Source organism: Symsagittifera roscoffensis, chromosome 3, assembly GCF_963678635.1.
Source record: "Symsagittifera roscoffensis chromosome 3, txSymRosc1.1, whole genome shotgun sequence".
Classification (NCBI taxonomy): domain Eukaryota; kingdom Metazoa; phylum Xenacoelomorpha; order Acoela; family Convolutidae; genus Symsagittifera; species Symsagittifera roscoffensis.
In genome coordinates, this window is record NC_087064.1 from 55,327,843 (window position 1) to 55,472,021 (window position 144,179).

A 144,179-nucleotide genomic window follows, 5' to 3' on the forward strand; every position below is an offset into this window, starting at 1 on the left:
TCAGGCCTTAATTTTGTTACAAAGTTTGGTTCCTAAATCGGCCTTATTGTTGAGTTAATAATTTTTTAGCAAAAAAAGTACTTTTTTTATCATCTTGGTTTTCTGCAGATAATGAACTATAACTCTGAAAATATTGCGGATTTTTGAAATCTGTTTGTTGGGTTCGTTAGGCAATTTTCATGGCTTAATTTTGTTGCAAAGTTTGGTGCCTAAATTGGCCTCATTTTTGAGTTATTGATTTTTTAGCGAAAAAACCAACTTTTTTGGTCATCCTGGTTTTTTTCCAGATAATGAGCCATAACTCTAAAAATATTACGAACACTTGAAATCCGTTTATGTGTTTTGTTAGGCAGTCCTCAGTACTTCTTGGCTTCGTTCTCGAGTTCAGTATAACTTGGCTTCGTTCTCGAGTTATTGATTTTTTGTCGAAAAAACCTTATTTTTTAGTCATCCTAGTTTAAGGCTGATAACGTACTCTAACTCGGAATATAATGCATAGTTTTGAAAGCGGTTTATTGCAATCATCGAAAAAATAATAGATCATAGTTTTTTACCTAATTTTGTATCCCTAATCGAGGTTATTGATGAGGTATTAATTTTGTTTTACTGAAATATAAGTAATTTTTGGTCAATCCTGCCTTTATGCAGACAATCGCCGATAACCCTAATACTATTGCATCCTTTTGAAAGCTAATTACTTTTATCGTTAGATCATTGTAATCGCTTAGTTGTGTTGTAAACTTCAATCATCATATAGGCTGTGTTGATAATGTTTCAATTGTTTACTACGGTATGTTGAAAACTTTTTGATGCAATGTGTTTTCAGATCTGTTCTGTTTATTTCGATCTCCTGGACTATAATTTCCATCTGTTATCATGTGAGTCACTGTTTGTTTAGTAGGTTTTTAAGTGCTTTTTTATGACGACTAATATTTGCAACATTATTGCGAGTGTGCGTAGATTTCTGTGTTCTGTTAATTTCTAGATCATTTAAAACATAAGGTATGTCTAATTACTTAGATAATTTTTCAAAAATTTGACTGAATGCTTGAACGATATTTGGTTTTAGCTTATATTTAAATCATTTGACTATCTCTCTGGAAAGACGTTAATTGAAATCTATACAGTATAGAAAACATCAACTTATATCAATTTTATAAATCCTTATAATGAAAGCTACGCAGAAACAATAAACTATATAAGAACTAAGATAAGCTTCGCGCTGCTCAGGAGCGCTATCCTTTGTATACGGGGTTGTAGATCACTGCTTAGGACGCAATTCATAGACAATTCAATTTGTGCTGTTGTAGAGGAGGGACAGTTGAAGTAAATACTTTTAATGACAATGCTCTAAATGCTGACTTGACTTAGTTCCTGCAATATTGTTTATTGATGTATTTATCTAATGCTGGTATGGGCCCTATCCAGCTTGTGCACGAACGTACCTAGACGGAAGGGTCCCTTTTAGAATTTACGTTTTTTTGATAAATCAAAGCAAGTTACTTCCTTAAATTTTTTTTAGCAATTAATCCCCCATCCTCAACAATATTTCCTGGCGATGAAGAAACTGGCGGAGTGGTTTTGGAGCAGACGCGATCCACGTAAGGAAGGCACGGAGCTACTTAAAAGTGCAAAGCTCAATTGCGTGCGGATGTCAGCGATGACGTTTGCGTACCTGTCGTCCTTTTCTTGGCTAATTTGTCAGCTTATCTTTTCAGTGACACGCGAGGAAAATGGCCCTGCCCCTCCAGTACAGGCCAAATAAAAGTGTCAAGTTTAGCATGCTCGACATCAACAATTCGTTGTTCGTTTTTCAGCTTATTTGAGTTTTGTAAACTTCTTCGATTTTTCGTGATCATGTGGAGCAATGAAAATGGGATCTTCCTTCATGCGACGGTACGTGCACAGGTTGGATAGGGCCGTACCAACGCTATATAAATACATGGGCAAAATTTAATGAATAAATCAAATCGATTTTAATCCATCCAGAGAATTGTCAATTAAAACCTACCCTTCTCCGTTGTAGCACAGATAGAATTGTCTATGTTGAATGTATTTTTAAGTTTTTTACACCCCCTGAGGCAGCGGATTGCACTCCTCAGAAGTGCAAAACTTATTTTTGCTCTTCTAAAGTTTATTGAGTCCGAGTATGATTTGTGCCGTTTTTCTGCTAGTTTCTGGACAATTTTTGAAGAGCCTGGTGTGGCTCCTCCAGTACCCGCAAAAATTAGTGGACCAAAGCTGCTGTGTTCCACATCCAGATTTTTTGTTGGTATTTCAATGTTTTGACACAGATATAGTTTTAGGGCAGGATTTAGCATGGGCGTTGAAACGTTTTACGTCGAAAAAGGTTCGACAGAATTGGCCTCCCAAGAGTCCATTTGCCTTGATGTCAAGTCGAGCGTCATTTTCAGTAGTTGTGAAGGGTTCTTTTGTTGTGAAAGCTTTCGCCTTCCAACGTTTGAAATTTCGGCTCTGTTTCAACATCATAGCATACTCCTGATAATCGATTTTCTTGTATATCGAATCTTGCTTCATCAACAGTGTTATTAGATTTGTAAGTAAAGGCTTCGCCTTCTAGCTGTTGAAGATGCGGCTGAATTCGACATAATAGCACACTTCGTTCATTAAATCAGCAAATTATCCTTATATCTCACCATGTCGTATGTTAGTTTATCAACGGTTAGGGCAATGTAAAGCATAACTAACAGTGAAACGCTCATCACATATGCATTTCTGCGGGGGTTTACTTTGTTCCCATCCATATCTTAGCCCAAATCTGTCTCTGAACTCTGCCTTTGTTAAACAAAAACTAGTCGATTCAGCGGTAATGCGTTAAACCAGGTGAATGAATCTTTTTCTGATACTTATTTCAACGAGTAACTTCCACCTTCTGACAGACTTTTCATACTTCGAGTATTTTTTAGTTCTTACTTGTATAACATTTGGGTTTCGGCTCAACTTGTGGCCTTCCTTGTCTTTCTCGCCTTAGCTGCTGCTCAATTAATGGTTTGGAACTCTTTTTAACGTTGTTGATTCTGTTACTCGACGGGTTTTCTTTAAATTGAACAGCCTTCGTTTTGAAATTTTTTTAATTGTAGTTTTTTTGATGTTTTTTTTAAAATTTTTTTTGTCTAACTTGTCAGATAATTTGTCTGTTAACCTACAGTTCTATGTTTTTACTGTATCGAACTGTATCGAAAATGTTGCGAGGCTCCGCTTTGCATCTGTATGATAAGAAATTTCTATCTTATGTTGAAAGTAGAAATTGAATCTAGCTTCAAAAAAAAAACAGCAATTATGTTCAGAATGTCATCTCAAAAACGTCTAAAATCGCAACCGAAAGATAAACTAGTTGAACCGCTAAGCGCAAACGATGACAATAGTTCGCAAGCCAATCGGAGAGTTTCCTCTCGTCAGCAGGGAAAATAACAAGCAATCATGTTACCAGACGACCACGTCTTCCTAGTTTTCTTCGACATAGATCAGAAGTATGATCTGGTCTGTGCTTCTAACAACCATTGGCCAGCATATCCGTCCAATTCCGACAAGCTTGGTCTGCAACATGGGGATAAAATTGAGTACAAAACCGGGCGCCCAAGTGTTACCCATTCAGGAGAAATTATAACCCAAGGCTCAGTCAATGTGATATCGAAAGTGGCGTCTTGGATGAATGATCGACTTCTGGACGGCTTAAAAGTGAACGAACTGGACATCACTGTTCAATACGAGTATTGGCGCCAAAAACTCGAGGGAGACGATGTGTTGGAAGCTCAACATGAGGTTGAGCCGCCGCTGAAATCGAGAAAATCTGAGGAACCTGGACAACAATCTGAGAAAGCTGAAAAACTAACGGCCTATCTACCCGATTTATCAGACGAATTGGAAAGTGTCCTGGGTGAAAACTGCTGTCATCGTTGAAATCGATTAAACGAAGACGAAGAGGAAAAGGTAAATATACAACTCTGCTCGCTCGGAGGAGCCAGCAGACAATCATTCAATTTGAAACCCTGGAACATGGCAGCACGATTGCATTGTAGGAGTTAAAGTGGAAACGATTTGAGCAAATGATGAGCAGACTGGAATCGAGGATGGACACGAGTGAAGTCATTATGCAAGACCTAGCCAAATTTGCTAAAAAAGCGTTAGAAGAATTACAGAGACTTTCCGACGATTCGGGAGCGAATCTGAGGAGTATTGAAAGAGAAACTGACACTGAACAAAAAGGCGAAGAGCCAGAGCTGCTTTATGATGGTGTGAAGGGTCAAGTGAATCTTTTGGCTCTTGGAGGCTCCATTGATGCAGACAAAAACTGGCTTCTGGCAACAAACATTTGGACGCTAGATGAACTGCGTACACAATTTGTAGACTCCGAGAGAACAGCCAAGGAAAATTCTAGAGTCCGTGGGCCAACTGACCCGGATAAAACAGAGATTATTAAAGAAGCGACGCGACAAGTTTTGGGGCAGAGGTTCACGGAGAAATTGTATAAAAGAATTCTCTATCTGGTGAATCAAAGAGGCAGAGACATTAAAAAAAAACTCGATGTCCCAGGCATAAACAAAACCCCGGAGCAAATTTCTTTGTAATTTTAACGTTTCGGTTAATTCAAATGGGCTCCTGATAATTTACGGTGTTAAATAGCCATTTTTTATGGCTATTTAAGCAATGTTTTAGCCTATCTGTATCTGCGCTTAAGATTAGGATGGATAACTTGCTGGCAGATAACTTGGATAGATGTATCATGAATTTGGAGCGCCGGGAAAATATTTTACGTCCGCTGAACCAGCGGGAAGTCGAGACGAGAAACACGATGTTATACGTCGCGAAGAGTTTGAAAAATCATGTTAGTTACAAAGGCTGGTTCGGAGGAACTGGTTTTTTACTCTGCTGAACTAAAACTGGTTCGAGTTTTTAAAGTCGGTAGTTTCAGAAAAGTTTTGATTCGATGACTTTAAGATACAAGCGATTTTTGAATGATGTGTTTTTGACCAGATTGAAGCTATTTTGCTCATATATTTTTTTAAAACCGTTTCCATTGCTTTTTTGTTTAGAACAAAAAAGTAGTGAATCGTCATCGTTCGGAGTTGCCGAGAACCTACCAGTTAAAGTATAAAGGCAAAACTGTGCTAAATTATGAAGGGAGCAGGTCCGACTTTGGGGAATTTGGGCGGCACTTGTCGAGATGTATGTTGACGCTTGAGGAAAGGGAGAAAGTGGGTTGGTTTCCGCTGCGTTCTAATGCCAACATCATGAATAGAATGCCGGCAGATCCTGAAGCGGAAAATTTTTTTGAAGGTTTGGTTTTCGTGTGTTTTTGTGGACCTCCATATTTGATAAAGTATTTGTTTCTCGAAAAACCTTGTAGCAATATTTTTTGTTTTAGTGGCTTGGAGGAGCTGGTTTTCTTTACAAATCTACTTGTTTTTATTTTTTCGCTTCGAGAGTAGAATTTAACCCTTTTCCATATTTATTTCGGTGTGTTTTAGCGGCGGTCAGGAGTTTCTGTGGCAACACAAATACGCCCGTAAAAGGGCTCGTGATTCCGCAAATGCTTATGGTCTACGGGCGAGGCAGCAGAATATCAACAAGCAATATATTTTTTGCTCTGAAGTTTTTTTCTTTTATTTTAAAGATACTTGTTTCAACTATCATTCAAATATCATTGGTTATATTAAGTTGATGTTTTCAGTTTTCAATGTCGTTGTTAGACGTTTCCAATTACAAAAAGTACAAGTTTGTTTCCAAAACCTTAGAGCGAGTCGTTTTCAATTGAAGGGATTTATCTATTATTGACGGGGCTCTAACAGAATAGTGGGTTTATGATAGGAAGCTTAAAGCCCACAAAATGGAAATTTGTTCCTATGTATTGGGGAATACTGTAAATGAGCTGAAAGATGAGCTGGAAATGGCTTACAGGACATCTAGACAAAGTGTAATTTTGCGTGAAGTTGAATATTTAAAGGATGATAAAAAAGTTTTACCTACACGCCCCTAGGAGTTTTTGCAAAGGAAGATATAGAAGCTGGATTGGAAATTGGTGGTCTTATAGGTGTTTTAGCGGATATAAAAGAAGAAGACCTCATCGGAAATTCCAATTTTTTTTCCGTTATTTATGGTAGTAGATGTGGACTGCAATGGCTGATGTTAGAACCAATTTCGTTTGTAAACGCGTCTTATGTCCTGAATGTAGCTTATGTAAGACTAGGAAAAGTGATGACATGTGCACCACTGAAAGATAAAAAAAGGGGAGAGGAACTTGTAGTATCCTACCACAAACATTTTTTCGGTCCTTAAAACATTGATTGCAAATGTCGACATGAATCATTTCACGGGAACCCATTTCCGGATCACATGCCGCCTCGAAAGAAGAAAAAAAATTGAATTTTTTAACAGAAAATTTAATCACGAAAGAAAACACTCCAGTTTTTCCCGTTAACAAAAAGTACAGTTCTGATATTCCATCTCGTAGAATCATTGTTGAAGGTTGTTTAGCAACAGAAAATTATTTAACCTATGAAAGTATTTTTAAAACCTTGGAAAATTCCGACAACCGTTATCAAAAACCCAATGAAGAAAAAAAAGCCAATGAAACGTTGATTTCCATTCACCTGAGTTCCGTGGCTGTCAATCACTCACCTATTTATCACACGCCATCTTTAATTTTCGAAACTCCTCAGTCTTCGTGTTCGCCTTTGGCCTCAAAGTTTAAGTGCTCGTCTCCAACTTTTCTTGATCAGTTCGAAGACCATTGCGAAAACAATTTAACCACTCTCGATGAAATTCCGGAAGATTTTGAAGACGCAACATTCAAATTTTTGTTCGACGGTTCTGATTTAACACATGAGATTTTTCACGCTGAATTTAATCAATTAGGAGAAGCTCATAAGTTATCTGATGCAGCTTAGAAGGACTGTTTACAATTGTTTGCAAAAAATCTACCGCAACCGAATAGTATTTTTGATGATCTGCCGGTGGAGCCAATTCCCTTAACTACGTGTTTGACACATAAATTGACATCCTCGATCATTTATCGCTTATTTGTAAAAGAAACTCTCGGTATATAAAAGTTTGGCCAATATGGGTGCAAGTTTTTTTTAATCTGCCCCCAAGGCTAAGATCGGATTTTTCGAACACGTCTCATCTGGGTTCATAGCACGGAGTCACCAAGCCCGGTTTTGAGTATTTTTTGCCTTCGCTGCAAATTGAGATAGAGTCACTCTGTAAGCGCAATGTTAATATACCAGATTTGGGGTATGTTAGGTTTAAACTTCGTGCAATTGTCTGTGACATGCCTGCCAAAGCAAAAATGTTGTGTATGAATCAATATAAGGGTTATAACAGCTGCCCTCATTGTTTCATTTTAGGCGAATATGCGTATCATAAGATGATTTTCAGTGTTGCTAAAAGTTTTATTCATCGAGAAACAAAAAGTTTTAAGCTTTGCGGAACGAAAGCTAAGAAACAAAAAGAAATTGTTTATGGCATTAAGTCTTTTACTCCGATGAAATACTTGATTGATTTACCATGGAATTGTCCTATAGATCCTATGCATCAGGTTTTTTTTGGGAACGGGTAAAACTCTAACGAAAATGTTAATTTCACCTGTTAAAGGAAATTTCATCACTCTACTGGACGAATTGATTTTAATCTGTAAAGTACCCCAAAACATTTTGCATCGGCCAAAACGTGTAGGCGAAGTTCAGTTTTAGAAAGCTTATGATTTCGAATTATTTTTTTATACTCATTTTCGGTCCCAAGATCGCAGTTCATCCGTTTTTGCCAGCTAAGTTTTGCTATCAGGTTACTCTCGGAAGTTGATGTTACATCTCAAAAACTGAGTCTCGCAGAAAGTCTTATAACTCTATTTTTTGAAAACTTTGTAAAACTATATGGGAAAAGTTCCCAATCTTTTAATTTTCACACGATGCGACATCTACCAGAGCAAGTTCGGCGAAATGGTCCATTGTGGCTTTTTTTCAGCTTGTGCCTTCGAGTCTGCAAACCATCACTCAATTGCAGCCGTGTCTGGAACTATCAAAACGCCTGAAAAAAATGTTGAGCGTTTTATACGACGACAGAACATTAATTTGGGGAAAAGTACGAATCTTGAAAAACGTTATACGCAAGTTGCCGTTGAAAAAAGAAATTTTTGCCATGATCTCAAAATAGACTTTTTTTTGGTCGGTATCTAAAAAATGAGGGTCTCAAAATAGGCTCTATGTCGTATACAAGACTCCCCGGAAAATTAGTAGAGTGCGTTATTCAGGATACCTTTGGCACTTTTTTCAGAATCAAAATTTTTTTTCTTTTTTGAGTTCTTTGTTCGCTGTTGTGAAAGAATATATTACCGTCAACGAAGTAAATTTGCTTGAAGCTGCTCAAACTTCTATAGGTTTTTTTTACGAGCTGTCTGATTTGAGTGATTTTAAAGTAATACCCCTTGATAATTTGAAAGAAGTCAGTTGTTCTTCCACTTGGGGATAAAATTTTTGTGAGCGTAATGCGGGAAGGGTTTGAACATAACTAAAAAACAGTTTCAATTCATTCAGTCAAAGTTTTTCTACCTCTAGCTTCGTCTTTTTCGACTACTGTGCTTTGTTTTTAGCATTCTGATAATTGGAGATTCAAATACCCAGCGCATGCAGGATAGAATTGTAAATGATAATCTCCTTTGACGATATCCCATCACGGTACACGGCGTAAGTGGCCTGAGAGCCTACCACTTGGCGCAGCAAGAAGTCGAGATGGCCAGATTGCATACTCATGTAATTATTAAAGCGGGAAACAACGATCTGTCTCAATTGAAAAATCTGCCCGTTTATACTCCTCTGCAAACGGCAACTAATTTGTTTAATTTTGTGAATCTCCTGAGAAATAATGGACTAGTTGTAGCCTTGGTGGGAGTGTTCAAACGCTTGGTCATTCCTGTTGCCGTTGCCACTGAAACCAATGGCTATCTCGCTATCTCGCTTAACCCCAGAATTGCTCGCAAGCATTTCCTACCAAATGACCGGTCTCACTTCAATTGAACGTGCTGGAAATGCTGAACAGAGTTATTGTTCAGAACTTTGGATTCTAAATAAAAAAAACCTGGTTTGTCTAGAACTGTTTTTAAGACGATCTTTCCACAAGTTTGATTTCAATGGCTTGATAGTTTCGTGTTTCTTACACAAAAATTTGAAGGAAAAATTTTTTAAAAAAATCGATCAAGAACTATCCAAGCCTCTTCAAATTTTCAAGTTCAAATAATACTTTCGTTTTGTTCTAGAAAAACTGGATATTTTTTACCTAATGAAGTGTTACCGAATGGTTAATTTTTTCGATAATTTTTGATTTTCACTCGAAATAACAGCAGCCTTATCTCTAGTTTTTTTTTCAGAACAATCATGCTGAGAAGTTTAAGTAAACCAACACTTCAAAAATTGACGAATGTTGTTGGTTTTTGGTTCGGTAACACTTTAATTAATCTTGCCAACGCTGAAAATGTCACATAATGACTAAATCATTTGATTTTACTTCAGAGGAAATCAGTTAAGAAAATGTGGATTTCGCTTAGTCTTTATTCTTGTTTGCATTTTCAATTTGGCAAGATAATGTTCATTTTGTATTCACTCTATTGTCTTCTTGTATGTGTTTTTTTAGCTTTCAAATCAAAACCCATTCGTCACTCTTCTTGTTTTAATGTTAATATTTGGCAAGCATCTTGAGTCAATGTGATGCTAACTTTACATTTTGTTTTTCTTTATTACGGTGCTTGATTGTGAACGTTATTATGAAGGTGTTCGCAAAGTGTGCTGGAGAGTGTGCTGCAAAGTAAACTGTATGCGTGATGTTACAATGTCAAGTAACAAGAGCAAATTTGTTCAGGTTAATTGAGTTGAAAATAATAAAATAATTTTCAGAACTAAAATATATGTGTGAGGGGTAGTGAAAAGAGCTTTTGATAATAATACTTTCGTTTTGTTCTAGAAAAGCTGGATATTTTTTATCTTATCAAGTGTTACTAAATGGTTAATTTTTTTGATAATTTTTGATTTTCACTCGAAATAACAGCAGTTTTATCTCTATTTTTTTTTCAGAACAATCATGTTGAGAAGTTTAAATAAACCAACACTTCAAAAATTGACAAATGTTGTTGGTTTTTGGTTCGTTAACACTTTAGTTAATCTTGCCAACGCTGAAAATGTCACATAATGACTAAATCTTTTGATTTTACTTCAGAGGAAATCAGTTAAGAAAATGTGGATTTCGCTTAGTCTTCATTCTTATTTGCATTTTCAATTTGGCAAGATAATGTTCATTTTGTATTCACTCTATTGTCTTCTTGTATGTTTTTTTTAGCTTTCAAATATAAACTCATTCGTCACTCTTCTTATTTTGATGTTAACATTTGGCAGGCATCTTGAGTCAATGTGTTACTAACTTTACATATTGTTTTTCTTTGTTACGGTGCTTGGTTGTGAACTATATTATGAAGGTGTTCGCAAAGTGTGCTGGAGAGCCCACTTTTTAAGAATTATTTCCATAGCGAGCTGGAGAGCCCGCTTTTTTATAGAGTTCTTACTTGTTTTCGTTGCCTTGGTTCTGTCGCTTGTGAATTTAGGTGTATGAAGTCTTCGGTGGTTCAGTTCGAGGAGATCCCAGTGCATCTGTTAGTGCCTCCTAGGAGTATGTAATCCTTCGTAAGAGCAATTTATCGCTAGTGTTTTATCACAAGACTTTTTTTGTGGGTGTACAGAAAGTAAAGATTTCAGTTAAGTTTCTTCAAATTGACTGGTACTCTTGATGCATCATAAATGACCTAGCTTTTAAAAATTTCCATCAAAAGAATGCTAGTCATAAAAATTCCATAGGAAATTCTCGGCAAGTAAGTGCCAATCAGATTTTTGGCGGGAAAATGAAACTGAAAGGAGCGTGCAGTTTTTTGAAGGCTAATTTTCTGGCAAAAGCGTGAACTTTTGGGGATACCTATTTTGTTTTGTTTCGGAAATTGTTAACTAATCTGGAATGAAGTCAATTTTTTTGTACTTATTAATCATTTATGCTTGTTAGTTTTCTACTAAAAATCGCCGGCCTCAGTTTAGTCTTCTGTTGATTATTTTCTTACGAGCCCAATACAGTAATTCGATTTACTAAATCTCGGATGTTCTTGTTTTTTGCATCGAAATATAGCTCAAAACTTGAAGAAGGAATTTAACACAATCACGGCTTCAAGACTTCTTAAGTTTCCAAATGGTAACTTTTGGTATACTTTTTTGTCCCAGCTATGGTGCCAAATTCGGAAGACCAACTACAGCATGCAGAGCAGTGCTTGCCAGCACCCCTGGCTGCCCCGGACGAAACTGAGGACAGAAGAGATCCAGGCCCAGAAGTTGGCGGGGGAACTGAGTCTGCTGCGGACCCAGATCAAAATGGCCCAGAAGCACTTGAACGAAGTTCAGAGACGACGGGACCAGTTACTGGAGTCAAATATGGCTGAGCAGGTACGGCACACTATTTTACTTTTTCCGCTTTTAAACTCCTACCCCCCATAACAAAAACTTATTTGCATACTTGCTGAATGTATTAGTAAACTATATGCGTGATGTTACAATGTAATAAGGCCATTTCAAGCTATTTTATATATTTAAGATTACTAATTGAAATATAAAACTAGGATGTCCGGTTACTGTGCTAGTAGCACAGAAATTTCCGACCATAGTCTTTGAAAAACTACAAAAAAAGCCTTTTTTTCAGTTCTTTGTCGTTCTTTTACTACGTGATTTGATAAAAAGGACCTAAATATATTTTAGACATATTCAAAACTCTTAGTAAAATAGACAAATAAAAAATTGTAGAGAGTGACGGCAAAAAAAAATTAAAAAAAGGCGCTTAAAAACTCCAAAAACTAAATTTATTAGCTGAGAACTAAGTTATTAGGGCTTAAATCATAAACAAGATTGCTGCAATTTTGGTAGTTTTCGAGATGTAAAGTTTTTTCTGGTTTTCAAAAAAGAATACCTTTTTTTTTAGAAAACTTAAGGTGAAGTTTCTCAAAATTTGAATTTCCCAACGTTGTAGTTGGGTACTGTAAGATTACTTTTACGAGTTGCAAATCTTGCGTCCAAATGCGACTGCTCAATTGCTTTTAGTTTCCCAGATGTGATGTTTCTTAGTTCATTTTAATTTTTTCGAAGAATTTATATAAAACTTCACAAAATTTTGTGGTTACTAAAAATTTGTAGAATAAAAAACTTCGCTAATTTTGTAATTACGAACCCTGTAATTAGTTGCTGTCAAAGCACAATTTAAAGAGCTTAAAGGGCATCTATTTTTTTCTTTGAGTTTTGAAAGTTGAGATTTTTCAACAACGTCAGTGTTTTTTTTAATGTTTACTTGCGTTCATTACTCTTTTCCAGTCTTCGATTGGCTATGTTCTAGGAAATTAAAGCTTTCATCACAAACGACTTCTTCTCAAATGCGTCTACTGAAGATTTCACGGAGAATCCATCAGCTCATCTCGATTGAAATAATTGTGTGAAAAAACTGAATTAAAAAAACCTAATTTTCATCTTGTGCTTAATCTTTGCTTGTATTTATTTCTTTAAATTTATGTTCTCAATTGATGTAAATTGTGTTTTTCCTATTTTTAGAGAGATTAAGGTATAAGTAGTCGGTCAAAACTTGAAGACAGCCGCCTATCACAAAAAAAGTTTAAAAAAAAGAAGCTTTCTGGGGGCAACCGCCTAGCGGGGTGTGTGTATGTATGCGTAGCTAAGATTGCTTCCTTCTTCCACGAACGCTACTTGGTTGTCTTTGCGTGTAAAGCTGTTTTTGCCAAAAAATGTATCTTTAAAGATCTTGCAAAAAAACGTTATCTTTAAAGGAGGTTATCTTGCAAGATCTTGCAAGATAACCTCCCTTGATCGACTAGGGTAGGGAATAATTTTAATGGTTGCACCCAAAGCAGCAGGTGTAGAGACGATAACAACAACGACTAGTGTTGAACGCGAACCAATGGCTAGACGGGATCAGAAAGTACCAATGTTTACAGGAAAGCGGATATGAGCAATATCAGCGCACAATCGATCTGAGCAATGGTCACTGATGATCTGGACATAGAGGACGAAGTATCGGCTGATAGTGTAAAGGTGGAAGACCGACGAAAGATTCTCGAGGATCTGGAAAGACTTTAATGATAGAGAACACTAACTTTAAAACTTACCTGAAAGAATGAAATGGGGGCTAAGGAGGCGTTACTGAAAACTGTAGTTGAATGGAACTTTATGAATATGATTACATTTGACGCAATCAACTTATTTACAATTATTATTTTGATGTAGATTCAATGGTATGGGAAGTGTAGTGGAGACTATGCGTAACCTCTGTACATCACGTGTAAATATATATTATGATTATGAGTACAGACTAGCAAGGACAACATCGTACTTAGCTTAATGTTAACATATCGCCAGTGGAGACCATGAGCGATTAGAATTCAGGTTGATTATTTCACGTCTTTTTTATCAGTAAACTCCTACTCATACAAGGAATTTTGTCGAGTTGTTGAGAGAAAACAAGTGGAAAGGGAGAGGTGTGTTTTGGTTTGAAAACAAACATAATCTGAATTAATCCAGCCTCGCCAGTTCATTGCTCAAGTTGCTTGCCTGGTCAGCACGTACAAGGGAAAAAGCTCAACAAATTTTACAAGTTAAATTTTGCTCGAGATTGTTTTTAGGAACGAGCAGTGTAGAAATATGAGCGAACTGTCATGAGTGCAATATTTTAAAATACATGTGGGGAAAGTTGGTCCGAGATACGATATAGCTTCTGCCCTACCACGTTGTTTGTTGTGAATCTGGTGTCATACTCGTAGTCTGCTACTGATGAAATTTTGTTGCCCCGTCTGCCTCATTATGGCGAACATACGTTTGCTCTAATCGGTTATGAAATCCGTTGTATTTCCGTGTAACTTGCTATGGCGGTCGTTCCCACCCCTAATTTTTTACTTCGCCACGGTGAGTTTTTATGGAGGACCTCATACTACTTTCCTTTAGAAAAGATGTTCGCAAATTTAGTTCCCTCTGTACAGCCAGCAGCAAAAGGAGCGGGATGTGTGTATGTATGCGTAGCTAAGATTGCTTCCTTCTTCCACGAACGCTACTTGGTTGTCTTCGCGTGTAAAGCTGTTTTTGCCCAAAAAAATGTATCTTTAAAGATCTTGCAGAAAAAAGGTTATCTTTAAAGGAGGTTATCTTGCAAGATCTTGCAAGATAACCTCCCTTGATCGACTAGGGTAGGGAATAATTTTAATGGTTGCACCCAAAGCAGCAGGTGTAGAGACGATAACAACAACGACTAGTGTTGAACGCGAACCAATGGCTAGACGGGATCAGAAAGTACCAATGTTTACAGGAAAGCGGATATGAGCAATATCAGCGCACAATCGATCTGAGCAATGGTCACTGATGATCTGGACAAAGAGGACGAAGTATCGGCTGATAGTGTAACGGTGGAAGACCGACGAAAGATTCTCGAGGATCTGGAAAGACTTTAATGATAGAGAACACTAACTTTAAAACTTACCTGAAAGAATGAAATGGGGGCTAAGGAGGCGTTACTGAAAACTGTAGTTGAATGGAACTTTATGAATATGATTACATTTGACGCAATCAACTTATTTACAATTATTATTTTGATGTAGATTCAATGGTATGGGAAGTGTAGTGGAGACTATGCGTAACCTCTGTACATCACGTGTAAATATATATTATGATTATGAGTACAGACTAGCAAGGACAACATCGTACTTAGCTTAATGTTAACATATCGCCAGTGGAGACCATGAGCGATTAGAATTCAGGTTGATTATTTCACGTCTTTTTTATCAGTAAACTCCTACTCATACAAGGAATTTTGTCGAGTTGTTGAGAGAAAACAAGTGGAAAGGGAGAGGTGTGTTTTGGTTTGAAAACAAACATAATCTGAATTAATCCAGCCTCGCCAGTTCATTGCTCAAGTTGCTTGCCTGGTCAGCACGTACAAGGGAAAAAGCTCAACAAATTTTACAAGTTAAATTTTGCTCGAGATTGTTTTTAGGAACGAGCAGTGTAGAAATATGAGCGAACTGTCATGAGTGCAATATTTTAAAATACATGTGGGGAAAGTTGGTCCGAGATACGATATAGCTTCTGCCCTACCACGTTGTTTGTTGTGAATCTGGTGTCATACTCGTAGTCTGCTACTGATGAAATTTTGTTGCCCCGTCTGCCTCATTATGGCGAACATACGTTTGCTCTAATCGGTTATGAAATCCGTTGTATTTCCGTGTAACTTGCTATGGCGGTCGTTCCCACCCCTAATTTTTTACTTCGCCACGGTGAGTTTTTATGGAGGACCTCATACTACTTTCCTTTAGAAAAGATGTTCGCAAATTTAGTTCCCTCTGTACAGCCAGCAGCAAAAGGAGCGGGATGTGTGTATGTATGCGTAGCTAAGATTGCTTCCTTCTTCCACGAACGCTACTTGGTTGTCTTCGCGTGTAAAGCTGTTTTTGCCCAAAAAAATGTATCTTTAAAGATCTTGCAGAAAAAAGGTTATCTTTAAAGGAGGTTATCTTGCAAGATCTTGCAAGATAACCTCCCTTGATCGACTAGGGTAGGGAATAATTTTAATGGTTGCACCCAAAGCAGCAGGTGTAGAGACGATAACAACAACGACTAGTGTTGAACGCGAACCAATGGCTAGACGGGATCAGAAAGTACCAATGTTTACAGGAAAGCGGATATGAGCAATATCAGCGCACAATCGATCTGAGCAATGGTCACTGATGATCTGGACAAAGAGGACGAAGTATCGGCTGATAGTGTAACGGTGGAAGACCGACGAAAGATTCTCGAGGATCTGGAAAGACTTTAATGATAGAGAACACTAACTTTAAAACTTACCTGAAAGAATGAAATGGGGGCTAAGGAGGCGTTACTGAAAACTGTAGTTGAATGGAACTTTATGAATATGATTACATTTGACGCAATCAACTTATTTACAATTATTATTTTGATGTAGATTCAATGGTATGGGAAGTGTAGTGGAGACTATGCGTAACCTCTGTACATCACGTGTAAATATATATTATGATTATGAGTACAGACTAGCAAGGACAACATCGTACTTAGCTTAATGTTAACATATCGCCAGTGGAGACCATGAGCGATTAGAATTCAGGTTGATTATTTCACGTCTTTTTTATCAGTAAACTCCTACTCATACAAGGAATTTTGTCGAGTTGTTGAGAGAAAACAAGTGGAAAGGGAGAGGTGTGTTTTGGTTTGAAAACAAACATAATCTGAATTAATCCAGCCTCGCCAGTTCATTGCTCAAGTTGCTTGCCTGGTCAGCACGTACAAGGGAAAAAGCTCAACAAATTTTACAAGTTAAATTTTGCTCGAGATTGTTTTTAGGAACGAGCAGTGTAGAAATATGAGCGAACTGTCATGAGTGCAATATTTTAAAATACATGTGGGGAAAGTTGGTCCGAGATACGATATAGCTTCTGCCCTACCACGTTGTTTGTTGTGAATCTGGTGTCATACTCGTAGTCTGCTACTGATGAAATTTTGTTGCCCCGTCTGCCTCATTATGGCGAACATACGTTTGCTCTAATCGGTTATGAAATCCGTTGTATTTCCGTGTAACTTGCTATGGCGGTCGTTCCCACCCCTAATTTTTTACTTCGCCACGGTGAGTTTTTATGGAGGACCTCATACTACTTTCCTTTAGAAAAGATGTTCGCAAATTTAGTTCCCTCTGTACAGCCAGCAGCAAAAGGAGCGGGATGTGTGTATGTATGCGTAGCTAAGGTTGCTTCCTTCTTCCACGAACGCTACTTGGTTGTCTTCGCGTGTAAAGCTGTTTTTGCCCAAAAAAATGTATCTTTAAAGATCTTGCAGAAAAAAGGTTATCTTTAAAGGAGGTTATCTTGCAAGATCTTGCAAGATAACCTCCCTTGATCGACTAGGGTAGGGAATAATTTTAATGGTTGCACCCAAAGCAGCAGGTGTAGAGACGATAACAACAACGACTAGTGTTGAACGCGAACCAATGGCTAGACGGGATCAGAAAGTACCAATGTTTACAGGAAAGCGGATATGAGCAATATCAGCGCACAATCGATCTGAGCAATGGTCACTAGACTTTTTTTGTGGGTGTACAGAAAGTAAAGATTTCAGTTAAGTTTCTTCAAATTGACTGGTACTCTTGATGCATCATAAATGACCTAGCTTTTAAAAATTTCCATCAAAAGAATGCTAGTCATAAAAATTCCATAGGAAATTCTCGACAAGTAAGTGCCAATCAGATTTTTGGCGGGAAAATGAAACTGAAAGGAGCGTGCAGTTTTTTTGAAGGCTAATTTTCTGGCAAAAGCGTGAACTTTTGGGGATACCTATTTTGTTTTGTTTCGGAAATTGTTAACTAATCTGGAATGAAGTCAATTTTTTTGTACTTATTAATCATTTATGCTTGTTAGTTTTCTACTAAAAATCGCCGGCCTCAGTTTAGTCTTCTGTTGATTATTTTCTTACGAGCCCAATACAGTAATTCGATTTACTAAATCTCGGATGTTCTTGTTTTTTGCATCGAAATATAGCTCAAAACTTGAAGAAGGAATTTAACACAATCACGGCTTCAAGACTTCTTAAGTTTCCAGATGGTAACTTTTGGTATACTTTTTTGTCCCAGCTATGGTGCCAAATTCGGAAGACCAACTACAGCATGCAGAGCAGTGCTTGCCAGCACCCCTGGCTGCCCCGGACGAAACTGAGGACAGAAGAGATCCAGGCCCAGAAGTTGGCGGGGGAACTGAGTCTGCTGCGGACCCAGATCAAAATGGCCCAGAAGCACCTGAACGAAGTTCAGAGACGACGGGACCAGTTACTGGAGTCAAATATGGCTGAGCAGGTACGGCACACTATTTTACTTTTTCCGCTTTTAAACTCCTACCCCCCATAACAAAAACTTATTTGCATACTTGCTGAATGTATTAGTAAACTATATGCGTGATGTTACAATGTAATAAGGCCATTTCAAGCTATTTTATATATTTAAGATTACTAATTGAAATATAAAACTAGGATGTCCGGTTACTGTGCTAGTAGCACAGAAATTTCCGACCATAGTCTTTGAAAAACTACAAAAAAAGCCTTTTTTTCAGTTCTTTGTCGTTCTTTTACTACGTGATTTGATAAAAAGGACCTAAATATATTTTAGACATATTCAAAACTCTTAGTAAAATAGACAAATAAAAAATTGTAGAGAGTGACGGCAAAAAAAAATTAAAAAAAGGCGCTTAAAAACTCCAAAAACTAAATTTATTAGCTGAGAACTAAGTTATTAGGGCTTAAATCATAAACAAGATTGCTGCAATTTTGGTAGTTTTCGAGATGTAAAGTTTTTTCTGGTTTTCAAAAAAGAATACCTTTTTTTTTAGAAAACTTAAGGTGAAGTTTCTCAAAATTTGAATTTCCCAACGTTGTAGTTGGGTACTGTAAGATTACTTTTACGAGTTGCAAATCTTGCGTCCAAATGCGACTGCTCAATTGCTTTTAGTTTCCCAGATGTGATGTTTCTTAGTTCATTTTAATTTTTTCGAAGAATTTATATAAAACTTCACAAAATTTTGTGGTTACTAAAAATTTGTAGAATAAAAAACTTCGCTAATTTTGTAATTACGAACCCTGTAATTAGTTGCTGTCAAAGCACAATTTAAAGAGCTTAAAGGGCATCTATTTTTTTCTTTGAGTTTTGAAAGTTGAGATTTTTCAACAACGTCAGTGTTTTTTTTAATGTTTACTTGCGTTCATTACTCTTTTCCAGTCTTCGATTGGCTATGTTCTAGGAAATTAAAGCTTTCATCACAAACGACTTCTTCTCAAATGCGTCTACTGAAGATTTCACGGAGAATCCATCAGCTCATCTCGATTGACATAATTGTGTGAAAAAACTGAATTAAAAAAACCTAATTTTCATCTTGTGCTTAATCTTTGCTTGTATTTATTTCTTTAAATTTATGTTCTCAATTGATGTAAATTGTGTTTTTCCTATTTTTAGAGAGATTAAGGTATAAGTAGTCGGTCAAAACTTGAAGACAGCCGCCTATCACAAAAAAAGTTTAAAAAAAAGAAGCTTTCTGGGGGCAACCGCCTAGCGGGGTGTGTGTATGTATGCGTAGCTAAGATTGCTTCCTTCTTCCACGAACGCTACTTGGTTGTCTTTGCGTGTAAAGCTGTTTTTGCCAAAAAATGTATCTTTAAAGATCTTGCAAAAAAACGTTATCTTTAAAGGAGGTTATCTTGCAAGATCTTGCAAGATAACCTCCCTTGATCGACTAGGGTAGGGAATAATTTTAATGGTTGCACCCAAAGCAGCAGGTGTAGAGACGATAACAACAACGACTAGTGTTGAACGCGAACCAATGGCTAGACGGGATCAGAAAGTACCAATGTTTACAGGAAAGCGGATATGAGCAATATCAGCGCACAATCGATCTGAGCAATGGTCACTGATGATCTGGACAAAGAGGACGAAGTATCGGCTGATAGTGTAACGGTGGAAGACCGACGAAAGATTCTCGAGGATCTGGAAAGACTTTAATGATAGAGAACACTAACTTTAAAACTTACCTGAAAGAATGAAATGGGGGCTAAGGAGGCGTTACTGAAAACTGTAGTTGAATGGAACTTTATGAATATGATTACATTTGACGCAATCAACTTATTTACAATTATTATTTTGATGTAGATTCAATGGTATGGGAAGTGTAGTGGAGACTATGCGTAACCTCTGTACATCACGTGTAAATATATATTATGATTATGAGTACAGACTAGCAAGGACAACATCGTACTTAGCTTAATGTTAACATATCGCCAGTGGAGACCATGAGCGATTAGAATTCAGGTTGATTATTTCACGTCTTTTTTATCAGTAAACTCCTACTCATACAAGGAATTTTGTCGAGTTGTTGAGAGAAAACAAGTGGAAAGGGAGAGGTGTGTTTTGGTTTGAAAACAAACATAATCTGAATTAATCCAGCCTCGCCAGTTCATTGCTCAAGTTGCTTGCCTGGTCAGCACGTACAAGGGAAAAAGCTCAACAAATTTTACAAGTTAAATTTTGCTCGAGATTGTTTTTAGGAACGAGCAGTGTAGAAATATGAGCGAACTGTCATGAGTGCAATATTTTAAAATACATGTGGGGAAAGTTGGTCCGAGATACGATATAGCTTCTGCCCTACCACGTTGTTTGTTGTGAATCTGTTGTCATACTCGTAGTCTGCTACTGATGAAATTTTGTTGCCCCGTCTGCCTCATTATGGCGAACATACGTTTGCTCTAATCGGTTATGAAATCCGTTGTATTTCCGTGTAACTTGCTATGGCGGTCGTTCCCACCCCTAATTTTTTACTTCGCCACGGTGAGTTTTTATGGAGGACCTCATACTACTTTCCTTTAGAAAAGATGTTCGCAAATTTAGTTCCCTCTGTACAGCCAGCAGCAAAAGGAGCGGGATGTGTGTATGTATGCGTAGCTAAGATTGCTTCCTTCTTCCACGAACGCTACTTGGTTGTCTTCGCGTGTAAAGCTGTTTTTGCCCAAAAAAATGTATCTTTAAAGATCTTGCAGAAAAAAGGTTATCTTTAAAGGAGGTTATCTTGCAAGATCTTGCAAGATAACCTCCCTTGATCGACTAGGGTAGGGAATAATTTTAATGGTTGCACCCAAAGCAGCAGGTGTAGAGACGATAACAACAACGACTAGTGTTGAACGCGAACCAATGGCTAGACGGGATCAGAAAGTACCAATGTTTACAGGAAAGCGGATATGAGCAATATCAGCGCACAATCGATCTGAGCAATGGTCACTGATGATCTGGACAAAGAGGACGAAGTATCGGCTGATAGTGTAACGGTGGAAGACCGACGAAAGATTCTCGAGGATCTGGAAAGACTTTAATGATAGAGAACACTAACTTTAAAACTTACCTGAAAGAATGAAATGGGGGCTAAGGAGGCGTTACTGAAAACTGTAGTTGAATGGAACTTTATGAATATGATTACATTTGACGCAATCAACTTATTTACAATTATTATTTTGATGTAGATTCAATGGTATGGGAAGTGTAGTGGAGACTATGCGTAACCTCTGTACATCACGTGTAAATATATATTATGATTATGAGTACAGACTAGCAAGGACAACATCGTACTTAGCTTAATGTTAACATATCGCCAGTGGAGACCATGAGCGATTAGAATTCAGGTTGATTATTTCACGTCTTTTTTATCAGTAAACTCCTACTCATACAAGGAATTTTGTCGAGTTGTTGAGAGAAAACAAGTGGAAAGGGAGAGGTGTGTTTTGGTTTGAAAACAAACATAATCTGAATTAATCCAGCCTCGCCAGTTCATTGCTCAAGTTGCTTGCCTGGTCAGCACGTACAAGGGAAAAAGCTCAACAAATTTTACAAGTTAAATTTTGCTCGAGATTGTTTTTAGGAACGAGCAGTGTAGAAATATGAGCGAACTGTCATGAGTGCAATATTTTAAAATACATGTGGGGAAAGTTGGTCCGAGATACGATATAGCTTCTGCCCTACCACGTTGTTTTGTTGTGAATCTGGTGTCATACTCGTAGTCTGCTACTGATGAAATTTTGTTGCCCCGCCTGCCTCATTATGGCGAACATACGTTTGCTCTAATCGGTTATGAAATCCGTTGTATTTCCGTGTAACTTGCTATGGCGGTCGTTCCCACCCCTAATTTTTTACTTCGCCACGGTGAGTTTTTATGGAGGACCTCATACTACTTTCCTTTAGAAAAGATGTTCGCAAATTTAGTTCCCTCTGTACAGCCAGCAGCAAAAGGAGCGGGATGTGTGTATGTATGCGTAGCTAAGGTTGCTTCCTTCTTCCACGAACGCTACTTGGTTGTCTTCGCGTGTAAAGCTGTTTTTGCCCAAAAAAATGTATCTTTAAAGATCTTGCAGAAAAAAGGTTATCTTTAAAGGAGGTTATCTTGCAAGATCTTGCAAGATAACCTCCCTTGATCGACTAGGGTAGGGAATAATTTTAATGGTTGCACCCAAAGCAGCAGGTGTAGAGACGATAACAACAACGACTAGTGTTGAACGCGAACCAATGGCTAGACGGGATCAGAAAGTACCAATGTTTACAGGAAAGCGGATATGAGCAATATCAGCGCACAATCGATCTGAGCAATGGTCACTGATGATCTGGACATAGAGGACGAAGTATCGGCTGATAGTGTAACGGTGGAAGACCGACGAAAGATTCTCGAGGATCTGGAAAGACTTTAATGATAGAGAACACTAACTTTAAAACTTACCTGAAAGAATGAAATGGGGGCTACCCTAGTCGATCAAGGGAGGTTATCTTGCAAGATCTTGCAAGATTCTTGCAAAAGAGGGTTATCTTGCAAGATCTTGCAAGATGGAGGTTATCTTGCAAGATCTTGCAAGATGGAGGTTATCTTGCAAGAATCTTGAAAGAGGGAGGCTATCTTGCAAGAATCTTGCAAGAATCTTGCAAGATAACCATCCCAAAATTTCTGTCGAAAAACACAAAAAAAATAACAGAAATTAGGTGTAAGATCAAAAAAATTGTTTCTAGAACGAGATGCTTAACGAATAAAATTTCTTGAACGAGATGTTTCTAAATGCTTAACGAATAAAATTAGACAAAAATCATGCGTTAAAAAGTAGTCGCATATTTGTTGTTAATTTATTCAATGAGATTAAAAGTATCAACCAATCAAATCTTTTTAATTTATTCGCAATTATTGCGGCTACTGGTTTGCGAAAATTGAAGGATTATTGGCCAAAAAATTTTTGTGACGAATTGCTTTAATTAGTTCAAACCGGGGATATTTAGTTTTTTTGACTATCGATTTCTAGTTTTGAAAGTGGAATTTACTTTTTAGATTTCCAGTGAATAAAAACTTTACTTATTGATCCAGTTTTCTCAAGTCGGGTTCATGTTATCAAAAAAGCGCCCATCATAAATTGTTCTAGAAATTTAAAGAGCTTAAAGGGCTTCTATGTTTTTCTTTGAGTTTTGAAAGTTGAGATTTTTCAACAACGTCAGTGTTATTTTTTAATGTTTACTTGCGTTCATCTTGTGCTTAATCTTTACTTGTTTTTATTTCTTTAAATTTATGCTCTCAATTGATGTAAATTGTGTTTTTCCTATTTTGAGAGATTAAGGTATAACTAGTCGATCAAAACTTGAAGATAGCCGCCTATCACAAAAAAAGTTTTAAAAAAAGAAGCTTTCTGGGTGCAACCGCCTAGCGGGCTGTGTGTATGTATGCGTAGCTAAGATTGCTTCCTTCTTCCACGAACGCTACTTGGTTGTCTTCGCGTGTAAAGCTGTTTTTGCCCAAAAAAATTGTATCTTTAAAGATCTTGCAAAAAAAAAGATTATCTTTAAAGGAGGTTATCTTGCAAGATCTTGCAAGAATCTTGCAAGATCTTTTAAAGAGATGCATCCTCTTTAAAAGAATCTTGCAAGATTCTTGCAAGATCTTGCAAGATAACCTCCCTTGATCGACTAGGGTAAGGAGGCGTTACTGAAAACTGTAGTTGAATGGAACTTTATGAATATGATTACATTTGACGCAATCAACTTATTTACAATTATTATTTTGATGTAGATTCAATGGTATGGGAAGTGTAGTGGAGACTATGCGTAACCTCTGTACATCACGTGTAAATATATATTATGATTATGAGTACAGACTAGTAAGGACAACATCGTACTTAGCTTAATGTTAACATATCGCCAGTGGAGACCATGAGCGATTAGAATTCAGGTTGATTATTTCACGTCTTTTTTATCAGTAAACTCCTACTCATACAAGGAATTTTGTCGAGTTGTTGAGAGAAAACAAGTGGAAAGGGAGAGGTGTGTTTTGGTTTGAAAACAAACATAATCTGAATTAATCCAGCCTCGCCAGTTCATTGCTCAAGTTGCTTGCCTGGTCAGCACGTACAAGGGAAAAAGCTCAACAAATTTTACAAGTTAAATTTTGCTCGAGATTGTTTTTAGGAACGAGCAGTGTAGAAATATGAGCGAACTGTCATGAGTGCAATATTTTAAAATACATGTGGGGAAAGTTGGTCCGAGATACGATATAGCTTCTGCCCTACCACGTTGTTTTGTTGTGAATCTGGTGTCATACTCGTAGTCTGCTATTGATGACATTTTGTTCCCCCATGTGCCTCATTATGGCGAACATACGTTTGCTCTAACCGGTTATGAAATCTGTTGTACTTCCGTTTTAACTTGCTAAGGCGGTCGTTCCCACCCCCTAACTTATTACTTCGCCCCCGGTGAGTTTTTATGGAGGACATCATACTACTTTCCTTTAAAAAAGATGTTCGCAAATTTTGTTCCCTCTGTACAGGCAGCAGCAAAAGGAGAGGTCTTAAAGACATCGGAATTGTCCTGCAAACCAGTCAACACGTTGCATAACGAACTCTTTCCTGATCCCGTTTTCCCGATCAGTAGAATTTTTTTTCGTCCATTCTTTCGAATATCTTCAACAAGGTAGTTCGCAGCTCCAGATTCCATCTTGTATTTTGGTCTTACTTCAACTAAAATTGGGTTCATAAGTATGCTTCATTTTATTCAAATTAAAAGTAGTTTTTATTTAAAATATCGAAATTGATGTATCAAAAAATAGCCGAATAGAATTAAAATTAATTAAATGATCGCTATTTTTTTGTCAAGCATTTATAAAAAGCTGCGCTCATGAATTTGTAAAAACCCTGTTTTTGATTTGCCTGAAAACGAAACAAGTCTTCCGGCAACCAAGTGAGATTAAGCCCAATTGAGCGGGATTGACTGAAATCGGGGCTACGAATTGGTTCTAAAGGTCAAACCTCGCACCTACACGGGTTTATGAAATGGCAATGGCCCAATATTCAATGTAGAGATGAGATTACCGGTAATTTCACCTCGTCCAAATGAAACTTTATTTTATGCTTTCGCTGACATTAAAAAATTTCCAAAATTTATTACACACACGGTGCTCAAATTTGAGTCAAAACCTTTATTCGTTTTTTGAGTTGATGTGCTGAAAGTTTTTTTTCAACAGTAGTGGAAGAGGTGAAAATTGAAAAAAAAAAATTTTTAAAGCCTTTATTTTTTAATAAAAATTGATAGTTTATCGGTCAAAATAACTCTGAATTCTAGTAGCCACCCATTTGGATCTTATAACATTTTGAATTTGAAATTTAGATTTGGAAACAAACCCTGTTTTTTCTTTCATCAAGTATTTTGGATTTCAATAGTAAAACTTTCTGATCACTTATCCAGTGGCGCAATAGGGTTCGTCTTCGTTAATTAACGTTTTACTCATCACATTGTTTGCATACTTTCACAAACTTAAAGAGCAAGTTAATATCTTAACAAAATGAAATGTTTGTTTCCACGGAAATTTTGGACAACAATTACTTCGGAAAAATAAAATAATTAAACAAAATTTATGATGCTAAGTTGGATACGCTGGAAAAACTGGATAAACTATCAAAAAGACTTTGTTTTGTTATTTTTATGTCGCTTTTTGGAAGGCCTTATGCGCTGTACAATTAAACAAGTATATCGGTTTTTAGTTTTCTTTTAGTTATCTGTAATTTTGTGGCTGTATCTTCCTGGATTCCAGAGACAAGCCTTTGAATATGGTCCAAAATGTAAGTGGATTCCACTTACAAAACTTCGGTGGACTTGGCGTATAAATACATTTAACGTAAAACTTGTATCCAAATTTGTTTTTGTCTTGGCTTCCGCAACAAGTGAATATAGCTAGTTGTTCCGCAAAATGTACATGGATTCCGCAATTTTGTTTAATACTGAACTAAACCAGTTCTTGCATATGAACAATTAAAAACTAGAGCTGGAATTACTATCTAGCAATGCGGAAATCAAAAGCAAATATTCAACCATTGTCAGTGGAATCCACGATCAAATTTCAAATCATGGGTTAACTAAATTGGCGGACGTCACCTTTTAATATTTGGGAAACTTCCCAGCGAGCAAAACTTTGGGTTGGATTTGGAAACAAGCGCCATTGAGATCGAAAATGGGTGTAAGTTGGCAGGAATGGAGATCGAAATTGGGGGTTTGACATATGTAACTGGAGTTCGCAAAAAATTTGATGTTTCCAATTAAAACTTGTGGATTTTGTTTACAGTTGCGGATTCCGCAACAGCCCAATTTTTTTTATACACATGTCTTATCATTTGCTTGTGGATTCCACAAACTGATCCGAATTCCGCAAACACTGTTGCGGATTCCACAAAATTTTTATTTTTCGAAATAATGAATAATGTTGAGCGGTACAGTGTTTAAACTATTTGTTTGTGGAATCCAAAACCGCAGAGAAGATTTAGAAAAAATAAAATTGTTTTGGATTCCATGACAAACTTGCTTTTGGCCTGCTGCAGAATCCTTTTACAATTCAAAAACTGCACAGTTTCGATTCGTAATGTTATGTTGATTATCAGAAATCCTCTTGGATTAAACAGTTCTAGTTTTATCCAGCTGGTTCTAATTATTTGCTTCAATAGAAATTTTTTATTTATATAAAACTTTCAGAAAAATTAAAGATTCTTTATTCGATATTAATTTTACCTAAATAACAGCTTATATGATCTTTGATTTGAACTGAAAAACTTCTAACCTTCATCGGAAGTTGGCTCAACTGTTTCTGTTTGTATTTTTGCCGAACTGGTAAACTGTTTCGAGGTCGTCATGTTGATTGCTGAAATTAAAACAATTCGTTAGATGTCTAGGCGGAATTAACTCGCGTTTGTCAATTTATTCTGTTTCCTGCTTTCAAAGAAGGGCTAGTGTCAGTGGCGTGCCAAGGGGGAGGGGCGAAGGAAACGAGGGAGCTGGCGACCCCCCTCCTCAATTCTGGTAGCCATTTTTGGTAACCTCCTTTGGTATAACTTTACGACAATCATTTTTGGCTAACTGACCGCAGAAACTTTCTAAAGAGGACTTCGGCGCCAATATAACAAAACTTGAGGGGGAGAGCACGCCGAAAAAAAAACGCAATTTTTTGGTCAAAAATTTTCCAAAAAATGCCTAGAAACGCCTGTTGGCCTGTTTTTAAAAAACGCGTCTAATGGCCTGTTTTTTTCAAACATTTGCCACCGCGCAGAATTTTTTTGACCAAATAGGCTCCTTAATTTTTTCTGAGAGCTCAGGAAATCAAATCGGTCGACCTAACAAAAAGATTCGAAAAGCGGCCTCCCTCTAGAAAAATTTCTCCGCATGCCCGTGGCTAGAGTTATTTGTAATCGGTAAAGATTGACGGAGTTTTTTAAATTATTTTCTGAAATGAACTAATGCCTTGAGCTCCATAAACAATACTTTTTTATATCGACTAATTTTAAAGAGATTGAAATTAGGCTTGTGAGATATAACTATTGCGCGCAAAATTTCATATTCTTTCATTGTCCAGCGTAGGCTTATTCGATTCGTTTTTTCCAGTTTCTCCACTTCAGCACTAGGTTGTCTTTCTATCCAAAGTGGCATCCGTACAAAAAAAGTACTTATCATACAATTCGATCATGTGTGACCAGATATTTTTCCTTACAAAACCCTTTAAATTTATTTGAGGTAAATTTGAATGAAGTTGTTACCATTTCTTGCTAAATGAGAGTACTTTCAATTGTCAGTTAATGCGTTTACTTTGCTTGGCAAAAATGCTTATATTACAATTTTCTTGTATGAAAAATGCAAGAAACTTTTTTTTCATACCAAACTTCCCACATTAAGGAAACAAATTTTATTGCTTATTTTAGTGGCTAAACCATTTTTATAATCAGTAAAAAAAAATTTAACAAACAAAAACTTTCATTTTTTGTCCAGACACAATGTTTTTACACAGAAGAACCAAAAATCTCAATGAATGTTTTTTTGTGATTTTTATTTTTCGATTTTAGATGATAGCAGAATAATATATCTGATTGAAATGCAGGCCACGATTTTCAAACACAGAGTTTTTTGAAATATATGTCTCACAGCCCGATTCAAAAACCCGCATTTTTTGCTTGATTAGTATGAGAAATTAAAAAACTGAATTTACTTTTCATGTCTCAATACGCAATTTAATCTACAATTGGTTTTCTCATTTGAGAATATTTTTGGCTGCAGTGATTCAGTGCAGACACTAACATATAAAGCGAAACATATAAAGCAAAAAAATGATTTCAACCATCGAAAAATTGCATGGTGGAACCTGATCTAAACTACATTTTATGATTGGATAAATTAAATGTTTTACCAATGTAAAGTATTTAATATTAACCAATCATGATCCATCTAACTAACAACCCACTTATTTGTAAGTGCTGAAGTTACTTGTAATTTCAGCACCAGAGAGATTTGAATTTAACTTAGAAATTAGTTGGACTCTCCCGAGCACTTCAGCAGCCGCAATAAACCAGTATACCCTAGATCTATTGAGCCTAGCAGAGACTAGTTAAACAACCTGAGACTAGATAGTATAAGAGTAAGATTAGGATCGGTATTAGACTAAGAAGTTGCACGAATCTATCCGGCCGAAAATAAGATAGCGTGACGAGCAGACGGTGTACCCTATCCGAAATTACTCTATGAGTTATACATACCAGTCCTAACTCATCTGGTGCGACCATAAGTCTCGAACAAGACCTTACTAGATTAGAATTAACCAAAATAGATTAGAAATTAGACAAAAACATTTACAAAATGTTATACGACAATAATTTAATTGAAATGTCTCTCCGACTCAATAGATCAGAGCCAATATTCCGAACCATAACAGAACTACCCGGAATTGGAAGAAGACCTCGAACCAAAGACGACATACGACAAAGTAGAAACTTGCCGTATAGTTATATGATAGTTCGGCAAAAGCCAGAACAAACTTTTATATTTCGAATACTACTTGCAATGAATTTAGATTTCCATTTGCAAACATAAAACCTTGAAGTTACTCTTCAAAATCATTTCAGGCGCTAAACAAAATTAATATTATACAATAACGATTGATAAAAAGATCTAAGATCGTTCTCCTAAAACTCTGCAGTATTATACAAAACATGTTTGAAAAATATTTATTGGAAAATAAAAATAAAAATTAGTAGCATGACAATAAATGGTTACTAATCATAAATCATCCTGTTGTTCCAGCTTCATCATCTAAAACATAACAGCAATCATCAACTCACTAACATCATAAAACACTAAATCTTTCCTTTACACAAATTTAAAAATTTATTAAAACTTAAAGTCACTTAATTTAAAATCAGATCATCAAGGCTTATCCTTGGATCTTAAATCATTTTCTACTTAATTAAATTTCAAATTTGATCAACAAGGCTTATCCTTGGATCAAACAGAACAACTTTGTTCTCCCCCACCCACTTAATTAGTGTCTAACGACCTCAAACGTCGATTCACTATCCAACCCTTTCTAAAGACCTAAGACTAATAGAAATTTTTAAACAAAACTAATCATTCAAATTAGGATAAATAGTGAAGAACTTCGGTTATTCATCCTTCACTTGACCCCCCCTCTTACCAGACCCAGGATAAATCTTAGACTTAGTAAGTTTAAAATAGTATCTAACGAACTACTCGCGTTCTAATTATACCTGAACCTTGTGGATCGATTTACTATTCTCCAACCCTTGAACACAATCACTACCCCTAAGTAAGATTAAGTAAGTTAACACCTTAACTTATACTAGCCACGAGAAAGTAAAAAATCATTCTTCGGAATCGATATACTTTTCTCTCCAACCCTGAACAAACAGACCCAGGTTAAGCTAACCAAAAAATCGTAAGAAATAACAGTTTAGGAAAATAGAAATCATTTAACAACCCTTTGCATCCGTCATTCTAAACCTTATGTCATTTAAAAACCTAGGAAATAAACAAACAATCGTTTTACACAATTGTGAAATAGATAACAAAAAATACGACCTTGTAATCACACCTCATACACAAACAGTTGGATACATTCGCACAAAACGACAAACACTAAAGAGGAAAATAATAACTAAACAAAGACAAATAACACGAAAAAGATTTTCAAAAAATCGAAACGCATTTTCAGAATCAGAAACCAACAGTTTAGACGAACTTTACAAACTAAAAGAATCAATAGATAAAAATTACCCACTTCACGATCAATTATATTTTTCTGACTCAGAAACAACTTCAAATTCATCAAAAAGAGGAAAAAGAAGAATAAAAAAGCAGTATAAACACAAACCAGTACATTTATACAATTGGAATCAACCAATTCGACACATTAATAATTACATATTAACAGTCATCGAACGAAAAAATGAGCTCAACGCACACTCCAGGTGAAGAAAGTCCAGATGATGATGAAATCTTTCCTTTTATAGTAGACGCAGATACTGATAGAGGACAACACATATTTTGTCAAAATTTACTCGTAAATTTATTTGAACCCGGAATCAGTCCATGTAAAACAGAGTTCCCCGATGTAAAAATCAAAAGACAAATCATAGATCACTATCTAAAAGATATATGCAACATAACACAACAGTATGGAATCTACTCCATAGAATTTACCTCACCAAACCATAATAATAGAAAATATACAATTCAAACAGACGACCTTGATTTAGAATTTTCAAAAGTTTTTTCAGAATATATAAAAAGCATCCAATATCATAACTCACAAAGAGCAAACTCCATATTCACCAATGAAGTTTTCGCAATAATATATAGCTATATTTCGATATTAGAAAATGAACTCCCATTAACAAATGTCTCACCGACAGAAACATCTAAACATTTAAGAGTACGACATGAAATCACACTACTCTCTAGTTATTTAAACATCATTAAAGAAAATTTCACGAAAGACGACGTTTCACAACATACAAAACACGATCTACAAAAAATTTTGGCATGGTTCATAATAGATTATTTCACACACAATATTGATTTAATTGCACAAGCAAGAAAAAATTTTAGACCCCAAAATTCGAACGATGATACCGCTATCACAGAACAATCAGATTATGTTTGGGACCCCGAATGGTCTCATCCCGCATTTATAAGCTTTCCACAATCAATCTCAAGTCAAGCAATAGGTACAATATCTTACATAAGAGATTATGTAAGAGTAATACCATTAACAACTGATGCAACACCATTAAACTATAATACATTTTTACCCGATACACAAAATAATAGTTTAAACTCTACAGTCATACACAACGAAAACCTCAATGGAACTAGGAATCTTACTCAACAAGATATACAGACACCATCACACTTCATAAATGAAGAAATTGTACACACAACAACTACACAACAAAGTATTTCACCAATACGCCCGAATTTAACAACACCAAGAAATACAAATCTTTCACAAACACAAGTAACCTTACAATCAACCGTTAAACCTTCGGTTGCTCCAAAATATTCACATATGGATTACCAAACATATAGACCCATGACAATACCATCAAAAACACGCAAAACATTCACTAGAAACAACTTTGCAGACCATAATTATAATTATACACATCCGTCAAAAACAAATTATCAACCACAAAGAAATTTTAATCAATATACAAAACCTCGAAACTGGGATAACCCAACGGCCCAATATAATTCCAAAAATTTTCAACCAAATCCTCCACAGGATCGCAGTGAAAATTACCCATTTTTTCAACAAAATAAAAATAAAAAACAAACATCTTATCAAATGGATTATTTATCCTCAGATGATGATTTTTTACAACCAGACATATTTGCACCATATACTCAAGAATATCGTAGACAAGGAATACAGAAAACACGTACAAATCATAGAAATTTTTCTCCACAACCAATAGATGCACAACATCAACAACCAATTCAACAACAAAATCTAATTAATACACAATCTTTTCAACCAATTCAACAACAAAATCCAATGACTGCACACTCGTATCAACCATCACAAATGCAAAATGAAATACCACTCCCATATTATCTCCAACAACATGAAATAACAAGAAACCAACTTTCAAATTTTTCTCAAATGCCAAAGCAGCAGAATCATTACAAATGACAATGAATCCATACCTTATGGGTGGATCATCAATAACATCAAACAAACCTTTAATGGTTTTCACAGGAACAAACCCTGAATACTCTGTAGAAGATTATTTAAATGAAGTAACAGCAAACCTGATTTTAAATATTGGACCTGAACCAATTAATACGCCACTACATCAAAATTGGATACATCGACGCACAGCGTTAATACAAACAACCTTAGATGGCGCAGCCCAAAAATGGTTTTCAGTACTACCTCTAGAAATAAAATCAAACTGGAAAAGGTTTACACAAGAATTTTCAAAAATGTTTGACTCCGAAAGAAACAAACAACAACAAAGAGTTTTATGTAATGAAATTCGCAGATTACCAAACGAAACCATCAAGCAAATAGCAGTACGAATCGAAACACTAGTTCGAAAAGCATATTCATTAAATACACATGACTATAAAAACACAAAGATGACAGAAATCTTAATGATGACCTTAACACCACAATTAAGGAAAATAGCAATAAAAAAGAGAGCATCCCATCCTTCTTCAATTCGAGAACCCGATTTAGATTTTCGAAAACTAGTAGACAAATTAGAACAAGCAGAAATCACGATGAAACTAGAAGAAACGGAAAATCTGAAATTACAATACGTTAATAGAATTGAAACGACTCCCACTAATATTAATAATATACAGGAATCAGAGACAGACCTCGTTGAAAAAATCACTGAAATACTCAATATTTACGAAAAGAACCCAAACTTTAAAGGCAAACCATCTTTCAAAAAATGGTGTAATTATTGCCGACGATACGGACATAGTATTTCCGAATGTAGACAAAAACAGCAAGATAATCAAAATAAACCTCAAAAATATAAAGAACCAAATAAATCATTCTATCAATACATGAAAAAAGATCAAAATCTACCGAACAAAACAGTCCACAGCAACAACAGTTCAGGAAAACCACTCCCGAACAATACAAATTATACAAGAAATCAATCACCATATAACTCAAGTTATAGAGGAAGATCACCAGAACGAAGAAACACGTATAATTCATCACAAAATCACTACAATAGACCAAATAGTCGAAATAACTACTCCAGATCAAATTCAAATACACAACGATTTGTTTCTAGATCTAATTCCCAATCAAGAAATAACTACTATCCAAACAACCAATCACGAAATTCATCATACAATAGGAATAGAAACTACTCCTATAATCGAAATAGAAGTTATTCAAACAACCGAAACCAGAATTACCCGAACAGTCAATCAAGGAATAACTCATATAATAGATCGAACTATAACAGGCCAAACAATAATTACCAAAACAGATCGCGAAATAATTCACAAAATCGACACCCAAGTTATAATAATCGTTATAGAAATTATTCCCAATCACCACACCGGAATAATAATAACTATAATAATTCTAATAATCGCCACAGAAGTAGTACACCTAAACATCAAAGACAAATCAATCAAGTACAGTCTAACCCAGAAACAACATCAGACCCTCCAGGTATTGATGACAGAGTAACTGATACGTTACAACTCAATCAAATAAACTGTACATCATCAGATTCAGAAAGTGATACTGAAAACACTCTTTCTATCAATATGATAAAAGTCGAAAATGACTATGAATCTGTCATATATGAACAACCCTTTCCATCACACATATATGAAAATCAATCAGAATTTCTTCAAAATTATTACACTACACCCATAAATTCCACACCAACGACACAAGAAACAAACGAGATTAACACTACAGATCAAACCAATAATAATACCAAAACAAAATGCTTGAATACAAACCACATTTATCAAAATATACAAAAAGAACAACCCAAAGAAAAAATTTGGACAATACCATTTCTCTTAGAAAGCCCAAGAAATAAAGAATTTCAACCACCAGACCTTGAAATAGATTTTTTAATTGATTCAGGAGCAGAATCAAACATAATAAACATCCCCACATGGAATGAAATAAAAACTTTACACCCAAAGCTAACACCTCTTGAAACCTCCAGTAAGTTAGCAACAGCACAAGGATCAACATTGATGAACTACGGAAAAATCCAATTATTTCTCCTCCCCACCAGAACAATGGAACAAAGCAAAATTTTAAATAAGCCATTTAAACAAATATTCCATATCACTGACATTAAATATAATATCATTGGAATACCATTTATTTCGAAGTACATACCAACAATTAACATACTAAATAGTAAAATATTAATCAAAGATAAATATACAAAAACAAAAGAAACATCCTTAACATTTTTTCAAAGATTAAATAAACAACCACCATTCTTTTCAAAATTCTACCCGATATTTAACCAACAAAGAAAACACCTAAAACCACTATCAGGAAATATCTATAATTTTTCAATCAAACAAGTTCACCAATATGATAAAGAACAAAACAAACAAAAATTTTATATGTCAGAATTTGAATTCAAACCTATTCACAAATTTTTCAAAATCACAATTTCATCCATAAAATATTTGAAAAATTCGAATTCAGATATCATTTCCTTACATGTCTATAACAACACACCTTATCAAGTAACATTACCTTTAGGACTTTTAGGATATTGTGAAACCAACGCTACAATATCACCAATACACGAAAAAGCCTATCGCGTAAATAATATACTCCAATTACTAGATATTTGCCAATCTACAATTCTTAATGAAGAATTATCTATAAATAATATAATAAGTAACGAAAACAGAAATACGGATTATTTCACAAAAACTCCATATTTCAAACCTACATTCAACATAAGTAACTACACAGAGGACCAACAGAAATTTTTAACAATGTTTAATTTCCAACATTCACAAATAACACAAGACGAATTCGAAAAGTTAGCCAAACAGCTAATTAAATATTCATCAGTCTATGCAACATCAAAATTTGATGTTGGAAAAATCAGTTCATCACTACATCTCCCGTTAAAACCAGACGCAGTTTTCAAAAAACAGAGAGCAAGTAAAGTACCAATTCACTTACATGATAAAGTAAACAGATTACTCGACATTTTAGAACAATACAACATTATATCACCAGTAAACAAAGAAGAACAACCAAAAGGCAACACATTTATCAACCCCGTTATCATTCTAGCTAAAGGAGAATCATTAAAAATCGTTCTCGATGCTAGATACCTCAATTCACTTATAGATGAATCAAAATGTAATTGGCCCATTGAACCAATACAAGTTATTTTAACAAAAATAAACGGCAAATACTTTACAACCGCCGATATGAATAGTGCATACAATCAAATGCCACTAGATGAACAATCACGACGTTTAACACAATTTGTTATCGGAAACCAACAATATGAATTCAACCGCTTATTCTATGGAATATCCATAGGACCAGCAGCATTTTCAGCTTTTATGAGCAAAATTTTTAGACCACTAATACTCAATAAAAACGCAATCACCTATTTAGACGATGTTTTTATGCAATCACAAACAAAAGACGAGATGTTCAATGTTTTAGAAAAATATCACCAAATACTTCAGAACGAAAATCTGAAGGCCGCCCCCGATAAATCACACTTCTTTTTGACAAGAGTTAAATTCTTAGGACATAATATAGAAAGAAAAACAATCACTCCATTGAAATCACGCATTGACGCTATTCAAAAACTTCAACCACCAACAAATAAAAAGAAAATCCAAGAATTTCTTGGAATGTTAAACTTTTTAAGTAAATATGTTTATAAAATGCAATTATATCTACGACCATTTTATAACATCCTTAGACAACAAAATAACTTTGAATGGAACATAGAACATCAAACACGATTTGAAGAAATAAAGAAACTTTTAACTGAACAAATTTCAAACACAATTCCAGATTCAAATCAACCATTTTATGCAATGTGCGATGCTTCGAACTTTGGCATCGGTGCAGCACTATTACAATCACATAATGGTACAAATAAAATGAACCTCATATCAGCAAATTCTCGATTATTCACTCAAGCAGAGCTACGACTCTCAACTCTAATGAGAGAATGTACAGCCATAATATATACACTGACAGAATATGAATTTCTGATACTTGGATCAAAACATCCCACAGTTCTATTCACAGACCATAAACCAATCATCTTTCTTTTTACACAAAAATCTAACCCAAACCACCGAGTTTACAGATTTCAACTAATTTTAATGAAATTTCCAAACTTACATATAGTTTGGACTGCAGGAAAAAATCTTGCATTACCAGACACCTTAAGTCGAAATACACCACCTGAATTACTTACACGAAAAACAACAGTTGAAATACCCAAAAACATAAAATTCTACCTTGCAGAAAACGAAACATCACCCCGATTGGAATGCAAATATGCAGTAAAAACTGATATTGAACAATCAAAAATAAATAATTTACAACATTTCCCACTTTATTTAGATTGTCAAAATAATCATTATGAAGTTGATTTACTTGGAACATCAACTTTCAAACCAATCCCATATTCTCAATGGATAAAAAATAACACCCAACAAAAACGAACAAAACAACACCCGCCTAAGAAAGACCATTTTCCACTAATTGAAAAAGAAGATTTAACTGATAAAATAAATTTATCAGGACCACAAACAAATGATTCAAAATACACAATAAATCAAGTTTTTGACCTTCACGACCCACTTGATACAATACCCTTATCTAAATTAGAAATCGAAAACATTTTTCTCCCCCCAACAGAAATAATTACAATTTCAACACTGAAACAATATCAAAACCTTGACCCAGTAATTCGACAACTGAAATCATGGCACAAATATAAAACTAAACCTATCAAAGCAGATTCAACCATTCTAGGAAACAAAACACTCCTCCGATACTTTCGCAAATTCAACAACACAACAATTAACGAAAATACAGACCTTTTAGAGTATAACCTGAATGAATCTACAGTTCCATGTCTCCCTTTAAGTATGATTCTTATAGCTTTTAATATTTCACATACACAAAATATTAAAGGACACTCTGGATCAGAAAAAACATATTCAAATTTTATACAAAATTTTTACTTCCTAAATGCACCAATTTGGATAAAAGTACTATGCAACGATTGTATAGTATGTCAACTAAATAAACCTTACCCAAATCAAAAACAAATAGCACAAAAACAAGATTTTAAAGGACAAAGTTTGTACTTTAACCATCGTATCTCATTTGATACCAAAGGACCAATTTCACCCTCATCAGAAGGAAACTCCTACATTATGGTAATTGTTGACGCATTTACACATTATGTAGCACTTAACCCAGTACCACATTGTAACGCTTATTACGCTTACACAACACTCTATGAACACTGGATAGCAAAATTCGGACTACCAGAAATTTTAGTTACAGACAACGGTACAGAATTCATAAATAATGAAATTATCACACTATGTCATTTATATAACATTAAACACAAACCACGTACATCTCATGCACCTTGGACAAACGGCTTAGTCGAAGGTATGAACCGTTCATTACAAGAATATCTTAGATGTATCATCAACGGAAATGATACAAAATATACCGAATGGTCAGCAGATGTAAAATTATTTCCCTTAGCATATAATTCACAAATTACGACAACTTTAGGAATGTCACCATACGAAATGGTTTTTAACCAAAAGCCACGCAAACCAATAATGTTTACAGCAAATTCTCATAAAAACACACAAGGTTATTGTCAACCAAATAAAAACTCAATTTGTTATAACCTACCTTTACATACACACGATGAAGATCATTTTCATCACCCACAAATTCTTAAACTAGCCTCCGGTACACACACCGAATGGATTCTAAATAGAGATAAAAAACACAATGAAATTTATCAAAAAATAACAAAAAAGTTATTACAAAGACAAAACATTAATGAACAAATCAATTCACGTTTTACACCAGCCTCCGAATTAAAAATTGGAACATTTGTTTTAATACCTAATTTTAAAACTCAAAAAGGAATTTCTAAAAAATTACAACCCCTTCGAAAAGGACCATACCAAATAATTGCAAAACCCACTGATGTCACATATAAAATTACCGACTCAAACAAAAAAGAAATCGTTCAACATCGAAACAACCTATTACCTTATTACCCAAAAGAATACGCACTCCGCGAATTAACTCAATTATATTCTTTCACAGGATTAAAAATCATTCAAAATGAACCACATCTGAAAAACACAGAACAAAATGATAACCCCACCGAAAATCAAAACACAAAACCAATCGCCACCAAAAACAATACACAAAACCATAAAGAATACCCAAAACAAAGAAAAAATAGAAAAATGACCGAACAAATAATACCCCAAGAACAAATCGACAAATCAGAAAATAGAAAAACAACAAGACTCCGAAATCAACCACGTAAAAACTATAAAATATTCATCCCCCAATCTAAAATTTTAAAGAAAGTAGAATTTCAAAAGTAATTTTAACATTATACTTCACAATCTTGAAAACCTCCGAAACATTTTCCATTTCCATTTTTCAAAATAACATGCTGACAAGTACGCAATAATTCTAGTTCAAAATAGACCAATAGGATTCATCCAATCCGTCACTTTCTCTAACTCAAACTAAGACCAATTAGACGAATCATATAGAACTCCAGGCACATCTATAACTATAACTTTACGACCTCCAGGTCAAAAATAAGCAAACCACTCCAACTTGACAACTAAAATAAATATCACCATAATACCGTACCCCTCCCTTATCTAATAACCCAAAGATCAACAATATTTCCCCAACTCAGACCACGAATACCCCCAAAGCAAATTTGTTAACTTAGCCTAAAGTAACAAAATGAACATTTTAATTAGCCTAAAGTATAAAAATCTCACCATACCCCGGATCATTTGACAAACAAAAATAAAGAAAAAGACGACCTCCCAGTCACCATGAAAATTGCCCCCAACAATTTTATACAAAACTCAACCCACTTGTCAAAAAACTAATAAATAATCCGACCACACTAGAAAATCGCCTCAAACAGCAAAAAATATTCGACCAAGAGATCATTTCTTAAATGCTCTTCTCTCAATCAGTTACTCAAATACTCATAAATCTTAAACATTTTTTTACAATACTTGAAACCTTTATAATATTTCTTTTTGATATACTTGAATCTTTTCTAATAATCCTAATCATTTTTTGTAACATTTTTTTAATTTTCTACACTATACTCGAACTATTCCTCCAACTTTCCAAAACCCTTGATTATATCCACAGGTACGATTTATACAACTTGTCTAAATGATACGAACAATTTTCAGTAGAACTGATATTTTTTTATTGTTTGTAATTTTCATAACATTTTTATCATCCCTCATTTTGACAATATGTAAATGTATAAAGAAAGCAATCTTCACATTTGCCCTAGCAACAATCCTTCTAATTCTTTTTTTGGAAGAATATTATAATAAACATAAACCTTCCCACTAAAGTAACAATTCAAAAATCCATCAAAAATTGCTACCCAACAGTCACAGAATCAGTCTTCACCGACATCATCCCAAGATAACCAAACACCACCTTCAATTACTCAAAATCCTCAAACATCTACACGAATTTCTTTTCAAGACAATCCATACACTTTTGAAGAACGACATGCTCGTTTATCAGAACCACTAGAACCAGTTCAACGACAAGCACCTTTAAGCGAACCAACATATAACCTATACCCAACACTACCACAAGAACTAAATAGAATAAGAAATTCTAGTCAAAACCAAAATACAGTCGAAATAAATAGACAAATTATACATCCTCGACGAAACAGAAATTTTCAAACTCCCCGAGTTCATTTTGATATACCTCAATCCCCATCACAAAACACTCCAGAAAACCCCATTGGTATATTACCAGAAACCCCTACGCTTCTTTCACAACGTAGCACCTCAAGCCTACCATCAGATTACTTAGGTTCAACACCAACATCTGAACAAATACGTGAAAATCCCTTTAACCCCCCAAACCAGGCATCACGATTTCCATATTGGACTACACATTCATTTACACAAGGTGAACCAAATTTAGTCAATGACCCCATAGATATTTCTACGGATACAACAACATCCTCATCACTACCAGAAACATTATCACTACCATCAACACCATCAATAAGCCAGTTTTCACCACCACCCTTTAACTTAAATTTTCCAAATAATCTCGACGCCAGATATCGAGAACAATCATCAATAAATATTCCTTTAAGACTAGATTGGAATACATTTACAGCACCTCCACCACTATTTGGACAACATCAAGAAAGTAACCGCCTTCATAACTGGGCACTTAATAGACTACAATATCGCCAAGATATTCACAACGATATCCGTGATCACAATATTCAAATACTCCAACAAAACAGTTTACAATTAAAGTTTGAAATAACAGTTAAGTTAAATAATATTACCCAACATCCCTACCCATTAAATCCACCTAACATAACAGCTCAATCACTACCACCACCGTTTATAACTACTGAAGTAATATACAAATACGACAGATATACCAAAAACACAATTGGCTACATTACATTTTATAATCCATACTCAGGATTATCATACACATGTATATTCTAAAATTATTAATTTTTCTCCAACTCCTTTTTCTAGTAATCTCAAATCAAAACATAAACCCTTCTCCTCGTACAGGACCACAAGATTTATTAGTAACACATTACGATTGTGAAGAAAATGAACAAAAAACACTACATAAATATGCAATAAATCAAGTATCACAATGTGAAACAGAACCACAAGCTGTAGAAACCACAGATGTAATAGCAACACTCTATTCAAAAGCCCGAGCAACAACAGTTACAGGTTATAAATTCACAGCAACATTTTCCGAAAAGAAAGTACATTGTTCACAAGTCTCGAACGGAAACAAAAACCGACTTGACCATGAATCATTCTATCAAAGTAATATAGAACGTCTTTTACATCTCAATCCCGACGATTGTAAAAATGAATTACTTAGACTAAACATCACGCGAAATAAAAACTCCCAAAGAAAGTTAGTTAATTTTCAAGTTTTTCCAGACTCTGTACATCAATCACAACTTGAAAGACACCAAGGACATATAAAACTAGACGAAAAATACCCGTATAACGGCGCACACGGACGATTAACCTATGACCTACACGATAAACATTGGATACCACACATTGGTATAAATGACCCATCAAACTGCAAAGCAGACACAAAAAATAAAGGATACCAAGAAATAATGTTTTTCGATTGGAAAATACAACTCGAAAAAATACAACTAACACGAGATTTATCAGATAATACAATGATCTATCAAGGAATCCGATTACCTTGTAAAAATGATCAAGGTTATTGCGACCCTACAACGAGAACACAAGCAACAATTGTTTGGTTCCCCGAAGATACATGTACAACATTTCAAGTAGCAAAAATACACGCTCGTATGATAAAATTTCACGAAAAATATTTTATACAATCAATTCCATATGAACAAGTCCATCCATCACGAAAACTAAGTTCTAATTTTAGAAACATAGATAATATAGAAAATAAATTGACACGTTTTCAAATATATCAAGAAACAGAACTTGCATGTAAATACAGGAATCCACTTCACAGAACACAATACTCTGAAATATTAGTTGAATACGAAAAAGGATTCGACATGACCACTGGAAAAATAAAAATCGACCCATATGCCACAGGTCATCCTCTAAACGAAGGAACATCCTATATACCAGTTAATTTTGAAAAAAGCAACGGACAACCTGGTGGACATCTAAAACCCCATGACACCAGAAGCACACGCTTACAAGAATTATCACTAATGAATACTACATATTTCGGTAATATCCACTATGATATTCATTTAGATATGAAACTAGATTATACAATTAGCCGAATTTTTCAAGAAATGTCACTCTCAGAATTAGAAACACTACACCAACTATGCGAATTAGAACGAACACAAATATTACAATCACTTGCACTAGCAGTATTAAAAATACCCTATGCAGGATACTTATTATCTGGAAATAGATCAAATTTTTTAGACTATGAAGGAAACATCTTATGGTTTTATACTTGTACTAAAAAAGTATCACCACTATACGTTTTTGAAGATAAACGATGTTATAAAAGAATCCCTATCTTTTATAAGAATAAAGTACATTTCGTGGATACACTTTCACGAAGAACCTATTTCTGGGATACCGCAGTCCCATGTGGATCAGAAAACAGCCACAATGTAGTACAACTAAACCCTGATGAAAATAAATATTATCTTCTCACTCCATATCCCACATTAATGCAATCACTCAAAAAATTTTCACCAGAAAGCATTCGCGCTATTGCTCGAAACCCAAATATAGACTTACAATCAATAGGAATCTATTCAAAATCAGATATTCAACATCACATTAGAACACAACAATTCCAAGAATTATTAACACAAATGGACACTATACAAAGACAATCAATAGACCAAAATTTACGCAAACTTGCAGAAACCGCAGGATTTGCCGATATCTACACGCAAGACTATAGCGGATATTTTAAAGACATTAAAGATTATATATATCTAAACGGTGAAAAATACCGTCCCCAAGATATATCACCAATTAACATTTTTAGCTTTGTTACACTCAAAAATGAGATCCTCGATTTTCTAGGATGGCCCTACTACATCTTAGAAAAATTGACTATTTTATACGCAATGTTTAATTTTATTGGATTTCTTTTCTCACTCTTAAAAGGAATCTACAACACATGTGCTATACACACACAAGTAAACAGACAAGCAAGCGTAGCACGCATACTCTTTGCAGGATTTTTTGGAATCTTTTCTACATCTATAAACAAAATTCTTTTAGACGCACAAATAAAAGAATATAACACAAAAATAGCAACACGACAAAATACATACGACGAAGAACATAACAATGTAGACATAACGCCAACGGCACCACAATTACCACCCCTACCAAATAACCATCCACTATCCCTAGTCCCACGAAATTTTCGAAACTTAGCCATCACACATAATCCAAATTTTCGACTCACCACATCACAAAGTCCCATTCATTATATAATGACACACCAGTCACAAGATGATAATACTTATGAACAAATTATTGAACAGCCCCATACCACCGCTTTTCAATCTCAAAATAATAATTTTTTTAGCCCACGATGAGCCGCCAACTTGGATCACTACACCGATCAAATTCCCACCCAACCAATCTTACCTCTCCAATCCCAATAATACCACTTTTTGCTTTTCCGCCACCCGATTTTCCATCTAGTAATGTAACATCAGGCATGAATTCCGACACTAATTCACACATCTCAGTTTTATATTCCATCTCACAACTCAATAACCCGAATATTGAAACCCCCGATGAATTTGCCGACTCAGAACCATCCCCATCCAATAATTTCCATAACTCTTCTAATTTTTCTCAACCCCCTTTTCAACCCATATTATCCAATAACCCTGACCCAATCACTCCCACACCCTCTTATGCTTCCCAAGTTACCCCAACCTACTCCTCACACCATTCTGACCAATCATCTCATTCTCCAGACACACCCCGAATCTCCCCAGAGCTAGATAATTTTATTACCCTCCAACAACAACCCTACCACCTTAACACCCCGACCATAAACCAAATCTCCTCCACTACAAATTCATCCAATCCCCCTACACCCTCTTCAAATTATACTGAATCATTAACACCATCATCCACATCCACTATATCTTCACTAAACACTAATAGAGCTTACCGCACTTTTAAAAGAAAATTCCCCAACCATCCTTTCCCAGCAAAACCAGGAACAGCCCGTGAATACATCAACCACCCCCAGCATACTAACACTAAAGAATTTTTAGCTATCACTTTACCCTCATTTCCACAATACACCTTAAACACCCCTCGCGACGCTAACGAAACACGCAACTTTGTAGATGAATACGTTTTAATGCCCACTCTCTCTTGGACCTCATATTATCATTTTACTAACCCTCTTTGCTTACCTTTATCTAACACTCAAATCGATATAGAGCGAAATACGGACATGCTATATCGACTCACTACACCACTAACCGCTAGACAATTTACTTACGTTGGATATAAAAAATCACTAAAAATACACACTGCACCAAGAGCTAATGAATATACACTAGAATACTACGATCACAACATCATCAGAGCTAACCAAGATCAATTCTTAGACGACGATCGCTTCGCTAATCCACAAATCACCGAGAAATTTTTCATCAAGACACCATATGTATTTACACTAAACATCTTCGACCGAAAGTTTGATCACACTATTTCAGAAGCACTAACAAACACACAAGCATACGAAAGTTTTAAAGAACGCTTCCAAATATTTTCACTAACCTTTCATTTCCTTGCACCACACGAAAGAGATTTACACTGCTCACACGATATTATGTTGCGCACTAAACAAACACACACATATACTTATTATCGTTTCATCCAAAATCACTTTGACCTACACACTCCCTCCAGACAACCACACCATCGTTTTCAATTCATTAATTCCAAATACACTTCACCATTTTTCCTAAATTTCACATATTGTATTAAAGACACTAACCTCCATGGTATTCTTCGTAATTATGACCCCATAACCCAAATGTACATTTTCTGCCCCATCACCAAGACCTTCAACGCCGAAGAATCCCGACCCTTCCTTATCCCGCACGAGTTTGTACAACCCATAGAAATCCCAATTTTAGAATTCATCCACAACACTAAATTCAATCACAAATTATATAATCTAATCCAAAACACACCTTATGAGTTTGCAGTAGGCACTGAAGAACTAACCACTATTAAGGCACTTCAATTGCTTTGGCCACTGCTTCAGACTAAAAATATCATCCGCATTCTAGCTAAACTACTAACAACTTCAGAACTAATTCACGACATCTTCCCCCACGGTTTTTTCCCCGACGACTAACAGGTAAGTATGAATTAAACGAATATTACTAACTAATTAAAATATTAAAAAACTCACCATACTTTATTCATGTTTTCTTTAGATTTTTAGCCTTCATCCGACGATCACCTACAAAAACCACAAAAAACAAATAAAGATCGCAAATTTCATCAAACAGATTTCAACAAATTCTATTAATCTCTTACACTTATAAATTTATAAATTTAATAACAATGCAGTAAATTCATTTCTAAAATTCCCCCCACAAGCAGTAAATCTAATTATGATGAAAATTTGTAACTTAAAATTCCCCCATAACTAGCAGTAAATTTCCAAATTCTATGCAGTAAATTAATAAAATGCAATTGCAATACTAACCTTTTGATATTTTCATTCATTCGCACAGAAATTCTATCCACACTCGCACAGCTCGCCCACGAAGAATTGTTTAAAATAATGAATTTCAGTTTCAAGTTTTCACACTCAATAACTCTAACATATAATAACATGTTTCAAACTTTCCTTTAACCCGGTTGGAAAGGAATCATATACTAAACAAAACTAACCAACGCAGCTTACTAAATACCACAAATCATAGAATAACAGCATGACTAAGAAAAAGAAACCAACGGTACCCAAACCGGATTAACCCAGTTTAAAACTGGATAATTTATTCTTTTGAAGACTATTATAAAGTCTAAGAAAGAAATAATAAAACACAAAAAAGTCGAAAGACAAACCCATACCACAAACAATTTGATTTTTGAAAAAAGGACACAACCAACAAAACATAAGAAAAACCACAACAAACCCAACATAAAACGTTGTCACATAACAGGACCCCTCACAAAAACCGCATGAAATCATACTCCCACTCCTGGCCTAACCCACCAGGAAGGACGTCCTGAGCATGCTCTATAGCCGGCCTAACCCACCGCGCTACATCCACGCTTTGTGACCACACCTTTATTTTTAATAAGAGCTACTCAAGTGTGAGTAACTCTTCAAAATAACCGAACTAAAACAAAAAGCTTTTGTGAAAACAACTAACTAAAATCATTATTAAAAAATATTAAACTAATAAAAGTTTTATAAAATGTAAAATCACATGATGCAATATATAGATCAGAATACAACACCAAGGACGAACATCAAAAGACAAGACGACCCCACTACACTCGAGAGAGAATGACCAACTACAATCGATATGCCGCTCACAATCACAACTCAAAGGATTTAGAGTACGACTTGACCTCGCAGAAAAGGACTTCATTGAACTAGACCAATGACCACCTCGATGTTCAAGTATACGTACAGATCCGAGTAACCAGGCATCCCCTCCACGCACAATCTCCACGCCATTTCCAAACTAGATCAGACACAAAAGAAGTTCTCCACGCAGAACAGAAAAACCTGACATAGCAAACCATTCTGAAATCAGATTTGAGTTTGTTGCAAAGACTTAGTCGTTGTCACTAGAAGACACAACGTCTTATGTCTCTAACTCCAGCTTCCTGGAACTCCTTTAACAAAAAGGAAACAGAAGAAATATGATGTTCGCCAAACACCAACGTCCATCATCCATCCTTCGAATTGCAAAAGAACTATTCTAAAAAACTCTGTAAAACCCGGATGGGTGGAACCTGATCTAAACTACATTTTATGATTGGATAAATTAAATGTTTTACCAATGTAAAGTATTTAATATTAACCAATCATGATCCATCTAACTAACAACCCACTTATTTGTAAGTGCTGAAGTTACTTGTAATTTCAGCACCAGAGAGATTTGAATTTAACTTAGAAATTAGTTGGACTCTCCCGAGCACTTCAGCAGCCGCAATAAACCAGTATACCCTAGATCTATTGAGCCTAGCAGAGACTAGTTAAACAACCTGAGACTAGATAGTATAAGAGTAAGATTAGGATCGGTATTAGACTAAGAAGTTGCACGAATCTATCCGGCCGAAAATAAGATAGCGTGACGAGCAGACGGTGTACCCTATCCGAAATTACTCTATGAGTTATACATACCAGTCCTAACTCAATGGCGTACTTTTCCATTTATGGAAAAAAGCTAGTCATACAATCACTTACTAGAAAAAAAGCTTGCACGAACTTGTACGAACCCAAGGCAGCTTTATTTTATCCAAACACCCAAACTCATCTACGAACAACAAAGACGAAAATTTTGCGACAAGGCCGCAAAATGGAGGCATTATATTGGTTGAAATATGATTCAGCTAGATACAGCAATTTGCTTAATTGTGTTCGCTTCATCAAAAATCTGTTAAAAACCAATTTGGTTGGCGGCTGTTGAGATCACATAAAGAATAGTTTTTATGAGTGATGTTTAAGATAAATAGTAGCTGGATTTTTTTAAATTTCTGCTGACTTTGAATTTTTTTATTTTTTCTCGGTTTGTCTCATGGTTTTTTAGGTTCACTTCGTTTCCTTTGTTAGAAGTTCACGATACAAACGAATGAATTCTATTCATAAAACTTTTTGTAAATTTTCATCATTCCTAGCGGAATAAAGAAATTAATTATTGATCTATTTGTCTCTAAGGAGATAGCTTCAGGAAAAAAAAAGTGCTTAAAACCTCAAAAATTGTGATATATTTTGACAATATTCTTTTTGAAATTCGAAAGTTTTCGTATTACGTTTTACATATTTCCGTTTTCCAGACTAAAAGACACGAAATGAGCTCTCAATGTGATTATAAGGCACTTTTTAAAATTAAGTTGGCCCTAATGGGTCTCATTTTGCAAAATTGGGCTGGAAAGGATAGGTTTTTTAGCAAGTCGATTTTTTACAGAACAGTAAATAACTTAAAAAGATACCTTCAAGCGTGGGATGGGCAGGTAGGAAACTTTTGCTCTGCAGCTGAATTCGGCACGAATGATATTTTGCGCTTTATTCGGTATTTGGTGGCATATATGTGTCTTATACCAGGAAGTTCAGCGTCTCTTTATCTTTTAATAATTTATTTAATGGTCTGTTAAATTCCTTAGGCTATATGATTTAGGATGATAAAAAAGCTGTTGCATCAAATTGAAGCTCTTCCGAAAAGCTGGTTAGATAAATGCTAATTTTTTCAAATAGAAATATTTTTCAACCAACACGCGTAAGAGCATTTGTTCAGACCACTTCACGAAAGTTGAATGAGCTAGCGCTTTTGTTGTTTTTCCTGACCATTTTCGACTACCTCTAAGAAAGCTCTAAAAAGTAATATAAAAATGAAGCCTTTCCAGTCTTCCTTCGGAATTTCAGAATTTTTGTATCAGTTTTGAGGAAGACTAGTGTGTTTTTTTAAGTGTAAGCAAACAGAATGATTTTAACTTATGTAGGTCTTGACTTGTTTTTTTTTCAGGAAAATTTCCAAGCTCAAATTAGATATTTCATGCTTTGATTTATAATTTGTTCTCAAGCTGTTTCTTAAATGAAGGCAAAATTTATTATTGAAAAGCAAAATAGAAAAGGACGAGGAAAACATGAATGACTTCTACTTCAACTTCTACTTCATTACCTAATGAATCAATTTTTTCTAAATTAGCTAGATTTAAGAAAAACGCCAATGATAATCCGTGTTTGAAATAAAAAGAGCTTGAACCTACCTTTTTCCTGGAAATTCGAAATTTGGAAAAACAAATCGTTTGAAAAGTCAATATAACTTTTTTCGGTTTGCTAGTTTTCTTACTTTTTTTAACTGCCTCCCGGCTGTGTTTGATTTGAGTTGTTTGGCCCCAAGTAAGACATTAATGGCTAAACAAATGATCGTGAAAAAGCGAAAATCTTTTGTTCTGAGTTGTGGGTGAGGCTATTAATATTTTTTTGACCCATTTGAGAAATGTTGATTGTTAATTACGGACACAGAATGTTTTTTAAAAAGTACTTTAAATGCCAAATGTTGCTAGTTTGCAGGAATTATGAGAGAGTCGTCAATATAAGTTTGTTTTTAATTATAATGAAATGGTTGGCAGAGATAAACTCAGATATGGATTTCATGGCCATACAATTGATTGTTATAGAAAATGTTTCAATCATTTGGCGCTGAAATTCAAAAGTTAATTTTTTAGAAAACTGTTTGCTCGAAAAATTAAAAATAATTTTCAAAATTTTTTTAAATCATTTTTTTTCCCGATTTTCCTAACTCCCATAAAAAACTTTATAACTTCTTTTGGCTTTGTTTTAAAATTGTAAAATTTTGCATCTCTGTCTCTTTTCATAAAATTGAACCTCATCAGAGCCAAACATAAAAAAAATCAAAATCAGTGTGTTCCGTCCTATTTCATATGACGAGATAAGTAGCCTTATATCAAGCTCTGATTATGTTTCTATCAATTCATTGTTTTCTGTTTTTTTTGTTTTTTTTTGGAATGCTTAGAAGTCTGTGCTTCAAATCTGTTCACGCTCAAATTTGATTGGAAAAAAACGTCAACTTATGATTTAGTGTTTTCAAACTGTGCTAATTTATCAAAGTGTCAATAAGGTAATCATATTAAAAACTATTCAAGGCCATACGTATCTTACCAAAACAAAGTCAGTATTTTGTTTATTTGCGTTCATTGACTCTTTTCCACTTGTTTGTTGGCAATTTTGACAATTTTCAATTCAGTATTTTTACTTTTTTCTTTATTCTTCTCTTGTTTTAAGTTAGCGATTTTCGTTAAATTGGAAAAAAAAGTTTGCAAACGTCTAATGTGATGTTCTTCAATTTTCTCACTCATAATCATCAATTGGTTTGAACGTTTTTTTTTTCTGAGAGAAAAGAAGCTACAAACTTCTCGGTTTTCAGAAATAATTTTGCAAAAAATTAATCCTACTCAAATAAAACTCACGACAAATTTCTTGAAAAATTTTGATGGTATCTGCTGAAACCACCCTCAAAACAACGAGTCAAATTGTAAAACCACGGAAGAAAAGATAAAAATTTCTAATTTCGAAAAGAGCAGTAATCGAAACGGTTTGTGCTGTTTACACAGCAATCAGCAAATCTTGTTTTTCCAACCAATCGAATAGTGGAAACGTTTTTGGCTTTTTTAGGAGTTACAATCAAAAAAATTATGTGGAAAAATTTGTCGTTACTAGATTCTAAACATGCTCATAGAGTTGACCAGAAAAACTGGTCTGTAATGCTTCGTTCTCAGGCTAGTTTAGATGAAATTTATTACAAGTATGACTTTCCAAGATTACATGAATTTGAGCAGAGTTGCCGATATTTCTATATTTCTCCCGTTTTGTCCTAATTCAATGGCTCTTTTTGGAAAAAAATGACAAAAAATTACACATTTTTTAAAAGTTCGAAGTATACACATTTTTTTATCCAAGGTAATCCCATCTTTTGTTCAATTGAGACTTAAGAATATATACACAAATCGTGCCATGCAATAACATAAAATTTACTATACTAATGTAAGCGATAATTCTTATGCTAATTTTTTGAAATATTTGCTTGCTTTTAAATTTGCTTCCGCAACTTGCTTTATTATTTATTCAGAAACAAAAAAAAATGATTTCGAAAGGTTACAGGGGTTAATTTGTGCTTCAAAAATGAGACAAAAAAAAGAAGATGTGGTCTGATTTTCTCATTTTTCTGAAAATTTGTTTTGTGTATAACTGAATTAACTGTTTTGGGACATCACTAAATTTAAACAAGACTGCTCGTATCAGGGCGAAGCTCTGAAGGTTCCGACTGCCTATTAAGGTTTATGGAGCAGTAATAACATTAAAAAATTAAAAGTAATAAAACAAAATGATTTTTTTTCTAAAATTTGAAATTTTTTTTAAAAAAAAATCCCCCCACACGCTAAATAAAGTGGAACCTGATCTAGACTACATTTTATGATTGGATAATTTAGATATTTTACCAATGTAAAGTATTTAATATTAACCAATCATGATCCATCTAACTAACAACCCACTTATTTGTAAGTGCTGAAGTTACTTGTAATTTCAGCACCAGAGAGATTTGAATTTAACTTAGAAATTAGTTGGACTCTCCTGAGCACTTCAGCAGCCGCAATAAACCAGTATACCCTAGATCTATTGAGCCTAGCAGAGACTAGTTAAACAACCTGAGACTAGATAGTATAAGAGTAAGATTAGGATCGGTATTAGACTAAGAAGTTGCACGAATCTATCCGGCCGAAAATAAGATAGCGTGACGAGCAGACGGTGTACCCTATCCGAAATTACTCTATGAGTTAACCAACTCGGTCCTAACTCATCTGGTGCGACCATAAGTCTCGAACAAGACCTTAATAGCTTAGAATTAACCAAAATAGATTAGAAATTAGACAAAAACATTTAAAAAATGTTATACGACAATAATTTAATCGAAATGTCTCTACGACTCAATAGATCAGAGCCAATATTCCGAACCATAACAGAACTACCCGGAATTGGAAGAAGACCTCGAACCAGAGACGACATACGACAAAGTAGAAACTTGCCATATAGCTACATGATAGTTAGGCAAAAACCAGAACAAACTTTTATATTTAGAATACTACTAGCAATGAATTTAGATTTTCATTTGCAAACATAAAACCTTGAAGTTAATCTTCAAAATCATTTCAGGCGCTAAACAAAATTATTAATATACAATAACGATTGATAAAAAGATCTAAGATCGTTTTCCTAAAACTCTGCAGTAATATACAAAACATGTTTGAAAAATATTTATTGAAAAATAAAAATAAAAATTAGTAGCATGACAATAAATGGTTAGTAATCATAAATCATCCTATTGTTCCAGCTCCATCATCTAAAACATAACAGCAATCATAAACCCACTTATATCATCAAAACACTAAATCTTTCCTTTACACACATTTAAAACTTTATTAAAACTTAAATTCACTTAATTTTAAAACCAGATCATCAAGGCTTATCCTTGGATCTTAAATCATTTTCTACTTAATTAAATTTCAAATTTGATCACCAAGGCTTATCCTTGGATCAAACAGAACAACTTTGTTCTCCCCCATCCACTTAATTAGTGTCTAACGACCTCAAACGTCGATTCACTACCCAACCCTTTCTAAAGACCTAAGACTAATAGAAATTTTTTAACAAAACTAATCATTCAAATTAGGATAAACAGTGAAGAACTTCGGTTATTCATCCTTCACTTGACCCCCCCTCCTACCAGACCCAGGATAAATCTTAGACTTAGTAAGTTTAAAATAGTATCTAACGAACTACTCGCGTTCTAATTATACCTGAACCTTGTGGATCGATTTACTATTCTCCAACCCTTGAACACAATCACTACCCCTAAGTAAGATTAAGTAAGTTAACACCTTAACTTATACTAGCCACGAGAAAGTAAAAAATCATTCTTCGGAATCGATATACTTTTCTCTCCAACCCTGAACAAATAGACCCAGGTTAAGCTAACCAAAAAACCGTAAGAACTAACAGTTTAAGAAAATAGAAACCATTTAACAACCTTTTGCATCCGTCATCCTAAACCCTATGTCATTTAAAAACCTAGGAAATAAACAAACAATCGTTTTACACAATTGTGAAATAGATAACAAAAAATACGACCTTGTAATCACACCTCATACACAAACAGTTGGATACATTCGAACAAAACGACAAACACTAAAAAGAAAAATAATAACGAAACAAAGACAAATAACACGAAAAAGATTTTCAAAAAATCGAAACGCATTTTCAGAATCAGAAACCAACAGTTTAGACGAACTTTACAAACTAAAAGAATCAATAGATAAAAATTGCCCACTTCACGATCAATTATATTTTTCTGACTCAGAAACAACTTCAAATTCATCAAAAAGAGGAAAAAGAAGAATAAAAAGGCAGTATAAACACAAACCAGTACATTTATACAATTGGAATCAACCAATTCGACACATTAATAATTACATATTAACAGTCATCGAACGAAAAAATGAGCTCAACGCACACCCCAGGTGAAGAAAGTCCAGATGATGATGATATTTTCCCCTTTATCGTAGATGCAACCACTGATAGAGGACAGCATATATTTTGCAAAAATTTACTATTAAATTTATTTGAACCCGGAATCAGTCCATGTAAAACAGAGTTCCCAGATGTAAAAATCAAAAGACAAATCATAGACCACTACTTAAAAGATATATGCAACATAACACAACAGTATGGAATCTACTCCATAGAATTCACCTCACCAAACCATAATAATAGAAAATATACAATTCAAACAGACGATCTTGATTTAGAATTTTCAAAAGTTTTTTCAGAATATATAAAAAGCATCCAATATCATAACTCACAAAGAGCAAACTCCATATTCACCAATGAAGTTTTCGCAATAATATATAGTTATATTTCGATATTAGAAAACGAAATCCCAATAACAAATGTCTCACCGACAGAAACATCTAAACATTTGAAAGTACGACATGAAATCACACTACTCGCTAGTTATTTAAACATCATTAAAGAAAATTTCACGAAAGACGACGTTTCACAACATACAAAACACGATCTACAAAAAATTTTGGCATGGTTCATAATAGATTATTTCACACACAATATTGATTTAATTGCACAAGCAAGAAAAAATTTTAGACCCCAAAACTCGAACGATGATACCGCTATCACAGAACAATCAGATTAAGTTTGGGACCCCGAATGGTCTCATCCCGCATTTATAAGCTTCCCACAATCAATCTCAAGTCAAGCAATAAGTACGATATCTTACATAAGAGATTATGTAAAAGTAATACCATTAACCATTGATGCAACACCATTAAACTATAATACATTTTTGCCCGATACACAAAATAATAGTTTAAACTCTACAGTTATACACAATGAAAACCTCAATGGAACTAGGAATCTTACTCAACAAGATATCCAGACACCATCACACTTCATAAATGAAGAAATTGTACACACAACAACTACACAACAAAGTATTTCACCAATACGCCCAAATTTAACAACACCAAGAAATACAAATCCTTCACAAACACAGGTAACCTTACAATCAACCGTTAAACCTTCGGTTGCTCCTAAATATTCACATATGGATTACCAAACATACAGACCCATGACAATACCATCAAAAACACGCAAAACATTCACTAGAAACAACTTTGCAGACCATAATTATAATTATACACATCCATCAAAAACATATTACCAACCACAAAGAAATTTTAACCAATATATAAGATCTCGAAATTGGGATAACCCAATGACCCAACCTAATTCAATAAATTTCCAAACAAATCCTCCACAGGATCACAGTGAAAATTACCCATTTTTTCAACAAAATAAAAATAAAAAACAGACATCTTATCAAATGGATTATTTATCCTCAGATGATGATTTCTTACAACCAGATATATTTGCACAAAATACTCAAGAATATCGTAGACAAGGAATACAGAGAACACGTACAAATCATAGAAATTTTTCTCCACAACCAATAGATGCACAACATCAACAACCAATTCAACAACAAAATCTAATTAATACACAATCTTTTCAACCAATTCAACAACAAAATCCAATGACTGCACACTCGTATCAAGCATCACAAATGCAAAATGAAATACCACTCCCATATTATCTCCAACAACATGAAATAACAAGAAACCAACTTTCAAATTTTTCTCAAATGCCAAATGCAGCAGAATCATTACAAATGACAATGAATCCATACCTTATGGGTGGATCATCAATAACATCAAACAAACCTTTAATGGTTTTCACAGGAACAGACCCTGAATACTCTGTAGAAGATTATTTAAATGCAGTAACAGCAAACCTGATTTTAAATATTGGACCTGAACCAATTAATACGCCACTACATCAAAATTGGATACATCGACGCACAGCGTTAATACAAACAACCTTAGATGGCGCAGCCCAAAAATGGTTTTCAGTACTACCTCTAGAAATAAAATCAAACTGGAAAAGGTTTACACAGGAATTTTCAAAAATGTTTGACTCCGAAAGAAACAAACAACAACAAAGAGTTTTATGTAATGAAATTCGCAGATTACCAAACGAAACCATCAAGCAAATAGCAGTACGAATCGAAACACTAGTTCGAAAAGCATATTCATTAAATACACACGACTATAAAAACACAAAGATGACAGAAATCTTAATGATGACCTTAACACCACAATTAAGGAAAATAGCAATAAAAAAGAGAGCATCCCATCCTTCTTCAATTCGAGAACCCGATTTAGATTTTCGAAAACTAGTAGACAAATTAGAACAAGCAGAAATCACGATGAAACTAGAAGAAACGGAAAATCTGAAATTACAATACGTTAACAGAATTGAAACGACTCCCACTAATATTAATAATATACAGGAATCAGAGACAGACCTCGTTGAAAAAATCACTGAAATACTCAATATTTACGAAAAGAACCCAAACTTTAAAGGCAAACCATCTTTCAAAAAATGGTGTAATTATTGCCGACGATACGGACATAGTATTTCCGAATGTAGACAAAAACAGCAAGACAATCAAAATAAACCTCAAAAATATAAAGAACCAAATAAATCTTTTTATCAATACATGAAAAAAGATCAAAATCTACCGAACAAAACAGTCTACAGCAACAACAGTTCAGGAAAACCACTACCGAACAATACAAATTATACAAGAAATCAATCACCATATAACTCAAGTTATAGAGGAAGATCACCAGAACGAAGAAACACGAACAATTCATCACAAAATCACTACAATAGACCAAATAGTCGAAATAACTACTCCAGATCAAATTCAAATACACAACGATTTGTTTCTAGATCTAATTCCCAATCAAGAAATAACTACTATCCAAACAACCAATCACGAAATTCATCATACAATAGGAATAGGAACTACTCCTATAATCGAAATAGAAGTTATTCAAACAACCGAAACCAGAATTACCCGAACAATCAATCAAGGAATAACTCATATAATAGATCGAATTATAACAGACCAAACAATAATTACCAAAACAGATCGCGAAATAATTCACAAAATCGACACTCAAGTTATAATAATCGTTATAGAAATTATTCCCAATCACCACACCGGAATAATAATAACTATAATAATTCTAATAATCGCCACAGAAGTAGTACACCTAAACATCAAAGACAAATCAATCAAGTACAATCTAATCCAGAAACAACATCAGACCCTCCAGGTATTGATGACACAGTAACTGATACGTTACAACTCAATCAAATAAACTGTACATCATCAGATTCAGAAAGTGATACTGAAAACACTCTTTCTATCAATATGATAAAAGTCGAAAATGACTATGAATCTGTCATATATGAACAACCCTTTTCATCACACATATATGAAAATCAATCAGAATTTCTTCAAAATTATTACACTACACCCATAAATTCCACACCAACGACGCAAGAAACAAATGAGATTAACACTACAAATCAAACCAATAAAAATACCAAAACAAAATGCTTGAATACAAACCACATTTATCAAAATATACAAAAAGAACAACCCAAAGAAAAAATTTGGACAATACCATTTCTCTTAGAAAGCCCAAGAAATAAAGAATTTCAACCACCAGACCTTGAAATAGATTTTTTAATTGATTCAGGAGCAGAATCAAACATAATAAACATCCCCACATGGAATGAAATAAAAACTTTACACCCAAAGCTAACACCTCTTGAAACCTCCAGTAAGTTAGCAACAGCACAAGGATCAACATTGATAAACTACGGAAAAATCCAATTATTTCTCCTCCCCACCAGAACAATGGAGCAAAGCAAAATTTTAAATAAGCCATTTAAACAAATATTCCATATCACTGACATTAAATATAATATCATTGGAATACCATTTATTTCGAAGTATATACCAACAATTAACATACTAAATAGTAAAATATTAATCAAAGATAAATATACAAAAACAAAAGAAACATCCTTAACATTTTTTCAAAGATTAAATAAACAACCACCATTCTTTTCAAAATTCTACCCGATATTTAACCAACAAAGAAAACACCTAAAACCACTATCAGGAAATATCTATAATTTTTCAATCAAACAAGTTCACCAATATGATAAAGAACAAAACAAACAAAAATTTTATATGTCAGAATTTGAATTCAAACCTATTCACAAATTTTTCAAAATCACAATCTCATCCATAAAATATTTGAAAAATTCGAATTCCGATATCATTTCCTTACATGTCTATAACAACACACCTTACCAAGTAACATTACCTTTAGGACTTTTAGGATATTGTGAAACCAACGCTACAATATCACCAATACACGAAAAAGCCTATCGCGTAAATAATATACTCCAATTACTAGATATTTGCCAATCTACAATTCTTAATGAAGAATTATCTATAAATAATATAATAAGTAACGAAAACAGAAATACGGATTATTTCACAAAAACTCCATATTTCAAACCTACATTCAACATAAGTAACTACACAGAGGACCAACAAAAATTTTTAACAATGTTTAATTTCCAACATTCACAAATAACACAAGACGAATTCGAAAAATTAGCCAAACAGCTAATTAAATATTCATCAGTCTATGCAACATCAAAATTCGATGTTGGAAAAATCAGTTCATCACTACATCTCCCGTTAAAACCAGACGCAGTTTTCAAAAAACAGAGAGCAAGTAAAGTACCAATTCACTTACATGATAAAGTGAACAGATTACTCGATATTTTAGAACAATACAACATTATATCACCAGTAAACAAAGAAGAACAACCAAAAGGCAACACATTTATCAACCCTGTTATCATTCTAGCTAAAGGAGAATCATTAAAAATCGTTCTCGATGCTAGATACCTCAATTCACTTATAGATGAATCAAAATGTAATTGGCCCATTGAACCAATACAAGTTATTTTAACAAAAATAAACGGCAAATACTTTACAACCGCCGATATGAATAGTGCATACAATCAAATGCCACTAGATGAACAATCACGACGTTTAACACAATTTGTTATCGGAAACCAACAATATGAATTCAACCGCTTATTCTATGGAATATCCATAGGACCAGCAGCATTTTCAGCTTTTATGAGCAAAATTTTTAGACCACTGATACTCAAGAAAAACGCAATCACCTATTTAGACGATGTTTTTATGCAATCACAAACAAAAGACGAGATGTTCAATGTTTTACAAAAATATCACCAAATACTTCAGAACGAAAATCTGAAGGCCGCCCCCGATAAATCACACTTCTTTTTGACAAAAGTTAAATTCTTAGGACATAATATAGAAAGAAAAACAATCACTCCATTGAAATCACGCATTGACGCTATTCAAAAACTTCAACCACCAACAAATAAAAAGAAAATCCAAGAATTTCTTGGAATGTTAAACTTTTTAAGTAAATATGTTTATAAAATGCAATTATATCTACGACCATTTTATAACATCCTTAGACAACAAAATAATTTTGAATGGAACACAGAACATCAAACACGATTTGAAGAAATAAAGAAACTTTTAACTGAACAAATTTCAAACACAATTCCAGATTCAAATCAACCATTTTATGCAATGTGCGATGCTTCGAACTTTGGCATCGGTGCAGCACTATTACAATCACATAATGGTACAAATAAAATGAACCTCATATCAGCAAATTCTCGATTATTCACTCAAGCAGAGCTACGACTCTCAACTCTAATGAGAGAATGTACAGCCATAATATATACACTGACAGAATATGAATTTCTGATACTTGGATCAAAACATCCAACAGTTCTATTCACAGACCATAAACCAATCATCTTTCTCTTTACACAAAAATCTAACCCAAACCACCGAGTTTACAGATTTCAACTAATTCTAATGAAATTTCCAAACTTACATATAGTTTGGACTGCAGGAAAAAATCTTGCATTACCAGACACCTTAAGTCGAAATACACCACCTGAATTACTTACACGAAAAACAACAGTTGAAATACCCAAAAACATAAAATTCTACCTTGCAGAAAACGAAACATCACCCCGATTGGAATGCAAATATGCAGTAAAAACTGATATTGAACAATCACAAATAAATAGTTTACAACATTTCCCACTTTATTTAGATTGTCAAAATAATCATTATGAAGTTGATTTACTTGGAACATCAACTTTCAAACCAATCCCATATTCTCAATGGATAAAAAATAACACCCAACAAAAACGAACAAAACAACACCCGCCTAAAAAAGACCATTTTCCACTAATTGAAAAAGAAGATTTAACTGATAAAATAAATTTATCAGGACCACAAACAAATGATTCAAAATACACAATAAATCAAGTTTTTGACCTTCACGACCCACTTGATACAATACCCTTATCTAAATTCGAAATTGAAAACATTTTTCTCCCTCCAACAGAAACGATTACAATTTCAACACTGAAACAATATCAAAATCTTGACCCGATAATTAGACAACTAAAATCATGGCACAAATATAAAACTAAACCTGTCAAGGCAGATTCAACCATTCTAGGAAACAAAACACTCCTCCGATACTTTCGCAAATTTAACAACACAACAATTAACGAAAATACAGACCTTTTAGAGTATAACCTGAATGAATCCACAGTTCCCTGTCTCCCTTTAAGTATGATTCTTATAGCTTTTAATATTTCACATACACAAAATATTAAAGGACACTCTGGATCAGAAAAAACATATTCAAATTTTATACAAAATTTTTACTTCCCAAATGCACCAATTTGGATAAAAGTACTATGCAATGACTGTATAGTGTGTCAACTAAATAAACCTTACCCAAATCAAAAACAAATAGCACAAAAACAAGATTTTAAAGGACAAAGCTTGTACTTTAACCATCGTATCTCATTTGATACCAAAGGACCAATTTCACCCTCATCCGAAGGAAACTCCTACATTATGGTAATTGTTGACGCATTTACACATTATGTAGCACTTAACCCAGTACCACATTGTAACGCTTATTACGCTTACACAACACTCTATGAACACTGGATAGCAAAATTCGGACTACCAGAAATTTTAGTTACAGACAACGGTACAGAATTCATAAATAATGAAATTTTCACACTATGTCATTTATATAACATTAAACACAAACCACGTACATCTCATGCACCTTGGACAAACGGCTTAGTCGAAGGTATGAACCGTTCATTACAAGAATATCTCAGATGTATCATCAACGGAAATGATACAAAATATACCGAATGGTCAGCAGATGTAAAATTATTTCCCTTAGCATATAATTCACAAATTACGACAACTTTAGGAATGTCACCATACGAAATGGTTTTTAACCAAAAGCCACGCAAACCAATAATGTTTACAGCAAATTCTCATAAAAACGCACAAGGTTATTGTCAACCAAATAAAGATTCAATTTGTTATAACCTACATTTACATACACACGATGAAGATCATTTTCATCACCCACAAATTCTTAAACTAGCCTCCGGTACACACACCGAATGGATTCTAAATAGAGATAAAAAACACAATGAAATTTATCAAAAAATAACAAAAAAGTTATTACAAAGACAAAACATTAATGAACAAATCAATTCACGTTTTACACCAGCCTCCGAATTAAAAATTGGAACATTTGTTTTAATACCTAATTTTAATACTCAAAAAGGAATTTCTAAAAAATTACAACCCCTTCGAAAAGGACCATACCAAATAATTGCAAAACCCACTGATGTCACATATAAAATTACCGACTCAAACAAAAAAGAAATCGTTCAACATCGAAACAACCTATTACCTTATTACCCAAAAGAATACGCACTCCGCGAATTAACTCAATTATATTCTTTCACAGGATTAAAAATCATTCAAAATGAACCACATCTGAAAAACACAGAACAAAATGATAACCCCACCGAAAATCAAAACACAAAACCAATCGCCACCAAAAACAATACACAAAACCATAAAGAATCCCCAAAACAAAGAAAAAATAGAAAAATGACCGAACAAATAATACCCCAAGAACAAATCGACAAATCAGAAAGTAGAAAAACAACAAGACTCCGAAATCAACCACGTAAAAACTATAAAATATTCATCCCCCAATCTAAAATTTTAAAGAAAGTAGAATTTCAAAAGTAATTTTAACATTATACTTCACAATCTTGAAACCTCCGAAACATTTTCCATTTACATTTTTCAAAATAACATGCTGACAAGTACGCAATAATTCTAGTTCAAAATAGACCAATAGGATTCATCCAATCCGTCACTTTCTCTAACTCAAACTAAGACCAATTAGACGAATCATATAGAATTCCAGGCACATCTATAACTATAACTTTACGACCTCCAGGTCAAAAATAAGCAAACCACTCCAACTTGACAACTAAAATAAATATCACCATAATACCGTACCCCTCCCTTATCTAATAACCCAAAGATCAACAATATTTCCCCAACTCAGACCACGAATACCCCCAAAACAAATTTGTTAACTTAGCCTAAAGTAACAAAATGAACATTTTAATTAGCCTAAAGTATAAAAATCTCACCATACCCCGGATCATTTGACAAACAAAAATAAAGAAAAAGACGACCTCCCGATCACCATGAAAATTGCCCCCAACAATTTTTTACAAAACTCAACCCACTTGTCAAAAAAAACTAATAAATAATCCGAACACACTAGAAAATCGCCTCGAACAGCAAAAAATATTCGACCAAGAGATCATTTCTTAAATGCTCTTCTCTCAATCAGTTACTCAAATACTCATAAATTTTAAACATTTTTTTACAATACTTGAAACCTTTATAATATTTCTTTTTGATATACTTGAATCTTTTCTAATAATCCTAATCATTTTTTGTAACATTTTTTTAATTTTCTACACTATACTCGAACTATTCCTCCAACTTTCCAAAACCCTTGATTACATCCACAGGTACGATTCATATAACTTGTCTAAATGATACGAAAAATTTTCAGTAGAACTGATATTTTTTTATTGTTTGTAATTTTCATAGCATTCTTATCATCCCTCATTTTGACAATATGTAAATGTATAAAGAAAGCAATCTTCACATTTGCCCTAGCAACAATCCTTCTAATTCTTTTTTTGGAAGAATATTATAATAAACATAAACCTTCCCACTAAAGTAACAATTCAAAAATCCATCAAAAATTGCTACCCAACAGTCACAAAGTCAGTCTTCACCGACATCATCCCAAGATAACCAAACACCACCTTCAATTACTCAAAATCCTCAAACATCTACACGAATTTCTTTTCAAGACAATCCATACACTTTTGAAGAACGACATGCTCGTTTATCAGAACCACTAGAACCAGTTCAACGACAAGCACCTCTAAGCGAACCAACATATAACCTATACCCAACACTACCACAAGAACTAAGTAGAATAAGAAATCCTAGTCAAAACCAAAATACAGTCGAAATAAATAGACAAATTATACATCCTCGACGAAACAGAAATTTTCAAACTCCCCGAGTTCATTTTGATATACCTCAATCCCCATCACAAAACACTCCAGAAAACCCCATTGGTATATTACCAGAAACCCCTACGCTTCTTTCACAACGTAGCACCTCAAGCCTACCATCAGATTACTTAGGTTCAACACCAACATCTGAACAAATACGTGAAAATCCCTTTAACCCCCCAAACCAGGCATCACGACTACCATATTGGACAACACATTCATTTACACAAGGTGAACTAAATTTAGTCAATAATCCAATAGATATTTCTACGGATACAACAACATCCTCATCACTACCAGAAACATTATCACTACCATCAACACCATCAATAAGCCAGATTTCACCACCACCTTTTAACTTAAATTTTCCAAATAATCTCGACGCCAGATATCGAGAACAATCATCAATAAATATTCCTTTAAGACTAGATTGGAATACATTTACAGCACCTCCACCATTATTTGGACAACATCAAGAAAGTAACCGCCTTCATAACTGGGCACTTAATAGATTACAATATCGCCAAGATATTCACAACGATATCCGTGATCACAATATTCAAATACTCCAACAAAACAGTTTACAATTAAAGTTTGAAATCACAGTTAAGTTAAATAATATTACCCAACATCCCTACCCATTAAATCCACCTAACATAACAGCTCAATCACTACCACCACCGTTCATAACTACTGAAGTAATATACAAATACGACAGATATACCAAAAACACAATTGGCTACATTACATTTTATAATCCATACTCAGGATTATCATACACATGTATATTCTAAAATTATTAATTTTTCTCCAACTCCTTTTTCTAGTAATCTCAAATCAAAACATAAACCCTTCCCCTCGTACAGGACCACAAGATTTATTAGTAACACATTACGATTGTGAAGAAAATGAACAAAAAACACTACATAAATATGCAATAAATCAAGTATCACAATGTGAAACAGAACCACAAGCTATAGAAACCACAGATGTAATAGCAACACTCTATTCAAAAGCCCGAGCAACAACAGTTACAGGTTATAAATTCACAGCAACATTTTCCGAAAAGAAAGTACATTGTTCACAAGTCTCGAACGGAAACAAAAACCGACTTGACCATGAATCATTCTATCAGAGTAATATAGAACGTCTTTTACATCTCAATCCCGACGATTGTAAAAGTGAATTACTCAGACTAAACATCACACAAAATAAAAACTCCGCAAGAAAGTTAGTTAATTTTCAAGTTTTTTCAGACTCTGTACATCAATCACAACTTGAAAGACACCAAGGACATATAAAACTAGACGAAAAATACCCGTATAACGGCGCACACGGACGATTAACCTATGACCTACACGATAAACATTGGATACCACACATTGGTATAAATGACCCATCAAACTGCAAAGCAGACACAAAAAATAAAGGATACCAAGAAATAATGTTTTTTGATTGGAAAATACAACTCGAAAAAATACAACTAACACGAGATTTATCAGATAATACAATGATCTATCAAGGAATCCGATTACCTTGTAAAAATGATCAAGGTTATTGCGACCCTACAACGAGAACACAAGCAACCATTGTTTGGTTCCCCGAAGATACATGTACAACATTTCAAGTAGCAAAAATACACGCTCGTATGATAAAATTTCACGAAAAATATTTTATACAATCAATTCCATATGAACAAGTCCACCCATCACGAAAACTAAGTTCTAATTTTAGAAACATAGACAATATAGAAAATAAATTGACACGTTTTCAAATATATCAAGAAACAGAACTTGCATGTAAATACAGGAATCCACTTCACAGAACACAATACTCTGAAATATTAGTTGAATACGAAAAAGGATTCGACATGACCACTGGAAAAGTAAAAATCGACCCATATGCCACAGGTCATCCTCCAAACGAAGGAACATCCTATATACCAGTTAATTTTGAAAAAAGCAACGGACAACCTGGTGGACATCTAAAACCCCATGACACCAGAAGCACACGCTTACAAGAATTATCACTAATGAATACTACATATTTCGGTAATATCCACTATGATATTCATTTAGATATGAAACTAGATTATACAATTAGCCGAATTTTTCAAGAAATGTCACTCTCCGAATTAGAAACACTACACCAACTATGCGAATTAGAACGAACACAAATATTACAATCACTTGCACTAGCAGTATTAAAAATACCCTATGCAGGATACTTATTATCTGGAAATAGATCAAATTTTTTAGACTATGAAGGAAACATCTTATGGTTTTATACTTGTACTAAAAAAGTATCACCACTATACGTTTTTGAAGATAAACGATGTTATAAAAGAATCCCTATCTTTTATAAGAATAAAGTACATTTCGTGGATACACTTTCACGAAGAACCTATTTCTGGGATACCGCAGTCCCATGTGGATCAGAAAACAGCCACAATGTAGTACAACTAAACCCTGATGAAAATAAATATTATCTTCTCACTCCATATCCCACATTAATGCAATCACTCAAAAAATTTTCACCAGAAAGCATTCGCGCTATTGCTCGAAACCCAAATATAGACTTACAATCAATAGGAATCTATTCAAAATCAGATATTCAACATCACATTAGAACACAACAATTCCAAGAATTATTAACACAAATGGACACTATACAAAGACAATCAATAGACCAAAATTTACGCAAACTTGCAGAAACCGCAGGATTTGCCGATATCTACACGCAAGACTATAGCGGATATTTTAAAGACATTAAAGATTATATATATCTAAACGGTGAAAAATACCGTCCCCAAGATATATCACCAATTAACATTTTTAGCTTTGTTACACTCAAAAATGAGATCCTCGATTTTCTAGGATGGCCCTACTACATCTTAGAAAAATTGACTATTTTATACGCAATGTTTAACTTTATTGGATTTCTTTTCTCACTTTTAAAAGGAATCTACAACACATGTGCTATACACACACAAGTAAACAGACAAGCAAGCGTAGCACGCATACTCTTTGCAGGATTTTTTGGAATCTTTTCTACATCTATAAACAAAATTCTTTTAGACGCACAAATAAAAGAATATAACACAAAAATAGCAACACGACAAAATACATACGACGAAGAACATAACAATGTAGACATAACGCCAACGGCACCACAATTACCACCCCTACCAAATAACCATCCACTATCCCTAGTCCCACGAAATTTTCGAAACTTAGCCAACACACATAATCCAAATTTTCGACTCACCACATCACAAAGTCCCATCCAACATATAATGACACACCAGTCACAAGATCAAAATACTTATGAACAAATTATTGAACAACCCCATACCACCGCTTTTCAGTCTCAAAATAATCATTTTTTTAGCCCACGATGAGCCGCCAACTTGGATCACTACACCGATCAAATTCCCACCCAACCAATCTTACCTCTCCAATCCCAATAATACCACTTTTTGCTTTTCCGCCACCCGATTTTCCATCTAGTAATGTAACATCAGGCATGAATTCCGACACTAATTCACACATCTCAGTTTTATATTCCATCTCACAACTCAATAACCCGAATATTGAAACCCCCGATGAATTTGCCGACTCAGAACCATCCCCATCCAATAATTTTCATAACTCTTCTAATTTTTCTCAACCCCCTTTTCAACCCATATTATCCAATAACCCTGACCCAATCACTTCCACACCCTCTTATGCTTCCCAAGTTACCCCAACCTACTCCTCACTTCATTCTGACCAATCATCTCATTCTCCAGACACCCCCCGAATCTCCCCAGAGCTAGATAATTTTATTACCCTTCAACAACAACCCTACCACCTCCATACCCCAACAATAAACCAAATCTCCTCCACAATAAATTCATCCAACCCCCCTACCCCTACACCCTCTTCAAATTATACTGAATCATTAGCACCATCATCCACATCAACTGAATCTTCACTCAACACTAATAGAGCTTACCGCACTTTTAAAAGAAAGTTCCCCAACCATCCTTTCCCAGCAAAACCAGGAACAGCCCGTGAATACATCAACCACCCCAAGCATACTAACACAAAAGAATTTTTAGCCATCACCTTACCCTCATTCCCACAATACACCTTAAACACCCCCCACGACACTAACGAAACACGCAACTTTGTAGATGAATACGTTTTAATGCCCACTCTCTCTTGGACCTCATATTATCATTTTACTAACCCTCTTTGCTTACCTTTATCTAACACTCACATCGATATAGAGCGAAATACGGACATGCTATATCGACTCACTACACCACTAACCGCTAGACAATTTACTTACGTTGGATATAAAAAATCACTAAAAACACACACTGCACCTAGAGCTAACGAATATACACTCGAATACTATGATCACAACATCATCAGAGCTAACCAAGATCAATTCTTAGACGATGATCGCTTCGCTAATCCACAAATTACCGAGAAATTTTTCATCAAGACACCATATATATTTACACTAAACATCTTCGACCGAAAGTTTGATCACATTATTTCAGAAGCACTAACAGACACACAAGCATACGAAAGTTTTAAAGAACGCTTCCAAATATTTTCACTAACCTTTCATTTCCTTGCACCACACGAAAGAGATTTACACTGCTCACACGATATTATGTTGCGCACTAAACAAACCCACACATATAGTTATTATCGCTTCATCCAAAATCACTTTGACCTACACACACCCTCTAGACAACCACATCATCGTTTTCAATTCATTAATTCCAAATACACTTCACCATTTTTCCTAAATTTCACATATTGCATTAAAGATACTAACCTTCATGGTATTCTTCGCAATTATGATCCCATAACCCAAATGTACATCTTCTGTCCCATCACCAAGACCTTCAACGCCGAAGAATCCCGACCCTTCCTTATCCCGCACGAGTTTGTACAACCTATAGAAATCCCAATTTTAGAATTCATCCACAACACTAAATTCAATCACAAATTATATAATCTAATCCAAAACACACCTTATGAGTTTGCAGTTGGCACTGAAGAACTAACCACTATCAAGGCACTCCAATTGCTTTGGCCACTGCTTCAGACTAAAAATATCATCCGCATCTTAGCTAAACTACTAACAACTTCCGATCTCATCCACGACATCTTCCCCCACGGTTTTTTCCCCGACGACTAACAGGTAAGTATGAATTAAATGAATATAACTAACTAATTAAAATATTAAAAAACTCACCATACTTTATCCATGTTTTCCTTAGATTTTTAGCCTTCATCCGACGATCACCTACAAAAACCACAAAAAACAAATAAAGATCGCAAATTTCATCAAACAGATTTCAACAATTCTATTAATCTCTTACACTTATAAATTTATAAATTTAATACCAATGCAGTAAATTCATTTCTAAAATTTTCCCCACAAGCAGTAAATCTAATTATGATGAAAATTTGTAACTTAAAATTCCCCCATAACTAGCAGTAAATTTACAAATTCTATGCAGTAAATTAATAAAATGCAAATGCAGTACTAACCTTTTGATATTCTCATTTATTCGCACAGAAATTCTATCCACACTCGCACAGCTCGCCCACGAAGAATTGTTTAAAATAATGAATTTCAGTTTCAAGTTTTCACACTCAACAACTCTAACATATAATAACATGTTTCAAACTTTCCTTTAACCCGGTTGGAAAGGAATCATATACTAAACAAAACTAACCAACGCAGCTTACTAAATACCACAAATCATAGAATAACAGCATGACTAAGAAAAGGAAACCAACGGTACCCAAACCGGATTAACCCAGTTTAAAACTGGATAATTTATTCTTTTGAAGACTATTATAAAGTCTAAGAAAGAAATAATAAAACACAAAAAAGTCGAAAGACAAACCCATACCACGAACAATTTGCTTTTTGGAAAAAGGACATAACCAACAAGACATAAGAAAAACCACAACAAACCCAACATAAAACGTTGTCACATAACAGGACCCCTCACAAAAACCGCATGAAATCATACTCCCACTCCTGGCCTAACCCACCAGGAAGGACGTCCTGAGCATGCTCTATAGCCGGCCTAACCCACCGCGCTACATCCACGCTTTGTGACCACACCTCTATTTTTAATAAGAGCTACTCAAGTGTGAGTAACTCTTCAAAATAACCGAACTAAAACAAAAAGCTTTTGTGAAAACAACTAACTAAAATCATAATTAAAAAATATTAAACTAATAAATGTTTTATAAAATGTAAATTACATTATGCAATACATAGATCAGAATACAACACCAAAGACGAACATCTAAAGACAAAACGACCCCACTACACTCGAGAGAGAATGACCAACCACAATCGATATGCCACTCACAATCACAACTCAAAGGATTTAGAGTACGACTTGACTTCGCAGAAAAGGACTTCATTGAACTAGACCAATGACCACCTCGATGTTCAAGTATACGTACAGATCCGAGTAACCAGGCATCCCCTCCACGCACAATCTCCACGCCATTCCCAAATTAGATCAGACACAAAAGAAGTTCTCCACGCAGAACAGAAAAACCTGACATAGCAAACCATTCTGAAATCAGATTTGAGTTTGTTGCAAAGACTTAGTCGTTGTCACTAGAAGACACAACGTCTTATGTCTCTAACTCCAGCTTCCTGGAACTTCTTTAACAAAGAGGAAACAGAAGAAATAAGATGTTCGCCAAACACCAACGTCCATCATCCATCCTTCGAATTGCAGAAGAACTATTCTAAAAAACTCTGTAAAACCCGGATGGGTGGAACCTGATCTAGACTACATTTTATGATTGGATAATTTAGATATTTTACCAATGTAAAGTATTTAATATTAACCAATCATGATCCATCTAACTAACAACCCACTTATTTGTAAGTGCTGAAGTTACTTGTAATTTCAGCACCAGAGAGATTTGAATTTAACTTAGAAATTAGTTGGACTCTCCTGAGCACTTCAGCAGCCGCAATAAACCAGTATACCCTAGATCTATTGAGCCTAGCAGAGACTAGTTAAACAACCTGAGACTAGATAGTATAAGAGTAAGATTAGGATCGGTATTAGACTAAGAAGTTGCACGAATCTATCCGGCCGAAAATAAGATAGCGTGACGAGCAGACGGTGTACCCTATCCGAAATTACTCTATGAGTTAACCAACTCGGTCCTAACTCAAAAGTACAAAAGGATAGATTTTGCTACTTGTAACAAATCAATTATGGCAAATTAGCTTCCTTGAACTAATTTGGAACGATTTCTAAGACGGATTAACTCTCCGCTTACGCGTTAATAAAGCGAAATATATCGCGCGCTAATTGTACCAAATTGGCCATCATGGCAATCTTTAAACCCCCATAACTTTACGAAAAATGATCACAGGTGAAATATCTTTTCAAATTTGAGCTCAGGACAACAATAGCTTTCGAATGATATAAAAAAGTTCCGTCAAAAATGGCTAGATAAAAAGTCGAAATTTGTCTGAAGAAAACAAAACCCACCCCGAGCACAAATATTCCGTTACTTTCGTATCGAAAGTCGGAACAAAAAGTAATCAATTTGTATCAAATGTAAAAAAATCAATAATAATTTTTGCTGACCAAAAGCGAAAAAAAAGAATTTGCCTAAATTCTGACTGGTTAAGAACTAAACCATGTGCTACGAAATGTTTCATGTTTCATTCAGCTTAAAAAATTGGCTTTTCATAGATCAATTTGTTCATGCTTAGTTTTGTATTTTGAGGAAAACACTTTGTTTACTTGAAAATAATCTTTAACCAACGGACACACAAGAAGACAAACGCTTTATACACTGCTTTTTCTTCAGACAGGATACTCTGCGGCACTGGTTCAAAGTTTAAAGTGCCGAAAGTTTAACCAGGAAATTGTCAAACTTGCTAACGAGAACCGTTGCAAATAGACGAGCAAAGAGAGCTGACATCCGCCCGAATTTGATATACGTTACGCCAAACTAAAACGCGTTCAGGGCGCTCTTGTTCAGGAGGTGGAAAATCTGTTATGTGAGTCACGGTTGATGGGCTCGCTTAAGAAAAACATAACAAAACGTCTCAACAGGAACAAGTAAAATTATCAATGCAGCGCAATACAGTCAAAGTGATACCTGTTAATAGTTCTCTGGTTTCAAAATCTCAAACAAGCGAACAAGCCTTCAGTTCAACCGACTTAAGCACCTTTTTACTTTTATAAGTATTAAATCAAACTGGTAATCAATCCACATCAGCGAACCGCTTGTGAAAAAAAACACTCACGTGGGCATCATACTGTCCTGAAACAGACACACAAAGAGCGTTTTCAAGGATAACTCTTGGTTTCTCCGCTGTCGACTCCCGGTACCAAGAAAAAATTTTTTTCCGACATGGAATATTTTATATCTAATTGAGTTTTTTGGTAATAAATTGTTTGTGAAATGTTTAAATGAAGCAGGGATTTTCTTAAATTTCATCATTTCTGATCAGAAATTAGCTAAGTCTAGCCTATTTCTAGCTAGAAAAAATTTCTCCTGGCGGAGCTCGTGACCTGCCATTGTGAGCAGGTTGTACTAACCACTAGTCCACAGGCAGTAGTAGAAGAGTGAGGGTAGGTGGGGGGTGGGTGCAGACCCCTATGTATTAAGAAAGGAAACAAAGCATCCAGTCTGCAATCTATGTTTTAAGATAGGGAATAGACTTCCTATGTATAAGGTTTCCTAATGTGTTAATATGGTAAGGTTACAGTGTGATGGTAAGTTTCAGAAATTTTTTTCGTCGCCCGATTTTTTTTGAGCTCGATTGTGCCGATACTTGCGTTTCTTAGCTAACTTCTACGATTTGTGATATCTAGGGGATATCTTGTCCTACAAAACTTCGATATGGTAAGTTTCAGATGCTAGGTTTCAGAAATTTTTCAGAAATTTTTTCATGTTTTACTTGCAAAGACATTTTTATCTTGAAAAAACTTTTTTATCTTGAAAAATCGAATGATTTTTTTTGGATGGTAAGTATCAAATGGTAAGTTTCGACAAAAATAAAGTTTCGATTTGGAATCATGAACTAATAAATGACAGAAGAGTTTTTTTTCATAAAATCTACTAAATAATTATTTCATTTTATGCATATTCCCTCAGGTTATCTGGAGGAAATTGACAAGAGAGGATTATCTTTGACAGTTTAATTTTTCCTCTCCACGAGATATCAGAGGAACCTTGACACTTCCTCATGGTTGATTACTTTCATATTCTACTAAATCTTCTATTCCCCAGGCTATCTGGAGAAAGATTGACAACTCCATTATACTTATTACTTTCATGATTTATTTTATCTTTTTTCTAATAATTATCCCAGGATCATATGACAGATGCACATTAGCATTTCCCCTTGGAGTTATTAAAGCTTGAATTGCTTTCTTGGGGGATAAAATTTTATATTTCTATAAAAAATGGAAATACATCCAATCAAAAATTCTCATCCAAATTTGTCAATTGCTCTGCCCCGGTAAAAATTTACATTGAGAAAGATATAGTATCATAAATTTTTTTGTGTCTGATTTTTTTGTATGATAATTTTTCGATCTTTCTGAAAGTAAACTTTCAAGAAGATTATGCAATTCACTAGAAGTTGATTATATATTTCGTAAATTTATCTTTTCTATCGTTAATCCTTTCAATTGGGTACTACAATATCCATATTTCATCATCATTCTCTGTGCATTTCACCAAAAGTTTAGTTCCTAAGATGCTTTTTGAAAAAAATTGAAGAACTTAAGGAGTTAAATTACATAAATAGAAAAACAATTCACTGCATCGTGTAGTAAATTTACTGCAAAAGCTTACTTTTTCATAAAAAAATGCACTTTTACATGAAATTATTTATGAAATTCAAAACATGCACATCATAAACTCTATTAAAGTACTTCTGGAGGAATTAGAAAAAATTGTTGAATCAATTGCGTAAAACCCAAACAAATTATCAGTTTTTTTGTAGCTTTCGAGGAACCATTCGGCGAAACTTCTTTGTCGAAAAGGAGTGAGCTGATGACTTTCTACTAAAAGATTCAGCAAAGGAGTAACTTTTGTCCAGTCGAGCAATCATGATCCAGTGTTCTACTTTATCATGGTTTGGGATTGAGTTAATAGTTGCAAAAGAGTATTTTGTTAGTTGGGATACTTCATCAGACGGGGAAGATTCCATGTACTTGAATCTTGGCTGAGGAATTCTTTCAATAATTCGCAGAAGTGAAAAGTTATCCATCTTTGCAATTGTAAGCTAATTTACATCTAAAAACTTTATAAAATGATAGTTTGATAGTGCACTTTAGGACGGAAAAGAAAGATCAATGACTTACACTTATTTAGGTATTGAATCGACAAAGTCCCGCACACAAGCCTTGTGTAGTGGGCAAAAGTTTTTGAACACTGTGTTACAGTCGAGGTTGAAGAAAAGTCTCGGGTTTTTATTTAAATAACCTTCATTCTCTACTTTTTCTGGAGATTTAGCTCTGAAGAAAAAGAAATTAGATAGTAGAGAGACAATAACGATGGAAAGTCCAAAGAAAATTACAAAGTTTTTATAGGAACCGGAAAACTCAAAAAAGTTTAACAATTGTACGACTCTTCGAATTTTTCATTTTAAATTTTGGATATTCTTTCTCCCAAGTCTATCACTTCCGTTACTTGCTCCAAGGGAGATTGGAAAAGCATTTCTAATCTTGAGCTTCTTCCGGATTAGAAGTCTGAACAATTCAACTAATCACCTGCATCCTGTAGTGAAATCAAGTCAAAAACTAGAACCTAGTGATTTTGAAATTTTTCCATAGGAAGAACTGGAAAAATTTAGTTAAACTGCATTGCGTTCACTGTTGTAACATAATGGTGACAAGGAGAAGAAATTGCACCATGAAATTGCCCTTGCACCTCGAAAAATTCTAAGCTCCCTCAAATGAAAATGTTGATAGTTGAAAGATCCCTCAACGGCTGAATTTGTATTCATTGCAACAGCTGTTTTTCTGATTGGAGCTTTTTTGAAAACTTTTTCCTGAATAGAGGGTTTTGACGAGATGGAATGATAAAGGTTCTTGCTATTGTTTCCATGCAATTGTAATGAGCAGGTTCCCTTTCCAAATTCCATTGCAAGCATTGATGATTAGGTTCAGCTACTAAAATTCTTCAAGGGAACAGCGATTAATCAACAGTTTTTAGATTAACATTTGGATTATCAGACAACATGTAAAACTTAAGTCTAGCTCGAGTTAATTTGATTCGAAATTATGTTTTTGTTAGTAATAGTTTTTCACAAGTAAACAATTCAATGGCAAGCCTGCATAAGTGAAAAAGTTATCCCTGCTCCTAATGAATTTGATCTATCAGTGAGCGGATACCTATCAAATGCTTCCGTAATTTTTTCAAAACTGTATCCATGACAAGCAAGTATTCCTTTATTACTCACTGCCGACCAGTTGAATTCGTTCGATATTTGTGCCTGATGAGGATATAATCCATTGGCGGTGTAAACTATTATATTGTTAAAATAAATTCCACATTTGGAGAATAGTGACTGTAGTTGATTATTTACATAAATTTAGTAAGGATCTGGTTGCTAACCTGAATCATCCTCGGATTTTCCTTTATGTTCTGCTTTTTCCTTCTTGAAATCATCAAACAATCTTCCTTTGAATAATTGAAGATTTAAACTGAGGTGGGTATCACGCCTATCCAAATGAAGATCATGGTCCCTCTCAAAATTATAATCAAAGCTGCTTTCATCTAGAGAAGTACTGGGAAATGCTTCTAGTGTAAAAGATTAAAAATTGTTTCAAAAACTGGGTCTTCATCAAAAATCTCAAAGAAGAATTTGTAAAAACTCCGTACCGGAAACAACTACATTGATTTACACTCGTTTTATTTGTCAAAACTGTCTTGTGAGAGCGACTGGTTTTCGAACTTTTTTTTCTAGTGTCATGCTTAGATTTTTTTTCACCCTAACTGTTTTCTCTTTTTGTTCCAACATCTTTTGCAAATGTTTTTTTTCGTCCACTGACAACTTCTCCAACCTCTAGAACAGCCAATACAAATAAATATGCTCGGATTCTTTTTGCAGCTGGGATTAAACTTTTTTAAATAAAAGGAATTGCAGTTCTCGCAAGAAATTGTGCAAGAGCATCAAAACCTCTTCCACGCTGTCTCGCATGTCCATGAAAAATAGGAAAAGTAACTGAACTTTGAGCAACTATTTCGTATAGAAAAAAATTCAAAATTGATCAATCGAAATCTTGCGAAACAAGAGAACAAATCGTGAATTTCCTACGGACACGAATGGAATCTTTTCACCTGTAGTATCCCTTAGTGCTATGGAAAGAGTTTTAAAAAAATTTTAATTTGTAGATTCGTAAAGGATTTGTCCTAAGGTATTTTGTCTCCATTTTTTACTTTGGAATTGAAAAAAACACAACGCAGTATAGGAGTTTTTGTATCGCCCACTATATTATATTCTATGTCACTATAAATCATCAGGGAATATATTGTATATACCGTAAGAATACTGAGATTAATGTGGAGTTTTCCTTTCTTTAGAAACCCGTCTGTTTTTTTCTGAACCACAACCAAAAATTTGGCTGATGTCAGCACTTTGATTTATAAACACTAACTGATCCTCAGATAAATGAATGTCTATTTTTTGTCTTATCTTATCTATTGACACATAAATTCCGTTAAATTCATTATTTTGTGCACCTATGCGTTTTTGAACTTTGTCATTCATGGCTACAACTATATCAACAAAACTTGGGTAAAAGCCAGGCTCAATATGCATAGGTTGAACCTTTCTTTTTGTTCCGAACTTTCTCGCCCATCTATGAAAGTAAACTTTCCGTCAGTGAAGTTTTGGTACAATGGAAGTTACAATACTTCTGAAATAGCAACCTTCCATTCTCCTTTAGGATGTATTTATTCCGGTAGACAAATTATACGTGAACTAAGACTCTTATTCGGATAACAAGTAAAAGAAGCATTAGAACTTAGTTCAATACTAAAAGAACCCTTGACAACTAATCGATAGCGATTTATTTTACAAAATAACTTACCTTTAATCTAAACGTTTTCTCAGCTTTTCAGCTGTTTTTCATAAAATGTTCCCAGAGTTTCTTATTTTTTGAGGTCTTTGATTATGTATGTTGGACATTTTTTTTGTAGTCATTGACGAAATTTCAAAATTTTTGCCTGTAAACTGTGGTTTGTATCCTTTTCGGACCGGAATACTTCTTTTCGAAATTCCCACTCTATTCCCAATTTTCAGTTTAGTTTAGTATATTTCATGAACAATTTGTTATAAAAAAAATTGATACAAAATCACTATCTTTCACTTCTCGTGGAGATTTTCCATTAGATGGACTTTTACGACAGTTCAATGAAGAAACAATTTGCTGCAAACTGGGAACAATTTTATCACCATGATCTTCAATGTAACGATACATAACATGTTTTAAAGACTGAACTGCTCTCTCTGCAAATGCAGATTTTTTCACTCATTATTGTGTAAACTTCAATATCTTTCTCCTAGCAAATTTTTTCAAAAGTTCCCCATATTCTGTTCCCTCATCAACCCAAACTTTTCTTGAGTGTTGTTTTTAGAAATCGTTTTTTGGAAGCTTGTAAAATGTCTTTGGCACACTTTGTTTCCATTGTTTGTCCATACAGTAGATTTTCTTGATACATTTAGAAAAGGCTTGAAAATTTATGAAACTCCTGATTGGTGGAACAATTTTGTAAAGGATTCCTTGGTTTGTAAGAAATTTTCTACTTTCTTTTTTGATAAACCACTCACTACTCAAGTTTTGAACAGAACCGTACGCAGCTCTACACCTAGACTACAATTTGTTTAGTCTTACTTTTTCAGATTTTGAAAGGGATCCGAAATTCTCTGTCTTTTGCTTTGGCATTTTTGTTAATAACCAGTTTAAGTGGAAGTTGAATTGCTTCTAAAAAATGAAGTGAATATCTGTTAAATCGGTGTTTTTCGCTTTAGTGCACACACAAAGTCTACAAAAGATTCTTTCGTATCTCGATTATCTAATATGATTTTGTCTGACTGACTGAGTTTAACTCTAGGAGAATTCGAAATTAAATCAAAAAGGTACTTTTTATTACTCGTTTTCAACCCGCATTTACAGCACTGTAAGTAGAATCAAAGTTTTTTGGTACAATCTCTTCATTTTCCTGTTGTGTTCCAATTTTTTTTCTTGAAATTGTACTTTGTTATTGATAAACTGAGTACGGAATTAAAACAAACTGTTCCATACTATGTCAATCGTTTAAAGACAAAAGGAGTGATAATAGAATTCAATTGTAACGCTTTAGTGAAAGTTGAACTAATTCTTATTTTGTGTAGAGGAGTACTTTTTTGTGATTGCAGTTTCTCTTAGATGCTTTACTACGTCTTCTTTCCAAAGATCACGAAGCTCTCCTCTCAATTGGTTAACTAAACACTCGCTCAGAAACTGAATGGATTCTTTTGGATAAATGATAATGAATTGTTTTCGAATATTTGGGGGAAATTTTTGAAATATTGGGAGAAAGAGACGTATTGTCTACATATCGTCCAAAAACTTTGTCTCTACTCCAGCTGGTAAATAAAACTTCGCTGGAACTGAGCCACTATTAGAGCAATACCGTAGCAAATCAACTTTTTTGGGGGTTACGTAAATAAGTAAATGACCATAAGAAACAGACGTTGCATCTTGATACCACTCTTTTAACTGAGATCCTACTCCTATATCTAGTTGTTGACTTAAGCTATTGATTTGTAAAACATATCCTGGCAACTTGAACAAGGCTATGTGCGATTTACAGCTCTACATCTCTTCCCATTTTGCTTTGATGAAACAAAATGTGTTTTATGTATAGTGGATTTAGACGCCTGTGTCTCCCTGCCGTGTTAACTTTTACAAATTGTTTGTAGTTTGAGGATTCTTCACAAGAATCATCAAATATAAGCAGTTGTTTAGTTCCGTTAATGGGAAGATTTTTAATGAATTCAAAATCTTTTCCTTGGATAAATTTAAGGTTTTTTCTTTGCATTTTACTATAAAGAGGTCGATAATGATGATAAAAGTAAAAACATTTTGTCGAAAGCTGGTTAAAAAACACCAATTTTTAATGGATAAAAACTAAGATGAGATAATAAATAGATACTAAATGATAATAAATAGATATGACGCAAAATAGATAACCAAATTGTCGTTTCTTCACATGATTTGGACATCATAACTCGCACGATTGCACATACTAGCATCAAAACTAAAACAAAAAACAGGAACAGAAAAACTTAAAAGCACCTATTACATGTACGTCCAAACAACTTCCAAGATTTGCGTTCATGTTTTTCTTCACCAAAAACAAAATTTCTTAAATTGACGCTTTTGTCACATTGTTCGACCAGCTTAACTCAGAAAAAAAAGTTGGCAATGACACTTAAAGTTTATAAAAGGTAGTACCTTAAGATTTTTATGATTTACAATTTGTTAAAAAAACATCGAGTCCATGTTCCGTATGCAAATGTTTTTCTATCTGCACAGTGAAAAATTTTGCATGACGAAATGGGTAGTTGCTACACCTCTATCTTTGAATATCAAAACCTGAAACCTGAACTTTTGGCCAAGCGTAGTCATCCAATTTATTAATCTTTGTTTCCAAAAAATTCTGACAGAATCTTACATTGTTTATAAGCTATTGCAAAAAAACTACTTTTCTGGGGCTTCTAGTTTTTTCAACATTTTTTCAATCCCAGTATTTTTTTTCGTAACAGCTAATCCAACTGATTCAGTGAAGATGTTTCGTACACCAAAAAGATTGGGATATTGGTTTGATTTTTTGGGAGGAAGAAAAAAATATCATACAGTTTGTCCACCCTTATGAACTCCTAATTCTTTCTCTATATAGTTATCAATACAATCAATATCCAAAAGAACCAGATTCATTCTGAAAACTGTTTTCTCTGGAGTTTTTTTTTAATTAAAATGATTAACAATCGAATAGTGAATTTATGATTTAGCAAACATTTTAAGATAAGAACAGAAAAAAATCCAACCCCGTGACAAAAAAAGCATGAACTGGGGAGACTAGGTGCAACATAGCAATACCCAGGTCTTTTTTTCATTGTAGATTTTACAGATCCAGCAGAGTCATGTAGAATTGCAAGTAGCCAAAAGGTTTTGGAATTTGCAAAAAACTAATCCATACAGGATTTTCCGTATCCAACTACACATTCAATGCAAAATTTTTGGTCCATTTCTTTCAAAATTTTGTTCCGGGTCCAAAACAAAACAAGAAAAGAAATTTTTTTTCTTTTTGTTTCTGACGAAAAATCTTGCTTCATAATCTCAAAAACTGAATACGTTCATTTCCTACAGTGAATTCGTTAAACTTGATGCAAGATTTTTTGATTTTCTTGACATAACCTAGTAATGAGGGAAGTATATCGAGTAGTTTGTGATATTCTTCTCTATGTAGTTGTAACGGTGGATAAATTTTCCAATGACTTCCATTTCTACGATATAAATTCCTTTTTGTTGGTATCGGATCGGTATCCTAAATGAGTTTTTGTTCTACCATTATGTAGTGTCCCCTTGAAAAGATATATTTGTGAGTCTTTGTCCAAAATTTTCAAATTTGTTAAATTTGGTAATTCTATAACAGATAGTGAAATTGTTTGGGATTTTCCTTGTGAAACAATGTGAAAAAATCCCAATTTTTCGTGAAGTTTTGAGATTAAAATTGTTGAAAAACCAAAATTCCAACTCATACTGTTCAACGCGAATAATAAATGAGAAATGATTCTTAGAATAAATATCAGAAGGCAAAAAAAAAAATAACACAATTTATTGTACATTACAGTTCTCAACAAACAATGTCTCCCAAAACTTGGGACAGTTCTTTGAATTTGTTTCATTGCTTCATTCTCTTTTGCAGCGAAGAGTCGAATCTCAGTTTATTGAGGTTTATTAAAGTTGTACTTCTTGATCGTGACACAAAATTGTCTTCTTTTGTAAGTTGCTATGTCATACACTTTGTTGCAGTTGGCAATCTTCTGATCCATAGTTGACTCCTTATCAGAAGTGAGTTGCAATATAGGAACGGGTCCAAGGTTTTCAGCAGCGGGATTAACAGTACTTTTAATTGCCGAGATTGCTTCTCTTTCCTTTTCACCAACATTGATTTGCTGTCTTTATTCGATACGTCCCAACTCATTTTTCTTGATTAGTTGAAAGCATGGTTCAAAAAAAAAATTTTCCCTTGCAGTATTTTTGGGATCAAGCAAATCTCCTTATTAATGTTTGATTTTTCGAGAATTCAATAGATTTAGGACTAGTGTCCTTCCTGAAGTGCATTTTTTAAAAGAAGAACAGGCTGATCAGATGAAGAGAATTGGAAGATTTTTTTTGGAGATTAAATATAAATGGAAGTAAACAATATGAGTCATTCAATTAACCATAAAAGGAAATTGAACTATAAATGAAATTTTTGTGTGAACTTTCCAAACATGGAATTGAAGAGGTGTTAGTGTTCCTATATAAATCCTCAATTCTCAGCAAAAATGATTGTTCCAGATGGCTGCAGCTATGGGTCAAGCTTTTCCCAGCTTTTATTCAGACTATTTAAAAAAAAACACTATTTGTTTCCATTTCCAGCAATTTTTACGAAAAAACTTTGTAACCCTTAATATTTGTGTCTCTAACCGCCATTCTTACTGTTCTTTGGAAAATTGTTGCTTCAACATATTTCTGATTGGTTCATATTTCGATCAAGTCTTACAACAATTGGGTAATTTTCATTTCACATACCAAATTATCGATTGTCTTTACACTCTGTACAAATACAGAGTTTATTCGAATAATATTTCATATATTGGCGAAGTTTTAAATCACTTTGACTGCGATGTTCATCACAATTTGAAATGGAAAGGAGCAGAAAAAATGCCCAGAGTTGCCAGGAAAAGAGTGTTACGCACAAAACTCAAACGTCACTCTTTATGTTGTAACCAGAAACTAGCTTCTACACAAATTATTGGTTCAGCTTTTCTGGAAAGAGTTCGCAAAGTACAAAACCCAATTTATGAACATGATTTGCTAAAAAAGAGTCGACTGTTTTGTTGATGGTTATGGAATTCTTAATAGTGATCATGTCAACTTCTCAATGAAAATTTAAAAATTTTCTGACAGTCCATCTATTTTCTCTCATATGCTCACGGAATTACCAAAATTTGAAGGAAAAACAAATCACCGTTTGTAGCAATTTCCAAAAACATTTTGAAACTTGTAAGTAAAAGAAATATTTCTTCTGGTTTTCAAGAAGCTGCAAAAAACGTTTCAAATTTTTATACAAGATGCGAAAAGTGTTTCAATTTGTTTTGACAATATGTGAAAAGTGTTTCACTTTTATCGACATTATGTGGAAAATGTTTCACTTTTTTAATACAAAAAGCAAAAAGAGTTTCAATTTTTTCCGAAAAAGTACGAAAATTGTTTGAGTTTTTTTGACAAGATGCAAAAACCATCAGGTATTTTTCTAACTGTGTACGTTTTTTAGTGTTTTTTCTAATATGTGTGCGAAAAATATTCAAGTTTCCTAACATGTGTGCAAGTTCGGAGCGCTAAATTAGGTTGTCTCACCGTTCTTTATTCTGAACTTCTCATATATTCTCATAATTAAAATGAAAATGAAGAAATTAATTAATTACAAAAATAGAAGTTTATACCAAAAAAAAACAATTAATTACAAAAACATTTAATCAATAAGCTGTTGAGAGTTCTGGAGGTTCTCTACAGAACGCAGAGCTGGACGAGGATGTAGTGGTTGCTGTGGAGTTGGAAGCGTCTTTGTTTCTGAGAAACCCTCATCTTCATCTTTTGTGATGGCTGATCCTACTTCCTCCCAAGGAAAGAGGAAGTCGTCCACTGGTTGAACCAGAAATTTTGAGTCGGGAATCTCGGACTTTTCATTCGCACATACTTAGACACTTCCTGCATCATTTGCATTATTCCAAGTTGGTTCTCTGTGATGGGTACTTGTGTCATATGATGCTCGTTGAAATCCCTTCGAATCACTTCTACCATGTGCCAGACTTGGATTGGGATGTCTATTTGTGCCAGAAAAACTCCAGAGAATGTTTCTCGCACTTGAATTTGTACTAGATCAGTAGTACATGAAGTTGCTGTTTTGCCCTGAGAAAATCACTTTGAGCATACGTTGAGTAAAATGTACAGAGTAAAAAGAAGCATGATTTAGAGCTGAGAGAGGGGGTAGCTGACAGTTTAAAAATTGAAATTAAATTGATTTAGTGCTGAAGGAGGAGGTAGTTGACGTAATTTAGATAAAAATAAAATGATTTTTGGTTAGAAGTGAGGGTTATTCTTAAATCAAATGTGTGGGTTTAGCCAATCAGAATTGATTTTCCTTCTTTGGATTGTAGTCGTGTTCAATCAGATTTCAGCTTTCTCTTATGGATTTTTTTTCTAAAAGGCATGTCCAATCGGAAACAAAGTTCCATATAAGGTACTTTTCACACATTTTTGTTTCCAATCACAAAAATGTTCATTTTTGTTTTTGTTGTCGCATCCAATCAGAGGACCATTTTCAGGACTTAAATTTTCCAAATAAGTGAAAATATACACAAAAGCAATCGCAAAAATAAATGATCAAAAGTCGTTTGCTGTAAAAATAAGAAATGTTGCCGATATAAGTAACAAAAGCAAAAAAACATTAGAACAAGTAGAGTTTCCTCAATTTTTTCATCAAGTTGATTGATTTTTTTGTTGTAATCAATGAGAAATTGCTGATTTTTGAGTAGATGATTAATTTCTTTGATGTTGATGGAGATTTGAGATGATAGCTTAAAATTGATGAATTTTTCAAAGCAAATCTAATTCCAAACCTGATTGTGCAGTATTTTGAACTTTGAAAGACTTCAAAGAAATGAAGAAATAAAGAATTTTGCTGGCAAGTTTTAACAAACTGGTGTATCGGGTAAGGACTAGAAAAGTGTCTTTGATATTTAACTGTACGACTTTTGGATTATTTTCAAAATTTTCCTTAATGAAAATTTTTTTCCTTTTCAGGTGTAATTTAGCGGTAAGTTTGAAGCTTTGATACGCAATATGTGGATCAAAAGTAAAATTTTTGAATGAATGAGTTTCACTAAACAGACATTTACTTAGTCGGAGATCTCTAATTTGGAAAACACAAACGTCCAAAAAATTGTGAAAAAAGTAAGAGTCTACAACTATTTCGTCAATTGGAAAATCAAATGGAATTTTTTCTTTACTTGTAGAGTAACTTTAGGAAATTCAAGTATTTTCTTATTAAACAGTTTTCAATGTTAGATACCAAAACAATCAATGACAAGCTCGAAGAAGTCTTCAACAAGCTGGATTCCGCTGCAACAATCAATTTCGCTCTTAGATTTGTTCTTCCTAATGTCAAAACGGGAGAAAATGGGTATTACTACGCACACGAAAACAATACTTTGCTCGAAAAATCTTATTTACGGTGTACAAAAGCCGATTTGATTACAATCCAGAGATAATTTGAACAATTTGATATCGTGGAGCAATGCACCCTAGAACGCCAGAACACAAAGTGGAGGTTCAAGTTCAAATGTCACTATTTTTGCTTCATTGCTCAAAAACATTCTCAGACTCTATCCTACCCGAACATTTACAAAGAAATCCTTATGTAAATTGTTTTTTGTCAAACAAAGACAAGTAACCTTACAAGGATCACTTGTGTCTCTTCCGAGCATTAGCAATGTATATGATTGGCAGAAGGATCTTGATGATCTTACCTCTAGAAACGTCACCAAGTTCTTATCAAAGTCTGGACATGATCTTTAAAATTTTCGCGGAGTTTTCATTGAAGATTTACCTCCTGTTGAAGAATTGATCTGATGAAATATCTTTATATACAAATTTGAAGTACATGGTGGAGATTACGTGGGAGAATTGGCACGTCCAAGTGTTGGAAGGTTTGACAAGACAGTCAAACTGTTGCGATTCAACAATCATATTATTCATAAAAATGATATTGATTCTTTCTTCAAGTGTTTTCGATGTCCTAGCTATGGCTGTTTCTTCAACAGTCGGACAATTTCAACAGACATCTTATGACTTGTAAAGATTGAATGCGACCCAATTATCCAAAGAACGTATATATAGATATACAGTTCGAGAAACGCTATTTCAAAAGTTAAAAGGTTTCAAGACACCAGTTTTGAAAGATAACATAATATTCAACAACCTACCCATTTTCGATTTTGAGTCGATATGTGTTCCATCAGATCAACTGAAAGCTACCCAAACAACAACCTGGAGTGAAAAACACAGTCAAATTTCTGTATCAATATCGTCGAACTTGATAGATGGACCGATTTTTATTTATAACAAGGATCCGCAAAAACTTATTATAGACTTGGTAATCAATCTCGAACTTTTGGCTGAGAAAAGTAAGCTCGAAATGAGATCTAAATTTCAAGATGTTGAAAGAGTAGTGAAGAAGCGGATGTCAAAAATGTTTAAAGAGTTCAATGGAATATATCAAAAACATCCATCTGGAAGTTTGGAATATGAAGACGAAAGTATAGAGGACACAGAGGACACAGATAAGTCAACCCAGTTTTTGATAATGCAAAAAAATCAGCTGACTTATTTGAAACAAAACCTGGAGAGGTACGTTAACACGTTGCCCGGATTTATCAGTGGAAGAAATGATCTGAACTTGATCAAGAGCTATCTCTGATTTCCTATTTAATCAACGATAGAGAAGCTGAACCAATGGTTATCGAAAAGGCTTACGATTTCATATCCTTCAAAATTGGAGAGATAAAGTTCCTTGATATCTTGAACATTTTTGGTGAAGCAACATTTCTAGACTCCTACAAAGCCAGTGAGACAAAGGTTTTTTCCCTTATGAGTAAATTGACAGTGCGGAAAAGCTCGAGAATGAAGACCTACCTCCATACCAAGCCTTTTTCAGTAAACGGAGAAACAGCAACCCTCTTGATAAAGACTTTAAGGAATATCAGAACTAGAGGTCAAGTGGACTTGATGAACAGCAAGCACTAAAGACGATTTAAATCAAGTCAGTACCCGCATCTGGAATGGATAATTACAAACATTTAAACGAGGTTCGGCAGAAACATGTAATGATTATATTTAAAGAATTTTTTGCAGTGGTACAACAGCAAAGATATTGTTCCAACTCTTGGAGCAATGCCAAAAACGGTTCAATTTTATCACCAGAAAGAAGTTGATATCTAAAATTTTGGATGTACGCTTCCAAACCTGGCAAATATTTGTCTGCACAAATCAACAAATGGAAAATTCTACATATTTTGCGAAAATGATTGATTTGTGCGAAAAAATTAGAGAAGATATGACGGAACATCAAATGTGTTTACGCGGAAAGTTGTTGTGGACAAAATTTTTATCAGAGATTCATCAAATATCTGCAAATCAACCATTGGAATTGATGCGAGTCAGTTCTATCCCTATGCAATATGTCAAGATATGCCAACAGGTTTGTACAAATGATGGGAATTTGATTCCGATATGCAAAAACTCAAAGCTAGTTATAACCAATCTTACAATTTTGAGAACATGTTCATGTCTTACTACCATGAAAAAAAGCAGAATGCAGAATTGAGAGTTTTCACGCATCTGGAAGTCAAAAGAAAACTGACTGTTTTAATGTAGATGGATATTGCGATCACTGCAAAACAGTGTTTGAAGCTATGGGATGCTATAACCTTTTCTGCCCTGCCAAGAGACTTGTCCCTCCCTGAGCGATGTTGATAATGAGAGAGGAAACCAAAGGAGAGAGATGGATGATTTGAGACGTGAGTATATTCGCGAAAAAGATACAAATCCAAGAGATGTGGGAATGTGAGTTGTGGCAAAACTTCAAACCGAACAAAAAAATCAAGAACCATATCCGATCCAACTTTACCTAGGAAAATCCTCTCTCTACTGAATCTTTATTGGAAAAAATAAGAGATTAATCCCTTGAAGGCTATATTCAAATTGACTTAGTTGTTCCAGTTGAACTGAGAGGAAAATTCGCTAATTCTTCTCAAATTTTCAAAAACACTGAAGTTGAAAGAAAAAATATCGGGGAAAACGTGAGCAAAAATATGCCATTGAAAATGACCTTCTTATGGATCCCCAGCGAATGCTAATATCTTGTTCCAAACTGGAAAACGATTCCATCATTACTACTCTCTTCAATTTCTATATGGAACTTGGTTTACAGTGTACAAAAATTTACCGCTTTGTACAGTATCTCCCTCGAAAAACTTTCAACAAGTTTGTGCAGTCAGTTGTTGATGCTAGAAGGGAAGGAGATGAGAACCCCTTATCTGGTGTTGTTGCAGAGACTAAGAAAATCCTAGGTAATTCATCCTACGGTTACAAGATAATGATTGATCGATACGTACGATCACAAAGAACTTAAATGATGAGAAAACCTACAAAGCAATTAATGAACCACTGCTCAAACCAGTGAACACTGCTCAGAAAACTTGTACAAAATTGAATTACCAAAGTCGACATATGAGCACAAAGAACCCATAATTTTCGAATTTTTCATTCTGCAGTATGCAACGCTGAGAATGCTTGAGCTCTAGTATAATTTTTTTTGACAAGTTTTAGTTGCGATGTAAATAAGTTGGAGGAATTAGAAATGGACACGGACACGCTGTTTTAAGCTATTGCTGAGGAAAATTTTTATGGTTGTATTCGTCCGGAAAAAAAAGATGACTGGGAAAAATAAAAAAATGATTGCAGAGATTCATTTAGCGGATTAAAAAACAATTTTTTTCCACGAACAAGTTGTAGCGTTTACAAGAAACACAATAAACGAGAACCTGGACTGTTTAAAGAAGGATTTAAGTGTACGGAGATGCAATGCTTATGTAGCAAGACTTATTCTTGCTATGATAACAAATCAGACAAGATTAATTTTAGCACCAAAGGATTGAATAAAAGAATTCTAGAGGAATCCGGCGTCTGGAAATTACAGGAATCCGAAATCTGGAAATTACAGGAAATTACTCGACGAAGCAATCAACTTGACTTCAACAAACAGAGTAGTTAGAATCATCAATCTTATGGATGCTACATACGTGCAAACAAAGAAGAGATTGAGCTACTTTTACTCGAAAAGACAAGTTCAGGACGACGGAATACACTCAAAATTTTTGAACTTGTAAATAACTGATAGTGTAATAGTATTTAATTTAGTTTTGATTAACTAAGTGTAAACATGTGCTAAAATGATTATACGAAGCAGTAATTTATATACTTCATCTTCTAAATTTAACTTTTTGTTTAAAAAAAAAACATGATTTTTTTCTCGAAGTTTCATTAGGTTTCAGTATAGCTTTACATAGTTTTCTCAAGGTTTCAAACATAAGGAACAATAATCAAAACATCCAATTGTGGGAGTTCGCTAAAAAGTATTGCCACAGTCGAGCTCTAAAAAAATTCGGGCGCCGAAAGATTTTCTGAATTTTACCATCACACTGAAACCTTACCATTAATACATTAGGGAACCTATTCCTTATGTTATTACTTGGGAAATATAATCCCTATCTTAATACATAGCTTGCAAACCGGATGCTCTATTCCCTATCTTAATACATGGAAGTGTGCACCAACCGCCTCCTCACTGTTCTGCTACTACTGCTAATTGTATTGCTGCGGGTTTTGTGTATACTCGAAGCATGTTTATCTCCTTGCGGTTGAGCAGTGAACTTCTTTCTGGCTAATTCTCTCCAGAAATTGTTATTTTCGAAACTAAGAAAGAAATAGATCTATTCTGTATAAAAAATACAAAAACAATCGGCTAGGTAATCTTTATAACTTTTCTATCTAGAAAAATATCCTTCGATGGGTATGGGTCGATTTAAAGCAGGCTTTCGTACAATTCCGTTAGATACTGCATATTTCAACGCTCCTACAGAATATCTGCCAAAAAAAAAGGTTGACTTAGAGAAAATCTTTGTTCCCTCTAGAATACAGGACTGGTCTAAGTTGAATTTTTATCTGCTTCTTGAAAATCTCGAACAAAAATTTAAAAAAATACTTTCAGGTCATCGCTTGAAGATATCATTTAGCCCCTCAGAATTCAAGATTTTGTGGCTGCACCGGACGCTTCATGTGTTTTATGGCGAAACCGTCAAAAACTTTCCGCGACAATTGATCCCTTTTGTGAGACTTTAAAGACTCTCAATTCTAGAAAATAACAATGATTGAAATATCAAACCGCTAGCCGCGGCCCACATTGGAAGCATATGGAGAGACTTGTATAAAAGTTCGATTTTTCCTGTTACAAATGCAGCTGCCTGTCCTCGGAAGCAGCATGCTAAACCGCTGAGCCCTTAAATTTGCAAAAATGAACACAGCATGTATTCTGATCCATTTGGAAAAACTCCACTTGAAAAAAACATCACTAATTTTACGGCCTGGAATGTTAGTAGTATATGAATGAGGAGAGCTAGGGGGGTAGAGGGTGACCCATAAATAGCATAAAACTAAACACTTTTTTTGGGGTTAAACTAACGTTTTTTTGCCGGTTTTGGTGGTGTTGTTGGTTTTAGTGGTTGGTTTGACCTGTCGTTTCGAGCTGAGGCAGCTAAAACAGTTGATGATTTTAAAACTACATTTTTTGTCTCAACGAAAAAAAAAATTTAAAAAATGCATGTCTTGGCAGTAAATTTTTATGAGTGAGCTACCAAAAAAAAAATCGGCAGCTTTCTAGAGCATAATTTGGTTCTAGAATTTAATCGATTTCACGAAAAAAAAGCTCGTTTGGCTTTAATTTGGAAAAATAGTTTCAATTTTTCAAAGTCTCAGCGAAAAAAAAACTAAAAACTATTGATGCTTTCCCTGATTATGTTTTCTAAAAATTTATTGAAATTCAAAGATTTTTGAAGAGCTTTGACGAGCTTAAATGACGTGATGGTACTTTTTACTGACCTTTTTTTTTCTTTACTGAAGATTTTCCGGCTCCGTTTTGTTTGTCAACTTTCGGTAGTTTATATATGTGGAATGGCTTGGGAAAAGTTACGCGACATGTGTTTGACGGACATTCTGGTACTTCATTGAGAATCATTCTTGTAACGCAGTTATTTTGAGAATACGGACCACAGATAAAGTGATTACATGGCAGAATTCTAGCGTCACTTCGCGGGTTAAAACTTTTCTTACAAAAGGAACATATCATGTCAACTCTCGGTAGATTATATGTGATGAATGGCTTGGGAAAAGTTACGCGACATGTGTTTGACGGACATTCTGGTGCTCGATTGAGAATCATTCTTGAAACGCAGCCATATTTAGAATACGGACCACAGATAAAGTGATTACATGGCAGAATTCTAGCGTCACTTCGCGGGTTAAAACTTCTCTTACAATAGGAACATATCATTTGGAACGGTTCCTCCACAACAACACTGCTCATTGAGTGACCCATATTAAACGAGAGCTGTAAGTGAAGAAAATTAGTTTTGCGTCAAATAACTTCTAGTTGAGCTTTCGTTTTTAAGACTCATACAAGTGCATGAAAACTCGTAATTCCGAATCATAATTTTCGAATTGTTGTTTGAAACTTATCAAAGCACGCTTTTTCTTTCAAAGTATTTGTAAAACGTAGTGATTAAGCCAAGTTCTTCAGCACCACTTTTCATTTATTCAGATGGACTGAAAACCAATTAAATCTAGAACTTTTGCCATTTGATATGCAGTTTTGCTGCAATCTGTAAATTACTTCTTCGTGCATACAGTTTATTGAGGCTTTAAAATGAGCAGCGAAGCTTCATGAAGCACCAATTTTACCAATAGCAAAACGACAAAAAGAGCAACTATTTATAACCTGAAGTTTTGAACAACACATTAACATATATGGTATGAGGCGGATCAGGATTTTTAAGAGGGGAGCAGATTTTCGAAAACTTCAGTAAACTTTGGTAGCCAGTTTTTTTAGGTATGTAAATAAGCTCAAATTTTCAAATACAAAATTTTACACAATCATAGATATGATAAATAACTTGCATACTTGCCCAACGAGAACTTGATGTGCTTAATATAAGTAAAAATATATTGAGCTCAAAATTAATAGAATGAGAAAAAAGTTTTCTTTAGGTGTTCATCTTCTATAAGAATTTATAGAAGGGCGTCTTATTCTTGAGTACGTTTTTTAGCATTTTATATCCGTAACAATTACACTGTTTGGTAACAAACCAGTTTCAGTGTAGAAATAAATAAATTTGTTTCTTAGTTAATTTAAAAGGGTTAATTGTAATGAAAGTCTAAGGTGGTATCGCAAAAGTACACGTTTCATAACGTACATTGTTTTCCAACTTCGTGAAATCTCGAGTACAAAAAATTTTTCAGCTTGCGTTTATTCCGTTAGACGTTTTGACAATTTCGGTTTTGGAAGTTTTTGATGACCATCTGTCGGTTTTGCTACTCTATTTGAATTCGTACTTCATTTGTTTACTGCAAATCTTTTCTAACTTCGTATTTTTTTGTTCAATTTTTGGTTTTCTCCTTATAAAATTGGAAATCCTATGATAGCTGCTTCAATTATTATGCAACGTTCGCTTTAGAATCAGTCTTCTGATAAAATTTTCATCACTCTTTTTAAGTACAGTTTGTAACTAACCCTGGTTGAGTTGTTCGACTTATGTTTCGACCAACTCGACCTAAAATGGCCATGTTTTGACCGACTCAGCCCAAAAGACTAGATTTGACCGACTGGACCAAATCGAAACGTGTTCGAGTGTTTTCGACACATGCTGTGTTTCGAAGGACTCAAACAAGTTTGCCATGTTACGACTGTCTCAACCTTAAAAAAATTGCTGTCAACTGTAATCGTCGCTACTAATTATCAAAAAAAATTCCCGTTAAATTTCCGACAAAAATTCTTGTTCTAGCAAGGCTTTGTTTCAATCAAGCCTTGTGTTCGGCTGTTTCGACTATCTAAGCAGAATCAAAAAAAGCTCTTCTAATTTCCTTCCAAGCTTTCTATACGAGCTTATAGAAACTAGCACTTTTCCTCAAGCGTTTAAAGCAGCCTTGGTAAAGCCGTAATTCTAGAAGATTAATTTGAAAACGGAAATTTTAAAATCCTACAGACTTCTAGTTTTTTTTATCAAAAGTTTAATTAGTTTACTGGGTCTCAGATAATCAGCTTATAGAAAGCTTTTCTCTACAGAGACAGTGATACTAAAATCAACCCTTGACATTTCACTTGAGCTGGATAAAGGAAAAGAAGTAGCTATTATCGCCCTAGACCTTACAGCAGCTTTGGATTCTTCTTGTATCAGTTATACTTATTTCTACTCGAGAAAAGTGAAGGTGTTTGAAAATCAACGAAAAATCTGATCTCATTATACCTCAGTAGTGGAACACAATCTGTCAAGATAAAGGAAGCTATATCGAAACCTCAAATCAATAGAATTTCACTAGGATCTTTGCTGGGACCGTTGTGCTGTGCAGAGTTTAATATTCGCTTTTTCAATCTGTATCTTTAAAAACTTGTTTGGTCTATTGAATTTAAGTAGAAGACACTTTGCTATACTGCAGTCTGTCCTCAGATCAGGTAGGTTTTGACAAAATTCAAATTGGATAAAATAAAAATGTTGATTGACTCGAAAACTTGAGATTCAAAACTAACACAGAAAAACGAAAGGCAGAAATCATTGTTATGCAAAATCCATGAAAAAAAAAGAAAACACAAACAACTGACAAGTTGTCAAAAATATTTCCCTTCCGATTTTTTGAATTCTTTTAAGTCAAAGGGAGTGATGTTTGAGGAAAACATGAAAATGGCGGAGCAAAGTCAACAGGTATGTAGAAGCTGTTAGTTGCAGCTGAAAAAGCTATAATCAATCCGTAAATATTTTAGTTTCTACAACCGCTACTGTCTGTTCCGAATGCTCAACTTCTCTAGGTTCTGTTAGTGCAATGCAAAAAACGGTTGAGTTTTATCACCAGAAAGAAGTTGATCTCTTAAAACTTGGATGTACTCTTCCAAACCTGGCAAATATTTTGCGAAAGTGATAGATTTCTGCGAGAAAATTAGAGAGGATATGACGGACCATCAAATGTGTTTACGCGGAAAGCTATTGTGGACAAAACTTTTATCAGATATTCATCAAATATCTGCAAATCAACCATTGGAATTGATGAGAGTCAACTCTATCCTTCTGCAATATGTCAAGATATGCCAACACGTTTGTACAAAAGATGAGAATTTGATTCAGATATGCAAAAACTCAAGGCTAGTTATACACAATCTTGCAATTTTGAGAACATGTTCATGTCTTAATACCAAGAAAAAAAGCAGAATGCAGAATTGAGAGAATCTGGAAGTGAAAAAAAATAGACTGTTTCAATGTAGATGGATATTGCAATCACTGTAAAACAGTGTTTGAAGCTATGAGATGCTATAACCTTTTCTGTCCCTGCCAAGACCAAGAGACTTGTCCCTCACTGAGCGATGTTGATGTCGAGAGAGGAAACAAAAGGAGAGAGCTGGATGACTTGAGACGTGAGTATATTCGGAAAAAAGGATACAAATCGAAGAGATGTGGGAATGTGAGTCGAGGCAAAACCTCAAAACGAACAAAAAAGAAAGAACCAAATCCGGTCCAACGTTACCTACGAAAATCTTCTCTCTACTGAATCCTTTTTGGAAAAAATAAAAGATAGATCCTTTTAAGGCTATATTCAAATTGACTTAGTTGTTCCAGTTGAACTGAGAGGAAAATTCGCTAATTTTTCTCAAATTTTCAAAAATACTGAAGTTGGAAGAAAAGATATCGGGGAAAACATGTGCAAAAATATGCCATTGAAAAGGATCTTCTTAAGCATCCCCAGCGACTGCTAATATCTGGTTCCAAACTAGAAAATGGTTCCATCATTACTACACTCTTCAACTTCAATATGGAACTTGGTTTACAGCGTACAAAAATTTACCGCTTTGTACAGTATCTCCCTCGAAAATGTTTCAACAAGTTTGTTCAGTCAGTTGTTGATATTAGAGGGGAAGGAGATGAGAACCCTTTATCTGGTGTTGTTGCAGAGACTAAGAAACTCCTAAGTAATTCATCCTACGTTTACAAGATAATAGATTGATCGATACATACGATCACAAAATTTATTTGATGAGAAAACCCACAAAGCAATTAATGAACCCCTGCTCAAACCAGTGAACACTGTTCAGAAAGACTTGTATAAAATTCAATTACTAAAGTCGACTTATGAGCACAAAGAACCCATATTTTCAGTTTTTTCATTCTGCAGTATGCAAGGCTGAGAATGCTTGAGCTTTAGTATAACTTTTTCGACAAGTTTTGCGATGTAAATAATTGTGAGGAATTAGAAATGGACATGCACACGCTATATTTAGCTGTTGCTGAGGAAAATCTTTATGGTTGTATTCGTCCGGAAAAAAAGATGACTGGGAAAAATAAAAAATGCTTGCAGAGATTCATTTAGAGTGGATTAAAAAACATTTTTTTCCATGAACATGTTGTAGCGTTCACAAGAAACACAATAAACGAGAGCCTGGACTGTTTAAAGAAGGATTTAAGTGTACGGAGATGCATTGCTCATGTAGCAAGACTTATTCTTGCTATGACAACAAATCAGACAAGATGAATTTAAGCAGCCAAGGATTGAATAAAAGAATTCTAGAGGAATCCGGCGTTGGCCCTATGGAAAATACAGGAAAATACTCGACGAAGCAATCAACTTGACTTCAACAAACAAAGATTTAGAACAATAAATCTTATCGTTGCTACATACGTGCAAACAAAGAAGAGATTGAGCTGCTTTTACCCGAAAAAACAAGTTCAGGACGACGGAATACACACTAAATTTTTGAACTTGTAAACAACTGATAGTGTAATAGTATTCAATTTAGGATTGATTAACTAACTGTAAACTTGCGCTAAAATGATTATACGAAGCAGTGATTTATATACTTCATCTTCTAAATTTAACTTTTTGTTTTAAAAAAAAAACATGATTTTTTCTCGAAGTTTCATTGACTTTCAGTATAGATTTACAAAGTTTTCTCAAGGTTTCAAACACAAGGAACAATTATCTAAACATCCAAATTGTGGGAGTTAGCTAAAAAACGCAAGTATCGGCATACTCGAGCTATAAAAAAATTCGGGCGCCGAAAAAATTTTCTGAAACTTACCATCACACTGAAATCTTACTATCTTAAAACATTAGGGAACTTATATTCTATGTTATTACTTAGGAAATATAATCCCTATCTTAATACATAGCTTGCAAACCGGATGCTCTTTTCCCTATCTTAAAACATGAAAGTCTGCACCAACCGCCTTCTCACTGTTCTACTACCACATGCTCTGATAATGTGTGCATTGTAATGCATTGTATTGCTGCGGGTTTTGTGTATACTCGAAGTATGTTTATCTCATTGCGGTTGAGCAGTGAACTTTTTTCTGGCTACTTCTCTCCAGAAATTGTTTTTTCCGAAACTAAGAAAGAAATAGATCTATTCTGTACAGAAAATACAAAAACGTTCGGCTGGGTAATCTTTATAATTTTTCTATCTAGAAAAACTTCCTTCGATGGGTAGGGGTCGATTTAAAGCAGGCTTTCGTACAATTCCGTTAGATACTGCATATTTCAACGCTCCTACAGAATATCTGCCGAAAAAAAGTTGACTTAGCGAAAATCTTTGTTCTCTCTAGAATACAGGACTGGACTAAAATGATTTTTTTTATCTGCTTCTTGAAAATCTCGAACAAAAATTGAAAAAATACTTTCTGGTCATCGCTTGAAGATATCATTTAGCCCCTGAGAATTCAAGATTTTTTGGCTGCACCGGACGCTTCATGTGTTTTATGGTGAAACCGTCAAAAACTTTCCGCGACAATTGATCCTTTTTGTGAGACTTTAAAGACTCTCAATTCTAGAAAATTACAATGATTGAAATATCAAACCGCTAGCCGCGGCCCACATTGGAAGCATATGGAGAGACTTGTATAAAAGTTCGATTATTCGTGTTACAAATGCAGCTGCCTGTCCTCGGAAGCTGCATGCTAAAGCGCTGAGCCCTTAAATTTGCAAAATTGAACACAGCATATGCATTCTGATCCATTTGGAAAATTTCCACTTGAAAACAAACATCACTAATTTTACGGCCTGGAATGTTAGTAGCATATGAATGAGGAGAGCTAGGGGGTTAGAGGGTGACCCATAAATAGCATAAAACTAAACACTTTTTTTGGGTTAAACTAACGTTCTTTTGCCGGTTTTGGTGGTGTTGTTGGTTTTAGTGGTTGGTCTGACCTGTCGTTTCGAGCTACGGCAGCTAAAACAGTTGATGATTTTAAAACTACATTTTTTGTCTCATCGAAAAAAAAAGCATTTTGAAAAATGCTTGCCTTGGCAGTAAATTTTTATGAGTGAGCTAACAAAAAAAATATCGGCAGCTTTCTAGAGCACAATTTGGTTCTATAATTTAATCGATTTCACGGAAAAAAAAGCTCGTTTGGCGATAGTTTCAATTTTTCAAAGTCTCAGCGAAAGAAAAACTAAAACTTATTGATTCAGCTTTCCCTGATTATGTTTTCTATAAATTTATTGAAATTCAAAGATTTTTGAAGAGCTTTGAGGAGCTTGAATGAAGTGATGATATTTTTACTGACCCTTTTGTTTCTCTACTGAAGATTTTCCGGCTCCGTTTTGTTTGTCAACTTTCGGTAGTTTTTTATGGGTTGAATGGCTCGGGAAAAGTTACGCGACATGTGTTTGACGGACATTCTGGTCCTCGATTGAGAATAGGTCTTTGAGAGCAGAGTGTTTTAGAAAACGGACCACAGATAAAGTGATTACATGGCAGAATTCTAGCGTCACTTCGCGGGTTAAAACTCTTCTTACAAAAAGACCATATCATTTCGAACGGTTCCTCCACAACAGCACTGCTCATTGGCACGTCGGGCTGTTGATAAGAAGTCGCCTTGTCTTCACTTTCAATCTGGTCTTCATCCTCTTCAATTTGATAGATTTCATTTCTCTCGAAATTTTCTTGTTCGAGCGCAATGGTCGACGAAGATTTAGAATCAGAATTGTCTGCGGTTTTCGAATTGTTGCTACCTATATTAAACGAGAGCTGTAAGTGAAGAAAATTAATTTTGCATCAAAAAACGTCTTGTCGAGCTTTCGTTTTTAAGACTCATACAAGTGTATGTGAAAACTCGTAATTCCGAATCATAATTTTCGAATTGTTGTTTGAAACTTATCAAAGCACGCTTTTTCTTTCAAAGTATTTGTAAAACGTAGTGATTAAGCCAAGTTCTTCAGCACCACTTTTCATTTATTCAGATGGACTGAAAACCAATTAAATCTAGGACTTTTGCCATTTGATATGCAGTTTTGCTGCGATCTGTAAATTATTTCTTCGTGCAGACAGTTTATTGAGGCTTTAAAATGAGCAGCGAAGCTTCATGAAGCATCAATTTTACCAATAGCAAAACGACAAAAAGAGCAACTATTTTTAACCTGAAGTTTTGAACAACACATTAACATATATGATATGAGGCGGATCAGGACTTTTAAGAGGGGAGTAGATTTTCGAAAATTCAGTAAACTTTGGTAGCCAATTTTTTTTAGGTATGTAAATAAGCTCAAATTTTCAAATACATAATTCTACACAATCATAGTTATGATAAATAACTTGCATACTTGCCCAACGAGAACTTGATGTGCTTAATATAAGTAAAAATATATTGAGCTCAAAGTTAATAAAATGAGAAAAAAGTTTTCTTTAGGTGTTCATCTTCTATAAGAATTTATAGAAGGGCGTCTTATTCTTGAGTACGTTTTTTAGCATTTTATATCCGTAACAATTACACTGTTTGGTAACAAACCAGTTTCAGTGTAGAAATAAATAAATTTGTTTCTTAGTTAATTTAAAAGGGTTAATTGTAATGAAAGTCTAAGGTGGTATCGCAAAAGTACACGTTTCATAACGTACATTGTTTTCCAACTTCGTGAAATCTCGAGTACAAAAAATTTTTCAGCTTGCGTTTATTCCGTTAGACGTTTTGACAATTTCGGTTTTGGAAGTTTTTGATGACCATCTGTCGGTTTTGCTACTCTATTTGAATTCGTACTTCATTTGTTTACTGCAAATCTTTTCTAACTTCGTATTTTTTTGTTCAATTTTTGGTTTTCTCCTTATAAAATTGGAAATCCTATGATAGCTGCTTCAATTATTATGCAACGTTCGCTTTAGAATCAGTCTTCTGATAAAATTTTCATCACTCTTTTTAAGTACAGTTTGTAACTAACCCTGGTTGAGTTGTTCGACTTATGTTTCGACCAACTCGACCTAAAATGGCCATGTTTTGACCGACTCAGCCCAAAAGACTAGATTTGACCGACTGGACCAAATCGAAACGTGTTCGAGTGTTTTCGACACATGCTGTGTTTCGAAGGACTCAAACAAGTTTGCCATGTTAAGACTGTCCAACCTTAAAAAAATTGCTGTCAACTGTAATTGTCGCTACTAATTATCAAAAAAAAAATCCCGTTAAATTTCCGACAATAATTCTTGTTCTAGCAAGGCTTTGTTTCAATCAAGCCTTGTGTTCGGCTGTTTCGACTATCTAAGCAGAATAAAAAAAAGCTCTTCTAATTTCCTTCCAATCTTTCTATACGAGCTTATAGAAACTAGCACTTTCCCTCAAGCGTTTAAAGCAGCCTTGGTAAAGCCGTAATTCTAGAAGATTAATTTGAAAACGGAAATTTTAAAATCCTGCAGACTTCTAGTTTTTTTTTATCAAAAGTTTAATTAGTTTACTGGGTCTCAGATAATCAGCTTATAGAAAGCTTTTCTCTACAGAGACAGTGATACTAAAATCAACCCTTCACATTTCACTTGAGCTGGATAAAGGAAAAGGAGTAGCTATTATCGCCCTAGACCTTACAGCAGCTTTGGATTCTTCTTGTATCAGTTATACTTATTTCTACTCGAGAAAAGTGAAGGTGTTTGAAAATCAACGAAAAATCTGATCTCATTATACCTCAGTAGTGGAACGCAATCTGTCAAGATAAAGGAAGCTATATCGAAACCTCAAATCAATAGCATTTCACTAGGATCTTTGCTGGGACCGTTGTGCTGTGCAGAGTTTATTATTCGCTTTTTCAATCTGTATCTTTAAAAACTTGTTTGGTCTATTGAATTTAAGTAGAAGACTCTTTGCTATACTGCAGTCTGTCCTCAGATCAGGTAGGTTTTGACAAAATTCAAATTGGATAAAATAAAAATGTTGATTGATTCGAAAACTTGAGATTCAAAACTAACACAGAAAAACGAAAGGCAGAAATCATTGTTATGCAAAATCCATGAAAAAAAAAGAAAACACAAACAACTGACAAGTTGTCAAAAAATATTTCCATTCCGATTTTTTGAATTCTTTTAAGTCAAAGGGAGTGATGTTTGAGGAAAACATGAAAATGGCGGAGAAAAGTCAACAGGTATGTAGAAGCTGTTAGTTGCAGCTGAAAAAGCTATAATCAATCCGTAAATATTTTAGTTTCTACAACCGACACTGTCTGTTCCGAATGCTCAACTTCTCTAGGTTCTGTTAGTGCAACAGTTTGTACTCTTGCTTACCACAATATAAATTCCATAAATTGCAGAGAGTTCAGAATACGTCTTTAAGATATCAAACATTTAGAACATGCCGCCTTTTTTGCAAGATTTACCCAATCCGGGAACAATATCATGTCCAGCGGATCGATTGTAAAAATGTGCTGCGAACAAGTGGTTTGGCAAAATTTATCATTTAATATCAAAAAGATTGTAATTGATGGCTGGGAAGAATAGCTTATTTGTCAGAAGGAACAACCAATTTTTGACGGAAGTTGAAATGATCGAGTTGAAGTACCTAACTTTCAGATACATGAACTGTGGCTTAGAAATAGCTTTTTGAATTGAGTGGACGAAGGTATCGACATGGCACCATGAAGCGGCTGAAATAGTGTTAGAGGTGTCGGATACGGAATCCCGTTCGCGAAAACCACTAACTTTAGGCTCCGACAAGATAAATTAATGGACGGCCTACAACCCAATCCAGAGAGCAGATAGCAGCTTGCTCGAGACGTGCAAAAACATTCAAAAAATTGTAGGTTGCAGTTTTTTGTTTTTATAATTTTTCACGGGAAGAACTTTGTAATATCATTATTTCAAGGCCGCTTTAGGCTTTGTTTTTGAACGAGTGTTTTGACGCTAATCTTAGCACAGAAGGTCGCTTGAGATCTCATGGCTCTGCTGAAATTGAATTTTTTTTGGAGGCCGCTGAAAGGAAAAAGAAAAGAGAAAAAAATGGAAGCAGCGAGTGTGATTACAAACAAAAGCTAGACGCTTTAGACTGCAACAAGAGTCTCTTGAAAAAAAAAACAGTATTTAAACAACGAGAGGTAAATTGAATTATGACGGCCCATGCGGACATTTTTAAATCCAAGAGAGGGTAGAAAACCACTGAATAGTTGACTGATTGAACTCCTTCTCCAGAATAACTTAAATTTGGGAAGAAGACACGTTCCACTTTTTGTTGTTAATTTGTCTATTGATGACACACAAGTCTTAAAATATACCCTTGCTTCATAAATTTTGGCTTTGAATGTTATCAAATGATGATTTTGGAAGCAACAGCTACGAGGTTTTTTGCTAAAAGTACAGTTTTCGCATCGGGCTAAGTCGGAATAGCAACACCTTTGGAAAAAACCGTAACTGTTTGACTTTTTCCCAGTTCAGTGAGTACAAATCTGTAAAAAAAATGGTTTGAAAAATTTGTGTTAATTCCATGAAAATCTGCAATACAATCATTCATCGAAATCTGCAAATATTTTGGTCGCGCTCACAGAATACAACGATAACATTAGAAATTCTATGCAAGGAACTATTGAAAACAACTAAACTATCCATTGTCGTAAGCTACACGACACATATACATGAACCAGTCAACTAGCCAACCAAATTTTTCAAACGGCTCATGATTGGATGATTTTAGTTAGGAACGAAGTTTAGTTGTTTCAAAAGTGAAATCTATGCCTAAAAGGAAAACAATACTGCTGAATGTTCCGACTGCCTTTTAATGTTTAATAAAATGAAATAAAAAAAATGAAGAAAAAAAATTCTAAAATTTGATATTTTTTATGAAAATCTTCCCCCCACAAGCCATATAAAGTACAAAAGGATAGATTTCGCTCCTTGTAACAAATCAATTATGGCAAATAAGCTTCTTCCAACTAATTTGGAACGATTTCTAAGACGGATTAAATCTCCGCTTACGCGTTAATAGCGCGAATTATATCGCGCGTTAGTTGTACCAAATTGGTCAAAATGGCCAAAATGGCAATCTTTACACCCTCGTAACTTCACGAAAATTGATCACAGGTGAAATACATTTTCAAATTCAAGCTCAGGGCAACAATAGCTTTCGAATGATATAAAAAAAATTCCGTCAAAAATGGCTAGTTAAAAAGTCGAAATTTGTCTGAAGAAAAAAAACCCACCCCGAGCACAGATATTCCGTTACTTTTGTATCGAAATTCGGAACAAAAAGAGCATGGACAAATCGGAAAGCACAAATTGGTAGTTTCCACTAGCTTCTGGTCTTGGCTATTGAATGTTTCTTCAATTTTGACATCTTTGAAATGCACAGCGACAGTTTTTTGGGTTGTTAATGCGTTGTGGGTTTCCTGACATTTCATGGGAGTACTAGGTTTTTGATTTTGGTCCTTCTGCTTCTGAAATATGTCTTTTTTGTGTTTGTTCTTGATGCGATCTTTTGTGGTACAAATTTTTTTATGTTCCAGGACAGTGTGTGGCTAGTTAACAAGTCTTGATGAGTTCATTGTTGCTCCAATCATCACTTCTACTTGGTTAGCGATCGTTGCAGAAGCGGATTTGCTCTGTGGTGATTTTTTTTCCGAAGAAAGTTGTCGTCACAAATTGGTAGTTTCCACTAGCTTCTGGTCTTGGCTATTGAATGTTTCTTCAGTTTTGACATCTTTGAAAAACACAGCGACAGTTTTTTGGGTTGTTAATGCGTTGTGGGTTTCCTGACATTTCATGGGACGTCTGGGTTTTGGATTTTGGTACTTATGTTTCTGAAATATGTCTTTTTTGTGTTCATCCTTGATGCGTTTTTTTGTGGTACAAATTTTTTATGTTCCAGGACAGTGTGTGGCTAGTTAAGAAGTCTTGATGAGTTCATTGTTGTTCCAATCATCAATTCTACTTGGTTAGCGATCGTTGCAGAAGCGGATTTGCGCTGTGGTGATTTTTTGTCCGAAGAAAGTTGTCGTCACAAATTGGTAGTTTCCACTAGCTTCTGGTCTTGGCTATTGAATGTTTCTTAAGTTTTGACATCTTTGAAATACACAGCGACAGTTTTTGGGCTGTTAATGCGTTGTGGGTTTCCTGACATTTCATGGGAGTACTAGGTTTTTGATTTTGGTCCTTCTGTTTCTGAAATATGTCTTTTTTGTGTTTGTTCTTGATGCGATCTTTTGTGGTACAAATTTTTTCATATTCCAGGACAGTGTATGGCTAGTTAAGAAGTCTTGATGAGTTCATTGTTATTCCAATCATCAATTTCACTGGGTTAGCGATCGTTGCAGAAGCGGATTTGCGCTGTGGTGATTTTTTGTTCGAAGAAAGTTGTCGTCACAAATTGGTAGTTTCCACTAGCTTCTGGTCCTGGTTACTGAATGCTTCTTCAGTTTTGACATCTTTGAAATAGGCAGCGCTGTTTTTTTGTTTTGTTAATGCGTTTTGGGTTTGCTGACTGTTCATGGGACTTCTGGGTTTTTGATTTCTGTATTTATGTTTCTGAAATATGTCTTTTGTGTTTGTTCTTGATGCGATCTTTTGTGGTACAAATTTTTTCATTTTCCAGGACAGTGTGTGGCTAGTTAAGAAGTCTTGATGAGTTTTTTATTGTTCCAATCATCAATTCTATTGATTTAGCGATCGTTGCAGCAGTGGATTTGCGCTGTGGTGATTTTTGTCCGAAGAAAGTTGTCGTCACAAATTGGTAGTTTCCACTAGCTTCTGGTCGTGATTACTGAATGCTTCTTCAGTTTTGACATCTTTGAAATACGCAGCGCTGCTTTTTTGGTTTAGTATTGCGTTGTGGGTTTAATGACTGTTCATGGGACTTCTGGGTTTTGGATTTTGGTACTTATGTTTCTGAAATATGTCTTTTTTGTGTTCATCCTTGATGCGATGTTTTGTGGTATAATTTTTTTTATGTTCCAGGACAGTGTGTGGCTAGTTAAGAAGTCTTCATGAGTTCCTTGTTGATCCAATCATCAATTCTACTGGGTAAGCGATCGTTGCAGAAGCGGATTTGCGCTGTGGTGATTTTTTGTCCGAAATAAGTTGTCATAAATTGGTAGTTTCCACTAGCTTCTGGTCTTGGCTATTGAATGTTTCTTCAGTTTTGACATCTTTGAAATACAAAGCGACAGTTTTTTGGGTTGTTAATGCGTTGTGGGTTTCCTGACATTTCATGGGAGTACTAGGTTTTTGATTTTGGTCCTTCTGCTTCTGAAATATGTCTTTTTTGTGTTTGTTCTTGATGCGATCTTTTGTGGTACAAATTTTTTTATGTTCCAGGACAGTGTGTGGCTAGTTAACAAGTCTTGATGAGTTCATTGTTGCTCCAATCATCACTTCTACTTGGTTAACGATCGTTGCAGAAGCGGATTTGCTCTGTGGTGATTTTTTGTCCGAAGAAAGTTGTCGTCACAAATTGGTAGTTTCCACTAGCTTCTGGTCTTGGCTATTGAATGTTTCTTCAGTTTTGACATCTTTGAAAAACACAGCGACAGTTTTTTGGGTTGTTAATGCGTTGTGGGTTTCCTGACATTTAATGGGACGTCTGGGTTTTGGATTTTGGTACTTATGTTTCTGAAATATGTCTTTTTTGTGTTCATCCTTGATGCGTTTTTTTTGTGGTACAATTTTTTTATGTTCCAGGACAGTGTGTGGCTAGTTAAGAAGTCTTGATGAGTTCATTGTTGTTCCAATCATCAATTCTACTTGGTTAGCGATCGTTGCAGAAGCGGATTTGCGCTGTGGTGATTTTTTGTCCGAAGAAAGTTGTCGTCACAAATTGGCAGTTTCCACTAGCTTCTGGTCTTGGCTATTGAATGTTTCTTCAGTTTTGACATCTTTGAAATACACAGCGACAGTTTTTGGGCTGTTAATGCGTTGTGGGTTTCCTGACATTTCATGGGAGTACTAGGTTTTTGATTTTGGTCCTTCTGTTTCTGAAGTATGTCTTTTTTGTGTTTGTTCTTGATGCGATCTTTTGTGGTACAAATTTTTTCATATTCCAGGACAGTGTATGGCTAGTTAAGAAGTCTTGATGAGTTCATTGTTATTCCAATCATCAATTTCACTGGGTTAGCGATCGTTGCAGAAGCGGATTTGCGCTGTGGTGATTTTTTGTTCGAAGAAAGTTGTCGTCACAAATTGGTAGTTTCCACTAGCTTCTGGTCCTGGTTACTGAATGCTTCTTCAGTTTTGACATCTTTGAAATAGGCAGCGCTGTTTTTTTGTTTTGTTAATGCGTTTTGGGTTTGCTGACTGTTCATGGGACTTCTGGGTTTTTGATTTCTGTATTTATGTTTCTGAAATATGTCTTTTGTGTTTGTTCTTGATGCGATCTTTTGTGGTACAAATTTTTTCATTTTCCAGGGCAGTGTGTGGCTAGTTAAGAAGTCTTGATGAGTTTTTTATTGTTCCAATCATCAATTCTATTGATTTAGCGATCGTTGCAGCAGTGGATTTGCGCTGTGGTGATTTTTGTCCGAAGAAAGTTGTCGTCACAAATTGGTAGTTTCCACTAGCTTCTGGTCGTGATTACTGAATGCTTCTTCAGTTTTGACATCTTTGAAATACGCAACGCTGCTTTTTTGGTTTAGTAATGCGTTGTGGGTTTAATGACTGTTCATGGGACTTCTGGGTTTTGGATTTTGGTACTTATGTTTCTGAAATATGTCTTTTTTGTGTTCATCCTTGATGCGATGTTTTGTGGTACATTTTTTTTTATGTTCCAGGACAGTGTGTGGCTAGTTAAGAAGTCTTGATGAGTTCCTTGTTGATTCAATCATCAATTCTACTGGGTAAGCGATCGTTGCAGAAGCGGATTTGCGCTGTGGTGATTTTTTGTCCGAAGAAAGTTGTCATAAATTGGTAGTTTCTTCTAGCTTCTGGTCTTGGCTGCTGATTGTTTCTTCAGGTTTGACAGGTTTGAAATACACAGCGACATTTTTTGAGTTGAAAATGCGTTTTGGGTTTGCTGACAGTTCATGGGAGTACTACGTTTTTGATTTTGGTCTTTGTGTTTCTAAAATATGTCTTTTTTGTGTTTGTTCTTGATGCGATCTTTTGTGGTACAAATTTTTTCGTATTCCAGGACAGTGTGTGGCTAGTTAAGAAGTCTTGATGAGTTCATTGTTGTTCCAATCATCAATTTCACTGGGTTAGCGATCGTTGCAGAAGCGGATTTGCGCTGTGGTGATTTTTTGTTCGAAGAAAGTTGTCGTCACAAATTGGTAGTTTCCACTAGCTCCTGGTCTTGGTTACTGAATGCTTCTTCAGTTTTGACATCTTTGAAATAGGCAGCGCTGCTTTTTTTGGTTTGTTAACGCGTTTTGGGTATGCTGACTGCTCATGGGGCTTCTGGGTTTTGGATTTTGGTATTTATATTTCTGAAATATGTCTTTGTGTTCATCCTTGGTGCGATTTTTTGTGGTACAAATTTTTTCATTTTCCAGGACAGTGTGTGGCGTGTTTCGAAGTCTTGATTAGTTCATTGGTGTTCCAATCATCAATTCCACTAGATTAGCGATCGTTGCAGAAGCGGATTTGCGCTGTGGTGATTTTTTGTCCGAAGAAAATTGTCGTCACAAATTGGTAGTTTCCACTAGCTTCTGGTCTTGGCTACTGAATGTTTCTTCAGTTTTGACATCTTTGAAATACACAGCGATATTTTTTGGGGTGTTAGTGCGTTGTGGGTCTGCTGAAATTTCATGGGAGTACTAAGTTTTAAATTTTGGTATTTCTGTTTCTCAAATATGTCATTTTTTGTGTTTATCCTTGATGCGATCTTTTGTGGTACAAATTTTTTCATTTTCCAGGACATTGTGTGGCTAGTTAAGAAATCTTGATGAGTTCATTGTTGTTTCAATCATCAATTTCACTGGGTTAGCGATCGTTGCAGAAGCGGATTTGCGCTGTGGTGATTTTTTGTCCGAAGAAAATTGTCGTCACAAATTGGTAGTTTCCACTAGCTTCTGGTCTTGGCTACTGAATGTTTCTTCAGTTTTGACATCTTTGAAACACACAGCGATATTTTTTGGGGTGTTAGTGCGTTGTGGGTTTGCTGAAATTTCATGGGAGTACTAGGTTTTTTAATTTTGGTCCTTCTGTTTCTGAAATATGTCATTTTTTGTGTTTATCCTTGATGCGATCTTTTGTGGTACAAATTTTTTCATTTTCCAGGACATTGTGTGGCTAGTTAAGTCATCTTGATGTGTTCATTGTTGTTTCATTCCTCAATTCCACTGGGTTAGCGAGCGTTGCAGAAGCGGATATGCGCTGTGGTGATTTTTTTTTCGAAAAAAGTTGTCGTTACAAAATGGTTGTTTCCACTAGCTTCTGGTCCTGGCTACTGAATGTTTCTTCAGTTTTGACAACCAAAAAAATACACTGAGACATTTTTTTTTGGTTTGTTAAAGCGTTGTGGACATGCTGGTGGTTCATTGGAGTACTGTATTTTGATTTTGGTTTTTATGATTCTGAAATTTGTCATTTTTTGTGTTTGTTCTTGATGCGATTTTTTGTGGTACAAATTTTTTTTTCTTTTTTCAGGACACTGTGTGGCTAGTTAAGTCATCTTGATGTGTTCATTGTTGTTTTTTTTCATCAGTTCTACTAAGTTAGCGATCATTGCAGAAGCGGATTTTCTCGGTGGTACTTTTTTGTCCGAAAAGGTTGTCGTTACAAATCGGTAGTTTCCACTAGCTTCTGGTCTCGGCTACTGAATGTTTCTTCAGTTTTGACAACCAAAAAATACATCGACAGATTTTTTGGGGTTGTTAATGTGTTAATGCGTTGTAAGTATGCTGACGGTTCACGAGAATACTAAGTTTTTGATTTTGGTTTTTTTGTTTCTGAAAGATATCTTTTTTGTGTTTGATCTTGATGCGATCTTTTGTGGTACAAGTTTTTTTTTCGTTTTTCAGGACACTGTGTGGCTAGTTAAGTCATCTTGATGTTTGTTCCATTCATTGTTGTTCCATTCATTAGTTCTACTGGGTTAGCGATCGTTGCCGAAGCGGATATGCGCTGTGGTGATTTTTTGTCCGAAGAAAGTTGTCGTCACAAATTGGTAGTTTCCACAAGCTTCTGGTCCTGGCTTCTGAATGTTTCTTCAGTTTTGACATCTTTAAAATACACAGCGACATTTTTTGGCTTGTTAATGCGTTGTGGGTTTGCTGACATTTCATTGTAGTACTAAGTTTTCGATTTTGTTCTTTATGTTTCTGAAATATGTCTTTTGTGTTTGTTCTTGATGCGATCTATATTGGTACAAAATTTTTCATTTTCCAGGACAGTGTGTGGCTAGTTAAGAAGTCTTGATGAGGTTTTTGTTGTTCCAATCATCAATTCTATTGGTTTATCGATCGTTGCAGCAGCGGATTTGCGCTGTGGTGATTTTTGTTCGAAGAAAGTTGTCCTCACAAATTGGTAGTTTCCACTAGCTTCTGGTCGTGATTACTGAATGCTTCTTCAGTTTTGACATCTTTGAAATACACAGCGCTGCTTTTTTGGTTTGTTAATGCGTTGTGGATTTGCTGACTGTTCATGGGACTTCTGGGTTTTGGATTTTGGTACTTATGTTTCTGAAATATGTCTTTTTTGTGTTCATCCTTGATGCGATTTTTTATGGTACAATTTTTTTATGTTCCAGGACATTGTGTGGCTAGTTAAGAAGTCTTGATGAGTTCCTTGTTGTTCCAATCATCAATTCTACTGGGTGAGCGATCGTTGCAGAAGCGGATTTGCGCTGTGGAGATTTTTTGTCCGAAGAAAGTTGTCATAAATTGGTAGTTTCTACTAGCTTCTGGTCTTGGCTGCTGATTGTTTCTTCAGGTTTGACAGGTTTGAAATACACAGCGACATTTTTTGAGTTGTTAATGCGTTTTAGGTTTGCTGAAAGTTCATGGGAGTACTAAGTTTTTGATTTTGGTCTTTGTGTTTCTGAAATATGTCTTTTTTGTGTTTGTTCTTGATGCGATCTTTTGTGGTACAAATTTTTTCATATTCCAGGACAGTGTGTGGCTAGTTAAGAAGTCTTGATGAGTTCATTGTTGTTCCAATCATCAATTTAACTGGGTTAGCGCTCGTTGCAGAAGCGGATTTGCGCTGTGGTGATTTTTTGTCCGAAGAAAGTTGTCGTCACAAATTGGTAGTTTCCACTAGCTTCTGGTCTTGGTTACTGAATGCTTCTTCAGTTTTGACATCTTTGAAATAGGCAGCGCTGCTTTTTTGGTTTGTTAATGCGTTTTGGGTATGCTGACTGTTCATGGGGTTTCTGGGTTTTGGATTTTGGTACTTATATTTCTGATATATGTCTTTGTGTTCATCCTTGGTGCGATTTTTTGTGGTACAAATTTTTTAATTTTCCAGGACAGTGTGTGGCTTGTTAAGAAGTCTTGATTAGTTCATTGGTGTTCCAATCATCAATTCCACTAGATTAGCGATCGTTGCAGAAGCGGATTTGCGCTGTGGTGATTTTTTGTCCGAAGAAAATTGTCGTCACAAATTGGTAGTTTCCACTAGCTTCTGGTCTTGGCTATTGAATGTTTCTTCAGTTTTGACATCTTTGAAATACACAGCGACAGTTTTTTTGGGCTGCTAATGCGTTGTGGGTTTCCTGACATTTCATGGGAGTACTAAGTTTTTAATTTTGGTCTTTCTGTTTCTGAAATATGTCATTTTTTGTGTTTATCCTTGATGCGATCTTTTGTGGTACAAATTTTTTCATTTTCCAGGACATTGTGTGGCTAGTTAAGAAGTCTTGATGAGTTCATTGTTGTTCCAATCATCAATTTAACTAGGTTAGCGATCGTTGCAGAAGAGGATTTGCGCTATGGTGATTTTTTGTCCGAAGAAAGTTGTCGTCACAAATTGGTAGTTTCCACTAGCTTCTGGTCTTGGCTATTGAATGTTTCTTCAGTTTTGACATCTTTGAAATACACAGCGACAGTTTTTTGGGTTGTTAATGCGTTGTGGGTTTCCTGACATTTCATGGGAGTACTAGGATTTTGATTTTGGTCCTTCTGTTTCTGAAATATGTCTTTTTTGTGTTTGTTCTTGATGCGATCTTTTGTGGTACAAAATTTTTCATTTTCCAGGACATTGTGTGGCTAGTTAAGTCATCTTGATGTGTTCATTGTTGTTTCATTCCTCAATTCTACTGGGTTAGCGAGCGTTGCAGAAGCGGATATGCGCTGTGGTGATTTTTTTTTACGAAAAAAAGTTGTCGTTACAAAATGGTTGTTTCCACTAGCTTCTGGTCCTGGCTACTGAAAGTTTCTTCAGTTTTGACAACCAAAAAAATACACTGAGACATTTTTTTTGGTTTGTTAGAGCGTTGTGGAGATGCTGGTGGTTCATTGGAGTACTGTATTTTGATTTTGGTTTTTTTATGATTCTGAAATTTGTCATTTTTTGTGTTTGTTCTTGATGCGATTTTTTGTGGTACAAATTTTTTTTCTTTTTTCAGGACACTGTGTGGCTAGTTAAGTCATCTTGATGTGTTCATTGTTGTTTTTTCATCAGTTCTACTAAGTTAGCGATCATTGCAGAAGCGGATTTTCTCGGTTGTACTTTTTTGTCCGAAAAGGTTGTCGTTACAAATCGGTAGTTTCCACTAGCTTCTGGTCTCGGCTACTGAATTTTTCTTCAGTTTTGACATCTTTGAAATACACAGCGACAGTTTTTGGGCTGTTATTGCATTGTGGGTTTCCTGACATTTCATGGGAGTACTAGGTTTTTAATTTTGGTCTTTCTGTTTCTGAAATATGTCATTTTTTGTGTTTATTCTTGATGCGATCTTTTGTGGTACAAATTTTTTCATTTTCCAGGACATTGTGTGGCTAGTTCAGAAGTCTTGATGAGTTCATTGTTGTTCCAATCATCAATTTAACTGGGTTAGCGATCGTTGCAGAAGCGGATTTGCGCTGTGGTGATTTTTTGTCCGAAGAAAGTTGTCGTCACAAATTGGTAGTTTCCACTAGCTTCTGGTCTTGGCTATTGAATGTTTCTTCAGTTTTGACATCTTTGAAATACACAGCAACAGTTTTTTGGGTTGTTAATGCGTTGTGGGTTTCCTGACCTTTCATGGGAGTACTAGGTTTTTGATTTTGGTCCTTCTGTTTCTGAAATATGTCTTTTTTGTGTTTGTTCTTGATGCGATCTTTTGTGGTACAAATTTTTTCATTTTCCAGGACATTGTGTGGCTAGTTCAGAAGTCTTGATGAGTTCATTGTTGTTCCAATCATCAATTTAACTGGGTTAGCGATCGTTGCAGAAGCGGATTTGCGCTGTGGTGATTTTTTGTCCGAAGAAAGTTGTCGTCACAAATTGGTAGTTTCCACTAGCTTCTGGTCTTGGCTATTGAATGTTTCTTCAGTTTTGACATCTTTGAAATACACAGCAACAGTTTCTTGGGTTGTTAATGCGTTGTGGGTTTCCTGACCTTTCATGGGAGTACTAGGTTTTTGATTTTGGTCCTTCTGTTTCTGAAATATGTCTTTTTTGTGTTTGTTCTTGATGCGATCTTTTGTGGTACAAATTTTTTCTTTTTCCAGGACATTGTGTGGCTAGTTAAGTCATCTTGATGTGTTCATTGTTGTTTCATCCCTCAATTCTACTGGGTTAGCGAGCGTTGCAGAAGCGGATATGCGCTGTAGTGATTTTTTTTTTACGAAAAAAAGTTGTCGTTACAAATCGGTAGTTTCCACTAGCTTCTGGTCTCGGCTACTGAATGTTTCTTCAGTTTTGACAACCAAAAAATACATCGACAGATTTTTTGGGGTTGTTAATGTGTAAATGCGTTGTGGGTATGCTGACGGTTCACGGGAATACTAAGTTTTTGATTTTGGTTTTTTTGTTTCTGAAATATATCTTTTTTGTGTTTGTTCTTGATGCGATCTTTTAAAATACAAGTTTTTTTTTCGTTTTTCAGGACACTGTGTGGCTAGTTAAGTCATCTTGATGTTTTCATTGTTGTTCCATTCATTAGTTCTACTGGGTTAGCGATCGTTGCAGAAGCGGATATGCGCTGTGGTGATTTTTTTTTCGAAAAAAAATTGTCGTTACAAAATGGTTGTTTCCACTAGCTTCTGGTCCTGGCTACTGAATGTTTCTTCAGTTTTGACAACCAAAAAAATACGGTGCGACATTTTTTTTTGGTTTGCTAAAGCGTTGTGGACATGCTGGTGGTTCATGGGAGTACTATATTTTGATTTTGGTTTTTATGATTCTGAAATTTGTCATTTTTTGTGTTTGTTCTTGATGCGATCTTTTGTGGTACAATTTTTTTTTTCATTTTTCAGGACACTGTGTGGCTAGTTAAGTCATCTGGATGTGTTCATTGTTGTTTTTTTCATCAGTTTTACCATTTGGCGATCATTGCAGAAGCGGATTTTCTCGGTGGTACTTTTTTGTCCGAAAAGGTTGTCGTTTTAAATCGGTAGTTTCCACTAGCTTCTGGTCTCGGCTACTGAATGTTTCTTCAGTTTTGACAACCTAAAAATACATCGACAGATTTTTTGGGGTTTTTAATGTGTTAATGCGTTGTGGGTATGCTGACGGTTCACGAGAATACTAAGTTTTTGATTTTGGTTTTTATGTTTCTGAAATATGTCTTTTTTGTGTTTGTTCTTGATGCGATCTTTTGTGGTACAAGTTTTTTTTTTCATTTTTCAGGACACTATGTGGCTAGTTAAGTCATCTTGATGTGTTCATTGTTGTTCCATTCATTAGTTCTACTGGGTTAGCTATCGTTGCAGAAGCGGTTTTACTCTGTGGTAATTTTTTGTCCGAAAAAAGTTGTCACAAATTGGTAGTTTCCACAAGCTTCTGGTCTTGGCGATTGAATGCTTCAACAGTTTTGACATCTTTGAAATACCCAGCGCTGCTTTTTTGGTTTGTTAATGCGTTGTGGGTATGCTGACTGTTCATGGGAGTTCTGGGGTTTGGATTTTGGCATTTATGTTTCTGAAATATGTCTTTTTTTGTGTTCATCCTTGATGCGATTTTTTGTGGTACAAATTTTTTTTCATTTTCCAGGACAGTGTGTGGCTAGTTAAGAAGTCTTGATGAGTTCGTTGTTGTTCCAATCATCAATTCTACTGGGTAAGCGATCGTTGCAGAAGCGGATTTGCGCTGTGGTGATTTTTTGTCCGAAGAAAATTGTCGTCACAAATTGGTAGTTTCCACTAGCTTCTGGTCTTGGCTACTGAATGTTTCATCAGTTTTGACATCTTTGAAATACACAGCGATATTATTTTGGGTTGTTATTGCTTTGTGGGTTTGCTGACAGTTCATGGGAGTACTAAGTTTTTGATTTTGCTCTTTTTGTTTCTGAAATATGTCACTTTTTGTGTTTATCCTTGATGCGATCTTTTTTTGGTACAGATTTTTTTCAATTTTCAGGACATTGTGTAGCTAGTTAAATTATCTTGATGTGTTCATTGTTGTTCCATTCAGCAGTTCTACTTGGTTAGCTATCGTTGCAGAAGCGAATTTGCGCCCTGGTGATTTTTTGTCCGAAAAAAGTTATCGTCACAGTACTGGCAGTTTTTCTTCCTTTTTCGTCTTGACTACCAGACATTCCTTTTTTTCATAAATTTGAGAGACAGAGCTGCCTTTTTGGGGTTGATAATGCGTTTTTTAATTGTTGATGTTACCTGGGAGTGCTTAATAATTGTTTTCAGTTTTTTTCTGTGGAATCATGTCTTTTTATGTGTCTATCAGTGATGTGGTTTTTCTCGTTACAATTTTTTCCATTTTTGATCACAGCGTCTGGCTGATATAATCATTTCGATGTGCTCATTTTGATTCCTTTATTCAGTTCTTCTGGGGTAGTGGTCATTACACTAGCGAATTTGAACTGGAGTGTTTTTGTCTCAATTATCACAAAGAGGTAGTTACCACTAGCTTCTGGTCTTGGCTACTGAATGTTTCTTCAGTTTTGACATCATTGAAATACACAGCGACAGTTTTTTGGGTTGTTAATGCGTTGTGGGTTTGCTGACAGTTCATGGTAGTACTAAGTTTTTGATTTTGGTCTTTATGTTTCTGAAATATGTTTTTTTTTGTTTTTGTTCTTGATGCGATCTTTTGTGGTACAAATTTTTTTCATTTTCCAGGACAGTGCGTGGCTAGTTAAGAAGTCTTGATGAGTTCGTTGTTGTTCCAATCATCAATTCTACTGGGTAAGCGATCGTTGCAGAAGCGGATTTGCGCTGTGGTGATTTTTTGTCCGAAGAAAATTGTCGTCACAAATTGGTAGTTTCCACTAGCTTCTGGTCTTGGCTACTGAGTGTTTCATCAGTTTTGACATCTTTGAAATACACAGCGATATTTTTTTGGGTTGTTATTGCGTTGTGCGTTTGCTGACAGTTCATGGGAGTACTAAGTTTTTGATTTTGCTCTTTTTGTTTCTGAAATATGTCACTTTTTGTGTTTATCCTTGATGCGATCTTTTTTTGGTACAGCTTTTTTTCAATTTTCAGGACATTGTGTAGCTAGTTAAATTATCTTGATGTGTTCATTGTTGTTCCATTCAGCAGTTCTACTTGGTTAGCTATCGTTGCAGAAGCGAATTTAAGCTCTGGTGATTTTTTGTCCGAAAAAAGTTGTCGTCACAGTACTGGCAGTTTTTCTTTCTTTTTCGTCTTGACTACCAGACATTCCTTTTTTTCATAAATTTGAGAGACAGAGCTGCCTTTTTGGGGATGATAAAGCGTTTTTTAATTGTTGATGTTACCTGGGAGTGCTTAATAATTGTTTTCAGTTTTTTTCTGTGGAATCATGTCTTTTTATGTGTCTATCAGTGATGTGGTTTTTCTCGTTACAAGTTTTTCCATTTTTGATCACAGCGTCTGGCTGATATTATCATTTCAATGTGCTCATTTTGATTCATTTATTCAGTTCTTCTGGGGTAGTGGTCATTACACTAGCGAATTTGAACTGGAGTGTTTTTGTCTCAATTATCACAAAGAGGTAGTTACCACTAGCTTCTGGTCTTGGCTACTGAATGTTTCTTCAGTTTTGACATCATTGAAATACACAGCGACAGTTTTTTGGGTTGTTAATGCGTTGTGGGTTTGCTGACAGTTCATGGTAGTACTAATTTTTTGATTTTGGTCTATTTGTTTCTGAAATATGTTTTTTTTTTGTTTTTGTTCTTGATGCGATCTTTTGTGGTACAAAATTTTTCATTTTCCAGGACAGTGTGTGGCTAGTTAAGAAGTCTTGATGAGTTCATTGTTGTTTCAATCATCAATTTCACTGGGTTAGCGATCGTTGCAGAAGCGAATTTAAGCTCTGGTGATTTTTTGTCCGAAAAAAGTTGTCGTCACAGTACTGGCAGTTTTTCTTTCTTTTTCGTCTTGACTACCAGACATTCCTTTTTTTCATAAATTTGAGAGACAGAGCTGCCTTTTTGGGGTTGATAATGCATTTCTTACTTATTGATGTTACCTGGGAGTGCTTAATAATTGATTTCAGTTTTTTCTGTGGAATCATGTCTTTTTATATGTCTATCAGTGATGTGGTTTTTCTCGTTATAAGTTTTTCCATTTTTGATCACACTGTCTGGCTGATATTATCATTTCGATGTGCTCATTTTTGTTCATTTATTCAAATCGACTGGGGTAGCGTTGTTGCACTAGCGAATTTGCGCTGGTGTGTTTTTGTTTCAACAAAGTTATCACAAATTGGTAGTTTCCACTAGCTTCTGGTCTTGGCTACTGAATGTTTCTTCAGTTTTGACATCTTTGAAATACACAGCGACGCTTTTTTGGGTTTTTAATGCAATGTGGGTATGCTGGAGACTCATGGGAGTTCTGGGTTTTGATTTCTTTTTCGTGTTTCTGAATTATGTCTTTTTTTGTGTTCATCCTTGATGCGATTTTTTGTGGTACATGTTTTTTCATTTTTCAGCACAGTGTGTGGCTAGTGAAGAAATCTTGATGTGTTCATTGTTGCTCCATTTATCAATTCTACTGACTTAGCGATTGTTGCAGAAGCGGATTTGCGCCGTGGTGATTTTGGTCCGAAAAAAGTTGTCGTCACAAATTGGTAGTTTTCACTGGCTTCTGGTCTTGGCTACTGAATGTTTCTTCACTTTTGACAACCAAAAAATACAGCGACAATTTTTTGGATTGTTAATATGTTAATGCGTTGTGGTTATGCTGAAGGTTCATGGGAGTACTAAGTTTTCGATTTTGGTCTTTATGTTCCTGAAATATGTCTTCTGTGTTTGTTCTTGACTCGATCTTTTGTGGTACAATTTTTTTTCATTTTCCAGGACAGTGTGTGGCTAGTTAAGAAGTCTTGATGAGTTCATTGTTGCTCCATTTATCGATTCTACTGACTTAGCGATTGTTGCAGAAGCGGATTTGCGCCGTGGTGATTTTGGTCCGAAAAAAGTTGTCGTCACAAATTGGTAGTTTTCACTGGCTTCTGGTCTTGGCTACTGAATGTTTCTTCACTTTTGACAACCAAAAAATACAGCGACAATTTTTTTGGATTGTTAATATGTTAATGCGTTGTGGGTATGCTGACGGTTCATGGGAGTACTAGAATTTTGATTTTGGTCTTTATGTTTCTGAAAGATGTCTTTTTTTGTATTTGTTCTTGATGCGATCTTTTGTGGTACAATTTTTTTTTCATTTTTCAGGACACTGTGTGGCTAATTAAGTCATCTTGATGTGTTCATTGTTGTTCGATTCATCAGGTTTCCTGGATCAGCGATCGTTGCAAAAGCGAATTTGCGCTGTGGTGATTTTTTGTCCGTAAAAATTGTCGTCACAGTACTGGCAGTTTTTCTTTCTTTTTGGTTTTGACAACCAGACATTCCTTAAGTTTTCATAAATTTGAAAAACAGCGCTGCCTTTTTGGGTTTGATAAGGCATTGTTTACTTGTTATTGGTACCTGGGAATGCTTAGTTTTTGATTTCAATTTTTTTTCTGTGGAATCATGTCATTTTATGTGTCTATCAGTGATGCGGTTTTTCTGGTGACGAGTTTTTCCACTTTTTATCACAGTGTCTGGCTGATATTATCAATTCGATGTGCTCATTTTTATTCATTTGTTCAGTTCTACTGGCGTATTGGTCGGTCGTTGCACAAGTGAATTTGTGCTGGAGTGTTTTTGTCTCATTAAAGTTGTCACAAATTGGTAGTTTCCACGATCTTCTGGTCTTGGCTACTGAATGTTTCTTCAGTTTTGACATCTTTGAAATACAAAGCGACGTTTTTTTTGGGTTGTTAATACGTTGTGGTTTTGCTGAAGTTTCATGGGTGTACTAAGTTTTTGATTTTGGAATTTTTGTTTCTGAAACATGTCTTTTTTTTGTTCATCCTTGGTGCGATTTTTTGTGGTAAATTTTTTTTCATTTTTAAGGAATTTGTGTGGCTAGTTAGGTCATCGTGATCTTCATTGTTGCTCCATTCATCAGCTCTACCGGGTAAGGTGTCGTTGCAGAAGCGAATTTGCGCTGTGGTGGTTTTTTGTCCGAAAAAAGTTGTCGTCACCGTGCTGGCAGTTTTTCTTTCTTTTTGGTCTTGACTAGCAGACATTCCTTGAGTTTTCACAAATTTGAAAGACAGAGCTGCTTTTTTGGGTTGATAATGCATTGTTCACTTGCTAATGGTACCTGGGAGTGCTTAGTTTTTTATTTTAGTTTTTTCTGTGGAATCGTGTCTTTTTATGTGCCTATCAGTGATGCGGTTTTTCTCGTTACAAGTTTTCCCATTTTTGATCAGTGTCTGGCTGATCTTATCATTTTGCAGTGTTCCTTTTTATTCATGTGTTATTTTCTACTGGGGTAGTGGTCGTTGCACAAGTGAATTTGCGCTGGAGTGTTTTTGTCTCAATAAAGTTGTCATAAATTGGTAGTTTCCACGAGCTTCTGGTCTTGGCTACTGAATGCTTCTTCAGTTTTGACATCTTTGAAAAACACAGCGACGCTTTTTGGGTTGTTAATGCGTTGTGGGTGTGCTAAAGGTTCCATGGAGTACTAAGTTGTTTTTGATTTTGGTCTTCTGAAAAATGTCATTCTTTGTGTTTATCCTTGATGCGATCTTTTTGTGGTACAATTTTTTTCATTTTTCAGGAAATTGTGTGGCTAATTAGGTCATCTTGACGTTCATTGTTGTTCCATTCATCAGCTCTACCGGGTTAGTTGGCGTTGCAGAAGCGAAATTGCGCTGTGGTTATTTTTTGTCCGAAAAAGTTGTCGTCACAGTACTGGCAGTTTTTCTTTCTTTTTGGTCTTGAGTAGCAGACATTCCTTGAGTTTTCACAAATTTGAAAGACAGAGCTGTTTTTTGGGTTGATAATGCATCGTTTTACTGCTGCCTTTTGGGGTTGATAATGCATTGTTTTACTTGTTATTGGTACCTGGGAGTGCTTATGTTTTGATTTCAGTGTTTTCAAATAATAACAGCTTAGTTGTACAATCTGACCTATGCAGAAATCTCAACTTCTAAGGCCACCATCGGAATCTTATATGAGATGACTGGGTCGGAAGTCAGCCAATTGATGGCGCCGAGAAGCACATTACTGCCCTATTTTACATTGTAAATCAGTGCAGTTTTCTGCTTCTGAGCGCCGTCGCTTGGCTGACTTCTGACCCGGTAATCTCATATATGATTCCGATGGTGGCCTTAAAAGTTGATATTTTTGCATTCGAGTAGTTCTGAATTTGGATCAGAAATCATATCAATGAACATTAATTACGTATGTGTTGAATGTTTTCTGTTTTCTCGCACGTAAAATTTTGTTTTTTAGAGGAAATGAATTAATGCTGATGACAGAACTTGCGGATCACAACTGGAGTATGTATGCTTGGAGAATGTTTCCATCAGGAAAACAGGTTTTTTGGCGTTTGAGACTTCTCCTCCCTTATGGTTTTGGTTCATCTAGGAGTAGGCTTAGGAAATTTCTGCTCTCTCAAGAGTTGAGGAGATTTGCCAACAGAAAATGAAGAGTTTGAGGTTCCAACCTCTAAAACCCTCTGATTTTTCTGTTGGTTCTCTTCTCTGTTCAGAGATTGCACGTTTTATGGGTAAGTTTAAACGCTAATTGAGCCTCATTTGAGTTTCCAAAAAATGCTTATCTTACAGTTTCCATATATGAAAAAATGCTTACCGTACAATTTCCATTTATGAAAAAATGCTTGTCTTACAATTTCTATTTATGATAAAATGCTTATATTACAATTTCTTTTTATAAAAAAAATGTTTATCCTTCAATTTCCATATATAAAAAAATGTTTATCCTACAATTTCCATATATGAAAAAAAGTTTTTTCTACAATTTCTATATATGAAAAAACGCTTATCCTAGAGTTTTTTTTTCCAGTTTTCTGAGTCTATGAAACTAAAAAATTGTAGCATTTTTTCATAAATGGAAATTGTAGGATAAGCATTTTTGGTCAACCCACGCTAAGATGCAGTTGAAATACTATCTACAATTTAGAAAAGATCTTAACTGTTTTCAAATCAAGCAATATTTTTTTCGATGTCTTGACCAAAAACAATGAGCGACTTTTTTCAAATGCTCGAGCAAAATAACCACTGGAAAATATGTAAGATTTGAGCGGTTTGAGCGGTTTTTTTTAGACAATTACGCTCAAAATCTTGCTTCAAAATGAGCGGTTTGAGCGGTTTTTGAACGGTTTGTCGAAAAAAAAAACAGCTCAAAAACCGCGCAAGATTTGAATGGTTTTGAGCGGTTTATCTAAAAAAACCGCTCAAAAACCGCGCAAGATTTGAGCTGTTTTTGAGCGGTTTTTTTAGATAAACCGCTCAAAACTGCTCAAATCTTGCCCGGTTTTTGAGCGGTTTTTTAAGATAAAACCGTTCAAAACCGCTCAAACCGCTAATTTTGAAGCAAGATTTTGAGCGTAATTGTCTAAGAAAACCGCTCAAACCGCTCAAATCTTGCTTCAAATTCGGTGAAAAATCTCGACCCGGGTCAATATCTTTTGTCCAAGGAAAGTGTAGTAGCAGCTCTATCCCCGAAATTGAATACTCGCTCATGCCTTGTCGTGCGATTTCGACCATGGGTTTTGCGTCGAACAACGTCCATGTGTTCGACTGAGTTCTGTCAAAGCATAAGTCGAACAGCTCAACTCGGGAAATAGCTTCCAACCATAATCTTAGTCCATTTTGTTTCTTTTTTTGGTGTTTACTTGAGATTGTCTTTTTTGTTACAGATCATGGATAAACAAATGGAGCACACTTCTACAGGAACTATTTGTATCAGAAGTTACCAAGGTTTTTGATTTATCGCGACTTTGAATTGTAGCAAAATTGAAGTAAACTATCCATTGAAGATGCACAATGTAGCCATAAACCTAAGTGTAACCACCTAATGCAATTGTAGCGCATCGAAAGCGTGGATGTCACTGATTTTCATTTGATTGCCTTTTTTCGATTTTTTCTTAGGTGGTTGAGCAAAATAGTTTCAATTGTGTAAATGCTCCAAGCCAAATTTTTGGGCAGAATTTTTTTTTTTTGATGCGACCGCTCAAAAAGGTAGCCAAGCAAACATTTTACGCAATTATTTCACGCGTTCTTTTTTAGTTATCAATTTTAGAATAAAAAAAATCTGAAAAGTTCTGTACGAAATCAAAATGAAGGAACCTAATTTCAACTTTTAACCTTGAAAATCCTTACTTTCCAGGTTTTCCAATCAGTTACTGGAATTGTAAATGCGGTTGGATTTTAACTTTTTTAAAACTCTCAAATCAACAAAACTGTTTCGTCTTATTTAAATTGCTTTTTCAAATTAATCGGGCTGTATGTTGACTACGAATTTAGCACTAACTATTTGAGCAAATTTTGTATCAAAAAAACTCAGATTTCATTCTTTTCCTAACTATCACAATATATCGAATAACACCAATTTTGTCGAAGAGCAGCAATCTGACATTCAATTCATACTCGCGGATGATTTGGGGGAGTTCGCAAATTGGTGGCAACAAAATGTAACAAAGAAAAAAGATTCAGTTTCAGTTTCAGATTACCACAAGAATGATAGTGGTAAAAAAATGCAAGTTGATGAAATCCTGAACACTTCAAGACATGCGTGAAAACATATGAAGATCTCGTCATGTTTAAAAGTTCAGCTGCAAATGGCTGGTCTGAAAAAGCACATAATAATGATCTGAGAGTTTGATTGAGCTAGTTCGAAATGAAACGATAGTTTTTCAAATCATCCAAGCTAGTTCTTGAATTGTTCTTGAGTCCTCTTACATCAATCTTTTGCGATGTTGGCGCTCGTGTTTTTAATCCGTAGAACTGTTTCAATATTTTTATGCTCAGCGTGGTAAATTTTGTCGAAACTTAATCTCTTGATATAATTTAATGACAAAACAATCTTTTTAAGACCTGATGGTCTGTTTTGTACCAAAATTACAAATTCTCGCCTCCTTGAATGTTAAATTTTAATGAATGAAAAATCAAAAAATGAAACCAGAAAATGAAACAAAGCGCCAGTGCTCCTATGTGTTTCACCTCAAGGTCTTTCATTGCATGTACCTAGATTATGTAACTGTATATCATCAACTGTGTTGAACCTGTTTTCTTTTCCTTTTACTGTTAGCCTAATTGTTGTGATAAACTTATTAAATAGTTTCTGAGACGTAAAATGAAAAACACTGACAATGGAGTTCCAACTAAAGAAATGGCAACAGAAGAGTTGAGCGTCTGAGCTAACAATGCTATTCCACAGCTACGATTTCATGACCAGACGCCAATCCCTAAATCTTCTTCAAAACGATTGTGTGTCTCCTTCAACCCGGATTTGTAATCAGTATCTGAAGCAAACAAAAACCTGAACGAGACTATAGAATCAAACAGTACAAGCCAGTGTATCTCTTAACAATGATACCAACCAGCAACTGTTTTTTACATGCATACCTTTAAAAATTGAATGTTCATGCAGATATCTTGGTGTTTATCTAGATGCTGAATTATCATTTAATTTTCACCATAATTTCATTCTATCCAAGCTTAGAAAACATTGTGCCATTGTTACGAAAATTCGTCTTTATGTTCCCAAAACTGTTGATTATTATGGCTCTAATACGAAGCCCATTTTGTAATAAGGAAAATTGGTGTATGGTTGCACTTCCTACGCAAACTTTTCACCTATTTTTTGGTCCAAAAGTAAAATATTCGATTGATTTTTTTCAAAAGAAAATGTGAAAGCATTCAACAAGTTTTTAATGATGAAAAGTTTTTAACAGTTCACGAGCTGCATGTGTGTGAATTCCTGAAATTTGTTTTGCGGTAAATAGCAGGAATACGCTCTGAAACTTTTTTAAACGAGTTTTGACCAGTAGGTCAACTTTTATTCTAATGAAATTTCCTGATTTCGAAAGCAAAATTCAAAGTGCTTCAATTAATTAGAGAGGAGCAAAGCCCTTTAATGTAATTAGACAAAAGTTCCTAATTCCAGAAAAATTTTGATCTAGTTTCCAATTCAGATATTCAACTCATTGCCCACGAAATTCGTGATTTGTTTATTTTAAGCAATGAGGAGATAATCTAAAATGGTCTTTTGTTGACAATTTTTTATTTTTTTTTGGATTTAAAGATAATGCCGGAGAATGACAAATGGGAAGTGCCTGCTTGTTTCAGTTTTTTTTTCTAAGTGTTTTTGTATATGGTTTTTAATGCGCCTTCGGCTTTTTGAAAACCACACTTGAAGCTTTTTCGCTGGTTCTGCCGCATGGGCTCAGATGGATGTCTACTGACCGTTTAGTCCCGAATCAGTTCTACTGATGTTAGAGATCCTTCAGGGGAGGATGGGACACAGCTAGTAGAAGCAGTAACCGTAGAGCGAACAAGTTCAATTTTCGTTTTTGAATAGGGTGCCTACGACTAGCGAGTTTCAGAAATTATGAGTGATGAATTTTAACTAACTTTTTATTTAGTTTGATTTTATACCCACTACGATTGAACAATCTTTCTAATTATTGAAGCAGAGCTTGAACTTTATGTCATTAACCTGTCTAGGCAATTCTTTAAATCTGCTGCTTCATATTTATTCAAATTTGATTTTTTTTTCCATGATTTTCTTTTATGTTTTCAGATTTTTATATTTTTCCTTGTCCTTGAAGATTTCAATTTTCGTCTTTCAAAACGGGCAGTGCTCTGTAACCCAATTGGGTTCGTTAACTAACCCCTCACTGTTTTGGTGCTTAATATTTAATTTCTCGTTGAATGCATTTTTACCCTTAACAATGAGAAATAAATTCTTTCCTTCTTTCTTTCTTTCTTTCTTTCTTTCTTTCAGTGACTATTAGACGGTGACTTCTCGACTGAGTTTGTCGCAGATCATCCTTTTAGCAGTTACGCTACTTTTTGGGATATAGGGAGGCTCTTTTGATTTAGCCCAGATACTAATCCATTGGTATTCTAACAGAACAAAGCACCGTGTTAATTCCAACGAATAATAAACATTTTATTCTTTCTAGACTCGTGCAATTCCTCCAGTGGCTTCCTCTATTGATTCTTCCGCTCATTTGAGATATAAATTGGCTCTCAATTATCCTCGACCTTGTTGGTCTTTGAACTGTTTTCGTCACGTTCAATTCATTTTCTTGCTGGTGACATGAATTCCTCATACGCTAAAACCTAGATTCTTAGAAGATCTATTCTCGATGTTTTGATAGCTGATCAAGGGTCTTGTGATCAATAGAACAATTGATCGATCGATATGAGAGATATATGTTTGTTCTATTCAGGTTTTTTTCATGATGCTGTCAATTTTGTTCGCGGTATCAATAACTTATCGTGTGGTGCAAAAAACAAAGGACATCCAAAATTGTCAATTGTAATTGTTTGTAACTCTCGAAAAACCCCATATTTGAAAACATTCTCAGTCTGCGCTTCTCTGGTTATAAATTTTAGCCATTTCATCAATGAAATTTATTTTCAGGTTTTTTGTTGTTTTATTTTGTTTTTTTTTTTGCTAGCTATCTGTTTCTGCATCTGTTTTCATTGTGTTTTTTGCACTACCAAGCATTTTTGAGCGTTTTTTATAAGATGTTTTTGGGCTCTTTTTTGAATTAAATCTGAGCAATAAAACTTCTAATGAAATTTCAAAATTTTTTTTTTGATTAGCTGATTCGTTGGTTTGGCAATTTACCAGTGGATTTCGTCTTTCGATTTTTTTACTCAATTTTTTCTACATAAAATTTTTTTTGCCTCATTTCAAGACGACTCATGTTTTTTTTAATTTTGTTGCGATTGCTTGTTTTGAACTGAATGTAATGACTTAATTTAAAATGAAGACAGATTTGAATTTAAAAAAATTAATGAAACAAGACCAAAAAACTGTTGTTTTTTCTTCCGGTTTTTGCCGTGCTGGTAATCTGTTTAAAATTAAACAAATGAATGATAACTGTTAAAACAATTTAAAAAATGAAGCATTGCTATTTAATAGCAGTGAAATTCTATAAAAACAAATTTGGATGTCACCATCTAGCTTTTGTCTAATTTCTTATCTAACTCAGCTTGAAAAAAGAAAAACTCAAGCTGGTTTTTGCCGACACATAAACAAATTTTCTTTTTTTCATTATTCGAGGAGTGCAAGTCATTTTATTAGGGCTCTTAAGTGATAGAACTTGATTTGATCCCTTATAAGCTTTACTTGAGGTAGTCAAGAGTGACTGAAAGCAAGGACCCTTACTCATGGTTCTTTTCCATTGTTCGAGAGTGGCCGGAAAAAAACTTTTATCACATTGCTGTTGAACATTTTTTGTATCATTCTCAGTTCTCTCACCAGTTCTCTCACAGGAACTTAAACTAAACAAACTCAAAATTATAGACATCAAAAAAATGATTTCAATTTTTTGTTCTTTTTTGCTTTTTTCTCCTCGATAACTGAGTGTTTTAAGTGTTTACAGTATGTCTTGCACACAGCGGATGTTTATCGACATACAACAAAAGTTAGCTTCGGCCGTTTAAAAAGAACAACAAAGGAAGTTAACCATTACTCTGGAATCGTCACCTCCATCTTCAAAACTTTTTATTTCAATATATTTTTAACATGCAAGGAAACATATTTTTGCGAAATTCATATTTTCAACAAAAATTTCCATGAAAACCGTTGTTGCATTTTGCTGAGTTCTATCCAGAAGTGTGTTGATTTTGCACAAGTTTTAAGGATGAAGATTTTTTACCAAGATATTTCAGAAGAAACGATTAAAAAGTAGAATGGTATAACTGCACTCGTTGTCAGAAAAAAGAAGACAGGTGTTTATGTTCTTCTATTTTTCGGAGATCTAACTACTTTCATTTTTCACATGAGAAAAAGTTTTATCTGCTCTGATTTTATAAATTTTTACTTTCATTCTTGTCTGTACTTTATTGTGAGAGTTATGGTCATGGCAGAAAATCTAGTAATCAATGAGCAAGTTTTCAATCAAACAAAAAGTTGAATCGGTCCAATTCTTTGTTTAAGGAGAAACCTTTTTCGCACGTTATATGAAATTGAGTTGAAAAAGCCAAGTAAAGCATTTTGCGAGTATGTTTTTGAATGGAAAAGTGGAGGCGGCTGTTTTAGGTGAAAACGATTTTAGGCAAAAATAAAAATGTTGAAGTTAGGCGAAAATTTTGATTTAAAGATATACATTTTAGCAGAAACTGTATGTGATTCCATTGCTAGAAACAAAACAAACGTGATTTTATTCAAATAGCAAATCAGCGGTAAAACGTGTTGCGATCTTGCCAACAGAGGTTAGGACTCTCGACAAAAATTATAGCAGTTTATCGCCCACTATTACGCTAGCAACACTATATACGTCGGACAAAACGCTTGCTAGGAATAAAGGGTCCTTTCTACTTTCTATCTTAGAAAGTAAATCTAAAATTCGCTGAGAAATATTTTATTAGAAAAGAAGTTGGTATGAATTTACAGCAAGTTGCCTTTTGACTCAATATTTATTTTAGGGGTGAGATTGGAGATATTTTATAGAGAATGGTTGGGGTGGTTGAAGAGAGTGGTGTTGGTGTTAGAAGAGAAATCGTTGGGAATGAATTCCCGTAGTTTTGAGCTTCTATTTATACTCAGATGGGAAATCGTACCACTTTTCGTATCAAATGAGAAGTTACTTCTTAACTTCGTATTCTCTATTCGTACATTCGTATTTTACGAGAAGAGTGTTTCGTATGCTCGTACTTTACTATTCGCATTGAATAAGACTAGTCGTTTCAATTCTCAATGCTTAAAACGTTATACGAATTATTCCAATAGCATTTCCCTTCCTTTTGCAAGGGAATAAAAACATATTTCTTTTGTGGTGGCGGCGGCGTCACATTTTGTGAACGCAATAAAATAATTCATGTTTCTGATTCTATTTGAAATCAGAACATATCCATCCTCCTATTTGGAGAGGAAAAAAACTATAACTTTCATTTTTTACTTTCACTTGAATAGTGGGGTAACTGTTGATCGATCGAAGCTTTTTCTTTCAATCTCATAAAATTGGTACAATATTTTGTTGGTATTATATGTAGCAGATATTTTTGAACAACTGATACTTTGAGTCAGGCTTGAATGAATATAATTACATTTATAAATCAAAACAGAGTTTACACAACCAAGAGATTTAACTATAAAATTAAATACATCAAAATTATTTGTTTCTCAAAATTTTGCAGGTCAGTTTAACATTATCATTCCTTGAACATTCTTTTTCGAAGTCTCTTTTTCGTCCTGAAGTATGTGAAGTAATAAGGAGAGGACTGGTTCATACAAAGGGGGTATTTTTTGTTTTTTTTTGTTTTTTTTTATAAAAGTCAAAATTGTTGAGAGAGGCAAAATTAATAGCTATACTACATAGCTATATAAAGCGAAAGAATAAATGTTTAAATGAAAGGATAAATTTTTACAATTTTCCTTCCAACCGGGCTATAAGTTGGTGATTTTTTGTTTTCAAATTGTGGATTTGCTTTTTCAGTTCCCGGATTTGATGCGTTTCATGTATATGATTGCGCTAAAATTGCTCAGTATAGTCATCTAACTGGGGGGTTTGTAATTTTGCTGTCAGATATTTTGCTGGGACATACATTTTTTGATATTCAAGAAGGAAATTAGTTATGGAGTACATTTTTTTTATAGGGTGATAGGCTTCTAATTTAAAACGATTGATTAATGGATTCAAAGCATAATTGAGATCCATATCGAAGCCGGGATTGCTGTTAGAATTAATGTATTGTTCCCTATCTAACTGAATATGTAATTTAGTATTTAATTCAGTGGGAGGTAAGGGCTGTCGCCTAATGGTCATTGGATATTGAGAAGTTGATACCGGCGTATTTGCCGTTAGTATCTTATATGGTCTTACTATCTGGGACCGTTTTTTAATTTTGGAATTCGAGGGAACCAGGGGTATTTTGAAATCAGGGGATGAAACGTTTAGGGGTGGTGGCTTTGATGCTGTAGTTATTGGGACAGCTGAATTGGTTTGAAGTAGTGGCTCAACGAAGGATCGTGTTGAGGTCGGCTTTGCAGTGGGGGTGGTAGTAGTAGAAACAGTTGGTTGTTGAGTGAGTGCTGAAATCTGCGATTCCAGTGGATCGGTCGGTGGCAGGAGTGAGAGAAGGTCCTCAAAATCTCTCATCAAGTGTTGCGTCCATAGTTGAATCAGTTGGTATATCCTAGAACAGTAGAATTTTTTTATTAGACTGGGTTTGTTGGGTGATCCAAGTTTTGAGTTCTTCTCTCAAAACTTGTTAATTTGATGTGAGGATACATGCGATCCTGAATTATTTTATCAATTTCCTCTAAAAGAGGGGCTTGTATTTTTTGATCACATTCTTGTTTTATTTTTTCAGTTTGCTCATCTTGAGTGAAAATTGAGGTCACAATTGAAGTGAAATGTATATTGTATGAGGCGGCAAGCAATACTTTGCCAAAGTGTAGTGAGCGGCCGGTGATTTTGTGAATATGCATAGCCTTTATTATGAATACTAGGCAATCTAGTATGAATTTCACAAATAGAAAAGAGGCGAAGACTATTCCGCATTTTTCTAAGTAGTTTTGTACTTTCCCGAATAGACGGGTGTATTCGTTTTTCCAAAAGTTTGGATAGATGAGATAGTCCAAATATATTGTTTGGGAAGAGCCTAGTGGGCTATATGAGTCCATGAAAAGAAATTTTTTAGCATTTAGAAATGACCTGGATACTTTTTGCAGTATTCCTTTAATCTCTGAATTATCGGAAATCATATTCCAGAATTTTTGCATTTGAGCATGAGTGTAGGTTGAAGCGCCTTGGCTAGAGGCTAAAAAATGCTTAATCATTTGAATTATTTCTTTTGGTTTAAAGAGATATGGTCCTGTAACCCTTGTAATTTGAGGGGTTAATTCAATCCAGGACTTATCATCATCAACATCTAGTTAAAAGAGATTTGAATGTTTGTCGGAGCAGTCTTGTAGATCTGCCGACTGAAAAGTTTGTCGCGTAATTGGATCGACAAATCAATCATTTTCCTTATACATAATGGGAATGCGATTATAGCATTCATCCATTAATTGCAAAGGTGAATAAAATTTCGGACAATGGTAGAGCCAGGCAACGTTTCCATTGGTCTCTAAGAACATAGAGCGGTTCTGAGTTAAAATATAGCCAGCCAAACGTGGGCTTTCAAGTGAAAGCATTAAAGTATTTAATATTGAGGAGCGTTTTAGCTCACATTGATTTTGCAGAAGGGCTAACTCGGCCGTTCTGAGCAGGTAGAAGCTATAAAAAAGAATATAGTCCAATTTGGTTCCTATATGAGCTTCGTAGTCAACTTGATGAGTTGAAAATTTGAGTGGCGGCAAATCATCACTTGTTGTGAGAAAAGTAGAATTTGGTTGGCCGGCATTATGTATAGTTCCCGTTTCTGGGGTCGGTTTAACTTGGATTCCAGTATCCATATTGAAACCTTCAGTGTATGCAATAAAAAGTGAATCGTATGAAGTTGGATACACTATTCTGGGATGACCACAAAGAGATTGCGGTTTATTCATCACCTGTAGCATGAATTTTTGAGAATCACTTGTTTGGATAGAATGAATAGACGGGCTAGAATTGCCTTTAATTATATAGTATGATTCTTCGTTTTGAATCATTTTAGCCGGAAATCTGTTTAAAACAGTGAAAATGCAACTTTTGGGTTCTTCCCAAGTATAAGCAAAAGCGTCTAAGGATGTTGTTTCACATCCATTTGTAGACACTGGACAGGGCAAAGGAATGTTTTGCCAATCATTGACTGTTCCATCTTTGAGGTTAACAGTCAGAGTTACATTTTGCATGTAAGTTTCAAAAGTGTCCAGTTTAATCCAAGAACGGCCATCACATTCATTATGATGTTTGCCGTCAACTTTGTCAGCATGGGCATTAGTTACTGTTTTAACATTAAATTTGAAAGGAATATTTCCAATACTAGCATAGCCTAGGTTAAGATAGCCTCTGTCGGCGGCCGATTTACCTTAATCGGCAGATAAATGGAGATCAGTAGTGATCATATTTTGTCGAGCGTCGATACCACTCGAATCAAAAGAATCGCAGAACCAGCGCATTGATTGTTGTTTGATTCGACACATTGTCGCATTTATTTTTGTGCGATAATGTCTCTGATATAGAGTAACATAAGCATGGGTTACTTTAATATTTTCTGGTTGGACTTTGCAAGGTGCTACTTTATTTAGAGAGAACATTTTGTTAGAAGTCATTAGTTGACAATCATAATGAGCAACCCGAAGATTATTTGCAGTATTTGCATATAATTGTTTTTTCGGATCAAATGCTGAAGTTTGATTCGAAAGTATTATTCGAATTAAAAGACCAACCAAATAAATTTTTTGCAAATTTCTTTTTTGGTGGTGAATGATAGCAAAAGAATTTTTAAAAGTACTCACTGTAAGCATTTCCTCGAGAGTGGTTAGAACAGGATCTTGGTCCAATAGTTCACCTTCCTCTAGTTCACTGTTTGGATTTGTCATTTTGATGGGAAATCTGATTTAGATTTTTATTTTTGTTTGAGGAATTCAGCAGATTTATTTTTTTGGAGAGAGGAGGTTTTGAATGCAAGATGTGGAATTGAGCAAGAATGAAAACAACTGTATATTAGTTAGTTTTTAAAGGCTGTTTTTGCTTTTTTGCAAATCTAAGCTCTGATTGGCCGTCGTTATTCGGCGTCTTTCGTAAGTGACTCTTTTTAAGTCGTAATTCCTTCGCTATTCGTTTTGTAATGTTATGGTTTTTTCCACTCTGGTTTAATGTCGTGGTTTTTCCACTTACTTTTGATATGTTGAGATCTAGCAGTGAAATGATTATGATTCGTTTATGCTGATGTTAATTTTTAGCAACTGCATTCCCCTTCCCTATTGGAGGAGGAAAATGAAAAAACATCTCTTCATAAAAGAGGACTAAAAGCAACATCATTTGTTTGCTTCCCGTTCAGTTTTAACTATCTTTATTTTATTCTCAAAAAAATGTTTCTTCGTCCAAAATGAATTTTATTGATCCTGAAGATAATCTGGTGGACTTCCCGGAGAACTTTTTGAACTTACGGCACGAGCTAAATTTTAAACATGAAGCCTTGCTGGAGGACAAGGAAGTCAAGAGAATGGTGGCAATTTACGATGGGCTAGTAGATAAAGGGGTAAACTTGGCGCCTATGGAGTTTATGATTTCTATGGACCAGAGCTACGTCTTTAAGTATCCGGTACTGAATGCCGAGGAATTATTTGAGCTGGGCTCAATTCAGAGTAAGTTCTTTGCCAAGAAACTTTGGAGCCCATGGAGTGGAGACAATGTGGTCTCAAAAGAAACAATGGACTTTTTGTCTTTATTCTTTGGAGAGGAAGTAAGTTTCTTTTACAATACACCCAAGTTTAAAAAATAAAAAAATACAATTTTTTTTTTGTTCAAGTGGCATGGCAACATAGAATTAGTATATAAATTTGTTTTAGTTTCAAGAAGAATTCTTCAGAAAGCCAGCAACAGAAGAAGAATTTAGGAAAAAGATAGAGCTGGATATCATGTTAGAAGAAATATATCAAGCTTGGTGGCGGTCTTATTCAGCGCTGCAGTTTGCAGTGATTAGCCTTAGTAGGGCCGCTGAAAATTCTCTATAAAAGATGGCGGCTGTTAAACTAATCAAATCCTACACGGATATAAAGTCTAACCTTTATAAAAGTCATTTTTAAATCTATTTGTAAATATGTTTATTTTTGGTGTTTTGTGGTTTTATTACAAACAAAACATTTATAAAAGAGAAAAGAAAACAGGGCCAATAAAAAAAGAATAAAAAATATTGAGTTTGGCCAAATAAATACTTAGTGTTTATGATTTCTTTTTGAATTTGCCAATTAAACTAGATGGAATTGTAGTTCCATAAAAGTTTGTAGGACAATTTGTCCGTTTAGGTCTTTTAGATTCTGAAAGTGATCCAGGTGCGGATCGAGTGTTCTCATAGAAGCTTTCCTGAGAGCTATGAGGGATATTTTTTCCATCAGTAAAGCTTTCTGATGATTCAGATAAACGAGGGAAATCAGGAGGACGGGGAGTATTATATTGTGTTGTTATAATTTGGTGGCGGCGGCCAAAGTCATTTGCGAGACTAGTATTAGGACTTATACTGCGGCTAGGTTGGCGGCGGTGGCCATAACTACTAGATTGACTAGTTGAAGGATTAGGGGTTTTATCAACAGGATAGGGAGTTGAACTTTAAATAGGTCTAAGATTTTGGTCAATCGCAGTCGCATCGAACAAAGTTCTTAGATGCATGGTTTCTCTGCCTGAATCCAATGAGTGTTCATGGACAATGGTTTTATTTTGATCCTCATTTGTAGGGGTATGATCAGTCATTTGTTGATAACCATTGTTGACTACTGGCCAAAACTGGTATTGTAATTTTTCAACCTGTTTAGGTTTATTGAAAGAGTTGATTTGTTGATTTGTTATATGATCATAAAAATCACTTTGAAAATAAATCACTAGAGTACTCTTGTAGTAGTTTGGGCATTTGTTGTTCTTTGGGAAATTATTCAACAATATGATTGCGGTGGACAATCTTTTTTTCGTTGGTAAAATCATTTTGAATTCCGTATGTTAATTCCGTGATTTTTTCAATTACGGTGTAAGGTCCAGATCTCGAATTTAAAAGTTTTTGAGATTTCAATAGTGGTTTGGATCTATTTTCTAGTAACACTTTTGTGCGTTCTTTTATAGGCCGTCCTAATTTAAATTGATTTCGGAACATGTGGGCCTTATTAGTGATGCGGCGGCAATGGTTATAGGTGTTTCTATAAATCACTCTAAAATCGTTTTCCCTTTTTAGTATTTCGGGGGAAATTTGATTTTTTTAAAATCTATCTATGGTCTCATTGATTGACTTATGCTCGGTATGAGCATGATTTTCGAGACCAGCGCAAAATTCAGAGGTATATCTTTGTTTTGGTCACGCTAGAGGCCTAATTTAAGGCTAAGGGGAACCTGAGGTTTTATGCCAAAGACAATCTCATAACCTGTACTTGAATTAATGGCGGTGTTATGTGCAAAAGCAAACTTATTTGTTAATTCAGACCGGTTTGAGCCTGAGGTACTCAAGAAATTTCAAAACTACTGGGTTAAATGTTTATTCTGGACTTCAACTTTTCCGTTAGTCCAGGGCGAGTAAGTAGTTCTTGGCCTCAGGGTTATTCCCAATTCAGAGGACCAATGAGCAAAGTCATAACTCATGAATCCACTTCCATTATCATGAATAATTTGTTGTGGAATACAAAATGTTGTGATGTATTTCTCTAAGAGCTGAATCGTTTCCTTAGAGTCTGCATGGGTGCATGGATAGACTTGAAGATATCTAGAGAAGGCATCTATGACAACTAAGCAAAAGTTTTTGCCGTGACTTGATGGTCTGAGTGGACCTTTATGGTCAATGTGGATCGTTTTCATTGGGATTGTTTCTAATTGTCCCCATTGTTGTAATGGAGCTTCATTCAGGTCTTTTCGCTCAGGCTTATTTTTCTGACATTCTAGGCAATCATGAAGAAGCATGTTGACCCATTTATAGAGTCCGGGCCAATAGAAATATCTTTTGATTACTTCCAAAGTTTTTGTCTCGCCGTAATGACCGCTAAGAGGATGCTTATGAGCTAACTCAAAGCAGTTTAGCACTAGGGAGATGGGTAAGCAAATTTTTGGACTCTTATTATAGTCATCATTATATTCATTAATACATAGAAGATCAAGTTTGTCTTCAATGAATAATAATTCAAATTGCCTGATATCGGCTTTTAATCCTTTTTCTTCACGATAAGGATTTTTTTTTGTTTCTTTCTGGCTTTTCGTTTTGCTTTATGCAATTTTTGATATCTATGATTAGAGTATCGTTACAATGCTCTTGCATAATTGTTTCAACGTCTAAATTTGCTTCTTTAGCAAAGTCGGTCATTTCTGCTATCAGTTCAAGAGAATCTGATTTATTCTCTTCAGATTGGAGACTTAGGGGTTCAATTAACTTCAAAGATCTTGTTTTGGCGGCAAATTCGTTTTTTGCTTTGACGAGATTGTTGAGAAGGTTGTTCTCGACATTGCAAACCATTCTGAATTTTCCAAAGGATCATCATGCGCAGATACTTCATCTGGAATTTCTTCATAAATGTTTTCCTTGTTTATATCTGGTATAGATAGTCGTTTGATTTGGTTAATTTGTTTACCAAATCGGAAGAAATCTGTTATATTTTGAATTGCACTACAAGGTTCCTCAAAATATTCTGGAGCATCTTCAATGCTGAAGTCTCCTCTGTCACTGATATTGACTAATTTCTTTTTCCCGCCTTGCACTTGAGCAATGACTGGATAGCAATCGTTTTGAAATATGTTATTATCATCTTTATGGAGTACTGAATAACATATTTGTTCTCCATTGTCTAGGATGAACTTTATATCATTCGGAATAGTTTTGTGTTCAAATTGATATTTTTTGATATCAGCGATGGGTACATTTCGGCTCAATAAGTCAGGAAAGGCTAGGTTTGAACCTGGGGTATAGATTATTTTCAAATTGTTGAACTTTGTCAATACGACTTGGTGTTTGAAAAATCTATGCGAAAGTTGTCCTTTTCTGGGCCATAAGAAGAGAATAGGTCTAAGATCACGATATAGGTATAGAGGAAAGGGTGAACCTATAATGTAGAATTCATAGGTTTGCAAATCAGATATTTTTCCACATAGTTCACGATGTTGAGTAGACATTTTCTGCTCGGCCTTATCAAAGACTCTAGAATTGGCAAAAACAATTCTTTTCCCTTCAGGAAGGTCTTGGATGAGTATACACTCGGTTCCTACCTTTGAGGAGTCGGCATGAAAGTGGAATGGGTAGCTTACATTAAGTATGGCATTTGAAATATCGTGACATTATTTGTCTTTCAGTTTTTGAAAAACTTCTTCATGGCATGGTAGCCATTGAAACTTGTCGTTACTGTTTGCCAGTTCATATAGACATTTTGCGTCCACATGAAAATTGATGATGTATGTGCTGTAGAATCCCATAACACCTAATACTCCTAGAACTTCTGTTTTTGATTCAGGGGATTTCAATCTTTTTATGTCATCAATTCGTGAAGCGATTGCGGAAAGACCATCTTTAGAGACAACATGGCCTAGAAATTTAACTTTTCTCAGGAAGAAAAAAGTTTCATCAGGGGCAGCTTTTAAGTTAGCTTTCCGTAGAAGAGAATGATATTCTCGAATTGTGTCAAACATTTCATTTTTATTTTGACTATGTAACAGAGTGTCGTCTATGTAAGTAATTGCTTTTTTTTTCTTTAATGAGGGGTCCGAAGGCATATCTCATTAATTTACTGAAGAAACTTGGAAGTGGTTTTAAACCATAGAAACCAACTTGGTAGGTATATTGTATACCACTTACAATAAAGCTTGTTAATTTCTGGGCCTCATCTGTTAGAGGTACTTGATGGTAGGCGCAAGAGAGATCACTACTTGTGAAGTATGATCCGTTTATTCTGGTCATGAGAACTTGTAGTGGTTCTAATGGCCAACTGCAATTGCTAGTATCTGTGATTGAGTTTAGATACCTAGCATCTAAAACCAGCTTAACGTAGTCTTTTTTTGGAAGAATGATGACTGGATTTACGAACCATGAGTTCGTATCATCTTTTTCATTTAGTTCTCTGACTATGCCTGCCTGGATTAATTCATCCATTAATTTGTCCAATTTATCTCTTAGATGGACTGGGATTTTACTCGGTCGTTGTTTTTTGAACGTTGCGTCCTTTTTGAGTGGTATATGGAATTTATGTTATTTTTCCAATATCTTATTTGTGATGAGAATAAACATCTTGATCCTCTATCAGCATTTGAATTAGATCTGCAAATTCATCATCCGATATATCACTCTGAGTGAAATCGAAGTCAGATAAGAATTTAATCGTAGTTTCGATTTTTTCCAAAGTACTACTATTGTCCTTATCAATTGAGGAGTATTAGGTAAATATTTTTTTTTGGTACTATTTAAATTGTTCTGTCAAGGAAGGCCTGCCTGCAAAGGTTTTTTGCATCATTAGAAAAGTCGGTTGCTATTTCGTTTTCATTTTTGCATACTTTGACTATATCTGAACCAATTTGTTCAAATATTTCTGATACATTTTCTGTATCAAACACTTCAAGGGCAGGCATATCCTTGATTTCTTGTCCTGAAAAATAGACAAATCTAGTAATTCCAGATTGTTGGAATACATCGACAACGATTTTGGAAACTTCTTCCCAATTCATTTTATCTAAGCCACAAGCAATTTTGGGAATTGCGATTGATCGAATGTTATTTGCTATAGCATGATCTTTCAATTCGGACAAGGTGTTGAATATAGCGTCGTAAGTGGGTTTCTGAAAGTACCTCTGTTTGGTAATCAGGTTATATACGATTTGTCCAGATTTTGGATCAGTGAAGATGAGAATATCGTAAATGTTAGCATGTATTGAGTTACAAAAGTGTCGTTGCTCAGGATACCTTTTGCTAATTGATTCAGCAAACCCTTTTTTCATGGCTCTATCTGCAGAGATTGTATGGGCAATGGGCATATTCGATTCGAATATGGACCTTTTTTTGATGTCTACATATTGTAGACAGGGGCCGGATAACTGAGTATTGCTTTCTTGTGTTGTATTGACAACAGTGTTCAGCATGAAACAGCTATCGAATTCCGAACTTTCGTTTAAAATTCTCGTTGTGAACTCATCACAATCGTGGATAGCAAATATTTTATCCTCGTATCCTTGAATATCAGTTACTGCATAGCCTAGTACACATTTGTTTAGTGTGACAGGATGATCTTTGTGATTCTCAATTAGGATAGGTAGGCTTTGCTCAATTTGAGTACAAACTGTAATAATGAAAACCAATTCGGTTTTGGTTGCTTTTTTATGAGGCAGGAATGTAGTACCTTTTTCGAAGTATGAATTCGGTTCAGCCGAGTGTTTATATAAGTATGTAGATCGTGCTGGAATGAACAGGGGTTCTTTCAAGTTAATTGAGACAATTTTTGAAACATTAGGATATTCTTCATCATTGTTCATCAACCCGTAGGATATTACACCTTCTTTTGATTTTAGCTCAACTGCGGGGATATCAAAGTAGAGAGCTTATAAGAATAGATGACAAATGTCTACTCCCAATAGGTTAGCAGTCTTTTCTTCAGTTATCCACACTCTGTGGTTAGATGGATACTTTCCATCGGTGTCGAAACAAGATTGAACAGATGTATGGCCAAACATACGTATATCAGATCCATTATAAGTCTTTGCTTTAATTTTGGATCGGTAAATTGTCATTTTTTGACCTAATTTTTCCAATTCCTGATAAGTTGGGTAGTTTATGATACTACAAGTTGCTCCTGGGTCAATCATGAATTCAATTTCGAGTCCACTATTATTATTTTTGTCTCTGGTGGCAAAATGATATAAGCTAAGATATATCCTTGATTTAGGATTACTATCATCGCTCGGTTTCGGAGACTTTAATAGTTTAAAGGAAAGAAATCAGTGATCGCATCACAGTAATTGACTTCTTCCTCAACCCAGTGGGTAGTTTCAGACTGTATTTGGTTCGATCTACAATTTGGTGATTGAGATCGTTTTGAGTCTCGACTGTTATAGTTATTATAGCTTCCAGTGCTATATTGTCGACCTCTAGGGTTACTATTGAGATGCCTACTTTCTTGGTCGTAGAACTGTTTAGCAACTTGTTCATTTTCTCTGAATTTGTTTTCTCTGGGATACCTATCATCATAGGTTTGGGGCCTTTTTTTTATTGAAAGACGATTGTGCATTAGCCTTTTGGAAATTGTTTCCGTTGTAGTTATAATTATGACGAATGCCATAGTTATTTTGGCTGGGGTTTGAATTGTTAGTAGATCTGTTTTGGTTATCACAAAACCGGTTGCTTGGGTTAGGGTTACTCTGGTTAGGGAAGTTATTTGGTCTTCGATTTTGTTTATAATCAGTTTCAATTGAAACTCTTCGTTCATTTTTTGTTGTGAGCTCTTTTCGCAACTTATTTACTTCGTCCTGAACTTGCTTTTTTGAACAACTAGATATAGAATGTCCATTCATTCTGCAATATTCGCAGAATCGTGTACTATTAGGTCTTCCCTTGATGTCAGAGTGACGTCGTTGAAAAGAATTCTGATCATTGATTGCACTAACTTCTTGACTCTTGATCAATTTGGTTAGTTCTTTAATTTGAGTTTCTGATGAAGTCATTTTATCCGTTGTTGACTTATTAGCAGGATCAGTAGCAACAATGAATGTTAGATCCTTAGTGATTACATGATTTGTGAATTGATCCGAATTGGCATTTGGATGTTCTATCATGTATCATGAGCTTTTTGTTTAAGGGCTAGAGGTCCTAGTCCCTTAATTGAGAAACCGATATACTTTTGACTTCTTTGTCTGGTTTGTATAGCTCTCTCAGCATTTTGAGCAGCTTCTTCTAGGTGAACTGTTACATCAATACTTTCGGGCCATCCTCTATCTACAGAAGATTTTTTTCTGTGGAAGTAATTTTTTATCAATTCACCATCGTGGCGAGCTGCATTTTCAGCATCAATTCTATGTTTGAATTGATCTTGTCCGTCAGTGAATCTGTTTAGGAAGTGATCTTTGAGTTGTGCCCATGTGGTAGCATTGGTTACATTATCATTGAACCATTCAAGAGATGTATCAGTTAACAATGATCCGAATAGGGATCGTTGTCTGCTATCATAGCTGTGTCGTGCGTCGCCATCATTAGGTCTTTGACCTAATGAGAAAAGAATTTTGTTTTCAACTGAATTCCAAAATGCTGTAGCATTTTGGTTCGGATCGTTTCTCGAAAATGTCATTAAAGACAAGTTGGGATGGGATATTGGGGTATCAGCCATTTTATATTTAGTTTAAAAATTTAAAGAAAGACAGAAAAAATTATAAAATTGCTTAGAAAACTTAAATTTCCGATTTGGAAATTTATTACTTCGCTTTATTCATAAGAAAAATCTCAACAATTCTCTAGTTTGAGAAATGGAATCTTTGCTTTTTATCTCTTTTTGAGACTTCAGCAATTTTAGCGAATTTTTAGAAGGTGTGCCTCACTGGTCGCACCAATTTATTACGCTAGCAACAATATATACGTCGGACAAAACGCTTGCTAGGAATAAAGGGTCCTTTCTACTTTCTATCTTAGAAAGTAAATCTAAAATTCGCTGAGAAATATTTTATTAGAAAAGAAGTTGGTATGAATTTACAGCAAGTTGCCTTTTGACTCAATATTTATTTTAGGGGTGAGATTGGAGATATTTTATAGAGAATGGTTGGGGTGGTTGAAGAGAGTGGTGTTGATGTTAGAAGAGAAATTGTTGGGAATGCATTCCCGTAGTTTTGAGCTTCTATTTATACTCAGATGGGAAATCGTACCACTTTTCGTATCAAATGAGAAGTTACTTCTTAACTTCGTATTCTCTATTCGTACATTCGTATTTTACGAGAAGAGTGTTTTGTATGCTCGTACTTTACGAGAGGAATCGTTAATATTCGCATTGAATGAGAATAGTCGTTTCAATTCTCAATGCTTAAAACGTTATAGGAATTATTCCAATAGCATTTCCCTTCCTTTTGCAAGGGAATAAAAACATATTTTTTTTGTGGTGGCGGCGGCGTCACATTTTGTGAACGCAATAAAATAATTCATGTTTCTGTTTCTATTTGAAATCAGAACACCACCGACGACCTTGAACCGACAATCAGCTTTGTAGTCCATAACCGCGTCTTGTCAATGTTATCTAAAAAAATTAGGCGGGTTTTTGATAAAATATACACTTTTTTTATCCAAATGTTCGTCTAAACTTATCACTTTTTTGCCTAATTCAGAAAACTGATGTATCAGTAGGTTAACAGATCAGTAAATCGAAGTACGTAATAAATATCTGAATTGATTTTTTCAAAGTTTTATAGAACTGATCTTTTATGAGCCAAAAAGAAAAACTGGAGATTACAAAGTTTATGAAAAGAGTTAATCAATTTCTAATTTGGTTTGAGTTTTTGTACAAAACTGAGACTTTATTTTGTGTGATTAATTGGATGACGCAAAAATTGTGGATTTCTGTGCTTTGCTATTACGCAGTGCGGTCTGTATTTAGACAAATAGACAAATACAGACAAATTGCAGACAAATATTGTTTTACCCTTTTAGAATCGAGATGAGAAAGCAAAGTTTAGAAACATTTAATTATAAATTGGTTATAACAGTATTTGACCGCTTACTGACGAGTAGGAATACGCGGTTGTCTAAATACTGCTACGTAATCGCTATTACGATGCTACTACTGGATCTTTTATTATTTCGGTCTTAAAACACTCTGAGTCTTCAATTACTTTTTGTTCCGACTTTCGATACGAAAGTAACGGAATATTTGTTCCCGGGGTGGGTTTTTTTCTTCAGACAAATTTCGACTTTTTAACTAGACATTTTTGACGGAATTTTTTTTATATAATTCGAAAGGTATTATACTAACTTGAGCTCAAATTTGACAAGATATTTCACCTGTGATCATTTTTCGTAAAGTTACGGGGTTTTAAAGGTTGCCATTTTGGCCAATTTGGGACAATTAACGCGCGATATTTCGCGCTATTAACGCGCAAGCGGAGAGGTAATCCGTCTTAGAAATCGTTCCAAATTGTCAAAAGAAGCTTATTTGACATAACTGCTTTGTAACAAGGAGCAAAATTTATCCTTTTGTACTTTAAATGGCTTGTGGGGGATGATTTTCGTAAAAAATTTCAAAATTTTGAAAGAAAATTTCATTTTGTTTTATTTCATTGAATTTTTTAATGTTATCACTGCTCCATAAACCTTAAAAGGAAGTCGGAACTTTCAGGGCTTCGCCCTGATACGAGCAGTCTTGTTGTTGTTTGTTGCAAGATGGCGCCAACTTAAACATTGCCTGTTAGTGGCTTTTTGAGAGCAATACAACCCTGAATGCAGAGATATCGTTCTGTTTTCTTTTTCTCTCTCATCGCTGATATATTTTTTCTTAACAAATTTACAAAATTAAGCGCATGCGCAAAAAAAATTAAAATACATAGCGCCGATAATTGACAAAAAATTGTTGCAGAGTCATTCCAATGTTAACAAGACTGCTCGTATCAGGGCGAAGCCCTGAATGTTCCGACTGCCTTTTAAGATTTATGGAGCTGTTCGCGCTTAAATTAATCGAAAGTGTTCGCGCGAAATTGAAAAAACTAAAATTAGATTTTCTTAGACAAAAGGCCTTGAAAACTACTGGTTTGTCCAATTAAGGTCAGTTTGCCATCAAAATGTTTATAGATTTTGAGATTGTTGGAAACCGTATTGCTAAAAATAATAACCGAAAAATGTTTAACCGATGTTACTTATTCTTTATAGTATCTGTTGAATCGCCGATAATTTACAGTCATTGAAGCAGGTTTTTGTTAGGTCCTACAGGATACGAGAGTGCGGCACATTTTGGTCCGCCGACCCGGACAGTATTCCGGACGATATTCCAGAGGACAATATTTCGGACCGTATTCTGGACATTAGATATTCTGGACAGTATTTTGAACGATATCCCGGACGATATTGCCAAAGACTCCCTGCAGTTAGACGAGACATCGACTCGGCCGCCAAGTACATCGGATCTGGAGCTAGCGCAGCAGGAGTAGCCGGATCTGCAGCAGGAATCGGAAGCATCTTTGGATCTATGTTCATCGCCTACGCTAGGTACCCCTCAATGAAACAACTAGATGCTGGCACACAACAGTTGAACCACGAGCACATTTACTCGCAAGCTGGGACATAGATTAACTCACGAAACTCAAGGCTCTGAGCTGATTACTTACTCGACTGATGCAGCACCACTAATTGACGATAAATTGTATCCATGTTGCGAGCTTGAAATTACTACTGTTTACGGAGACCTTTTCAGGTATCCTGATTGTGGATCGTGGACCCATTTTTTCTCAACACGCGAAGTTTTCTGTGGATTTTGGAATCTACCGGTGAACGCCTCTACAAAACTTGTAAGACTAAAAAACCAAAATTTGCTGATTTGATGCTTTGAATTCTGATACGAGGTTTTTTGATGGCAAAATCGTAGCCCCCAATTTTTCTCGATACCAAAACCTGATCAGAAAATTTTCTGTGGTTTTAGGAAAAAACCGGCCTCATAAACCTTAATTACGTTATACTAACACCGTAATTGTATCGCTCAACACCGTATCGAAAAAAAAGGCCAAAAATTTTGGAAAAAAAAATTGAAATACATAGCGCCGATAATTGACCAAAAATTGTTGCAGAGTCATTTCAATGTTAACAAGACTGCTCGTATCAGGGCGAAGCCCTGAATGTTCCGACTGCCTTTCAAGATTTAGGGAGCTGTTCGCGCTTAAATTAATCGAAAGTGTTCGCGCGAAAGTAAAAAACTAAAATTAGATTTTTTTTTAGACAAAAGGCCTTGAAAACTACTGGTTTGTCCGATTAAGGTCAGTTTGCCATCAAATTGTTTATAGATTTTTGAGATTGTTGGAAACCGTATTGCTAAAAATGTTAACCGAAAAATGCTTAACCGATATTACTTATTCTTTATATTATCTGTTGAATTGCCGATAATTTACAGATACTGAAGCAGGTTTTTGTAAGGTCTGACAGGATACGAGAGTGCGGCACATTTTGGTCCGCCGACCCGGACAGTATTCCGGACGATATTCCAGAGGACAATATTTCGGACCGTATTCTGGACGTTAGATATTCTGGACAGTATTTTGAACGATATCCCGGACGATATTGCCAAAGACTCCCTGCAGTTAGACGAGACATCGACTCGGCCGCCAAGTACATCGGATCTGGAGCTAGCGCAGCAGGAGTAGCCGGATCTGCAGCAGGAATCGGAAGCATCTTTGGATCTATGTTCATCGCCTACGCTAGGTACCCCTCAATGAAACAACTAGATGCTGGCACACAACAGTTGAACCACGAGCACATTTACTCGCAAGCTGGGACATAGATTAACTCACGAAACTCAAGGCTCTGAGCTGATTACTTACTCGACTGATGCAGCACCACTAATTGACGATAAATTGTATCCATGTTGCGAGCTTGAAATTACTACTGTTTACGGAGACCTTTTCAGGTATCCTGATTGTGGATCGTGGACCATTTTTTCTCAACACGCGAAGTTTTCTGTGGATTTTGGAATCTACCGGTGAACGCCTCTACAAAACTTGTAAGACTAAAAAACCAAAATTTTATCCCTTTGTGCTAACTTGCTGATTTGATGCTTTGAATTCTGATACGAGGTATTTTGATGGCAAAATCGTAGCCCCCAATTTTTCTCGATACCAAAACCTGATCAGAAAATTTTCTGTGGTTTTAGGAAAAAACCGGCCTCATAAACCTTAATTACGTTATACTAACACCGTGTTTGTATCGCCCAACACCGTATCGAAAAAAAGGCCAAAAATTTTGAAAAAAAAATTGAATATTTTTGATTTTTTTTCCAAAATTTTAAAGTTTTGCAAATTACTCAACAAAGCGCCTAGTTTTATAATAATTTTCGACATTTTAGAAGAAAAAAATCCGAAAATTTCGAAAAAAAAATTTCTGAAAAAACGCCGTGTTTGTTTTTGAAACGTAGTGCAGCTAACTAAACTAGTTCAATTGGATAAAAGTAGCCGTAGTCGAGACCTGTAGCGTATTATCAAGCAAAATGTCTTAACTTTTGCTACAACCTTCTTAGCTCATGGAGTTGCGGGAGGTCAGGTTGCGGTTTGCTTGATACACTTCCTCTAAAATTGATTTAATTCACTAAATGTTCATACTAGCTGCTAGCTCGCTGCACCACGCTTTGAAAAAACTTTCCCCCGCTTCGCAAAAGCGTATATCTCAATCGTGCTTAGCCATTCCCGGGTTAAGTTTCAACCATAACGCAGTGAACGTCCCTAAAACTTGTCAGTATCAACTTGATCACTATCTCTTAAACCGAAACGACATTGTTATTTGGCACGTCGCCGTTAATAACTCTATTAGTCGACACCGTAGTAATAATTTTAACGCACTAACTCCTAACCAGCTTAAGAAGATTCTTTTAAAGTATAAACGTAATATTTATGCAATCGTTTACTGTAAACGTGTAGGCACGGAAGATTTATATAGTAAGTTGAAAGAGTCAGGTATATTAGTTATTAATATAGTAACAGACCTGATATCTAGAAGGAAGCAGAACCTCCTTGGGTTAGGGCAAAAGTACTTAGAACTACACCAGGATCCCTCTCTAGAACTGAAAACGTTTACGATCCTTAGGCGTTATAGCAAGAATTTGAAGTATATTATTTCAAAGAAAAAAACTCCTAAGCCAGGAAAACGCAAGCGGCAAGCTAATCGAACCAGAAGAAATGCTGAGCAGCAACTAGGAATTAAATGAAGCGCTTCTCTAATGTGTGATTTTGCTGAATGAGTCATAATATAATTTATTGATACTAAAGTTAAGGTCTTAAATTAATTATTCCCTTTTTTTTTCTCTCAAAATGAGCAGTTGAGCAGTTGAGTAGAAGTGAACAAGTTCAAAAGTAATCAAAATGACAGAACAAATTGAGTTAAAATATCGACGATTGATGAATGGTCGAACATCACTAGAAAATGAGCTTTCCGTAGTTCACAGTCGCATAACTGAGAGTTTAGAGGGACCAATTCGGAAAACAAAAATAAACGCCTTAATTGAATCATGCAAGAGTATTCTCGAAAAATGCATTAGCAAAAAATGATGAACTTGTGATACTAGCTAATAAAACCGATAAACCTAGCAAATTATTAGCGGAGTTGGCTGCATGGTGGGATAGGATAGTTAAAGTTAACGATGAAGTAACTGATAAGGCTCGTGCTCATATGGAATCTAATCAAGCTTCAGAGGTCTGCGTCAGTGAAACTAGTCGATCAAAATTTTCATCAAAATCGGCAAAATCCGGGTCGAGTAAGCAAAGCTCAATGAAATCATTGACCCCAGTGAGCGCCGCAAAGAACTGCTCCTAGCGAAGATGAAGCGAGAAGAGTTGGAAAAACAACACGAAGCAACCTTAAGACTGAAACAACAGGAAGCCATCATCGAAGAGCAACAGCATCTGATTGAGATGGAACAAAAACAACAAGAAATTAAATTTGAAATTGACCGTAAAGAGCAAGAACATCGTTTACGAATCGAAAAAACTCGGCTTGAAATGGAACGATTAAACGAAGAAAATTGTATTAAAGTAGCTGAAGCAAAAATGGTTGAAACTGAATACCTCGAGGAGTCTGAAATAGATCAGCATGTCGACCTGGCGTCTTCGGTTGATCGTCGTTCTGACAGGGTAAACGATTGGGTTGATCATGCATTAGAAAACCAAAAAGGACCCAAGGTAGTTCCGTCTTCTTCAAAGTTTGAAAACTGTATAAATTTAAAAAGTGGTTCGCATCAACACAGAAATGTGTCCACAGCGGAAGCTTCACCTCGGCGATCGTTGCCGAATCAGATTTTTGATTGTGATCAACATTGTTATCCCTATCAACCAACCGTCTCCTTCAGCGATGGCGATGGAATCAAGCACGCTGTATCCACTAATTCTGAGCACGAAACGCAGTCGTTGCTTATTTCCAATAACGCTACACTTCGCGAAAACAATACATCATCATTTTTTAATCCAGCTGGAACAGCAGCTACCAATACTCCGGTATGCTGTTACTTCTCTGTACCTCATCCTTCGTCTTCCATTCAACATATCCCCGTCAACAGTTTTAATAACGATTCCCGAGTTGTTGGAATCATGCCCGCCATCTCCAATCAATACTATGGATACACCCCCCATGTCATTATGTCACAACCACATGCAAATTTAATCAGCAGAAATCAAAACTTGCTATCACATAACTTGTATAGCAACCCTGCGTCAGTGAACAATCGGTTTAGCGGACAGTCTGCTGTTATTAGCCAGCCCAATTTGCCACTAATGTCACAGTGGACACCCGCAGTCACCCAATGTGTCACTGGGGTAACAAGTGATGGTAACACAAACCCATCAGTTGGTGTTTTTTCATCCGTAACGTCAAAATCTCAGCAACAATTCCTCACGTTTACTATGGGTTTCCCAATCACGACGCATCGGCTGAAAACACTTACATATATCAGCAGCAACCTTTTGCAGCTGATCCTGGCAACACATTGGCGTCGTTGCAACCAGCTCCCCAACCGCAAGCCGTAACACTGAATGACTTAGTCCAAGCTCTGTCAGTCTCGAAGAAGGATCCCCTTCCAGAATGGAAGCTGGCCCAGTACGATGGCAACCCGCTCCAATGGCACGAATGGTTTGGCCAATTTCGCAGTACTGTAGACGCAGCGTCCCTAAGCGATGATGTGAAGTTAACTTATTTAATTACATTAGTCAAGGGAAAAGCTAAGTCAGCCATAGCAGAGTTTGCATACAGTG

General features: G+C 35.0%; 1 long non-coding RNA gene across 1 annotated transcript; it reads right to left on the reverse strand.

Moving 5' to 3' along the window:
- Positions 1-24,172: 24,172 nt before the first annotated feature.
- Positions 24,173-88,382, reverse strand: LOC134842359 (uncharacterized). The gene is made up of 3 exons (XR_010162493.1): positions 88,324-88,382; positions 26,741-26,821; positions 24,173-24,653 (listed from the first exon to the last, which is right to left on the reverse strand). It is a non-coding gene; the product is annotated as an uncharacterized LOC134842359 (long non-coding RNA).
- Between the last annotated feature and the right edge of the window lie 55,797 nt (positions 88,383-144,179).